The following is a 144,179-nucleotide window of genomic DNA, read 5'->3' on the forward strand; positions in this document are numbered from 1 at the left end:
GTTAATTGGTTATTATGCCATGTGTAGAGCTAATCCCCAACATGCTGCTGTATTGATATCCTAAAACATCTCAGTTTCTCAAGTTTCTTTATTAGTTGTCATACAGAAGTACAGAATATTTTTATACAAAATGCTTCTTTCTGTTACGCTCCAGAGACTGTGCTAGACAAAAATAAATAAGTATAAAATAAGTATAGCAAGTATAACATAGAAGTCAAGTACGTGGACAAAAGTGTTCAGTATATACATATATACAATGTACAATGCAGAGTAGAAGTAACTGAGTTACAATACAATATACTATATACTATACAGTGCAAAGCAGAAATGGGATGAGGTACAATTTAGGTACAATTACAGTAAGGTGCAATGAGGTATGGGTTGTAGTGCAAATTCTTTACCAATAAATATAAAGTGTGTTCAGGTGTTCTAAAGTGCACTGTAAACCCGAATAAGTTTCCAGAACTTAAAAAAATTGAGGCCATCCCATGCCTCAATTTTTTTAAGTTGATAAACTCAAATGTTTTCAGTTGGCTAAGACTTACAATTCTCAGTTAAGGCAACTCAAATATGGTCTGTTACTGTGACTTAAGGTTCTCAGTTAAGTCAAATCAAATATGGTCAGTTACTCTGACTTACAGTTCTCAAGTGGAGTCAACTCAAATATGTTCAGTTACTGTGACTTACAGTTCTCAGTTAAGGCAATTCAAATATATTCAGTTACTGTGACTTAAGGTTCTCAAGTGGTGTCAACTCAAATATGTTCAGTTACTGTGACTTACAGTTCTCAGTTAAGGCAATTCAAATATATTCAGTTACTGTGACTTAAGGTTCTCAAGTGGTGTCAACTCAAATATGTGCAGTTACTGTGACTTACAGTTCTCAGTTAAGGCAATTCAAATATATTCAGTTACTGTGACTTAGGGTTCTCAAGTGGTGTCAACTCAAATATGTTCAGTTACTGTGACTTACAGTTCTCAGTTAAGGCAATTCAAATATATTCAGTTACTGTGACTTAAGGTTCTCAAGTGGTGTCAACTCAAATATGTTCAGTTACTGTGACTTACAGTTCTCAGTTAAGGCAGTTCAAATATGTTCAGTTACTGTGACTTAAGGTTCTCAAGTGGTGTCAACTCAAATATGTTCAGTTACTGTGACTTACAGTTCTCAGTTAAGGCAATGCAAATATATTCAGTTACTGTGACTTAAGGTTCTCAAGTAGTGTCAACTCAAATATGTTCAGTTACGGTGACTCACAGTTCTCAGTTAAGGCAGTTCAAATATGTTCAGTTACTGTGACTTAAGGTTCTCAAGTGGTGTCAACTCAAATATGTTCAGTTACTGTGACTTACAGTTCTCAGTTAAGGCAGTTCAAATATGTTCAGTTACTGTGACTTAAGGTTCTCAAGTGGAGGCAACTCAAATATGTTCAGTTACTGTGACTTAAGGTTCAACCTTAAATCCATGTGATTAAGTTAACAGAACTCAACGACATTGAGGCCATCCCATGCCTCATTTCTTTTAAGTTAATCAACTCAAATTTTTAAGTTAATCAACTCAAATATTTGCAGTTACTATAACTTAAGGTTCAGTTTTAAAATCCATGTGAAAAAGTTAACAGAAAAATAACTACACAAGCACATTATATCAACTTCAAACAACTCTTTTATTTTTTTCTATTCAAAGAGTATAAAAGAGTATACATATATAATCTGTAGGCAATGTACAATAACACTGTAAACACAGTACACTGTTTTTGGACTATATATGTTAACAATACCGACCAGGTATTAGTGCCTTGCAAAGTGCAGATATGAAGTTTTCCCCTTTTTTTGTATGCATTTAGGAGGTTTTGTTCTTCATCGAAACTATTTATCTTACAAAAACATTGTGTTACAACTTCAAACTCTTTATATTTATTTCTATTCAAAGAGTATACATCTATTTATCTTACAAAAACATTGTGTTGCCCTCTCCAACATTATCGCAATGTTAAAATTGAAAATATATATATATAGAAAATATATATAGAAAATAAATACATGCATGTTATAACATGTACATACAATGTAATGTATATTACACATTTAATCCCTCTGGTCACAATAGTGTAATAATGTTTGTTATAAGGCTCTGAAAATGTTACTGAATGATGTATCAATGTATTTCCAGCAAATATTGAAATAATAAAGGGTCTCAATATGTGCAGTGCACATGACCAGAGCCGTTTACATCCTGGCTGAATTACTCAAATTTGTATAGTGTGGTCATAGAATGAGCAAACATGTTGACGGCAACTATTGTGACCGTTGGGATAACACAGTGTATCTATGTACAGTACAGAATAAAATGTATAGATTATCTGAAAATTGTCAATCCGCTTGGCACATGTAAAATTCACAAACGTTGTGCTGTATATTGGGTCCTGCCAATGTGGAACCAAAATACCAATCCACATTACATGCTATACAGCTGGCAATACTGTTAATAGTGCACATACCTACATATGGAAATGCAGCTGCATGTATTTGCTCCATGATGTATCATGGAACAAGATGGTGTTTTCATTGAAAGAGTTAGTCAGAATGTCAGAGGCACCATCCGTCATTTAGACCAGGCTATGTTTGCAGAATGATAACTAGAACACTACAGTACTCTGTACTAAGAACACTATACAGTACACTAACTATACTGCCCTGTCAAGGCAGACCGCAGTAACTTCCAAACAGTGAAACTGAGAAAAATGGCTTTAAAGTTTTTTGACTTGCCATCCAAAATGTGTTATAGGTAGATAGATGATAGTACCCAGATTTAACATGTATTAATGAAGTAATCTTTAGGCATACAAAAATATGACGTAGTTATTTTAATTAACCCCAAAAAAGCAGATACTGCACTCTACTGCACGATTTCCTTAAATAATTATACAGGTAATGTACAGGGAAAGTGCAGTAACTTCAAATGCAATGTTGTTTTCCCTCCAGCTTTCATAACTTCACCTAGCCATTTTATTTGGATCATCATCATTCCAATATATTCAGGTATTAAATTTCATTTTCAAAATGGCTAGGTTAAGTTATGAAAGCTGGAGGGAAAACAACATTGTATTTGAAGTTACTGCACTTTGCCTGTACATTACCTGTATAATTATTTAAGGAAATCGTGCACAGAGTGCAATATCTGCTTTTTTGGGGTTAATTAAAATAATTATGTCATATTTTTGTATGCCTAAAGATTACTTCATTAATACATGTTAAATCTGGGTACTATCATCTATTTACCTATAACACATTTTGGGTGGCAAGTCAAAACACTTTAAAGCCATTTTTCACTGTTTGGAAGTTACTGCGGTCTGCCTGGGTTTTGAGTGTGATTTTGTTGTTACTGCAGTTTTTAAAACCCCATATCTCCAAAACTGAGCGACATTAACATCTGAAACTTGGTCACAAGATAAAACATTTATTGACAAGGTCAATTTCACTCATAACTAAATTTTTACTTTTTTCAAGTTACTGCGGTTAGCCCTTGACAGGGCAGTATACTACTGCCTACAAGGTCTCAAGGATACAGTCCCACTCTCAGCATACAAGATCGATGGTCTGCTGCTGCTGACTCCCAAGCGATTCATTCAAGTGAAACGGAACTGAGTCCAGCTAATGGTGAATAGTTATTTTATTAATCAATTATTGTGTCTTTATTCACTCTAGTTGTGTAATTGACCAGTTCATATTCTGTATAAGTTCATATTCTGTATATGTTAATAATAACGCTTCTGTGTTGCGTTCATGGCTCCTGGTATATCGCCTTGTACTCTGTACTGAGAACACTAACTCTACCACTGCCTACAAGCAATGGAAGCAGTCAGAGCAGAGTGGCATTTATGCCCATTGCCTCCTATTGTTCCTCGAGAAACAAACATTTGGGACTTGGATGTTGCCTTTGAGATTCTGATAAACTCTTTCAACTCTAAAACTTACTTGGATGAAATTACAATAATGCCAGCTATAGACGGTTAAGAAAATTCGAACTGTAAAACTCTCAAATGTAAACATATTACATAAAAAATAAAGAACAAGGTACATTGAGTAGTTTGGACCTATTTGGCTGAACATCTGCAAAGTAGTACAGCAACTTTTGAAGGTATTATTTTGACATGACAAGACATTTCAGATGAGTTTCTATAGACACACTTTTGAGGTGTTGGTAAGTGCTTTGGGGTAGTGCATAGATTAGTCCAAACATTACAGGAAGGAATCACCAAATCTGGGGAAGCTGATCATGATATGACTTTCAATGACAATAGAGATTGTCACAGGCTGGTAGTGAACTGGACTTGTGTTATGATCACTGATTACAGTAAGGAATAGAAACTCATCTGAAAGAAGGATGTGGGGTGAGGTATTAATTTCCTTGTCATGTCAAAATAATACCTTCAAAAGTTTAATGCAAGAGCGGTCAGGTGACGTAGCGGAAATTGCGTTCGTCACCAACGCTGGAGACACTGGATTCGCGTGTTCGAATCCAACTCCCTGCGTTGTCACCAGCTTGGCTGGCCGTTCACACTAATACAATTCGGCAGTATTAGGGGGTGGGGAAGCTGGCGGGTGGGAATCTGGCGTTGTGGACAGCGACGCCTACAGGTCAGGTCTCGGCGCTTGCTAAGCGGGGCAGGACTTGGTGGAGATAGCGTGCCCTCCCACACGTTACACTTCACCAATGAGAGCCCTCGCTGCCAAGTGAAAAGACGTCACTGGCTGTCGGCGCATGTCTCGGGGGAAGCGTGCGATCGACTCGGGACGCCCTTATACCGACTCGTAGGAGAACATGCATACAGCACCAGGTAGGGGAGGGGGGGGGGGGGGGGGGGGATTGGCACAACGACTAATTGGGACGGGGAGAAAATCCATTGAAAAATCAGAAGAAAAAAAAATTATTGCATCATCAAGTCATTCTTGAGAGTCTGCAACCTGGGCGACAGTTTACCAGCTTCTAGACCTAGTAAAATCTTCTGAATGAATTCAAAAGTGTTGGTAAGTCCCTTGGGGTAGCTGAGGTGTAGTGCATAGATTAGTCCAAACATTACCAGGAAGGAATCACCAAATCTGGGGAGGCTGATCATGATGTGACTTTCAATGACAACAGAGATTGTCACAGGCTGGTAGTGAACTGGACTTGTGTCATGGTCGTCACTGATGAAAGTAAGGAGGGCCACTGCAACACCCTGAAGCTCTGGCTCATCAGACGTGTCCTGAAGGAATGAAAGTGACATAATAATCACAAATAAATCCATGGTTTCTACAAAGTGCAGCACAACGCTAAGTATATGGAGTTGTGTTTGTAAGTTGTTTATATTTTAGTTAGAAATTTTTTTTTGGTGAGAAGGTTCTTTTTATTTAACCAGGTTAGTCCCGTCGAGATCAAATATCTCTTTCACAAGGGAGACCTGGAAGGAAGGAAGACTCAACAACACGAAGGATCATGGGTTGTGGGGAGGCAGCTGCCATTGTGCTATGGAAACTTGAATGAATCGCTTGGGAGTCAGCAGCAGCAGCAGCAGACCATCGATCTTGTATGCTGAGAGTGGGACTGTTTCGTTGTGACCAGACTGCAGGTAGATGGACAGTGGACAGATGTGGTCCGGTCGACAGACAGCAGCTCAAGGACCTAAGGAGTAATCATAAACACAACACAGAAAGCGTCATTATTAACATATACAGAATATGAACTTATACAGAATATAAACTGGTCAATTACACAACGAGTGAATAAAGACACAATAATTGATTAATAAAATAACTATTCACCATTAGCTGGACTCAGTTCCGTTTCACTTGAATGAATCGCTTGGGAGTCAGCAGCAGCAGACCATCGATCTTGTATGCTGAGAGTGGGACTGTATCATTGAGACCAGACTGTAGGTAGATGGACAGATGTGGTTGTGTGGTTGACAGCTCATAGGACCTAAGATGTTCTATATACCAGGAGTCATAGTCTCGACACAGAAAAGAAACCTCGTTATTCACAAGGTAGATCTGTTCTATTTGGCTAAATGTAGACAGTCCACCACTGACTCTGACGGAGAGAAACATTCCACAGACATAGTCTGTGCCATCAATGGTTACCTTTGATGTCTGGTAGATTGTGTCACTAACTGTGTGTCCTCTAATGTGTACCTGAGCTACTGCTGGTAGAGATGAAACCAGAACAGAGTCAACCCTGGATGCCTGGGTTTTTGGCTTGAAATATGATGGTGAAGCAAGATGATATGCCATCATGTGTTGGTGTCTGATTGCCATCGTCTTCAAGATATTTTTGAAGTTTTGAGTGTCATGCACCACTCTTTTGAAAAAGCGGTGCTTGGCCTCAAATCGCATGGTCCAAACATGCAGCAGGGGTCCAAAGCACTTAACTAGAGCGGGATAATGCTCCACATAGTGATGTTTAGGACGGAGTTTAACTGCAGGGAAAACCTCTAATAGTACCTGTCTATGATCACTGATTTTGCACTGAAAATAGTCTAAGGTTTCATCAGTATATGATGGGCACAATGCTAACTCTAGCACCTCTTTCAGCTCCATCAAAACTGCCCATGCTGCATCACCCACTGGTACTACACTGCCTACAAGTAATGGAAGCAGTCGGAGCAGAGTGGCATTTTCATGCCCATTGCCTCCTATTGTTCCTCGAGAAACAAATGTTTGGGGAATTGGGTGAGGTCTATCCACTTTATCAGCGTGCTGATACGGGAATGATGCAATCTTTTTGTTCAAATACTCTAAAGTGAAGTACTTTCGCCGAATCATCTCTTTAACACAGAGAGAAAGCTCCACAGGAACCATACCTTCCAGAAGATCGTGAAGTATATCTGGAGGAAATCCTGTGATTGTATGAAAGTAATTCAGGGATTCACGTAAGACACAGCCACCTTTAACACCAAAATGGCTGCTCGAAGTGCAGTTTGTACATGCAGGTCATGGCTGACTTTGGTTCTCAGAGAAAACTCTCCCTCTCTGACTTCAGTTGTTTGAAACTGTTCACTTGTGGCCAGACAGAATCTGCAAACATAGCCTGCTCTAAATGACTCCACAAAGCCACCGAATCCATGAGCGCCCAGATTGTCGGCAGAAACACACCAGATTGTGCCTTTGACATTCTGACCAACTCTTTCAATGAAAACACCATCTTGTTCCAGAGTATGAACATCACGCAGCAATGGAGCAAGTACAGCTGCATATCCATACCTACGGAGGTCTGTCACTTTTACCAGCATTGCCAGCTGTATAGCGTGTAATGCTGATCGGTATTTTGGTGGCACATTGGCAAGGACCCAATATATAGCACAAAGTTTGTGAATTTTACGTGATGTGCCAAGCGGATTGGCAATTTCCAGATGATCTATATATAGCTGAAGTGGTAGGATGAGATTCCCTGTTGACAGTAACTCATTTTCAAGGAAATGGGAGCCATCAGAGCATGACACATATTGACCAGATGTAGTATTTGGTTCTGTAATCTTGTCAAGGATGTCTGTGTTTTTAAACAACTCTTGAATCATTGAAAGGATGGGAACATACATGCTGGTATGTCCTGGTTGCTCCAACTGATACTCTACTGGCATTACACATGGATAGTTGCGCTCCATAAAGCTTTTTCTGCGCTTGGTTGAACACAACTCTGCACCTTCAGAGGTAGATGTAGACAGAACATTGCAGTTCATGACAGCGCCAACAACTTCATCCAGTGTAGGTTCTGCAATATTGTGACCATTTCTCTGCAATATGTCATTAACTGACTCCTTGATCAATGGCTGAGATAAGGAGAAGACCTGATTCAAGTGGTCTACTATTTCTTGAATAGCTGTGTTTGAGACATGGAGGATAGCCTGCATCTTTAGGAACAAGGAAGATAGGTTCATTTTAAGTTGATTTCTTAGATTGTCAGTGTCACATTGATCATCATCATCCACCACTTCTATGCTCTGGCCTGGACATTCTTCATGCAAATCACTAGTGACCTCAGAAATCCTGTCTTGGGGATCCTCAACAACGACAGCTTTTAAGTCTGATGCAAGACTTAATTGGCGTACTCTGTTTTTATGGCAATTGAATGAAGAGTAAACATTTGTGCTATAGCTACAATCCTTATATGGGCATGTCACTGTTTCATTATTTTTTAAATGCTTTCTGAGATGACTTAAGAAAATTGATTCAGAAAAGGGTTCCCGAAATGCGCACAAAGGGCATTTTATTACCACAGGGCTCAGACTCTGTTCTGGTCTACTGCTAAGTTGTGCAGTATGATATCTTGACAAATGAGTACTTAATGCATTTAGCGTTTTAAATTTACAGATACAATCAGTATGGAGGCATGCAAGAGGACTGACTCTGGAAAAGTGGCTGTGTTGCAGTCTGTAGTGTTTAAATAACTGTATTCTAGAAGTCAAAGAAGCTGCACACAATTTACACTGCCAGACTACCATATTGGAACTATGAGAAAAAACTGAGCTCTGTGGAAACAGATTAATAAACTATGTTCTGGTCTCAACGATACAGTCCCATCTCACAAATGTGTTTTTATATTTAAAAATAATCAGCTTACTGTTTGGCTCATTTGAATATTTCCCAGCAGCACTTGCTACCTGAAAGGCAAAGGAAAAAATACAACGTTTAGACCTCCATGAAACATATACCAGAATAACTTACAACTCAATATAACAAGTTCATACTATATATTAGCTTACAAAAACATGATCATAATTTTCACAGTTTGAATGTTTAACCATCAATCAGAAGGAGATAGAGAGAGAGCGAGAGAGAGGAGATAGAGAGAGCGAGAGAGAGGAGATAGAGAGAGAGAGGAGATAGAGAGAGAGGGAGGGAGGGAGAGAGAGAGCGGAGATGAATGAGAGCGTGAATTAATATCTCTCTCAAACCTCCTTTTGTCAAAAATATATATCTATTACAAACATCAATTTACAAGCTCAAAGAAATGGAGATATGTGGCTTCGACCATGCATGCCATGAGGACGCGACGCCTGCATGACACTCAACCTAACAAAATTAATCTCCCTCAAACCCGATAATAGGACATAATGTGCAAACAAACCTAAAATGGAGATGCGGCTTGACATGCATGGCACGCACGAGGGCGACGCCATGTTTACCTGCACTATAACTCACACTTGCACTTGACCCAATATCGAACACTTAATATTTTGCATGAAACAACATAATTTCGGTGTGCCATAATATTTTAATTGCACACAGCATGCATGCACGCATGGCGACGCCATGTTTACCTGCACTATAACTCACACTTGCACTTGACCCAATATCGAACACTTAATATTTTGCAAACAACATCATTTCGGTGTGCCATAATATTTTAATTGCACACAGCATGCATGCACGCATGGCGACGCCATGTTTACCTGCACTATAACTCACACTTGCACTTGACCCAATATCGAACACTTAATATTTTGCAAACAACATCATTTCGGTGTGCCATAATATTTTAATTGCACACAGCATGCATGCACGCATGGCGACGCCATGTTTACCTGCACTATAACTCACACTTGCACTTGACCCAATATCGAACACTTAATATTTTGCAAACAACATCATTTCGGTGTGCCATAATATTTTAATTGCACACAGCATGCATGCACGCATGGCGACGCCATGTTTACCTGCACTATAACTCACACTTGCACTTGACCCAATATCGAACACTTAATATTTTGCATGAAACGACATCATTTCGGTGTGCCATAATATTTTAATTGCACACAGCATGCATGCAGGCAGTTGTTTAAGAAGACAATGGAGACCGAGTTAGCTTAATTATACTGAACAGCCATTAACTATAAAAGATGCGCTAGCAGCTCACGCAATTTGCATCTACAAATTGCATATCCGAACAGATTAAATGACCACAGATAACCGCAAATTGGCAAATTTATAAAAAAAATATGTATACTCACATGAAAGAAACTTGACGTGCGCTGCTTCAGCTAACTTGATGGCTGCTGCTGCTGCAACTCACCATGCGGTATGCAGGTATCATCCCAGAATTCCTCCGCATCTGCGCATCTGCGCACAACAGTGGTTTCCTGTTGCTTGCTTGCAGAAATATTATTTTCACATGCCGTTTTTTCTCACTTCTCAGAGCTGAGCTAATTCTCTAAACGAATTCTTTAATATAATTGGACTTAATATATATAATATAATAACTTTATTAACATCTCTCTCACTCTCTCTGTCTCTGTCTCTGTCTCCCTCTCTCTCCCTCTCTCCCCCCTCTCTCTCTCTCTCTCTCTCTCTCTCTCTCTCTCTCTCTCTCTCTCTCTCTCTCTCTCTCTCTCTCTCTCTCTCTCATTCTCTCTCTCTGTCTCTCTGTTTCTCTCTCTCTCTCTGTCTCTGTCTCTCTCTCTGTCTCTCTCTCTCTGTCTGTCTGTTTTCTCTCTCTGTCTCTCTCTCTCTGTCTCTCTCTCTCTCTGTTTCTCTCTCTCTCTCTCTCTCTCCCTCTCTCTGTCTCTCTCTCTTCTCTCTCTCTCTCTCTCTCTCTCTCTCTCTATCCCTCTCTCTCTCTCTATCCCTCTCTCTCTCTCCTCTCCCCCCCCCTCTCTCATCTCCTCTCTCTCTCTCTCTCTCTCTCTCTCTCTCTCTCTCTCTCTCTCTCTCTCTCTCTCTCTCTCTCTCTCTCTCTCTCTCTCTCTCTCTCTCTCTCTCTCTCTATCTCTCTCTCTCTCTCTCTCTCTCTCTCTCTCTCTCTCTCTCTCTCTCTCTCTCTCTCTCTCTCTCTCTTGTTCTCTCTCTCTGTCTCTCTGTTTCTCTCTCTCTCTCTCTGTCTCTCTCTCTCTGTTTCTCTCTCTCTCTCTCTCCCTCTCTCTGTCTCTCTCTCTGTCTCTCTATTAATGTAAAATAGTTGAATACTCTACACCCAGTGGCCTAATATTGAAGAAAACAGACCTGGGCTGGAATATGGAACCAACAATCTTGTATCTCCTAAATAAAATATAAAAATAAAAATCAGGAATGAAAGAAAGACGAAAGAAATGTCTCATATTCATATCTATTTTTGAAATCCATGACATTTACATTTAGTCATTTAGCTGCTTTTATCCAAAATGACTTACAAGTTCTGTCAAGCATGCAGGAAGGGTACAACTCTGCGTATAAGTAAGATTGTTTGTTAAACAGTGTCAAACTTGAGTGCTACAGTCTTGAGTCCATATCCGTGTCATGCTATAGCATACAGGCACAGGTCAACATAGCTTTTTCAACCTCAACCAAAAATAACAAATCTGACCAAAATCCAACATTTAATGAATGTCTTTTGCTATCTGGGAAACATGCAGGTTGCATGTTTTCATGCCGACATCATCACACTAATGTCTACTGCATCAGACAGTAATGTTGAAACATAGAAATTAGTGGAAAATATATTTTTATAAGGTAAGATAAGATATTCCTTTATTGAATTCATGGGTACAGTGACTGTGACAGGCCCGGATTGATTGATTGAAAACTGTATTAACAGATTGCAGAATGGGTACAGTGACGTCACAGGCCCGGATTGATTGATTGATAACTTTATTAACATCTCTCTCTCTCTCTCTCTCTCTCTCTCTCTCTCCTCTCTCTCTCTCTCTCTCTCTCTCTCTCTCTCTCTCTCTCTCTCTCTCTCTCTCTCTCTCTCTCTCTCTCTCTCTCTCTCTCTCTCTCTCTCTCTCTCTCTCTCTCTCTCTCTCATTTAAAGCTAGCAAGACGTGGTATGAAACTAGAGACTGAGGAGTCCATATATACCAGCCGTGTCATGCTAATACAGGCACAGGTCATAGGTCAACTGTGTCATGCTAGCATACAGGCACAGGTCATATAGATACCAACAGTGTCATGCTATACAGGCACAGGTCATAGATACCAACAGTGTCATGCTAGCATACAGGCACAGGTCATAGATACCAACCTATCACACCTATCACACCTCTCACACCTATCACACCTCTCACACCTCTCACACCTCTCACACCTCTCACACCTCTCACACCTATCACACCTCTCACACCTCTCACACCTTTCACACCTATCACACCTCTCACACCTATCACACCTCTCACACCTATCACACCTCTCACACCTCTCACACCTTTCACACCTCTCACACCTATCACACCTATCACACCTCTCACACCTATCACACCTATCACACCTATCACACCTCTCACACCTCTCACACCTATCACACCTCTCACACCTATCACACCTCTCACACCTCTCACACCTATCACACCTCTCACACCTCTCACACCTTTCACACCTCTCACACCTATCACACCTATCACACCTCTCACACCTATCACACATCTCACACCTATCACACCTCTCACACCTCTCACACCTATCACACCTCTCACACCTCTCACACCTCTCACACCTATCACACCTCTCACACCTCTCACACCTTTCACACCTCTCACACCTATCACACCTCTCACACCTATCACACCTCTCACATCGATCCCACCTATCACACATATCACACCTCTCACACCTATCACACCTCTCACACCTATCACACCTCTCACACCTATCACACCTCTCACACCTCTCACACCTATCACACCTATCACACCTCTCACACCTATCACACCTCTCACACCTCTCACACCTCTCACACCTATCACACCTATCACACCTCTCACACCTATCACACATCTCACACCTATCACACCTCTCACACCTCTCACACCTTTCACACCTCTCACACCTATCACACCTATCACACCTCTCACACCTCTCACACCTATCACACCTCTCACACCTCTCACACCTATCACACCTCTCACACCTATCACACCTCTCACACCTCTCACACCTATCACACCTCTCACACCTCTCACACCTTTCACACCTCTCACACCTATCACACCTATCACACCTCTCACACCTATCACACCTCTCACACCTATCACACCTCTCACACCTCTCACACCTATCACACCTCTCACACCTCTCACACCTCTCACACCTATCACACCTCTCACACCTCTCACACCTTTCACACCTCTCACACCTATCACACCTCTCACACCTATCACACCTCTCACACCGATCCCACCTATCACACATATCACACCTCTCACACCTATCACACCTCTCACACCTATCACACCTCTCACACCTATCACACCTCTCACACCTCTCACACCTATCACACCTATCACACCTCTCACACCTATCACACCTCTCACACCTCTCACACCTCTCACACCTATCACACCTCTCACACCTATCACACCTCTCACACCTATCACACCTATCACACCTCTCACACCTATCACACCTATCACACCTATCACACCTCTCACACCTATCACACCTATCACACCTATCACACCTCTATACCCATTCTGCAATCTGTTAATAAAGTTGTACTTAAGTTATGCTTTTACATTATACTTACTTAATAAGTGAATAGTTCCAAGTCAATCAAAAACGATGAGTTTTATTTACTCAAAACATAATGCGGTTTACAGTCTGTATCTACTTAATTATCTTAAGTTGTACTTAATTTATGCTTTTACATTATACTTACTTAATAAGTGAATAGTTCCAAGTCAATCAAAAACTATGAGTTTTATTTACTCAAAACATAATGCGGTTTTCAGTCTGTATCTACTTAATTATCTTAAGTTATATTTAAGTTATGCTTTTACATTATACTTACTTAATAAGTGAATAGTTCCAAGTCAATCAAAAACTATGAGTTTTATTTACTCAAAACATAATGCGGTTTTCAGTCTGTATCTACTTAATTATCTTAAGTTGTACTTAAGTTATGCTTTTACATTATACTTACTTAATAAGTGAATAGTTCCAAGTCAATCAAAAACTATGAGTTTTATTTACTCAAAACATAATGCGGTTTTCAGTCTGTATCTACTTAATTATCTTAAGTTGTACTTAAGTTATGCTTTTACATTATACTTACTTAATAAGTGAATAGTTCCAAGTCAATCAAAAACTATGAGTTTTATTTACTCAAAACATAATGCGGTTTACAGTCTGTATCTACTTAATTATCTTAAGTTGTACTTAAGTTATGCTTTTACATTATACTTACTTAATAAGTGAATAATTCCAAGTCAATCAAAAACTATGAGTTTTATTTACTCAAAACATAATGCGGTTTACACTCTGTATCTACTTAATTATCTTAAGTTGTACTTAAGTTATGCTTTTACATTATACTTACTTAATAAGTGAATAGTTCCAAGTCAATCAAAAACTATGAGTTTTATTTACTCAAAACATAATGCGGTTTTCAGTCTGTATCTACTTAATTATCTTAAGTTGTACTTAAGTTATGCTTTTACATTATACTTACTTAATAAGTGAATAGTTCCAAGTCAATCAAAAACTATGAGTTTTATTTACTCAAAACATAATGCGGTTTACAGTCTGTATCTACTTAATTATCTTAAGTTGTACTTAAGTTATGCTTTTACATTATACTTACTTAATAAGTGAATAGTTCCAAGTCAATCAAAAACGATGAGTTTTATTTACTCAAAACATAATGCGGTTTACAGTCTGTATCTACTTAATTATCTTAAGTTGTACTTAAGTTATGCTTTTACATTATACTTACTTAATAAGTGAATAATTCCAAGTCAATCAAAAACGATGAGTTTTATTTACTCAAAACATAATGCGGTTTACAGTCTGTATCTACTTAATTATCTTAAGTTGTACTTAAGTTATGCTTTTACATTATACTTACTTAATAAGTGAATAATTCCAAGTCAATCAAAAACTATGAGTTTTATTTACTCAAAACATAATGCGGTTTTCAGTCTGTATCTACTTAATTATCTTAAGTTGTACTTAAGTTATGCTTTTACATTATACTTACTTAATAAGTGAATAGTTCCAAGTCAATCAAAAACTATGAGTTTTATTTACTCAAAACATAATGCGGTTTACAGTCTGTATCTACTTAATTATCTTAAGTTGTACTTAAGTTATGCTTTTACATTATACTTACTTAATAAGTGAATAGTTCCAAGTCAATCAAAAACGATGAGTTTTATTTACTCAAAACATAATGCGGTTTACAGTCTGTATCTACTTAATTATCTTAAGTTGTACTTAAGTTATGCTTTTACATTATACTTACTTAATAAGTGAATAATTCCAAGTCAATCAAAAACTATGAGTTTTATTTACTCAAAACATAATGCGGTTTACAGTCTGTATCTACTTAATTATCTTAAGTTGTACTTAAGTTATGCTTTTACATTATACTTACTTAATAAGTGAATAGTTCCAAGTCAATCAAAAACGATGAGTTTTATTTACTCAAAACATAATGCGGTTTACAGTCTGTATCTACTTAATTATCTTAAGTTGTACTTAAGTTATGCTTTTACATTATACTTACTTAATAAGTGAATAATTCCAAGTCAATCAAAAACTATGAGTTTTATTTACTCAAAACATAATGTGGTTTAGAGTCTGTATCTACTTAATTATCTTAAGTTGTACTTAAGTTATGCTTTTACATTATACTTACTTAATAAGTGAATAGTTCCAAGTCAATCAAAAACTATGAGTTTTATTTACTCAAAACATAAGAACACGTCACACGAACTCAAGACATTCAAGTTAGTAGAACTTTCATAGAATATTGAGTATACCCTACTCAAACTAATTGATTATTTTGAACGTGCGGGTTTACAGTGTAGATAGATAGATAGATAGATAGATAGATAGATAGATAGATAGATAGATAGATAGATAGATAGATAGATAGATAGATAGATAGATAGATAGATAGATAGATAGATAGATAGATAGATAGATAGATAGATAGATAGATAGATAGATAGATAGATAGATAGATAGATAGATAGATAGATAGATAGATAGATAGATAGATAGATAGATAGATAGATAGATAGATAGATAGATAGATAGATAGATAGATAGATAGATAGATAGATAGATAGATAGATAGATAGATAGATAGATAGATAGATAGATAGATAGATAGATAGATAGATAGATAGATAGATAGATAGATAGATAGATAGATAGATAGATAGATAGATAGATAGATAGATAGATAGATAGATAGATAGATAGATAGATAGATAGATAGATAGATAGATAGATAGATAGATAGATAGATAGATAGATAGATAGATAGATAGATAGATAGATAGATAGATAGATAGATAGATAGATAGATAGATAGATAGATAGATAGATAGATAGATAGATAGATAGATAGATAGATAGATAGATAGATAGATAGATAGATAGATAGATAGATAGATAGATAGATAGATAGATAGATAGATAGATAGATAGATAGATAGATAGATAGATAGATAGATAGATAGATAGATAGATAGATAGATAGATAGATAGATAGATAGATAGATAGATAGATAGATAGATAGATAGATAGATAGATAGATAGATAGATAGATAGATAGATAGATAGATAGATAGATAGATAGATAGATAGATAGATAGATAGATAGATAGATAGATAGATAGATAGATAGATAGATAGATAGATAGATAGATAGATAGATAGATAGATAGATAGATAGATAGATAGATAGATAGATAGATAGATAGATAGATAGATAGATAGATAGATAGATAGATAGATAGATAGATAGATAGATAGATAGGTACTTTATTGATCCCCTTGGGGAAATTCCAGTGACATACACATACAGCTCATCGTCTCATTAACAACATCATATCACAATCATTACATTTTTACAGTAACAACGGCACAACATAAATTCAAACAGGCATGTACATTTGTTGACACATGTCGACTACAGAATGCCTGAGACACCATATGCGATTGTCGGCTGCAGCAACACCGGGGTGTCGTTGCGCCAGGCGGGAGGGAGGGAGGATAGATTGTCCAGCAATCGGTGGTATTTGTCAGGGGCAAGATTGAATCAATTCAGAATAGGTACAGTCAGTGTAATACAAACACATCACTTTGTCAATCAATCAATCAATCAAATTTATTTATAAAGCACATTTCACATGACGCGTGTCAACCAAAGTGCTTTACAGAGGGTAAATACACAAGATACATATAGACAACAATCACACTCCGTTTTATGGGAGGGCACACAGGCAAACACATAGAAAAACAGGGCATGAGTCAGTGAACGGGAAAGGCTAGTAGGTAGAAGTGGGTTTTGAGCCTCGATTTGAAGGCATCTATCGAGGGGGCGAGCCTAATGGAGGTGGGGATGCTGTTCCACAGTTCAGGGGCTGCGATAGCAAAGGCACGGCCCCCCCTGAGCTTGAGGTTAGACCTCCGGACTGTCAGGAGCCTCTGATCGGCTGACCTGAGGGACCTGGTGTTGGAATAGGGGGATAGGAGGTCTGAGATGTAGGAGGGTGTGTGACCATTAAGGGCTTTAAAAACAAATAGGAGAACCTTAAAATCTATCCTGTAGCGTACTGGGAGCCAATGAAGGGAGGCAAGGACAGGGGTGATGTGGTCTCTCTTGCGGGTTCCGGTCAACAGTCTGGCAGCAGCGTTTTGTACCAGTTGTAAGCGGGACAGGGAAGACTGGTTAATGCCTATATAGAGGGAGTTGCAGTAGTCTAATCTAGATGAAATGAAGGCGTGGATGACTCTCTGAAGGTCTGCAGGGGAGAGAAGGGCTTTGAGTTTGGCAATGGTGCGTAGTTGGAAAAAACATGCCTTTACCACTGAGTTTACTTGTCTGTCAAATTTAAATTGTGGATCAAAAATGACACCTAGGTTCTTGACATACGGCTTGACCAGGGAGGACAGGTTGCCAAGGCTGTTGGTAAGGGTGGTGACAGCGTCTGGGGGACCGAAGAGGATTATTTCGGATTTGTTTTGATTTAGTTGTAGAGAGTTTTGTGCCATCCAACATTTAACATCATCCAGGCAGGATATGAGACTGTTAAGTAGAGACTGGTTGTTGGGTTTCAGGGAAACATAAAGCTGTGTGTCGTCAGCATAACAGTGAAAAGAGATGTTGTGCTTCTGAATGATTGGACCAAGGGGTAGCATGTAAAGGGAGAACAGGATCGGGCCAAGGATGGACCCTTGTGGGACCCCACAGGAGAGGGAGGTTGAGGGGGAGGAGCAGTTGGCGATGTTGACAGCAAAGCTTCTATTTGTGAGATAGGAGGAAAACCATGCTAATGCAGTGTCACTGACACCAACCCCATGTTGGAGACGATCTAATAAAATGGTGTGATCAACAGTGTCGAAGGCTGCACTGAGGTCAAGCAGCATTAAAATAGAGCAGTCACGGTTGTCAGCGGCGAGGAGTAGGTCATTTGACACTTTAAGGAGGGCTGATTCTGTGCTATGGCCAGTCCTGAACCCTGACTGAAATGTCTCCAGGATGCTGTTCTGGTGCAGGTAGGGAGACAATTGGCACAGAACAACCTTTTCAAGTATTTTTGACAGAAAAGGAAGCTTGGAAATGGGCCTGTAATTACTGTGCAGGGTGGGGTCAAGGTTTGGTTTTTTCAATAGGGGCTGGACTACTGCATGTTTAAAGCAGGATGGAACAGTACCAGTTGCCAGGGAGCTGTTAATAATGGAGAGGATGCTGGGACCGGTTGTGTGAAAAACCTGTTTCAGGAGAGCAGTGGGAACAGTGTCAAGGGGGCAGGTCGCAGGTTTCATAGAGGAAACTATCTCTGTGAGGGTGAGTAGACTGATGGGTTGAAAGCAGGTCAGTGTAGATGAGCAGACCAGAGGGACAGCTACATTTCGTGTGGGGGGTGAGATGTTCCTTCTGATATTTTCAACTTTGGTGAGGCAAACACAGTGGTGTAGACATCCCAGTCTCAATAAACATGTACCAATGCCTCCTCACGCTTGTTCCTCAGCTTGTTGTATTGACACATTTTACCAAATTGACACAGGCTACAACTAAAGACTTTTTCTGTATATTTTATTTTATTTAGTACATTTTGTAAGTACACAATATAGTTTCGTTTTTTTTCTAGTTTTTATTTTCATTTCAGTGAACTGACGTGTTTTTTTTTGTTTTTGTTTTAGCTTTTTTATTTAGTTTTAGTTAATTATAATACAATTGGTTTGCACCAATATACTGTAACTGTTCAATTGACTGGGGTCAATGGGGTTTGACATTGATCAATTTCAAGCGGCACTGGTTTTACAATGTTCGTCAGATGAAGAGTAGGTATGCCTTATGTTCTACTGGTTGGATATTCCTTCTTTGTTCTACTGGTTGGATATTCCTTTTGGTTCGGTACAGCAGTCTGGACATTCACTCCAAAAACAAACTGCAAATAATAATCAATAAATCCTCCAAAATAATCCGCACCCCCCTCCCATCACTCGAATCACTCCACCGCCAAAGTACAATAAGAAGAGCAAGAAATATTATCTCTGACCCCACTCACCCAGCACCATGTCTTCCAGCTGCTGCCCTCCGGGAGGCGCTACAGATCTCTGACCACCAAAACATCCCGCTTTAAAAACAGTTTCTTCCCCACTTAGACGGTGGGCCGAAGGTTGCTAGAGGCTTCCGTTAGTGAAATGATTGATCTGGTTTTAGAGAGTATATGTTATTGTAATATGAACTACATAATATACTATAATAACACATTTCCGTTTGTTGGCAATGGTTTTTGGGTCATATCTTTATGAAAATTAATGTGTTGATAAGCTAAAAACGAACTACGTTTGTGAAAAGGGGCGTTGCTGCGGAACCAATCAAAACGTGTTACAACGTCAGGTGACTTGATTTCTCCCAATGACATTCCTCAAGCTCCGGAACTAGGAAGTAAATATTGTGACTCGTCTGTTCAACAGTGGATTTAGCTCTGCATCGGTAAGCTCTCAATTCATATACATTACTATTGAAATGCATTTTTACTTAACTTTACAGCATTATTCAAACGTGATAGGAAGTTGAGTCATCAGCAGTTTATATGCAGTCCGTTTTGACTTCCGATTACACATTGGAAAATGTTGTAGCCAGCTCACATAGACTAACGTTACGTTAGCATTTTAACTTTCTCAGATAGCAATCTAACATTACGTTAGTGTAAATCAAACAACTCTAACCCAATACTAATAATAGTAACTTGTTTCACATTCTTGCTGTGTTACACTATGGTATAGCGGTCTGTGTTGTTGCCTGTGACGTTAGAAGTTTGAGGTGACGTTGTCACAACCGTTACATATGTACAAAATATACTGTCTCATAAATATACTCTTCCAATATATAAATATACATATAAATATATTGTTTTAGATGCTGTTGTCACTATGAATTACAAATGGGGGGCCCTGATGTAAACAAGACAAACGTCTTTCTCTGGTCTGCATCCCCTTAACAATAGTTTGATATTGGATGGTCCCTGTGCTGTTGTTTACTGTCTATCTGTATGTCATGTATGTAATATGTTATGATGAATTGAAAATGGGGGACCCTGATGTAAACAAGATGAAAGTCTTTCTCTGGTCTGCATCCCATTAACAATTGTGTGTATTGAGCTGTACTGTACTGTACCCATTCTGCAATCTGTTAATAACGTTTTCAATCAATCAATCAACATTTATAACACAAAAACAAGTGTGAAAATAACATGTTATTTATTTGAACAGTCAGAAAAAATAAATAACGCATATCCTCCGTTTGTTGGTGCTGAGCCAAACTGTAAAAACAGTAATACAAAAGAACAAAGCGGGGCTCGCAACTCACTTGTAGTTCCAAGGTGATTTTAATAAACAAAAAAGGCAGTAGATGCAATGTTTCGACCTTACCGGTCTTCCTCAAGCATGCCATTGACTGTCCCTTTGAACCTAAACATCTTCTCTTCTGCACTTCTCCACTCAGCTCCAGTGGGCAGGATGGGAAGGCAGAGGAAGAGGGTGGTGACCGGTGAAGCTGCTCCTCTCCAGAGGAAAGAGGAGAATCCTGCTGCCTTGCACCGCAAGGAGAAGAAGAAGAAGGTTGACATGGGCAAAGTGTTCATCAACATCTCCATCGGCCTGTGCATCTTCAGCCTCGTCTGGTTCTTCTATGCCCTCTACATGCGCTCTGCCCTAGCTAAACAGGTGGTGACAATCCACCCCTCACCTCCTGTGCTTGACGCCAACAGCACCATGTCTGGGAAAATGTATGCCGCAATTCATATCTTACAAGAGATGCATTGATGTATATGCAGGCTATTCTGCCTCCGTCTGATCAGTATGTAAAAATCACAAAGTTAGGGATATGGATGGGAATATATTTCACTGATTAAAACAAAAACCAAAAAAAGAAGCAAAACTCATTCTGTCTCTAGTATTATTTGTTCACGCCAACTGTTTTGGAGATGAGGGTGGAAGGGAAGAAAAACAAAAAATGGTAAAGTAAAGTAAATAGTTTGGTTTTCCATTATTGTTGATTAATCATCAATTGTAATGCATAATCTTTACATCTCTTACTTAATTTCTCCATTCAATCCCCAAGTTCCTCCTTTCTGTAGTGTTCGCTGTCTTTCTCAACACCTTTTTTGTTTGTTCATGGTCCGAGTGGATGTAAGAATATTACAATATCACGATGCTGGAAGAAAGTTGGAGCAGCGTGAGGCTGAAGTTGCATTTTCTTTTTCTCAATTCCTGACTATTGTGGTGGTACAGTGTCTTCAACACCCATGGGGGTAATTTGGCAGTATGTTTTTATGGGGGGGGCATTCATTCTGTGTTTATTGTGTCATACTGGGGAATAATATTAATATTATTATGTCCTATTGGGGACATAATTAAAAATTCTGAGCAATTCAATCGTTTTTTTTATAGAGAGGACGTCTGACATTGATTGAAAACGGTTAACAGATTGCAGAATGGGTACAATACAGTACGGCTCAATACACACAATTGTTAAGGGGATGCAGACCAGAGAAAGACTTTCGTGAGAGACCAACAAAGTGAGGTATGTAATACATTTCGAATCAAATTGTGGTCGGTTAGATCTAACGTTAATATCACGTTATCCATCTAATGGCTAGCAAGCTCACCTGACGTCGGTATGGCTTAATACAGTGCGAAATACAATCTTATAGTAAGAAACAAAACACAAGTTGAACATAGTTTTGAACGTTTTATTACAATAGTATTTAGGTCGGATAGATCTAACGTTAATATCACGTTAACCATCTAAAGCTAATCTGTGACGTCGGTATGGCTTAATACAGTGCGAAATACAATCTTATAGTAACAAAACAATACACAAATTGAACATAGTTTTGAACGTTTTATTACAATAGTATTTACGGTCTCATGTTGCAATGTATAATCCAGCTAGCGTTCCAGTCAGATCCATTCTCCGTTGTTGACAAAATGTTGGGGTCCCTAATTCCCATTTCTGTATCCTGATTGGTTTATCAGCTAGAGGTGTCCAAAGATATGCATGAGCAAACATTTAATTTAAATGTAAGATTACAAAAACCGATGACCACCAGACGGCTGGCCAACAAACGTATTTTGACTCAACATAATAACTAGATATCACACACAAAGAATTGTGTAGTCTCCCAACATGGATCAATCAAGTTCACTTTAGACACACTCGGCCTGCCATCTACACTGCCATACAGACATTGAACTCCCTGTAGCAGCCCCCCTACCTCTGCTGTTATGGACATAAACTGTGATATTGTGGTCTTTGTAATTATGTATCTATGTATTTAACTGCATGTGATTGATTGATTGATTGATTGATTGATTGATTGATTGATTGATTGATTGATTGATTGATTGATTGATTGATTGATTGAAAATTGTATTAACAGATTGCAGAATGGGTACAATACAGTACAGCTCAATACACACAATTGTTAAGGGGATGCAGACCAGAGAAAGACTTTCGTCTTGTTTACATCAGGGTCCCCCATTTTCAATTCATCATAACATATATGACATACACAACATACAGATATACAGTACTGTTACATCCAGACATTTATGACATACAAGATATACAAATACTGTTTATTTACAGACAGCGTTTCTAAAAGAGAATATATACATTTGAGGGGGAGGAAACTGTACATGGGGGGGGGGGGGGGGGGGTTGGACATTTACCAGGGCCAGTTTCGAATTGCAGCCTCCCGTAGGTGCTCTTTTAGAGCGGTTTTGAAGGTGGTAGGGAAGGGATTCACATTATTTTATGGCTGAGGGTAGGGCGTTCCACATTGTTGTGGCATAATTGCGAAACGTGTTTAGTCCCTTGTTTGAGCCGAATCTGGGTTGAACATGATTTGTGGAGCTCCCTCTGGTGTTGTGGTTGTGGTATTCACTGACCGTTGGGAAGTATTTCGACATGTACATGGGTACCTTAGTGGTGTAGTGTATCTTGTAGACCAGGCCCATTGCAAGTTGCTGTACTCTGTATACTCTAAGCCATCCTAGGTTGTCACATGTAGTATGTAAGTGATGTTCTATGTTGGAACAATGCAATGTATGCAATGAAAACAAATTCCACCAGCCTGGCTGGGTGGTCATTAAAGAATCTAATCTAATCTAATCTTCTTTGTTCTACTGGTTGGAGATTCCTTCTTTGTTCTACTCGTTGGATTACTCAGCAATGTGTTTTAGGGAGAGAGAAACAGTGTTTAGCTTGAAATAACACAGTTTGGAATGATCACTCATTCACTCTCACATACACATACAGTGTATACACACACAGACACACACGTATGCACGCACGTGTACACACACACACACACACACACACGCACACACACACACACACACACACGCACACACACACACACACACACACACACACACACACACACACACACGCTTGCACACACACACACACACACACACACACACACACACACACACACACACACACACAGACACACACACACCCACACACACACATGCATGCTTGACACTTGAAATTGCTGTCAAGGACAACAATTTTGGAAAACGTATCTATAGCGAGTAGCAGCTCATTGACCTGGTTACCTTTGGCCAGACTGTATCCTTCCTGTGCCAGTGGCATGGAGGATTTGAACATGAGTGTCTGAATTACAACATAATTGTAATTTTGTTTCCAGATAAACCAGTCCGACCCTCATGTGTGGTTGTGCATGCATGCATGTATGTTTGTGTTCATATGTGTGTGTTTGTGCGTCTGCGTGGATGTGTGTACTTGTGATTGTGCATGCATGTATATTTGTGTGAATATATGTGTGTGTGTGTGTGTGTCCCCGCGTGGATGTGTGTACACATGTGAATGTGCATACATGTACTGTATGTTTGTGTGAATGTGTGTGTGTGTCACACACGGTGATACGTACATGCACTGATACTTGCCGCTTCTCACACAGGTCTCCCTTATTAGAATAGAATAGAATAGACTTTTAATTGTCATTGCACAGTATACAACGACATTTCAGGGGAGCTCCCACAGACCGTAGTACATAATACATACATGAACACATAACACATAACACTGTACATAACAGAATATTTTAAATAATAAAGTGCATAATGGGTGGTAATCAAAGATTATCAAGTGCAGTGGTAAGTGCATGGTGCACGTGAGGGGACAGTCAATGAGTGTTTAACAGTCTAACTGCTTGGGGGAAAAAGCTGTTCTTAAATCGTGTACTCTTAGCATGTATTGACCGGTATCTCCTCCCTGAGGGAAGGAGCTGAAAGAGGTGATGTGCTGGGTGCGACTGGTCCTTGATGATACATTTGGAGCGGTGGAGGCAGCGGGAGGTGAAGACGGAGGTGATGTTTGGTAGAGGAGTCCCGACGATCCTGCCTGCCGCCTTCACCACCCTCTGTAGAGCCTCTTGCTCTGCCTTTGTGCAGCTGGAGAACCACACAGACACACCGTAGGTCAGCACACTCTCAACCGCACAATGGTAAAAGTTGACAAGGAGATTTCGTGGCAGGCCAGCCTGCTTCAGCTTCCTTAGGTAGTATAGGCGTTGCTGAGCTTTTCCGATCACTGAGGCGGTGTTGGTGCTCCAAGACAGGGTCTCACTCACACTGAGACCCAGGAACTTGAACTCAGTGACCCTCTCCACTACTTCGTTGTTGATGAGCAGAGGGGAGTGGTCAGGCCTTGATCTTCTAAAATCCACTATAATCTCTCTTGTTTTCTTTATATTGAGCGCCAGGTTGTTATTATCACACCAGACTATAAGGTCCTCCCCCTCCCTCCTGGGCCCCGTTCCCCGTACCTGGATAACTGAGTTAGCCGGATAACTTTCGGTTAAGTCTGACTTAAGCCGGACTTTCCGGCTCCCCGTACCTGGATTGTCCAAATCACCATGACAACAGATCCAAAAGTTTGAGCCTGGTCGAAAGCAGGGTTTAAGTTCAAGTTAGCCGGATGAAGCACAGCCACGCCCCCGCAAAGAAAGTGACAGCGCGTTTCCTGAAATGATTCCCACAGTCTAGGATCTGCTTTATACCATTCTGAATTACGTTTTTGTGCTCCAATCTTCCAGAGGGGGCTTTTGAAATGTAAAATAGACCCAAAATGCTGATACTAAATTCACTTTGTCCTAAATAATGCACGTTATATATACCGTGGCGCTCGCTCGGTGCGATGTACACATTATGTGGTTATTCTAACAACGCGCAGCATTGCAAATGTGAATCCCGCTGGGATATTTTTAATGATTGAAACCTATCGCTCGTTTGGCTCTGATTCCTTTCATATTCTCCGCTGTGGATGTTTAATGGAGCGCCTGGATTGTGTTTCATTCAAGCATAAAATTGAAGTGTCTATGCGTGGATTGTGGATCTTGTCTCGTTCATTAATGTATAAACAATGAATTTATCCCATCTGGCACAGTGGCTCAGCGGTAGTGCTCAATCCTGGCAACCCAGCGACCGGTGTTTGAAACCCCGTATTTCCAATATAATTTTTTGGAATATAATATTAATGATTATACGCCAAAGTAGCCTAGTTTCAAGTTAAAATATTATAAATCTACATGCATTGAGGATGTCATTCTTTATATAGCTCTCAACGTGCACCAAATTGAATTATTCCTACATCGCAAAAAGAAGGGGAAGACTAGGTTTCGAACCCCGGTCGTCTGCGTGAAAGTCAAAAGAAGAACCCGTTACACCACAGTGGAGATAAGTAAAAGATCGACTATACATCAATCAATGGGAAGAGAGCCGTATCGTTATTTTGTATAACAGTTTAACTAATTATTTTCGCTAGCAAGATCTCATTTGATTATTCAATCCAGCAGGCAAGTTTAAAGAAATATAATCTGATTGATTGAGGTAATGAGGGACTTAAAATTAGCCTATAGATAACGCATTTAACTTGTCGGCGAGGCGATTGAGCCGTACTGCAATATGTTACTAAAGTTTTAAATCAATTAATCAATCAATGCCGCTAGAGAATCAGGATCTCTGCTCTCGACACTTGCTGCCTTCTCGGCTGAGGCGGGCACGCGCACTTATCCTGGGTCTCAAGTCTGGCTTGAGTTAACGAGACTGAATCCACCTTCGAGGAACAGGAAAATCCTGGCTTCAAACATCGGGTTAACTGAATCTGGATAATGACATCTTGATCGACTTAGTTGAACCAGGTACGGGGAACGGGGCCCTGTAGGCAGACTCATTGTTGTTTGTTATGAGACCCACAACTGTGGTATCGTCTGCGAACTTGATGATGTAATTGGAGGGGTAGGAGGGGGAACAGTCATGTGTGAGCAGGGTGTACAGTAGTGGGCTGAGTACGCAACCCTGCGGGGCGCCGGTGCTGAGAGACAGGGTGGACGAGGTGTAGTTGCCCAGTCTGACGGCTTGTGTGCGGTTTGTGAGGAAGTCCAGCACCCAGTTACACAGTGTATTACACAGACCCAGGGTTTGGAGTTTACTGATGAGTTTACGGGGGAGTATGGTGTTGAAGGCAGAGCTATAGTCAACAAAGAGCATTCTTACGTAGGTGTTTTTCTTCTCTAGGTGTTCTAGGGCGGTATGAAGCACAATGGCTATAGCATCTTCAGTTGATCTGTTCTGCCTGTAAGCAAACTGGTATTGGTCAAAGGAGGCCGGAATGATGGATGTGATGTGTTTCCTGACCAGTTTCTCTAGACATTTAGCAGACCAATCACAGTAGAGCCTGGGATGTAGTGTTTCTCAAGCTCTTTGACACACAGAAAGGCCTCCTTGCTGGGGTTTGAACCCAGGACCTTCTTGGTGGATGAAGCTTGGCCAGAGGATTAGAGTGTGAAGTGCCTGCCAGTAACCTTATGTTACATATATATAGCTGGCATTTTATGAAGGTGTATAATCTGAGAAAGGAAGACGTCTTGAGAGACGGATATGTCTCACAATGACCCATGCTGTCGGCGTGGACGGTGAAGAACAGATTGCGTTCCTGTCTGCTCTTTGACGTGTTAACACTTTCAGTACCAGCCATAACGTTGATTAATGTCCTTGAGTGCCATCATCCACTTCAATGATAGCGTTAAAAACGCATAATCTATGTTTTAAATTATGGCTATGTGTCTAATCTGCCCGTCGCTTATCAATGACTTGTTTGCAGTCAACATTGTCGAAACGGATTGTTTTTTAATCGGTTCATATCCTTTTTATAGCATTTCGAAAAGCTATCGTTTTCTTGAAAATTTTCGGAAAATAGAAAGATTTCCTCGTAAACGGCATTTATTGGAATATTCTCGAATACACTAGACACGTTGTCATTTGTCGGCCTATTTATGAATCATTTTCAAATAAACGCTAGATTATCGATAGTATATGTGTACTTATGCACGCTATAGAAGTGAGCTGAGAAATCGATTCTCTCATGTCCTCAACATCACACACACACACACACACACACATATACACATACGGGACACGCTGTTATCTCAGTGAATACAGCTCTGATTATCCTAAAACTGGTAACATAGACTCCTTACCTTAGATCAGATGTTCTCCAAAAAGATTATTCCAATTCCTGATCGCCATTCCAAATATTGATCGCGTTTATTGATTGATTATTGGCTGCTGTAAATATATATTCCACGCTACTTTCCAACTCGCGATCACTTCCCTCATCATCAGATCCCTCGCCAGCATAATGGATCCAGCTCCCCCCACACAGATCCACCAGTATAATCGAATGGCCTGCAGTTACACAGGGATAGACGATAGGGGGCGGTATTTTCCCATCGGAGCTCCTAGAGGGGCTGCTGTACCAACGGGAGACTTGGTTGATGAAATATGAATTCAGATCGCTAATAAAAAAATCAAACGACAATTTGCGTCGTCTGCACTCAAAGTGTTAAGAGTGGGTGTCAGACAAGAGGAAAGACTCAGGTTTTAAACTGTGGATACCAACAGAAGGTAAACATTACTTTGAACTGTACAGTAATCCAGAACTATTTCATTGCACTGTAAATAAACTTTATAGTATGTTACATCATTCATGTCTTTCACATTCTACTAAAACTGAATCAAATCGTAAACAAGGTGGCCTGTTGGGATGTTAGATCCTAATGTGAAAAACTGATTTTATATGTCAGGAGAAGACTGGTACTCATCAGCAGGTCCACAGACGGGCCTCGCATCTTCGTCTCCACAAAGTACTGGGGGGGTCTACTGTATGTGAGACATATTTCCTTAGAGTGAAAGAAAAATGATATATGTGAACAAGTATGTTGTGTGCCAGGTTTATGTGCAGTCATGGTAAAGTGAGAGGTGACAGGTGGACCACCACTTATGTCATGTGTCCAGGCAGGCCTCAGGTACAAGTCATTCTAACTCCAGCAGCCCATTACGTACCAACCAGTTTCTTTTCCCATGAATCCCTGCACAGCCACAGACACTAAACCGAAAGAAGCTTTAGCTGTCATGACATAAAGATGCCAGACATCCATACATCTGCTTATAGATCTGTTTGATAATGTCTAGCTCAGAAAAGGCTAAAGTAATCTTGTGTGCATTTAACATCCTGCTATCCTCAAATTTACAATTTACATTACATTTGGTTTCCTTGAGGTAAATTTCACCCCAGCAATTTAAAGTACCTCTAGAAAATTATAAAAATTGTAACCAACGTTTGTGTCTGGGGTGAACAGGGTAAAACAATTATATTTTAGAATATTTCAGATAATGAAATTAAATGTTTATCATCAACTATCTAGTTAGTATTTATAGGTACATTGAGTCCATCCTCACCTCCATCACACTATGGTACGCTGCAGCCAAGGACAAAGGCAGGCTGCAGCGTGTCATCCACTCTGCTGAGAAGGTGATCGGCTGCAATCGGCCATCTCTCCAGGACCTGTACGCCTCTCCAGAACTCTGCAGGTAAGATTGTGGCCGACCCCTACCACCCCGGTCACAACCTGTTTGAGTCACTCCCCTCTGGAAGGAGGCTGTGGTCCACCAGGGCCAAAACCTCACCCCACAAGAACAGTTTCTTCCCCTCTGCAGTGAGCCTCATCAACAAGGCTTGGGACCCTCACTGACACCTGTGAGTGTAATTTCACATTCTCTCTTTGTGAAGTCAGGCTTCCCAAATGTGAGTGTAATTTCACATTCTCTCTTTGTGAAGTCAGGCTTGAGGCTTCCTGTTAAAACACTACACCCATTCATCGAGCTTGATAAGGCTGATACAGTCAAGGTCAGTGTCTGCGAGAGGGCCCATTTACACCTCTTGGTGTCTTCCGATGCCCATATAAATCTTGACCCAATCAGAAATAATCCGCCCAGAAACTAAAATGCACCAATAATAAGTCTCGATTCGCTAACACACTATGCTTTTCTCCCTTTTCGCTCTGGCAGACCTGAAATCTTTTCCTTGATATACGACTCTGCCAAACCGAAAGTGTGAGGTTCGCCTGTTCCCTGGACCTTTAATTCCCTGTCTTCCCACCCACTCTCTCCGTTCCTCTAAGGTACTTTGTTGATTTATTGCATTCCCTGCCTCGCTCCGTTCCTTTAAGGTACTGTGAGGATTCTGTGTTGATTGGTCCGTGCCGAACACACACTTCTAAGTCAAGTATCAATTACCATCACGCACCTGATGTGTGTGCTAATTAGCGCCCCAGAGGGCTTTAAATACCTGGACTTCCTCTTCAGTCCTGGTCGGGTCGTTCTTTATTCTCTATTCCGTATCTTATCTGTATCTGTATGCTGGTTCTTCTCCGGCGTGAGACGAGGTGCCAGCCATCGCCACCTGTCGCCGTTTGCCTGGAGTGGGACACAGCCGGTGCGCTCTCTAATTCTCTACGGGAGGTTTTCCAGTGTCCCACTCCAGACGTCTAGCCGGCGCGCTACTACTCCAGACGCACATCGCTCCCTATCCTACGGGGGGATGCGCGCTCTTCAAGCCGACGCGCCCCACTCCAGCCGGCTAGCCGGCGCGCTACTACTCCAGACGCACATCGCTCCCTATCCTACGGGGGGATGCGCGCTCTTCAAGCCGACGCGCCCCACTCCAGACGTCTAGCCGGCGCGCTACTACTCCAGACGCACATCGCTCCCTATCCTACGGGGGGATGCGCGCTCTTCAAGCCGACGCGCCCCACTCCAGACGTCTAGCCGGCGCGCTACTACTCCAGACGCGCATCGCTTCCTAATCCTCTACGGGAGGATGCGTCTCTCCGAGCCGGCGCGCTCTCCGAGCCGGCGCGCTACTACTCCAGACGCGCATCGCTTCCTAATCCTCTACGGGAGGATGCGTCTCTCCGAGCCGGCGCGCTCTTCGAGCCGACGCGCTCTCCGAGCCGGCGCGCTCTTCAAGCCGACGCCCCCCACTCCAGACCCCGAGCCGGCGCGCTCTCCAAGCCGGCGCACATCGCTCCCTATCCTACGGGGGGATGCACGCTCTTCAAGCCGACGCGCCCCACTCCAGACGTCTAGCCGGCGCGCTACTACTCCAGACGCGCATCGCTTCCTAATACTCTACGGGAGGATGCGTCTCTCCGAGCCGGCGCGCTCTTCTAGCCGGCGCGCTCCTACTCCAGACGCGCTCCACTCCAGACCCCGAGCCGGCGCGCTCTTCTAGCCGGCGCGCTCCTACTCCAGACGCGCATCGCTTCCTAATACTCTACGGGAGGATGCGTCTCTCCGAGCCGGCGCGCTCTTCTAGCCAGCGCGCTCCTACTCCATCCCTGTAAGCAGCTCTGGCCCTCGCCCTGTCCAAGGCCTTAACCCTGTTTTCTCTGTACTTGTCTCCAGCCCGCCTCCCCGGGCCTTTGTCCCTGTTCCCCTCTCCAGTGCCCCTGTTCCTGCCCTGTCCTTTGCCCTGGCCCTGTCCTTTAGCCTTAGCCCCTTAGCCTGCTCGCCTCTTAAAGGCACAGTGCCAATTTTCCCTAATTCTTGTTTCCAGTATTTTGTGTTCTCCCTTAAAGGGACAGTGCCGCTTTTTGTTTTTATTCAATAAATGCCCTGTTTGGGCTTACTCTCATACCTGTCTTGTGTTGTGCGATTGGGGTCGGTTACAAACCATAACAGAAAGACCTTCCATGGAATGTAAACTTTTTTTGTTCAAATAAACCAACGTGAGTATTCAGAACCTTCCTCCTGGCTCCATTTCTGACTATCTGACTTTCATTGTGACCTTGTTACAGACTGCCTTAATGCCCGTTGAGAACCTGTTGTGGTCTGTACATTTACACACGCTCATCAGGCATATCCTGTGTCCAGGGCCGCCTCAGGGGGTGTGCGAGCAGTGCGGTCGCACAGGGCCTCGCGGGAAGGGGGGCCTAGCACAAAAAAAAGAAAAAAAAAGAAAAAGATTTTTTTTTTTTTTTTATTATTATTGTTTTTTTTTTTTTTTTTTTTTTTTTTTGCCCCCCTTCCCGCGAGGGCCTTTTTCATTACAGACCTAAAATCTAGTTTTGCTTATATGCTTATATATTTCACATTAGACACGTTTGTAGAATGTTCCTGGCTCTGCGGCTCTGCAGACATACTCACTATTGGAGCTCTGGGGCTCTGCACATACTATTGGTTTCAACTAAGGGAGGGGTTACATCATGTGTACGCCGGCGTGCGTCAGCTGCGTTTGACTATTTCGCACGTGCAGCTTTGGAGGTTATGCTTAGTTATGCCAGCCAAAACGAAGAGGGCGGTCATTCGGCAGATGGACAGAAGATGAAAGTTGTTGCATGTTAGACAGTTCAGTCAGGCTAGCCATCCCGGCTAAAGGCAGGGACAGCTAGTTAGCTTTAGCTACGTTATAATATTGAGTGCTAACGTCGGGATAGCCATGATGATGTCGGCTAGTAGCTAGCTTAGCTAAAGGCTAACTAGCGTTAGCTAACCTAGAAAGAGCGCGTGCAGCATTGTTATCCCAAGATGAAGAGGACGGTCGTTCGGCAGATGAACTTCGTCAACTCCACGCGGTTGTCTCCATCCTCTTGGACGTTTGGTGAGTTTTTAATGCACTCTATTCTATTCCCGCCGTGGATATCTCTCTCTCTCTCTCTCGGGAGCCAAACGGGCCGGCTAGGTAGTAGCTAACGGTGTGTGGCCTGGTGTCAGCACCTGGTGCGAGGGAGGTGAGCTTGGTGTTTCATTATGAGAATATCTCCATGCTCAAGTCGACTATAGCAGTCAGGGGTTCTGAGATGGGTAGCACATGACAAGAGATTCAAACCAGGGAGGTTAGACCATGGATTCAGAAGGTGGGAGAGGGGGGGGGGGGGGCAACAGCGATATGCAAAATGATAGAGAAGGGGGAAATGCAGACACTACAAAAATGAAAGGAGAAATTTGGACTAGAAAACAGGGACCACTTCAGATATCTACAGGTTAGAGACTACTACAACAAAGAAATAAGGGGGGCCAAAGACGAAGAACAGAATGGAATAATCAAGATGATAGTATGGGCATACGAAGGGGGGCAAGGAAGAGTAATATCAGCAATATACCGGGCTATAATGAACAGCAAGGGACACACGACCGATTACATAAGGGAGAAATGGGAGAGAGAACTAGAGATAGAAATAACAGGGAAGGAATGGGGGAACATATGCGAGGTGCAACATTCAACAACAGGATCGAGGATATGGAAAGAGTTTGGATGGAAAAACATAATCAGATTCTTTATAACCCCAGAGCTGAAGGGAAAATATGCACCAACACAAAGAGCATGCTGGAGGATGTGTGGGAAGGAGGGGGCAAATCACACGCACATATTCTGGGGATGTCAGAAGCTGAAGGGGTATTGGGAGGAGATAGGGGAGGCAATGATCAGAATATTAGGATACGGGTTACCACAAACAGGACTGGTGCTTTACTTAGGAGACCTGACACACGAGGGAATACAAGGGGGGGACAAATATTTAATAAAGATCATGTTGATAGCGGCCAGAAAAGCAATAACAGGACTGTGGTACAAAGAAGACCCACCGACAATAGCACAATGGGTAGGAATAGTGGAAGAGATACAGGATATGGAGAGGATAACACACATGCTGAGGTTACAGGAAGAGAAATTTGGGGAAAGATGGGGAAAGTGGGAGGAGTATAAGGGGAACAAAAACGACATCACAGAGGAAGAACCAAATGCAACACAAGAGGGCGAAGGGTAGGGGAGCTCCAGTAGCTCACCACGTACCGCGAGCACTATTTCAGCGCCGTGGACAACCGTGCTCGTCACGGATCTGGGGCTTAGCGAGTTCGAATCCCGACTGCAGCCGTGCCTTTCCCAGAGTGTCTTCCCCCCCATCTGAACCCTTTCAGCCTGTTTCTGTCGGTCATCCTTGACCAGTATAAATGTGATAAACACATAAAAGAGCCAGGGGAATGGCCAAAGTAAAAAAAAAAAAAATATGGCGAAGGGTAAAGGAGGAAAGAGGTTCAAGGAGGGTCTCTGAACCCGTGTCACACACCTTTGCTTTAGTTTGTTTTTCCTTTTTCATTTCTGACGGGTATGACAATTGTTTTATGTTTTTTTTTTGTACTTTATCATTTAGGTCTGTTTAACAGTGTTCTTTAATTGTATGTTTATATTTAATTTCATGAATGTACCCGTATATGTATGCAGACAAGCTATGGATGTCAATATGAATGTTATGTTGTATGTCCATAAATGTTGAATAAAAATTTAAGTTTAAAAAAATAAATAAAAAAAATCATCGGCTGTGAGCTCCCCTCTGTGGCCTCCATTTATGCCACACAAATCAGGCGGAAAGGGGAGAAGGTGATCAGGGACCCTTCTCACCCTGCTTACAACCTCTTTAACCCCCTTCCCTCTGGCAGAAGACTCCAACGTCTCAGGTGCAGGACATCCCGTTTTAAAAACAGTACATATCCTGAGGCTTTCCGTCACCTGAACTCAAGTACAAATGTACAGGCACTTTGCACAACAAGGGCTAGCACCAGCCGACATGCACTTTAAGGCAATATGCACTTTAAACTGGAACACTGAGGAATTTATTTTAAGTACTGTAGCATTTTTTCTTTTTAATTGTTTGTGTAAAACTTTTATTGTGGGGATTGTATTGCATGTATTCTTGTGTTTTTTATTGTATGTTTTTATAATGTCTGTACAGTATGTGGCACCAAGACAAATCCCAATCAACCATGTGTTGAAATGGCAATAAAGTTTTCTATTCTATTCTATTGTCAGTGACCGGGCAGCATGAATACTTTACCCAAGGCAGTTGTCCTTCCGCGTTCGGTTTGCGCGGCCTGATTGGATTGGCCTCTCAGCGCCCAATCGCGTTGTGCCTAGCTTTCAGTTCCACAGCCCAAGTCCTCGCCCATTTCCTCGTATTGTTTTCATATCAATCGACATCACATCAATATAAATAAAGCTTTCAGTTCCACAGCCCAAGTCCTCGCCCATTTCCTCGTATTGTTTTCATATCAATCGACATCACATCAATATAAATAACGTATTGTTTTCATCTCTCTATATTAACGTAACGCGCTATTCATATCAATCGGCATCACATCAATATAAATAACGTATTGTTTTCATCTCTCTATATTAACGTAGCGCGCTATTCATATCAATCGACATCACATCAATATAAATAACGTAGTGTTTTCATCTCTCTATATTAACGTAACGCTATTCATATCAATCGGCATCACATCAATATAAATAACGTAGTGTTTTCATCTCTCTATATTAACGTAATGCGCTATTCATATCAATCGGCATCACATCAATATAAATAACGTAGTGTTTTCATCTCTATTAACGTAACGCGCTATTCTTATCAATCGGCATCACATCAATATAAATAACGTAGTGTTTTCATCTCTATATTAACGTTAGGCTGTAAAAATCTGTTCTATAGGCTATATTTAGTCTAGTTTATTAGACATAAAGCATTTAAAAATACTTTGATTAGTCTACAATAGCACATTGTCAAGGTTGACAGAATAAAGTCAGTTTATATCAACTTATTTCCATCAAGGACCTTGGTGTAGGCTAATAATTTTAGTATATGATGCACGGTGGTAGCGAGTTGAGTGATAGTGAGTTGAGTGATAGTTAGTTTTAGTATATGATGCACGGCGGTTGCGAGTTGAGTGATAGTGAGTTAAGTGATAGTTAGTTTTAGTATATGATGCACGGCGGAGATGAAAACAATACGAGGAAATGGGCGAGGACTTGGGCTGTGGAACTGAAAGCTGATGCACGGCGGTAGCGAGTTGAGTGATAGTAGTATATTGAGCGAGTAGTGTGGCGATAGTAGGGCTAACGCGATTGGGCGCTGAGAGGTCAATCAGGGCGCGCAAACCGAACGCGGAAGGACAACTGCCTTGGGTAAAGTATTCACGCGACCGGGCCTGCAGCTGCAGTGATGACGGACAGACCGGAGCTCGTGAAGAACACCAGGCTATAACGTAAATAGCTTGCAGTTTAGTGCAGGTTGGAACATTAAATTATTGTTTTGTACAGAATTGTTGTGAATTTAACTAACTAGTTAGACGTTTAGCTTGCTGGCTACGTGATGTGGGTTGCATTAGAAGCATGGTGTCATGAATACGTTACCCCCCCCCCCCCCCACTACTCTATTTTCTTATATCGGTATGAATGTTCATGAGGACTAGTTGACTAGTTTGATAGTATAAAACTGAGTTCTTTGGATTGATATGTAATGTAATGTATGTAATGTCATAAATATCATATGTAATGATGAGCCAGGAGACGAAGGTGAAGTCAATCGATGGTATTTATTGACAGGAACACAGAGAACGAGGAACAGTCCTGGAGACCACAGCCCTCCATGGGGGCTGTGTGGCTCCAGAATGATGACACAACCATGCTTTTATACTATGTGGGTTCCAAATTTAGCGAGACACTGGTTAAAAATGATGATCAGACAGGCTTGGTCGTATATGGTAGTAGTCTAAGGATGAATCTGGTTTGCTCCTCATAGTATAAACCTGGCCTGTGCCTGGATACAGCCATGCATTAGGTCACACAGGTCACACAGGTCAATGTATTCTGGGTTCCTGGCTGGCGTCGTCACTCGACCCACTGGCCACATGCAGCGTGAAGGAGACGACCAGAGGAGCTTAGATAGAAGAGCTTAGAAGATATTAGATATTAATGATTATATTAAAGGGGCTATGCACTGCTATTCCTAGCACTATTTGGGCAACTTTACACAATTCCTGTGAGTCTATGTAACACATCTGTAATGTTTATTCCAAAAATAATCATTGTTTTATATTTCTAATCTTGTACTCAAAACCAGCATTTTTCAGCCTCAAGAAATCAGGCTATTATTGGCTTGGCTCCACCCATACTAGCAGAATGCTTTGAGTGACAGCCACCCACCAAATAGCTCCGCCCATCTCCCCGTCCTTCCCTCTCAGGTGTTTTTATTTCGACACGCAAAACATATACCGATTTTACTAACTAACAGCATTAATAACAATCAACAATCATGGCTGTACATTATGTTTGGGATCCAGAGAGCGACCCACAGTATGATTCAGAAGAAGAAGAAGAAGTCGATTTGCAACAGCGAGGCTTACAAATAGTTTCCGATTGGTAAGTTGATTCCACCGTTAGTCTAATGGCTTGCCGAAATAACGTTACTTACTTACTTGATCGATCAGCCAGCTTTTGCTTCGATAGCTTGCTATAAGTAACGTTACCTTGTTAGCTTGCTTCAATAGTTTGCCAAAAATTTTGTTTATAAAGAGCAGCAGTTATACTGTATACAGTGTACTTCTGTCGCGGCCCGTCGAAAACACACACTAACGTTAGATTGTACTCACCCACCCCCCAAACAACAGCGAGGCTTACAAATAGTTTACGATTGGTAAGTTGATTCCACCGTTAGTCTAATGGCTTGCCGAAATAACGTTACTTACTTACATGATCGATCAACCAGCTTTTGCTTCGATAGCTTGCTATAAGTAACGTTACCTTGTTAGCTTGCTTCAATAGTTTGCCAAAATGTTAGTTTATAAAGAGCAGCTACCGTTTTATACAGTGTGTCCCCCCCCCCCCCACTCCTATGTACTGTTTCTACGGCAAATGTATATACTTTTTTTTCTGGGCTCTCTTTGTATCACAAACAGTACTGTATTTACAAATATGGTATGTCATAAATATATAGATGTAGCAGTACTGTCTATCTATATGTCATATATGTTACGATGAATTGAAAATGGGGGACCCTGATGTAAACAAGACGAAAGTCTTTCTCTGGTCTCCATCATAGCATCCTATAGCAGTTGTGTTGGTATTGAGCAGTACTGTATTGTAGCAATTTTGATCATTGATTGATAATTTCCTTCACCCTCAAATCAATCTACTAGGTGCACGTGCGGAAATTGTGAACGGATGCCAACAGAGGCTGAGAATGTATGCTGCATGGAGGTTCCCCAGGTACAGTAGTAACACAACCTTGCATCTTGGTAGCACTGAAAACCATGCATATGGCTAACGATTTAATTTTCTATATATAGGTCAGACGTCGAATTAATCAGGAACCCAATGGACTACTGTGCATGGTTGTTCATCCGGGATTGCATCCAGTGTGCTTCAACCCCTATACCATCCAAATGGCAACTAATATATACAAGGCAGATTTTGGCCGGATACCAGCCAGCGGAATCAATAAGTAAATAATATTTATTACAGATTTATATATTTTTTTACAGGTGTTTCTCCATCTTGCATCTCTCAGACTATACTAATCTTTCTTGCAAACACAATCTAATCCTTATTGCACATCCCATATAATCAATGCTTGCTACTGTCCAATGACATGACATGACAAATGGTTATTTCACAGCGTTTTTTTTTTTTATTTGTGCATAAATATAATACTTCTTTTTCTTTAGCCGTTTCAGATATATCGCGTACAGGTGTTTTGTGGCCTGGTGTTGGGGATTCTTAGGACGCAGAGTGAGGGTAGTAATCCCTTCCTGTGTAGTGGTTCGAATCCGCACCGAATTTCCGGATGCTGATGGTGTCTATACTGGCTTCAGACCGGTACAAGATTGAAGCGTGACACATAGGCGGCAACCGCTTCTTCCATGGAAGGCCTGTGGAACTGTGCGCACAGATGTTCTGGGATGGGAATCTGCTCAACCACCTGGAGATATGGTTGGGGGTCACGAATGACGGAGTCAAACAGGAGCTCCATAAGCTGGTTGACATAGTCTGTAAATGAGAAATTGTTATTTGTTTTGTCATGTTAAAAAGGTTATTATTTATTCAATTTATTGTTATTAATGCTGTTCCACTGTAAGTGGAAATATTTTTCTATTTATATAGGTCATGTGTGTGCAATAATAAATGTTGATATTTTGACTTACTGACTGTGGGAGCGATTTTCCTTGGTTTTATAGTGTGTACACCCTTTTTGGCCTTGGGGAAGCTCATCTTGTAAGCCGGGGCTCCCGAAGCGTCGGTCGCTTGCTGGCGGTTTGAGTTTTCATTGAAATGCATTGCAGCTAGGTATAGTCTGAAAGGAAAATTTCGATAAGCAATATATTTGTAGTTGATCTGAGGTTATCTAATGCAACATAATGAGTTATTTGACAAATCAGGAGTCCATAATTAGTCATTTGTACACAATATAAAATACCTGCAAAGCATTCCAATGTATGAAAAGACAACGTTTTTTGGGGCAAAACGTAAAATCACACTGTGATAGGACTCCAGTGAAGAAGTTTGATGGTGTGGACTTAGTTTGGAGACATCTTTGATGATCCTTGTGTTTAGCAGAACCTTCTCTAGCTGGTGGGCCGCTTTTGAGTCTAAAGTAAAAAAGAAATTGCATTCAGAGTATATTACAGTAGATTAGAATTATTCAAGCAAGTATACATTTGTAAATCACACCAATCTAGAATGAGAACATAAATAAATATGTTGAGTATATAATCATGATGAAAGACAGACAGACATACCAGGTTTAACCCACTTGCTACTATCTCTCGATACACGGTCAGCATGAAGACAACGTGGATAGAGTGGTTCTTCGTCGTGTTCATGTACATTCATCATGTGATTGAGACATGACTTCCACCTAGCCACCCTCTCAGCGGGCGTCTTCGATGTGGCAGCGGTCCAGTAGATGTGGTTAGATATGTGTGGGCGCCATTTTTTTATCACCTTGCAGTCTTTAGCTTGTGCAACCTTGTCCAGCTTCTTAGACAGACCTTGAATTACATAACATAACATTACATAACAGTCGTCAATCTAAACAGAACAGGATAACAACATCCTAATGAATGAATGAATGAATGAATGAAAACTTTATTAACCGATTGCAGAATGGGTACAGTACAGTACAGCTCAATACATACAATTGTTAAGGGGATGCAGACCAGAGAAAGACTTTCGTCTTGTTTACATCAGGGTCCCCCATTTTCAATTCATCGTAACATATATGACATACATGACATACAGATAGACAGTACTGCTACATCCAGGCACGTGCACACATAGAGGCCAAGGGGTGCCTGAGCACCTGCCTTTTTGAGCCTCATCAAAAAAGTGCCCTTTTTGAAAAAAAATCAAAATAATTTTTTTTTTTTTGTACTGTTACGCATATAGACTGCCCTTCCAACTGAAAAATGTCAGGATAGAATCAAAATATTAGGTAAAGAGAGAGAGATGCCCCATATTCCATTGCAGTTTGCACGGCCTCCTCAGCATGCCTCTCCGCGGACCTATATATTTTATGCATAGCGTGGGTGGTGATGATGATCATGATAGAAACCGCTGTTGAATGCTGGTATTACACTCATTGAGGGACACAAAGAAGTCAAGTCCGATGGGATTTGGGAATCTCAAATACAAATCGGGATTGGAATAAAAAATGCATTTATATTAAACAATACAGAATATCCAGCACTTCTTGGGGTCTGTAGGGTAAGCACTTATTCCCTCCCCCCTGAACATTTATGGAGATGTATGGGCCTTTTAAGTCGGTGATAAAAGTGTCTTTCAAGGATAAGTGAGCTCCTGCACTGATTATTATAGTTCAATATTCAATATTTGATCACCAAAACCCCCCAAAAAGCATAAAAAGGGGGCCCCCCGCCCGAAAAGGGCCCTTACAAATCGCGCTCGCGCGCTACGCGCACTCGCTTAATATATACACACAATTGTAGTGCCCTTTTCAGCCTTTGAGCACCTGCCCCTCTAAAGTCCTGTGCACGTCCCTGGCTACATCTATACATTTATGACATACCAGATTTGCAATTACAGTACTGTTTGTGATACAAAAAGAGTCCAGAAAGAAAAGAGTATATACATTAGGTGTAGAAACTGTACATTGGATTGGGTAGGTGGGGGTGGGGGGGGACTGTACATTGGAGGTGGTTGGGTGGGTGGGGGGGGGGGGGGTTGGGTAGGAGTGGGGGGGGGGGGGTTGGGTAGGAGGGGTGGGATTGAATGTGGGATGCCTTTCGACATAAGTGTCATACCTTTGGCCACGTGCCACACATCGTAGAAGTGTTTGATGCCCAGATCTCTCAGGTACTTTTGAATCTGCGGGTGACGATCTGTGACAATACAGTCCAAGGTCACATCTCGGTCCTTCAGAAGAGCGAGGCTTCTCCTCAAGCCTTCCAACTCCATATGGTAGCTTCCCCCTACCTCATTGCTCTGTTGAGGTACAAGCAAGGAAGGGAAGGGAAGAGCAATGAAAGAGCCTTTTCAAAATAGTCACCAGCGTCAAAAACACTACATTCCACCATCCCACAATTTCCATTTCCTAACCCCCGCTCACACACACAGCCAGACCACTTCACACCTACAGCGATTCAAGATTCAAGACCGAGAGCTTTGTGAGATGTGTTTGTTTGAGCACAATGAAGGGTGCGGTGTCTTCAGACTTGTTAATTACCTGAATTAGTTGGACGTCTATGACATGATTGGTGGCGAGTTCCATCACAGAGTAACTACCGTACTTAGCACTGTGGCCTGTTGAAAATAATAATAACAATTTCAATCAATGTAGTGCAATATTAAAAATGTATTCATAAAGTAGAAATTTGACATTGAGGAGCTTTTTCTAACCTGGAGAGTCGGCGCGCATGTCACCACCGATTATCACCATCTCCTCCTGGCTTAATCTGGCGAGTGTAACGTCTTGCTCGGTATTCCACATACTCATAACAGCCGGTTCCAAGAACTTCTTGGCGTGTTTCCGAAACGCTCTGTACTTGATTGTCGAGACGTGTAACGCATTGAGAACCTAAAAGAATAAATGAATAACGCTTTGTTAATATGCATGTGTGAATCACAAACAAAAACATAATGTATATCTGACTTGTCAATCAAATCAATCAAATCAAATACTTTCTCCATTTGGGTGAAAGATGAGCCAGTGAAAAAAACAGCTGCCGACAGCTGGATATTTCCAGCTGGTGTGCTCCCTATGATTGGTTGACTGGCCCACTTTCGGCTATATTTACAACTGGGGCAGACCTGGGAGACAGCCAAGAAGGTCCCTTGCGTAGTCTTCTTGATATGACATCGAGCATCGCACACCGGACACTGTTGGAATAATTCCAGTAGACTGTCTTCGTAAACGATGTATTTCTGGACCTCATAGATTGGTTTTGACGGTTCCCTGCTCGCTCAAGGGAGAAAAACACAAATAAATAACACGGCACAACTATACAGCTTTACTATTTACGGGCCATGGAGATTTTTGTAACAACTTACGCTACAATCGAGGGCTCGCTCATCAAAGAGTCAATGTTGAAAGTGGAATCATGAGGCTCTGGAACGTCTATCGAGCTGTAGGTCACTTCATCGTCATCAGACTCCAGTCGTGGTCTTTTACTGGGTCTAAACGCCTTCACAGGTGTTGACGTGGAGGGACCCTGTTGACTAGACCAGTAGCCAGTAGTTGTGGTCCCCACCCCAACAGATACAGACACGACTTTCGCCTGAACACATATTTACAAAACATAGTTTAGTCAAACAAGGGATTGATTGATTGATTGATTGATTGATTGAAAACTTTATTAACTTTCGTCTTGTTTACATCAGGGTCCCCCATTTTCAATTCATCAGGACATATATGACATACATGACATACAGATAGTCAGTACTGCTACATCTATACATTTATGACATACCAGATTTGCAAATACAGTACTGTTTGTGATACAGAAGGAGTCAAGAAAAGGGAGTATATACATTTGACGTATAAACTGTGAAAAGGCTAATCTAATGTGGTGTGGCGGTGAAAGGGCCAATCTACACCATACTGGGTCACATTATGCTATACTAAGTTACATTACATCACACTGAGTTACAAACCTACCTTGACTCTTGACATGTGACCGTAGTGTTTTCATAGACAGCTGTGTACCAACAGAACGTATATTTGGGTTGTCGGTCTGGCAACTGATGTCCCTCGAAGCTGGAGGCAGGCGTACATGGGCGCTGGAACTTGTGGCCTAAGAATGACCAAATAGTAAAACAATTACATTATATAATCCAAGCCACAAATATAACGTTACCTTGTTTACCTCTCACTAGTTGTGTTTTTTTATTGAGCAGTTATGACTAGCTTGCTTCAATAGTTTGCTATAACGTTACTTTATAAAGAGCAGCAGTTATATACAATAACGTTAGATTGTATTGATGATAACATACCTCACCCCACCCCCCAAGGTTCCCTCCCACATACAAACAGTGAACGTAGCTAGCAACAGTTAGTAAGTTAGCTGGCTAATTACGACATATCTACTTACTACTTGTGTCGGGTCCCGAATAGTAGGTACAACTCCTTTGTTTAGCACCATCCAGGATGCCACGCCAGCATCAAAAAGACCTTGATTGACAACGTTTTCGGTGGAAAAATGTGCAGTACAAACCCGAGTATTAGACGTTGCGACAGAACTAGGAGGGTCCCCAAAAACGAACTTGTTCCATTGCTGGCGAAGTTCGGCATCCACGGGAAAACCGTGCAAAGACGTATTAGTAGCTTTATAGCCAGGAACAGAACATGTTCTGCGGGGTTTGCTCATCGTGGAAGATATGCAAGTGACTGCATTCCTGTTTCTAGGTAGTAGGTACCTAGAATGGGGGCGGGCATTAGCTCCAACCACAGAGCCAATCGCATCACTGTGCGCTACCCACAGCGCCCAGTGACGTGACTCGGGTCTTCAAATCAAAATGACCCGATTTACTAGAGGAAGAGAGGGGCTGGGCTGAAACGGAGCAATCCGCCAATATGGTATTTAGACCCTAAAACACATTGATACGAACTCCTATTACTATAATACAATGCTAGAGACTGAAAAATGACATTTATAATGCATGGGACCTTTAATGAAATATCTATCAAGTTAATTCACTTCCATGTTAATTTAGTTTCCATGAAAATTAAACGGGAGTCGGGTAATGATTAATCTCACAGTAGATTATATGTGTTGTCATTGTATAAGTACAGGGCACACAAGCACAACTAAATTCACTTTCTAACAGTCCAGATCGCAAATAAACAATGGTGTGCATTGTAGACCGTATACAGTTTACTTTAACTAACATGCTTATGAAAAAGATACGGAGTAGATTACAGTAGTGTTTGCACAGCACACTATGATAGTATATTGGATAAACAATATTGTGGCTAGCCAGTGGATGAACGAATTATGGCTAGCCGTTAGATGCTACCATTTAAATTATGGAATTGATGATTTAAGTGTTTTACCAAGTCTTTCTCATTTTACATATCTAGCTTTGGCTTGGATTCAGATAGATTGTTTAGATCGCTAGCATGGCTAACGAATGCAAATATAGTGTAGTCTGTCTGCCCCGTTGTTTTGACCAGCATTACATTCCTTTTGCCCCCTTGATGCGCGAGCACACTGAGGGCTAAATCCACAAAGAATGGATTGCACGGAGCAAATTGCACCCACTTACAATTCATTATGAAATGAAAATGGGGGACCCTGATGTAAACAAGACAAAAGTCTTTCTCTGGTTTGCATCCCCAATTGCATCCAATTGTGTGTATTGATCCGTACTGTATTGTACCCATTCTGCAATCTGTTAATAAAATGTTCATTCAATCAATCACCGTGCAGATTGATTGATTGAATGAAAATTTTATTAGCAGATTGCAGAATGGATACAATACAGTACAGCTCAATACACACAATTGTTAACCCATTCTCTGCCGGGCATTGTACCCATCTTAAACCATCCTCTGCCAGCTCTATTTGTCTATGGACTCGGAGATGTTCACCTTCTTTGCAGGGCTATAACTTTTTTAATTGTATTGCTAAATTGACACTATGGCCCATTCAACATCAATTATCTATCGTTCAGGATGTAGGAACGTTTTACTTTTTCATTCACACATTCATACAAAAATACGGTCTAGAGTATAAATATGTTTTTATCGTTTTCTGCAGTATTTCATAGAACGTGAGATATAGCCATAAATGCATATATTAGATCATCAAATGCAGTTTGATACCGATCGACGCCAGATAAAAAATGTCAACTGTACATGGTCCTAGACGTCACATTATGACTCATCATGCGTGGATGAACGGAGGGGGGGGGGGGGGTCGTTTATAATTCCGTGACCGACGTTAAATGATTCATGTAGTATGGGTGATATATTGATCAGAGCAGTTTGTATCGAAAATGGTAAAGCAAGACGCTGAAACTCACCCCAGTCTCCTCGTAGTGTTGGGCGATGAGAGTGGAGCAAAAAGATCGCTATTATGGGATGTTGATCGATGCAATCCATTTCCGGTTTGTATATTACTAATACACGTCCAAATCATGTTGATTATTGAGTTATGGCAAAGATCCATTTCTTTTTTTTATATATATTTTTTATATTATTTTTTAAACATACACATAAACATAAACATAACAACATAAAATTAGATATACAAGCATTAATTAACAGTACACATCCAATGAAATCACCATTTAAATAAATGTATTATACGAGATATACACCTAATACTTGCTATCTAATACCCTACACACATATGCATAGGCAAAGATCCATATAGACGGTGTCTGTATTGAGCCCCGGGACGATAAGCGAGTGGCCGGACGAAAATAGGGGACGGACCGAGCACTTCCGGGCACTTCCGGTTTGGCAACTCGTCGATCGGACACGAGGTGGCGGTATTGGGTGAAATGTGAATACCATGACGAAAATATGAAATATTGATCTCAAAGACGCCTTACGGCGTCATTGGCAGATTACGCATGGCGGAGAAAGGCGCCTTAACACGTCATTGGCGGAGAATGGGTTAAGGGGATGCAGACCAGAGAAAGACTTTCGTCTTGTTTACATCAGGGTCCCCCATTTTCATTTCATAATGAATTGTAAGTAAGGGTGCAACTTGCTCCGTGCAATCCATTCTTTGTGGATTTAGCCCTGAGTCTGACGCGGACAGTGAACAGTTCTATGAATGATCTCCAGCTCCCTATAGACCACTGCACTCCCGGGTTACATTGACCTCATGGGTGTGTGTGTGTGTGTGTGTGTGTGTACAGCCAGGGCTGGAAGTGGCGAATCCTCCTGGAAGCCAAGAGAAGCCAGGCTTCCCCATTAAAATATTAATATGAAATATGAAATATGAAGAAAAAAATTATAATTAATATTTTTTTATATAGATTACAATCATAATCAAAAATCATAATTTTGCATCTCTGTGTTATAATTTTTTTTTTAATTGTCTCACTCTCTACACTGTCAGACTCACTGAGGCAGGCTGGCAGTCACTGTGCTCAGTCAGTCACTGCAGCTCAGGCAGGAGGGGAGGAGGGGGGTGTCTTTCCCTAGCTTCCACCACGTGATGCATCCAAAACCAATTATTAGCCAATAGGATTCGAGCTTACTAAAGCACTTTCCACATGATAACACTGGTCCCTCTGGCAGAAAAAGTACTCTAGCATCCACATACTGGGATTACTGGCATCTAACGTGACGTCTGAACCATAGGTCTGAACGTCATCCCCTCGCGGGATTGATTGATTGATTGATTGAACATTTTATTAACAGAGCAGGCACGTTCGAATCCTCTATTCTATTATCAAACATTTAGCACTTTATTAGCCACTTATTTTTCGCCGGTGGGACATTTACAGAGGACCAGCACAGCACACCACTCTGGATATTATGATTTAACAAATCTATCTGTCCAGGAGGAGCAAGGAGGACCAGTTCTATATCATACTAGCTTCCGCTCAGCGTCATTCTGCACATATCTCACTTCGTGCATACCTTCATAAGCAGGTGTGTGGCCCCACACTCGCCTCCTTCACTTTCACCACAAGAAAATGCCTGTATACCTGTTATGGTTTGACACCGACCCCAAACGCAAACGGCACAGAGAGAGTAGTTTCAGAGTTAGCCAAAATCTAGGGCTTGTTTATTTTACAGAGTAACAGAAAGAACTTGGTGGAGAACAGAAACAAACTGGGAAACAAGCATGTGAGGAATGTTTGCTGCTCTGCAGCTTCTCCCGGGGGGGGTTACGTTTGAGGAATCTGTCCGTGACGTCAGAGCCGCTCTGCAGAATCCTCCCAGCATGTACTCCGGGGTGGTAGCGGAACAGGGAGAGAGAGAGAGCGGGTTAGCTCAGTGAACAGTTGGAAACTGACAGGTGACAGGTGAAGTGACTTGTCCAAACAGATAATCCAAGTGACAGAATCTTCGGTGTGAAACACACAGTGAGCAATGTCCAAACAATAGATCCAAGTGACAGAATCTTCGGTGTGAGACACACAGTGAGCAATGTCCAAACAATAATGAATCCCAATGAATATCCAAAACAGGCAAAAAGGGTGAGAGACAGTCTGAACGAAAAACAGGATCTCTTCAGTGTTTACACACACGAAAAATGATTGAGTCCAAAGACTGTCTTGCAAAAACTCACCAGAGCGCTGTGCGTGAAGCGAGCAGATCATACAGGGCGAGCGCTTCGTAACGGGAAAACAGGTTCTCCAAACGGAATACTCCTCGAGAGTCCTGGGAGGCAAAGCACAGGGAAAAGCAGCGACGGAAGGAAACGGCAAATGCAGAGAATATATCAGAACGATCCAACAACACTAAATGGGGAATCAGGGTATATAAAGCAAAAGGGATGCTTAATGACAAGCTGTGACAGCTGCGGGATGAGATTGACCATTGCTCCAGAAGCGTGTGGTTGGGGGAGCACCAATCAAACGGCATCTACAGGAAGAAGCGTGTGGAGAGGAGAATGCAATTAATTAACCGAAAATCTTAAAGGAACAGAGCGAGTGGGTGAGCAGCGGACAAAAACCTCACAGTACCCCCCCCTCCACGGGAGCCACCCGGCGACCAGGCCGACCCGGCTCGCCCGGATGGGCACGATGGAAGTCCGCGATCAGGCCGGGATCCACGATGAGCTGTCGGGAGACCCAGCTCCGTTCCTCCGGGCCGTAACCCTCCCAGTCCACCAGGTACTGGAACCCCCGACCCCGCCGTCAAACGCCCATCAACCGGCGGACCTGCCACTGGGGGTGACCGTCCACCATCTCGGGAGGTGGTGGATCAGGAGCTGGAGGCATCAGGGGACTGAGGGAGATAGGCTTAACCCGGGACACATGGACAACGGGGTGAATGTGCATGGACGCAGGAAGTTTTAGACGCAGAGCCGCCAGACTGAGTACCTTCAGAACCTCGAAAGGTCCGACGAACCGGGGGTTAAGTTTCTTGGCCGAGGACCGAAGCGGGACGTCCCTTGCGGAAAGCCACACCCTCTGCCCAGGGTGGTACGTCGGCGCAGGAACCCGGCGCCGGTCAGCCCCACGACAGGCACGCTCAGATGTCCGGAGCAGCGCGGTCCTGGTGATCTCCCAGACCCGTCGGCAGCGGTCGAGGTGGTCCTGCACGGAGGGAACTGCCACCTCCGTCTCCTGTGCGGGGAAAAGAGGGGGTTGGTAGCCCAGGGATACCTCAAAAGGTGAGAGGCCGGTGGCGGAACTGACCATGGAGTTGATGGAGTACTCGACCCAGGGAAGGAAACGGCTCCAAGAAGCTGGTCTCTCGGCTGCCACACACCGAAGAGCAGACTCCACGCTCTGGTTCATCCTCTCCGTTTGTCCGTTAGTCTGGGGATGATAACCAGAGGAAAGACTGACCGTCGCCCCCAATCCCTTGCAAAAAGCCCGCCATACCTGGGAGGTGAACTGGGGCCCCCGGTCCGAGACGATGTCCTGGGGAAAACCATGAAGGCGGAACACGTGGTGAGTCAGGAGGTCCGCCGTCTCGGCCGCCGAGGGAAGCTTGGAAAGGGCCACGAGGTGAACCCCCTTGCTGAACCGATCCACCACGGTCAGAAGGCAAGTGTTCCCCTGGGAGGAGGGAAGACCTGTGACGAAGTCCAGCGCCACATGTGACCAAGGACGGCTCGGAACGGGAAGTGGCTGTAACAGCCCGGAGGGTGCCTGGTGGGAGGCAGACCGCGCAGGCCAATACGAACTCCTTGACGTCGTTCCTCATGGTGGGCCACCAGAATCGACGAGCCAGGAAGGAGAACGTGCGATGAACGCCCGGGTGGCAGGCGAACCGGCTGGTATGGCCCCACTGGAGGACCCGGGACCGGACTGAGTCGGGGACGAAGAGACGATGAATCGGTACGTTGCTTGGAGCGCGATGGAAGCGTAGGGCACGCCTTACCACCCCCTCGATGCCCAAGGTGACGGCTCCTACCACCCTGGCCTCCGGGAGGATGGGAGTCGGGTCCTCAGTGGGTGGAGCCCCCTTGGAATGTAACCGGGACAGGGAGTCGGCCTTCGTGTTGCGGGAACCAGGACGAAAAGTCAGCGAGAAGTCGAACCGACTGAGGAAGCTGGCCCATCTTGCCTGCCGACCGTTGAGGCGCTTGGAAGCACGGATGTACGTCAGGTTCTTGTGGTCCGTCCAGATGGTAAATGGCTCCTCGGCCCCCTCAAGCCAATGACGCCACTCCTCCAAAGCAGCCACGACCGCCAGCAGCTCCCGATTGCCGATGTCGTAGTTCCTCTCGGCAGGGAGGAACCGACGCGAGTAGAAGGCGCACGGATGTACCTTCTGGTCCGTTGCCGAACGCTGGGATAAGACAGCCCCCAGTCCAGTATCCGAGGCGTCCACCTCAACGATGAACTGTCTCTTGGGGTCAGGGTGGAGCAAGATCGGGGCGGAAGTGAACCTCTTCTTGAGGGAGCGGAACGCAGCACACGCCGCTGGGGACCAGTCGAACGGCAGGGCGGGAGAGGTCAGTCTGGTAAGTGGTTCCGCCACTTGACTGTAGTTCCGGATGAACCTTCGGTAGAAGTTGGCGAACCCGAGGAAACTCTGTAACTCCTTCCGAGAGGTAGGTTTAGGCCATTCCTCCACTGCTTGGATCTTGCGAGGATCCGCTCGGGTCAAGCCCTTCTCCACGATGAAGCCCAGGTAGTCGACGGAGTCGGAGTGGAATCGGCACTTCTCCGCCTTGACGAAGAGCCGATTGTGGAGGAGGCGCTCCAGCACACGGCGGACATGCTGGATGTGCTCCTCGAGGGTCTTGGAGAAGATGAGGATGTCGTCCAGGTACACCACCACAAACTCCTCCAGCATGTCACGAAGGACGTCGTTCATGAGCGCCTGGAATACCGCCGGGGCGTTGGTGAGGCCGAACGGCATCACCAGGTACTCATAGTGGCCCCTGGGGGTCTTGAAGGCGGTCTTCCATTCATCGCCCTCACGGATACGGACTAGATGGTAGGCACTCCGGAGGTCCAGCTTGGTAAAGACGGTAGCCTGGGTGAGAGGCTCGAAGGTGGAGTTCATGAGAGGAAGAGGGTACTTGTTCTTGATGGTGATCTCGTTGAGCTGGCGATAGTCGATGCAGGGTCGAAGGTCCCCGTCCTACTTCCCAACAAAGAAGAAACCGGCCGCCACCGGGGAGGAGGAAGGCCGAATGAGTCCTGCTTCCAAGGACTCAGAGATGTATTGATCCATCGCCGCCTTCTCCGGAACGGTCAGACTGTAGAGGCGGCTGCCGGGAAGGGGAGCCCCTTGGCGGAGGTCGATGGCACAGTCGTAAGGACGGTGGGGTGGAAGGGCCTGAGCCCTGGACTTACTGAAAACCTCCATGAGGTTGTGGTACTCGGGGGGTATGGTCGAAAAGTCTGGAGGCGGCTCACCAACGGACCTCCGGGGCGGGGGACAGGACGCCGCCTGTAGACACTGGGCGTGACAGGAGGAGCTCCAGCACTTGATGGTACCGGAGGACCAGGCGATGTGGGGCTCGTGCAGCGCGAGCCAGGGCCGACCCAGGACTACCGGGACAAGAGGGGATCTGGTGATAAGGAACTGGAGTCTCTCAACGTGGTTTCCAGCGATGGTCAGCATGACAGGGCAGGTGCGTTGAGAGATGTCGGCCAGGCGGTGTTGGTCCAATGCGAATATCTCCAAAGGCCTCACTAGGTCCTCAAGAGGAATGTTCGCCCGGGTAGCAAACTCGAAGTCGAGGAAACTCTCGTCTGCCCCCGAGTCAATGAGTGCCTCCACCATGGCCCGTTGGTCCGCCCAGGCCAGGGTGACGCTCATCAGATGGCCAGGTGGTGCACGGCTCTGGGAATGAGAAAAACGGCTCACCAGGATCTCCCGGGGTCTCGGCGAGCCTGGTCTTTTGGCCGGGTGGGGCAGTTGGTGATTCGGTGTCCCTCCCGACCGCAGTAGAGGCAGAGACCGGACCTGAACCTCGCCTCACGTTCAGCTTGGCTCAGATGAGAACATCCCAGCTGCATGGGTTCCTCCTCGGGAACCGAACGGGAGGGGAAGCTACCACCAGTCGTGTTGGGGGCAGGGCGACCAGCAGTAACGTCATGAGTACGGGGGGTCCGGAGTCCCTCAGGAGGTCCCTGTCGGGTTCTCTCACGTCTTCTCTCCTGGAGGCGTCCGTCGATGCGAATGGCGAGGCTGAACAGGTCCTCGAGGGAATCAGGTTCCTCCCGGGTCGCGAACTGGTCCCTGACTGCGTCACTGAGCCCCCTCATGAAGGTAAGACGAAGTGCTTGGTCGTTCCAACCGCTCTCCACCGCCGCCAGTCTGAACTCCAGCACGTAGTCGGTAACCCCGCCGCTGCCCTGCCGGAAGGTACCCAACCGGGCTCCAGGGTCCAGACCACGGGCTGGATGGTGGAACACCCTGCGGAGCTCAGCCACGAAGTCTGGATAGGAGAAACAGAAGTCTGCCTCCATTGCCCAGGAGGAAGTGACCCACTGGGCTGCCCGACCTGAGAGCAAGTTAGTCATATAGGCCACTTGGGCTCCTCTTGAAGTGAAACGACTGGGTTGATGACGAAAAACCAACTCACATTGCATGATGAATGTGGCACAATCCTCGAAGTTGCCGTCGAACAGCCGTGGTTCGGAGAGACGGGGCTCCCGAGGTGCGGGATCGGGAAGCGCGGGGCCTGCCAGGGCTGCGGGGGATGCTCCTGCCAATGTTCCTGAAGGAAGCGGGGATACAAGCAAGGCGTTAACAGTGTCGCTCAGCGTGTGTAGATGGAGGAGAATACTTGATTGTTGTCCTGCCAGAGCGGCCAGGGACCCTTGAATAGGCTGGACCTGCTCCCTGAGTTCCTGTACAGCAGCCGCAGCCCTGTCTAGTTGGAGACTGTGATCCTTGGTTAACTCGATCTGGCCAGCTAGTGCTGTTCTGACTCTCTCTGTGTCGGCTGGGGTCGTCATATTGGTTGGATCGTAATGTTATGGTTTGACACCGACCCCAAACGCAAACGGCACAGAGAGAGTAGTTTCAGAGTTAGCCAAAATCTAGGGCTTGTTTATTTTACAGAGTAACAGAAAGAACTTGGTGGAGAACAGAAACAAACTGGGAAACAAGCATGTGAGGAATGTTTGCTGCTCTGCAGCTTCTCCCGGGGGGGGGGTTACGTTTGAGGAATCTGTCCGTGACGTCAGGGCCGCTCTGCAGAATCCTCCCAGCATGTACTCCGGGGTGGTAGCGGAACAGGGAGAGAGAGAGAGCGGGTTAGCTCAGTGAACAGTTGGAAACTGACAGGTGACAGGTGAAGTGACTTGTCCAAACAGATAACCCAAGTGACAGAATCTTCGGTGTGAAACACACAGTGAGCAATGTCCAAACAATAGATCCAAGTGACAGAATCTTCGGTGTGAGACACACAGTGAGCAATGTCCAAACAATAATGAATCCCAATGAATATCCAAAACAGGCAAAAAGGGTGAGAGACAGTCTGAACGAAAAACAGGATCTCTTCAGTGTTTACACACACGAAAAATGATTGAGTCCAAAGACTGTCTTGCAAAAACTCACCAGAGCGCTGTGCGTGAAGCGAGCAGATCATACAGGGCGAGCGCTTCGTAACGGGAAAACAGGTTCTCCAAACGGAATACTCCTCGAGAGTCCTGGGAGGCAAAGCACAGGGAAAAGCAGCGACGGAAGGAAACGGCAAATGCAGAGAATATATCAGAACGATCCAACAACACTAAATGGGGAATCAGGGTATATAAAGCAAAAGGGATGCTTAATGACAAGCTGTGACAGCTGCGGGATGAGATTGACCATTGCTCCAGAAGCGTGTGGTTGGGGGAGCACCTATCAAACGGCATCTACAGGAAGAAGCGTGTGGAGAGGAGAATGCAATTAATTAACCGAAAATCTTAAAGGAACAGAGCGAGTGGGTGAGCAGCGGACAAAAACCTCACAATACCAATCACTTGACAAGGGTATTAAGCTGAAGAAAGTTGAGTTACGTGTTTACATTTTTTCTTGCTTTTTTCTTTCTCTCATACTTTTACAAAGAAAAAAGCTAAGTCATAATGTTTACCTCGGAGGGTCGCGCTAGCAACGTTACCCTTCACCAGCGGTTCTTCATTTCCTCCTCTGCCGTACGTCTTGGAGCGGGGTTGACGCCACTGTCGTGGACGGCATCCGCGCCCGGTAGGCGTCCGGTCGGTAGTTTGCCTCTCCAAGGAGCTGGTGCACCAGCGCCGTCTCCTGTGAGATGGCCTGGTTCCTGCTCTGGTTCCTTTGCCGCCGGAGAGTCGTCCGCTGTTGGGCGGCCGGCTCCTCTGGTGGCGGAGGATTTGAGACGCAAGCTTTTTGCGTCTGCTCGCTCCCGTCGTAAGATGGTGGCTTGTAGACGCGAACGGCCTGGTTTTGGGGAGTTGCTGGAGCCGGATGAGGATGCGTCTGCTTCTCCGTGGCCGATGGAAACTGTCTTTTTTAATAAAAAGAGGAAAGAACATGAAGCACGACGGCTCCTTGTCGTTCTCCCAGGCGACTTGGAGGAACAATGTCTGGTGTCTTGTTGGACTATCCATTGATGTGTTTGGGTCTCGACGCGTACATAGTGCTGGCTCGGGGTGTTTCTGATAAGAATCACGCATGAGGCTGGTACGCCTTGGTTGCTCGTTATTAAAACAGCATTTTTATAGGGCAACTGGGATGGAGGTTTTCTCTTCCGAGCGCCTGTTACTAGGTCTCGACGAATTCTCGTTCATATCTGGGGGATGTTAACGGAATAGATCAAAACATAGGTAGAGGGGTCTCACGCCCTTGGGGTGGGCCACTGAGCGCGGTACGAATGGGACCGTCTGGGTGGCGCCCTCTTTAATGTTTTAGATCGACACGCGTACCTACCCCCTCTCTTGGAGTGGGGATGTCGGCGTGATTAGGGCACGGGACTGGTTCTGGTCACGCTGGTCCAGGTCAGTTAACCCGTTGTCCGCCGGGGACGCAGATATTCTGTTCTGGTACCCTGAGGGACTTGTGCTTTTTTCAGGGGGAAAAATGCCGGGTCGGCCCGGGTGTCACAGGGTTGGGCGTTATGGAGACCCTTTGTTGGGTACATGTTGTACCCTGTGCTATCATAAAGGGGCTGGTTCTCCATTCTTTTCGCCCCTCTCTTACGCATGGCGAAGAGGGGGCTGTTGGGGTGGTCTCATGGACCTCCTCTGGCATCCCTGTGTGCTTCCCGGTCCGCCGGGCCCGGTCCGAAGTTGTGTTTCGTCGACCCGTAGGCCTGGGATAACCCCTTTTTGAAAACTGAAACACTTGTACTGCGGTATAGCCAGTGTATACCCACAGGTGTGTTTTGGAGTTTTTTCTTGAGGGGTTATAGGAACAACCACCGCATATGGTACCAAGAGGGTGGTTGATTCCCTGGTGTGTTGGAGCGGAGTCAACTCCCGGGTTACCCGGTTGAGTGTGCCCCTGCACGTTCATGACGTCTGCCAATCGTGTCGGCCTTCTCTGCCTTGGCCCCTCTGGGTCTGGGTTTTTTGGTGGAGGCTTTGTCATGGTGCGCAACAATGCCAGCATACGCCCCTTCCGCCGGGGTGCTGTTTTCAGTTTACCCCTTTGGCGCCTGTCTCGTCCGCAGTGCTCCAGGCTCGGGTCAAATGCCTGCTGCCTGGATTGAGGGATCGACCTCTTCTGGAGGTCGTCTCCCCGGTGCGCTGCCTGCTCCCGCTGTAGTGTAGCCTCTTGAGTGCTTCGAGTTACAGCCATGCTGACTGCCTGAGTATGCCAGGGTCAGTGTGCCAGGCGGCGTGCTAGTGGGGGGAAGGGCCCTCTCTTGGATGGGCCCTGTCTGAATACGCTGGCGATGTGGGGGGAGGTGTCACTAGTGACCGCCTGGTAAGGTCTTGATGCTGTGGCGTCGTTGACCTCTCCGGGCCCCCTTTTTCCGGGGGATCCAGTCCCTTCAGTGGGTCTGGGTCTTCCTTTGCGCTCCGCTGCTACGGCCTTGCCACGGGGTTGAGTTTGCTCTTGACCCCGTGATTTTGGGGGGCGGTAAAGAGGTTTGTTCCTTCCGTTCGTTCCCTGGTGGCATGCGGGTTGTGCGTGTGCGTAATCGTGGGGTCAAGCCACGGTCTGCTCACCCTGTGCGTTGAGTTGCTTGAGTTCCTCTTCGCACGGTCGGATCCGTCTCCCTCCCGTCCTCCAATAGGGAGGGTATCCTCCATTAGGGAGGGTCGGGGGGCTCGGTCCTCCCCGGTTCTGATGGTTGTGGGGGGCCTCAGTGGGGTACATTTGTCGAGCTTCAAGCTCCCGCTCAGCTCCCGTTGTGCAGAATGACGCTGAGCGGAAGCTAGTATGATATAGAACGATAGGTTATGAATATAACCGTAGTTCTATGAATACTAGTGACGCTCAGCGTCTAGACGCCACTGCGGCCTTTGATCTTGCCTTGTGGTGAAAGATTGGGAAGGAGGCGAGTGTGGGGCCACACACCTGCTTATGAAGGTAGCGGATAGGGGTGTGGCCAGACGAATGTTGGTATGTAAAGGTACATTGTGAGTTTTTATTCAGTGCATATGCACTAAGTGAGATATGTGCAGAATGACGCTGAGCGTCACTAGTATTCATAGATCGTTTATTGGCCAGGTAAGAAGCAGTTTCTAGCTTGGATGCTAAGTTACTAACGTTATGGCTAGCTTGGATGCTAACTAACGTGATTGATTGATTGATTGAAAACTTTATTAACAGATTGCAGAATGGGTACAATACAGTACAGCTCAATACACACAATTGTTAAGGGGATGCAGACCAGAGAAAGACTTTCGTCTTGTTTACATCAGGGTCCCCCATTTTCAATTCATCAGGAGAATGGTCATGGTTTATTACTGCAACCCATCATGGGTTGGATGCTAAGTTACTAACGTTATGGCTAGCTTGGATGCTAACTAACGTGATTGATTGATTGAAAACTTTATTAACAGATTGCAGAATGGGTACAGTACAGCTCAATACACACAATTGTTAAGGGGATGCAGACCAGAGAAAGACGTTTGTCTTGTTTGCACCAGGGTCCCCATTTTCAATTCATATTGACATTTATGACATACACAATATACATGACATTTATGGCATAGGGACATATAGGTATTTAGTACTGATACATTTGTGACATATGCGGTATCCAAATATACAGTACTGTTAACTCATAGATCCTGACAGAGTATATACATATGATATGATGGGGAGGGGACTGTACATTAGGAGGGGGTGGGTGGGTGGGCGAGAAATATACACCCGGTGGTGAGGAGACTGTACATTTGGGGCCAGGGGCTCGAATACGCAGTCACTTATTCCTCCATAGTAGCCAGGTTAATTTGGACATGTACCTGTGATGTTTGTTTGGTTTATTTAATTCTTTTTGAGGCGTGCTGTCTTATAAAGTAATAGTTGTTTCATGGACCAAGACCACAACAGTCTCCTCTCCTATAGCGTCAAATGTTTTATCTGCTGACAAAGCACAATACCTCTTGGTTTTTAGTTCACTCATTGTTCAGGGAAACACATTGTTAATGACATTGATGGATTGTGAGTTTTGTGATTGACTCAAATTATATTTATTTGGAAAAAGTCAAAAGAGTCAAAACTGTTCTCTTGGCTTTGTTTTGTTCATAGTAGATGGCCGCCGAGCCATACTGTACATGGTGACTGCTTGGTTTGACTGGCAGTGGCCGCCGAGCCATACTGTACATGGTGACTGCTTGGTTTGACTGGCAGTGGCCGCCGAGCCATACTGTACATGGTGACTGCTTGGCTTAAGTATAATAATTTTTTTTTTTTTTTTATAAAAAAAAAATGTGGCATCCCCTATTATTTTACCCACGCGATGCCACGTCAAAAAAAAACTCAACCCTGGCATTTTTGGCCCTGACCGGCCCACCACAATTGGTCGGACACCACCCACCAGTACAAGATCCTTGCGGTCCCCTTAAATTAGGGATGCACCGAATGGGAAATTCTTGGCCGAAACCAATACCGAAAATAGGAAACAGTTGGCCGAAAACCGAATGCCGAAAGGCCGAAAATGATTCATAGAATAGAATTTTTTTTACTAATGTTGTTCAGAAAAATATATGATTATGGCAAAACTTTACTTAAATAATAAATAATCACTATTATGGGTCCATAAAACATTTATTCAGCACTTCTGAATGCATACAGTACATTAATTCCAAGTCAAGTGCATTTTCTTTTCTCTGTAGGATAACTACAAAGTGCATTCAGAACAAAGCCAATGTGCTTTAAAACTGCATAAAGATCTGCACACATGAGAGGGAGAATAGCTTATAGCAGACTTAATGATGTTACTGTAGTGGCTACAGTAAGTATTTTATATAAAAGTACCCCGTCCAATGTACAGTAAATTACCTAGTATGGTTGTCAATATTCCAATGTACAGCTTTGCTTGTACAGTTGTACAGTGTTTCCCCCCCCTCAACCCCTCCATGCATTATATTGATGATCAAATACAGTTTGGTAGCGATCGGTGCCAGATAAAAAATTTCAACTGGAGGTACTTCTAGAAGTTACTACGTATCATCTGATGTTGACCGGATGGGCGGGGGGTCGTTTATAATTCCGTGGATAACGTTATATCATTCATCTAGTGTGGGTCATATGGTCATCAGAGCAGTTAGTAAAGAACACGTTGGAAAATAACGCTGGATCTTACCGTATCTTCCTCGCGCCGTTGGACGATCAGCTTGGAGTAGACAGTTTTCGATTATGGGATGTTGATCTAGATGAACCATTTCCAGGTTGTATAATACTATATACGTCCAAATAACGTTGTTTATTGAGTTAGGGCGAGCGATTGATTATCCAGTGTGTCGAGATGGAGTCCGGCTAACGATCGCGAGTGCCCGGACGAAATATGGATGAGCACTTCCTATTTGGCGCGTCACTTCCTGTTGGCCGATCTGCCGATCGGCCACCAGATGGCGCTCTTGAACCGTTAGACAGTTGAGTGGAGCTCAGCAGTATATCTCAGGTCCCCGGGGGAGAAATATGATTTCGATCACAGATTTTTGAAATATTGATATCAAAGACGTGTGACGGCGTCTTCGGCAGAATGAGCATGGCGGGGAAAGACGAGTTCCAGCGTTTTCGGCGATTAAAGTATTAACAATTGTGTGTATTGAGCTGTACTGTATTGTACCCTTCTGCAATCTGTTAATAAAGTTTTCAATCAATCAATCAATCAATCAATCAGAGAGAGAGAGAGAGAAAGAAAGAAAGAAAGAGAGAGAGAGAGAGAGAGGTAGATAGATAGATAGATAGATAGATAGAGAGAGAGAAGACATGTGTGGCTGCCGCCATGGCGGACATCTGTGCTCTACTGAGCGCACCTTTCTAGTCCCCAGATGAATGTGCTCTCTTGACTTTGGCACAGTAGACGCGCAACGTGTATTCTCGAGAATGATAATAATAATAATGCTCTTCAGATTATATTATCAACGACAGACAGCGTCAATGTGAGAAACACAATCCCTCCCCCTCTCGCTCTGAAGAATATGCATATTAGATCACTCAGTGATTAACCGCGACGGGCATATAGTAAATAAGGATATAAAGCATATTAAAGACGCATTTATTGGACGCGTTGCACGCGGAGTTTACATAGAAACAGCGTGACTCCCGAGTCCCAAGAGGAGTTATCACAGGCTGCAGAACGCAGGACTGAAGAGCTCACGTTGCGCATGTAATGACTGAAGCCGCGTTTTGATGACATCATCACAACAACACGCGTTAGGTTACAGGTTATTTCTGTTTCGGTGATATATTTTCGGTGAAAAAACTCTTTCGGCCGAAAGCCGAAAGGCCATTTCTGGCCATTTTCCGTCGAAAACCTTCGGTGGCTGAAATTTCGGTGCATCCCTACCTTAAATATGCGTACCTACTAGGGGTGGGAATCACCAGTTTCATCACGATACGATACGATATCGATTCTTTGGACAACGATACGATATTTTCCGATATCACAAAGTCTGCCACAATACGATTCGATTCAGGTGCCTGCGATCGATATGAGACGATATTATATGCCCATTTAACACAATCAGTAACATTTAAATCAACAACAAAAAAGGCAATGGAAATATCATTTTTGACATTTTTATTTTTGATCTCTTCCAGACATTTAAATGAAAAACAATCTATTGTTTTTAATACAAATAGACCTCCTGTTCACTGTTTTTGGTTCGTTTTTCTTTTTTCCCCGATATTAATATCCTATCACAGTGCTGTATTTTGGCTGGAAAAGGCATATTGGGAGTCAGAAGGTGCAGTACCGGCCAGATCCTGTTAGTGGGGCTATCTCGAGAATGCAGTAACCCCCCCTCCTTCCCAGTCCCTAGTGGACCTCTGCTGTTCTCTATCGCTCTATCAGCTTAGCTTAGTTAGCTCACGCTAACGCAACGTTAATTTCGGTATTTAACGCGACGTGGGCATAAAGGAATGGCGAGGATGGAAAGCATATTAGATGCATTTGACCCCTTGTGGGGAAAAAAACAACAGGCACTTATTTCGGGCAAAATAGGCGGACTCTGAAGCAATGCTGTCTAACGTCTACACACGCTGAGCTGCGCTGAGCTACTGTTGTTGCAGGCGGATATGCTCACGAGGGGATTTTCAAAATAAGAGTATCGTAATATGAATCGATCTTTTTACGTTGCATCGATCCTATTTGATAATTGGTAATAGATCGATATATCGATCTGGATCGATGTATCGTCCCACCCCTACTACCTACTGTACTATTATACCCCCAAACCACTACAAAGCTGGGTAGTAAGGGCCATGGACAAGTGGACCAGTGCAAGTGGACCAGTGTACTCACTCGCTCTTGGCTGAATCTTGTTTTGGGTGGTGATGTAAAACACCTGCATCATAGCAGGCTCAGGACGGGGGAAGTAGTCTATAGCCTGTTCATCCCTGTCTCTCTCCTCCACAACCTGGCATGACCAGACCACTGACCAGACATAAGGAGAGAGAGAGAGGTCATTACAATGAACTGGTACATTCAGGTCCAGAATTGTTGGAATTCCCTGACAAAGATGTGAGAAAAGCTGTACAATTTAAACAATACTATACTGGTAATGAGCAAATAGTTGTATTCAATTAATGTATGGAGCCGTTCCATCTTATTTAATTTGATACTAACTACTCCGATCATAGATTTCAAGTATCCAAATATCAATCATGAATATTGCATAGGGTTTACACACCTTTTTGTTTTATATTCATGTTCAGAGAGGAGTAATAGTTAGATCTTTGTATGTGATTTATATCGCAATTAAATCAATGGTGTGCTTGTTTGCTAATGTGCCTACCACATGAAGGTGCATGCTCAATGGACAGCACAGCAGCAAAAAAACTATTTGTGTAGGTGGAGAGCTACCACAGATATCAATAACAATAAGTAATCCATACGATACAGTGGTGGCCAAAATTATTAGAACACTTGGCAAGTTGGCATATTTAAGAGGTTTCAGTTGTTGTTCAATTGGCCATTCAAATACCCATAAAACAAATCAAATATATACAAAGTCATCATTATGCTCTATAGAACCATAGAATAGAGCCATCATAATAAGGAGATTTACGTAATTTTCCTTACAAAAAACTAGCTAGGCCTATTTCACTGTCAATGTCGCATAATCATGTTCCTTCACAGTCCAAGCACTGTAAAGTACACTTTAGAAGTAACAACAATACGATGCATCGATCATGAATATGCAAATCTATTACGTTGACATGGCTGACGAATCGTGACAGCCCTAACTACGTAGTAGCATCAGTGTGAGTTAGTCAAGTCAAGAGTTTTAATTGTCACGGCATACAGGTATACAATGAAATGCGGGTGGTCTTGCCCGCAACGATGTGCAATACAGTGGTACATATAATAGAATCAAAAGGAAACAACATTGTGCAGTAACAGGTAGCAGGTAACATGGAGTGACATCTCGGTATCTGTACATAGTTATTTACAGAGCATATGGGACATGCTAGTTAGCTTTGGTAGTGCAATACACTGTTCCTGTTATTCTAATTTAAAGTGTCCTTTCCTTTGGCCATAAGTGTGCGTGTGTGCGACATGAGTGTGTGCCCGCTCATGTTAAAGTGTTAAGTGGCTGCTCGTGTGTGAGCGTGCACAGTGTGCGTGTCGTGTGTGTGTTCATGTGTGCTTGTGTGTGGACAGTTCAATGTTCTGAGCACTCAATGTGCATTGTTCATGGCTCTGATGGCCTGGGGGAAGAAGCTGAGCCTAAGACGCTCTGTCCTAGTAGCTGGGGTTCGCAGGCGTGAGTGCCACCGGTCTGTAGTCATTTGGACATGCTGGGGAGGGTTTCTTCGGCACAGGGATGATGGTAGACATCTTGAAGCAGGCAGGGACCACTGACTCCGCCAGTGATTGATTAAATATGGCGGTGAACACAGGGGCCAGCTGGTTGGCACAGGTCTTGAGTATACGTCCTGTTATGCCATCTGGGCCAGCAGCCTTCCTGGTGTTCACCTGCATAAATGCTCTTCTCACACTGTGTTCCGACAACGAGAGAGCGTCCCCCCCCCCTCGCGGTTGCCCCCCCCCCTCCACAACAGCCGGCGCGCCAGTGACGTCACTAGCCGGAGAGCCAGCAGCGCCACTGTCTACACCAAACCGAGCGTAGAAGATGTTGAGCTTGTCCGCGAGGGAGGCGTCGTCGCTCCCCATTGAGGGGGCGCTGACTTTATAGTCAGTTATTGTCTTCAGTCCCTGCCATAATCCTCTTGTGTCGTTTTGTGCCATTTGTGTCTCCAGTTTATCAGCATATGTCCTCTTAGCATGTTTGAAGCCTTATACTCCTCCATGTTTCCTGACTCTCTACCCAGGTTGTAGGCGGTGGTACGAGAGTTCAGAGCTGCTCTAATAGTGCTATCCACCCACGGTTTCTGGTTTGGGAAAATCCGCACCGTTTTCCTGGGGACAATACCATCGGCTATTGTTGTGATATAACACACCACTGTGTCTGCTAGCTCGCTGACGTCACTGGCGCTTCCTTTGAACATATCCCAATCCGTGTCTGCAAGCACGTCCTGGAGCGTGGCCTCTGATTCGTCGGTCCACTTCTTTGTCTCACGTGACACGACGGCGTCACGTGATCTCTGTTGATATGCCGGAAATAGCAAGATGGAGTCATGATCGCTCGAGCTTGTGGACCCGTTAATGGCGGAGCGGCTACTGCCTTGTAACCGGCTTTGAACGGGGAATAACAGTGATCGAGTGTGTTTTTCCCTCTGGTGGAGCAAGCGATGTGCTGAAAAAAGGACGGCATCACTTTCTTCAGGTTGGCCTGGTTGAAATCGCCGGCCACTACCATCGCTGCGTCTGGGTGTTTGATCTGGTGTCTGTTGAGATTATCGTGTAGTTCGCCCAGCTCTTTGCCCGTATTCGCGTGTGGGGGGATATACACGGCAGTCATGACGACTGCGGTGAACTCCCTCGGGAGGTGAAACGGACGACACAGGATAGAAAGATGTTCCAAGTCCGGCGAACACGAGTTTGAGAGAACCTGCACCCCCTCGGGATTAACCCAGGAATTGTTCGTGATGAGGCAGACTCCGCCGCCGATGGTCTTCCCTGAGGCAACGGTGCGATCTGCACGTAAGACTGTGAAGGCATCCGAGGGAGATACGCTTTTGTCCGGAGTTGTCGACGTGAGCCATGTCTCTGTGAGACAAATAATGTTGATGTCTCTCATCTCCCGTTGGAACCGGACCCTCGCTCTCAGGTCATCCATCCTACCCTCCAACGAACGGGCATTTGCCAGAAAGATGGATGGAATTGCTGGGCGGTAAGCAGCTCTTTTTAGTCTCAATCTGATACCTCCACGTCTCCCCCTGTGTCTCCTCCTGCCGTCGCCTTTGTTCTTTTCCTTGCCGCCATTCTCCCGTCTGATTTCTGCTGGCCATTCTAGGTCAAAAGTGTCTCCAAACTCCTCTTTGAGCCCGGGGTTCAGGTCCATAAGTGTCTGACGGTCGTATGACGTACCCGCCAGTGTTGCTTTAAATAAAAAAGTAGAAAAAACAAACATAATAGCTAAAAGTGAGTACATCGTTGCGGAGCTAAAACCAGAGGCGTCTGACCAGGGTCGCGTCCTCCTGTGCCTGTGTTAGTTGCAAATATACCGTAACCTTATCACAATGACCTTGTTTTCTCTCTATGTATCCATGCTCTGTTGCTTTCGCCTGTGGTGTTCTCTTTCCCCAGTGAAAACTGCTGATGTGAAAGTGTGAATCTGCAGACTGGCGTTACTAGAGAAGACCAACCGATCCAAGAACTCTGTAGATGATGATGATGGCTGTGGTGATAAAGACTACTGCAGTTCAATAACCCCCTTTTTTCCTTTTTTTCTTAGATATTTCAGATTTGCGTTGGTATTGGAGTGTTGTGCCCCTCCTCTCACCCCTGGGCCCCTAACGAGCCCCCTGATTGGAGGGCTTATGGGGACCTCCTTCCTGATTGGCCAACAAGCTGCCTCCTTGCAGCTGGCTCAGATAAGCAACGCTATCAGAGAGAGAAGTGGGATACGGCACCTGTCAACTTATGCAAAACACGCCCCTTTTGTAGCCACGCCCCTTTTTCTGATTGGCCGAGAGGTTTAAGGGGGCGGGACTTAGGGTAGGTTATTTTGAGATGATTTATGACCCCCTAGGGCTTCTCTGATTGGTCTAGGATGTAAGGAGGCGGGACATCCGGTTTTGAGGGAGGGACATCCGGTTTTCGGAAGGGGAGGAGTTTTTTTTTTATTTATTTTTTTCAGAAAGAGTGTATTCCCATGGTTTTGCAGAATATGTATTTCTGTATTTCCAAACGTTTTCAGAATATATCTTCACAATTAAGTTTTACAAGGTTGAATACATTATGTGTATTCCAAAGTCTTAAGAATTTGTGTATTCCAAATGCTAAATGTAAAATACAATGTGTTTTCTTCAGAAAGTGTATTTATTTCAAATGTGTGTGTGTTTTCTTAATATCAAATGCTAAATGTAAAATACAATGTGTGTTTTCTTCAGAAAGTGCATTTATTTCAAATGTGTGTGTTTTCTTAATATCAAATGCTAAATGTAAAATACAATGTGTGTTTTCTTCAGAAAGTGCATTTATTTCAAATGTGTGTGTGTTTTCTTAATATCAAATGCTAAATGTAAAATACAATGTGTGTTTTCTTCAGAAAGTGCATTTATTTCAAATGGTGAGTGTATCTTAAGAAAGTGCATTTTCTTCCAAGTGTTGTTTGTATCTTAAGAAATACCCTCTCTCAAATGTCTCTCAGTAGACTGAATATTTCTCCCTCTGTCTAACTGCAGCTTCTCTGAAAATTCTGATAGTGACATCCCCCGTAGATGTCATAGGAGGCTGGAGAATGACTACGGCCAATGAGATGACTCAAAACCATCTGCCAAAAGCAGATTTATGACTCTGCGACTTCCCGTTTCTGTAGACCACCAGTCCCCCCAAGGTGTGTGTATGTGTCTGTGTGTGTTTTTCTTAATGCCAGATGCCAAATGTCACAATCTTTAGATAATTGTATTCCAAATTACAAATGTAATGTGTCTAATGTGTTTAAGCAAAAGTCTAAATAAATGTAAAATAAATTTCTGTATTCCAAATTACAAATGTATGTATGTCTATTAGTTTCATGGATAAAGACATAATCTTTATACACTTGTGTTTAAGCAAAAAGAAAATTACAAATGTAATTTGTAAAATTAAAAGTGCACCATTATATTAGCATGCAAGGGTCTAGGGTTTGAATTCTTTGAATTCTAGATTCTTTAAAAAGGTTGCATTACAGTGTTTTATATTATGCACATTAATTATTTTAGAGTTATTATTAAAAGAGTTGGGCTAAAAATATAAAGTACAGAAAAGATCTATGTGTGTCTGTGAGGTGTGTGTCTCTGATCGGGGGTGTGAACAGGGCCCTCTCTTAGGTGCTAAAACACAGCATGGGAGGCGTGAAGATTAGGGGACAACTCAATACACATTTACAGTCATCATTCAAATGGTTTATATATTTTGTAACATGTACAAGTAATGTACAACATTATACTCATAGCATATTTTAGTTCACACAATGTTCACATGTTTTCACACATATTTTAAAAGATTTCCCCATAAACAGGCATATGTCCTAATAAACTAACCTACACTTTGATGAATATTGTTACACCGCTGACAGAGATGTATTATAATTATAATTTGGATAAAAACGTCAACTAATTGACTAAATGTAAATGGTGTAATACCAACTATTTGACAGTTTGGGTGGTGATTCTTATTTTCTTATTTCGTAAAACTAAAATTAAAAGGCTACAGATCATAGAAAGACTTATGTCTTGTTTACATCAGAGTCCCCCTTTTTTCAATACATCCAGACATTTAGGACATAGCAGATTTACAAATACAACACTGTTTGTGAAAACAGTCCAGAAAATATATGTCCAAGCTGTTTTAACTGTTTAAATAGGGTATTTCAACCATCTCTTTAATTAAGACTTATTTTGGATATAGATCGCCTCAAGGCCTGAATGTCCATATACTGTAGCAATGCTAAGCCTGCATTTTTAAGGTCAACTTCCCCTTTTTAGCACGGTTCAGACATCGCCACCCCCTCTTTTAATGTCACAGTAACCTGAAATAGCACAGAGTGTGGGGAAAAGGCCTTATTCAAAATAAAAAACTTTTAAACTGTACCCATTCTGCAATCTGTTAATAAACTTTTCAATCAATCAATCAATATATGATTAGGTATAAAAGTTAAAGACATGATAGATTAGAGTTGGGGCAAAAATATAAAGTGCTGTAAATATCTGTCTTTTTGAGGATCTGGGTGTGAACAGGGGGCCCTGTTATAGGTGTCAAAATGCTGCAAGGGGGTGTGAAAGATTAGGGACCAAACAACCTCTGTATATTTGCTTGTAATACTCTGCATTTACTCTAAACAAAACTAATAAAGTCTGTATTACAGCTAACTCTTTAAGTTTCAATAGTTTGGATTTAATACATAATTCATTGGTATGTTCTCTTGAATCTACATTGTGAACTATTCTTACTGCTCTCTTCTGTAATATAAATAAGGGATTTATGTTGCTTTCATACGTGTTACCCCACACTTCCACACAGTAACTCAAATATGGTAGGATGAGTGAACAATATAATATTCGCATAGAATTATAATCAAGCACATTCTTTGCCTTGTTCAAAACAAAACACTCTTGGCTACCTTATTTTTTTATGTACATTATATGTGGCTTCCATGTCATTTTCTCATCCAACATAATCCTTGGATTCCTTTGTCAATACATAATGCCACATTGTCCTTCTTTCGATTAGTAAATATCATACATTTCGTTTTTCCAAATTTAGGGATAGCTTATTGTTATTAAACCATATCTTAAGTTTACACATTTCATTTGTAATTTGGAATACAGAAATTTGTATCGACAGCAAATAAAACAAATTGCAATATGTTTGACACTTCACATATATCATTAATATATCAAATAAAAAGTATGGGCCCCAGGACCGAACCTTGAGGGACAACACATTCAATATTCATGCATTCAGATGTGTAACCAGAGAGTTGTACATATTGTTGTCTATTTTCAAGATAGCTACTTAACCAGTTCATCGCCACCCCTCTCACACCGCATGTTTGTAATTTAGAAATTAAAATGTGATGATCAATCGTATCAAATGCTTTTTTAAGTGTATTTCCTATTCCTATTGTGTAATTCCTTTCATATACGGTTGTGGTTATTTCTTCATATATATTCATTAAGGCTAAGGCTGTTGATCGATTTGCCCTGAATCCATACTGACTCTCACTCAGAATCTAAGAATCTAAGAATCATGAATCAAGAATCTTGAAAAATTGTGAAAGCAAAGACACTGGTCTGTAGTTGGTAAAACTGTGTTTGTCCCCAGATTTAAATAGAGGAATAATAATTATTTGAAAAAATGAATAGACATTTCCCACAGGGATAAGGTTTATCTTATCTAAGTGTGCTAGTGTTTAATAGTGTATAGGGACATAGTGTGTAATAGTGTAATATTGTCATAGGGTAGTCATATAATAGTATGTAATAGTGTTATATAGTGTAATATTGTGCAAATGTGTAATCATGCAATAGTGTAATAGTGTGTAATACTGCAATAGTTTAATACATTATTTTGTTTCCTCAAACAGACATGTTCATGTAACTTGCATCAATCCAGTTTTCAGTCACCTTTTCAGTCACCTTTCAGCCAACTGTGTTGAAGATTTGTAGCATGGTCCTAGGATAAACATAAATTATAGACATCTAAAATCATGAAACAGGTCGATTTTTAGTAGATTTAATCAATAGTCAGAAGGATAATGCTATTTTAGTCAAGGGTTGAGATATATCACCCCCATGACACATCCCTATTTTGTAAGACAAACAGTTTGATGTTGTAATTTCAGTGATTAGGCTCGCTTGCCTGTATACATTTTTATCAATCTGCTTTTGGTGTATTTTTTAGGTGTTTGGTTATGTTTTTATCTGTCATCTTGATCAGGTCTAGCTAAAAGAGGGGATTTATGATCTCAAATGACTAAGGTTTACCAATTGTCATGCATGAATTTCAACTCTAACGTGTTACATAAGTAAAACAGACTATTTGCAAACAACATTGTTCTAAACAGTGTATCTACTATAGACTGTTTGTATTTATATTTTAGCTAAATGTAAATACAAGATGAGAACACAATCCTAGTGAATTCTGAATTTGATGTTTATTGGTTGAATGTCAAGGATAAACATAAATTATAAAACATCTAAAACCATGAAACTGACTGATGCACTTAAAACAGACATGTCAACATAGTTTTTTTTTACCTGTTTGCATAATGATAAGGTATAAAAACAAAATGCTTCAATACAAATGTATTTTTTAGAAGTTTAGTAATATCAAGCCCCAAATGTATTTTCTTTAACCTGATCTAAGGTACATTATACAACTCATTTATGAATTACTTTGCAACGTCTAGTTTTTTTTAGCCCCCCAGAGTTTTATACTCTCAATATTATGGATATGCATTAAATCCTACACACGATAGGAAATATTCAATCAACTCAAAGATGATGGTTCTAAGGTAAATAAAATGTAATTCACTCACCATAGTTAGTGTATAGTATGGCTAACATGTATGAAAGTTGTTGATACAATATTATAATTCATAATTCATTTCAAAATAATTACCGGCGAGGTTGTTTGATTTTTATCCCGATGATTGAAGGAAATTCATTTTAAGAACTATTTAACATGAAATATCTTAAAGATGTATTTTATTCATTATAACCATGAAAACAATGCAATGTTAGGTTTTACCCTGATTATAGTGTTCACAGATAGGAATGTATCATTCACATTCAATTATCCAAATGTACCCTGAACAGACTTGTGAAGTTAGAGATAGGAATGTATTATTCACATTCAATTATCCAAATGTACTCTGATTGAGTCAAATTTACTCTGTGAAATGTACTCTGCGAAATGTACTCTGCGAAAGTTCCCTGCAATATGCAGGGTTTTACATAGACTACTAGCAAAAAACAATTCATATTGTTTCAGTGATGGCCTGGTTGATAGCTACATGTCTTATTTTTTATTCTTATTTCATTGTATAGTGAATCCAGGGGTATAGTGGAGCGATTATATTTTGTTTTTATAATATTTTATAATATCAAAACATGTCTTATGTTCTATAACATGTTCTTATATATCTACAAGTCTTATATAGAATGCTGTAAAAAGAGTCCTACTAATATATTTCACTTAAAAAACTTGTACAGAAAGATAAATTTCCGACCCCCGGAGCCCTGTCAGAGTGTATACAGGTTCTGTACAGTATAACATATGCAAATCCCATATGGTCTAGCGGTAATGATGCCCTGCTTTCATCAGGGAGACGCGGGTTCGACTCCTGCTATGGGAATAACACTTTTTTCTATACATAACAAATGTGTTGGTATGTTTTATTGTAACTGTTTGACTGTTCGACTGTTTTTAGTGCAACACTACTGTCACCAACATTTAAGAAGGGTCTAGGGTTATCTCCTCAACACTAGGTTGGAGATGCATTTAAGTCCTATAGTTTTTTCCATACTTTTGCAAGGATATGTATGACTGTGTTGCATTAATTTATTTGTAAATTTGGTGGACTTTATGGTATTTTATGGTTTATTTATGATTGTGATACTTCTTATTGAATTGTTTAAAGAATATGTGTTTAACCAGAGTATAGTAGGACCTTACAAATTTGATTTGATCCCAACAACTGGTGACATTTCGAAGTCTTTAAGGGATCACATTCACATAGCTGAATATAGTTGCACAACTGGATAATATTTGTATTATTACTAGGATGAACTTAAAATAATTCAAAACAATTATTACATAACAATTATTACAATGAAGCGTAGTTGTGTATATTATAAATGTTTTTTATTAAAGAATATTACAAATCATGCTGCAACCTTTTTTATCAATAATATAAGCGTGCATAACATCAATAATGTGATTAATATCTAAAGTTTCTAAACACTTATGATTTTTCAGCTTAAAAGCCGTAACATCCACTATTACGGTGTATAAACACAACAGGTGTGCTCTGTTAAAATGACCATTCATATGATCTAAAATAGTAACTAAGCCGTTTTCAGATAGAAGACTTTCATCCTCTGAGAGTGTCTCTATCATATATTGCCAATTATTTAACAAGCCTTTCTCTCTCACCAGCTTCAACATATTTTCAAAAAGCCTTAAGCGCAGGCTATTGACATTTCCGGTTACCCATCGATGTACAATTGTCCTGACAGCTCCGCGGCTGTCACTAAGGCTTTAAGAGTAGATACTTTGATTGGGAAGTGGAAGGTTTTTCTTCTAGTAGGACACAGTCTCTTAACCGTACCCCCGGTTGGGGATGGCAGTCCTGATGCTATGTTGGTTACATCAACGATAGGTATTTCTTCGGGGTCAGGGTGGAATACATCAGATTCTGATGTAGGAGGGGTGTAGCAGGGGCTATTAGGAGGGACATCCATATGCCTGACGGGGTTTGGCGGTGATGAATCCGGCGACGAAGTCTCCCAAGGACCCGTGTACCAGGGGCTATTAGGATTCGTACACCTGACGGGGTTTGACGGTGGTGAATCCGGCGATGAAGTCTCCCAAATAGTTGAAAGAGGGCTGTATCTAGTCCTAAAGCTGTCTAGGAGGCTTTGCAATGAAGGAGTTTTAGTTGAACCATACAGGGGTACGGGTAATGTCTCAACTTCCTCGTCTGGAGCGTATAGTGGAGACAGGCTATCTAGTGTATCCGAGGCATGCTTAGAAGGATCAGCCTCATACCAAACAAAGTTTGATCCCGTTGAAGGAGGGTCCATGAATCTATAACCGCCAGCGGGTAGTGTCTCAACATCGTCAGGCGTGTTTAGTGGAGACAGGCTATCTAATGTATCCAATGCATAGTTAGCAGGATCAGCCTCATGTGCCACATACAAAGCCATGATTGCTATCTAAAAGTACAAAATGCACTGTAAGTCTTTTTAAAGGAGGATTTAGGGTTGACACGCCCCCTCCGGCGCCCCCTCGATGGGTCAATCGTACTCCAGGTCCCCTGATTCGCTCGGTAAGAGCCTTCTCGCCTCGAACACCTCTTGAAGGACCTCCCCGCATGTCTGGAGACATTGCAGCCATTTGGTTACCGGAAGTGAGAAGATGAAATGCTCAAGAGTTGAATTATACCGCCTGGAGATGGCTAGATCAGGCTCTACATCAAGTGTCGGAGTACTTTTTATAGATATCCTAGCCACGTAATGCACATACCCGTACCCTAGCCTGCTATGGCCTATTAACAGAGTGATTAGCTGTCCGTCCTTAAGCGTTTTACCCACTAATCCATCCATAGACTTAAAAGAAGCCTTTTTCATTTCCCAAAATTCCGTCTCCTTTAGATACATCTCAGACCTGCTTGCAACACCCTGGAAATCCTCCACGGTCATCTTGTAGAACAGTATTCTCTCAGCTCTAGCATCGTATTCAAATCCTAGGATACCCCCTAGGACCGAGCATAGTTCGTTATAGATCTCTCTACCATATCTGCAAAGTAACATGGTTTTAATCCTGGTAGCTCTGTCCGTAACATGGCTAACCGTTGTAGCTAGACTGCTCGCCATTTTTATTTTTTAGGGTCTCTCTAAGAGGTAACTCTCTAAATATATAGGTTTCTATCCTACACATCTATAGCGTCATATACACCCGTCCGCAGCTACGCCCCCACCCCCATACAGAAATACACACCCTATATCAGCTGTTGTTTAAAGTACCAGGATCGTAGCATAGGAAATGGGGAATTTCTTCAGTAGGACTACCAGCTGTATTACGACCTCTATAAACTATGATATCACACTGCTTTTAAAGCATGCTAAAAGAAGCCACCCAACTCCTCGTCCAATCAACAGTCATCTCCCGCCTCGACTACTGCAATGCACTGCTCGCTGGCCTCCCGGCCACTGCCACTAAGCCTCTTCAACTCATTCAGAACGCAGCGGCCCGCCTGATCTCAAACCTACCGAAGTCGGCCCATGTCACCCCACTTCTTAGGGACCTGCACTGGCTCCCCATTGCTGCACGAATCCGCTTCAAGGCCCTCGACCTAGCATACCGTGCGGCAAAGGGAACCGCTCCCGCCTACCTCCGGTCAATGGTCTCTAACTACACACCCTCAAGACCCCTACGCTCTGCATCTTCTGGCCGCCTCAGACCTACTCCTATCCAAGCTCCGGGAGGGTCATCAAAGAGAAGTCGCCTATTCTCAGTCCTTGCCCCACAATGGTGGAATGAACTACCCACCCCAGTTAGGACAGCCGAATCACGTCCAATCTTTCGCCGTCGACTAAAGACGCACTTCTTCAACCATTATCTGAATTAAAAAAAATAAAAATAAAAATCTAACCCTAACTAACCGTACTGTCATGCACTTGTCCTAATAAACTAACCTACACTGTAGCACTCAACACTTTGATGAACATTGTTGCTCAGCTGATAGAGTTGTGCCCTTCCTGATGGCTTGTCGTACAGAACTTGTAAGTCGCTTTGGATAAAAGCGTCAGCTAAATGACTAAATGTAAATGTAAATGTAATGTAAAGTCAACGATGCCCACTTGTACACTGTAAACGGGAATGTCAATAGCCTGCGCTTAAGGCTTTTTGAAAATATGTTGAAGCTGGTGAGAGAGAAAGGCTTGTTAAATAATTGGCAATATATGATAGAGACACTCTCAGAGGATGAAAGTCTTCTATCTGAAAACGGCTTAGTTACTATTTTAGATCATATGAATGGTCATTTTAACAGAGCACACCTGTTGTGTTTATACACCGTAATAGTGGATGTTACGGCTTTTAAGCTGAAAAATCATAAGTGTTTAGAAACTTTAGATATTAATCACATTATTGATGTTATGCACGCTTATATTATTGATAAAAAAGGTTGCAGCATGATTTGTAATATTCTTTAATAAAAAACATTTATAATATACACAACTACGCTTCATTGTAATAATTGTTATGTAATAATTGTTTTGAATGATTTTAAGTTCATCCTAGTAATAATACAAATATTATCCAGTTGTGCAACTATATTCAGCTATGTGAATGTGATCCCTTAAAGCAGGGGTGTCAAACTCATTTTCACAGAGGGCCACATCAGCATTATGGTTGCCCTCAAAGGGCCAAAGACCGTATAAATGTTAATGTAATGTAAAATAAATGTAGCTACACATTTACATATTGTTAAACATGGTGTTTCTGTATTTATTACTTATTCAAGTTATACATATTGCATATTCATTTGCATAAATGTAAAAATATATGTTAGCTTATGTTATTTTAACAAATAATTTTAGTTTATCAGAACCCCATATTACTCCACCAATCAATGATCAAACCATTCAAGTAAATAACAAAGAAGAATATCATCAAATACAAGCTATGACATTAAGTTTGTTCAAAACCTTTTTGTCACAGTCAAGAGGGGCAGAACTAACAACTGTGAGCTGCAAAGAACACGTGGGACAGATGTAGCAGATGTTACAAAAACAAATGGCTGCACACAACCTTGCAGAGGCCATACATCCAACTAATGGAAGATAGTTTAATTAACTTTAATTAACAGATTGCAGAATGGGTACAGTACAGTACAGCTCAATACACACAATTGTTAAGGGGATGCAGACCAGAGAAAGACTTTCGACTTGTTTACATCAGGGTCCCCCATTTTCAATTTGTAATGAAATTGCTATTATGTGTCTGCATGAACACACAACTGTAACTGTACTCAAAAATAACAAAATAAGGGTTGTCTCAGTTCACAACTATATTGGTCAAGTTTTGGGTGGGACTTGTTTGCGTCCCTACAGCTTCTTATTCAATTGAGCGAGATGCTCGGTTATGTCACACAGCCAGTTTGCATCTGACAGTTCAGACAATATTTCTTCAACCCTTTGTTACCTATTCCGCCTGGATCGTTTTTGTATTTTGGGCTGTAAAATTGTCAAAGAATGTCTGAGGAGTAAGTGCTTTTGGCTTTTTTCCTTTGTTACCTCAGATGTTCAACATACATGTATGTGTAAGAATGTGTAATAACTAAGGCTGTCAAAGTTAAAGCTTTATTAACGCATTAACCCACAATTATTTTAACACTGGTATTTTTTAACCCAATATTAATGTAAACATTTTTTTTTTTTTTTTTTTTTTACCTGAGCTCTTGGGGGGCCACATCAAATGACGTGGCGGGCCGGATTTGGCCCGCGGGCCGTGAGTTTGACACCTATGCCTTAAAGACTTCGAAATGTCACCAGTTGTTGGGATCAAATCAAATTTGTAAGGTCCTACTATACTCTGGTTAAACACATATTCTTTAAACAATTCAATAAGAAGTATCACAATCATAAATAAACCATAAAATACCATAAAGTCCACCAAATTTAAAAATAAATTAATGCAACACAGTCATACATATCCTTGCAAAAGTATGGAAAAAACTATAGGACTTAAATGCATCTCCAACCTAGTGTTGAGGAGATAACCCTAGACCCTTCTTAAATGTTGGTGACAGTAGTGTTGCACTAAAAACAGTCAAACAGTCAAACAGTTACAATAAAACATACCAACACATTTGTTATGTATAGAAAAAAGTGTTATTCCCATAGCAGGAGTCGAACCCGCGTCTCCCTGATGAAAGCAGGGCATCATTACCGCTAGACCATATGGGATTTGCATATGTTATACTGTACAGAACCTGTATACACTCTGACAGGGCTCCGGGGGTCGGAAATTTATCTTTCTGTACACGTTTTTTAAGTGAAATATATTAGTAGGACTCTTTTTACAGCATTCTATATAAGACTTGTAGATATATAAGAACATGTTATAGAACATAAGACATGTTTTGATATTATAAAATATTATAAAAACAAAATAGAATCGCTCCACTATACCCCTGGATTCACTATACAATGAAATAAGAATACAAAATAAGACATGTAGCTATCAACCAGGCCATCACTGAAACAATATGAATTGTTTTTTGCTAGTAGTCTATGTAAAACCCTGCATATTGCAGGGAACTTTCGCAGAGTACATTTCGCAGAGTACATTTCACAGAGTAAATTTGACTCAATCAGAGTACATTTGGATAATTGAATGTGAATAATACATTCCTATCTCTAACTTCACAAGTCTGTTCAGGGTACATTTGGATAATTGAATGTGAATGATACATTCCTATCTGTGAACACTATAATCAGGGTAAAACCTAACATTGCATTATTTTCATGGTTATAATGAATAAAATACATCTTTAAGATATTTCATGTTAAATAGTTCTTAAAATGAATTTCCTTCAATCATCGGGATAAAAATCAAACAACCTCGCCGGTAATTATTTTGAAATGAATTATGAATTATAATATTGTATCAACAACTTTCATACATGTTAGCCATACTATACACTAACTATGGTGAGTGAATTACATTTTATTTACCTTAGAACCATCATCTTTGAGTTGATTGAATATTTCCTATCGTGTGTAGGATTTAATGCATATCCATAATATTGAGAGTATAAAACTCTGGGGGGCTAAAAAAAACTAGACGTTGCAAAGTAATTCATAAATGAGTTGTATAATGTACCTTAGATCAGGTTAAAGAAAATACATTTGGGGCTTGATATTACTAAACTTCTAAAAAATACATTTGTATTGAAGCATTTAGTTTTTATACCTTATCATTATGCAAACAGGTAAAAAAAACTATGTTGACATGTCTGTTTTAAGTGCATCAGTCAGTTTCATGGTTTTAGATGTTTTATAATTTATGTTTATCCTTGACATTCAACCAATAAACATCACATTCAGAATTCACTAGGATTGTGTTCTCATCTTGTATTTACATTTAGCTAAAATATAAATACAAACAGTCTATAGTAGATACACTGTTTAGAACAATGTTGTTTGCAAATAGTCTGTTTTACTTATGTAACACGTTAGAGTTGAAATTCATGCATGACAATTGGTAAACCTTAGTCATTTGAGATCATAAATCCCCTCTTTTAGCTAGACCTGATCAAAATGACAGATAAAAACATAACCAAACACCAAAAAAATACACCAAAAGCAGATTGATAAAAATGTATACAGGCAAGCGAGCCTAATCACTGAAATTACAACATCAAACTGTTTGTCTTACAAAATAGGGATGTGTCATGGGGGTGATATATCTCAACCCTTGACTAAAATAGCATTATCCTTCTGACTATTGATTAAATCTACTAAAAATCGACCTGTTTCATGATTTTAGATGTCTATAATTTATGTTTATCCTAGGACCATGCTACAAATCTTCAACACAGTTGGCTGAAAGGTGACTGAAAAGGTGACTGAAAACTGGATTGATGCAAGTTACATGAACATGTCTGTTTGAGGAAACAAAATAATGTATTAAACTATTGCAGTATTACACACTATTACACTATTGCATGATTACACATTTGCACAATATTACACTATATAACACTATTACATACTATTATATGACTACCCTATGACAATATTACACTATTACACACTATGTCCCTATACACTATTAAACACTAGCACACTTAGATAAGATAAACCTTATCCCTGTGGGACATTTCTATTAATTTTGTCAAATAATTATTATTCCTCTATTTAAATTTGGGGACAAACACAGTTTTACCAACTACAGACCAGTGTCTTTGCTTTCACAATTTTTCAAGATTCTTGATTCATGATTCTTAGATTCTTAGATTCTGAGTGAGAGTCAGTATGGATTCAGGGCAAATCGATCAACAGCCTTAGCCTTAATGAATATATATGAAGAAATAACCACAACCGTATATGAAAGGAATTACACAATAGGAATAGGAAATACACTTAAAAAAGCATTTGATACGATTGATCATCACATTTTAATTTCTAAATTACAAACATGCGGTGTGAGAGGGGTGGCGATGAACTGGTTAAGTAGCTATCTTGAAAATAGACAACAATATGTACAACTCTCTGGTTACACATCTGAATGCATGAATATTGAATGTGTTGTCCCTCAAGGTTCGGTCCTGGGGCCCATACTTTTTATTTTATATATTAATGATATATGTGAAGTGTCAAACATATTGCAATTTGTTTTATTTGCTGTCGATACAAATTTCTGTATTCCAAATTACAAATGAAATGTGTAAACTTAAGATATGGTTTAATAACAATAAGCTATCCCTAAATTTGGAAAAACGAAATGTATGATATTTACTAATCGAAAGAAGGACAATGTGGCATTATGTATTGACAAAGGAATCCAAGGATTATGTTGGATGAGAAAATGACATGGAAGCCACATATAATGTACATAAAAAAATAAGGTAGCCAAGAGTGTTTTGTTTTGAACAAGGCAAAGAATGTGCTTGATTATAATTCTATGCGAATATTATATTGTTCACTCATCCTACCATATTTGAGTTACTGTGTGGAAGTGTGGGGTAACACGTATGAAAGCAACATAAATCCCTTATTTATATTACAGAAGAGAGCAGTAAGAATAGTTCACAATGTAGATTCAAGAGAACATACCAATGAATTATGTATTAAATCCAAACTATTGAAACTTAAAGAGTTAGCTGTAATACAGACTTTATTAGTTTTGTTTAGAGTAAATGCAGAGTATTACAAGCAAATATACAGAGGTTGTTTGGTCCCTAATCTTTCACACCCCCTTGCAGCATTTTGACACCTATAACAGGGCCCCCTGTTCACACCCAGATCCTCAAAAAGACAGATATTTACAGCACTTTATATTTTCGCCCCAACTCTAATCTATCATGTCTTTAACCTTTATACCTAATCATATATTGATTGATTGATTGAAAAGTTTATTAACAGATTGCAGAATGGGTACAGTTTAAAAGTTTTTTATTTTGAATAAGGCCTTTTCCCCACACTCTGTGCTATTTCAGGTTACTGTGACATTAAAAGAGGGGGTGGCGATGTCTGAACCGTGCTAAAAAGGGGAAGTTGACCTTAAAAATGCAGGCTTAGCATTGCTACAGTATATGGACATTCAGGCCTTGAGGCGATCTATATCCAAAATAAGTCTTAATTAAAGAGATGGTTGAAATACCCTATTTAAACAGTTAAAACAGCTTGGACATATATTTTCTGGACTGTTTTCACAAACAGTGTTGTATTTGTAAATCTGCTATGTCCTAAATGTCTGGATGTATTGAAAAAAGGGGGACTCTGATGTAAACAAGACATAAGTCTTTCTATGATCTGTAGCCTTTTAATTTTAGTTTTACGAAATAAGAAAATAAGAATCACCACCCAAACTGTCAAATAGTTGGTATTACACCATTTACATTTAGTCAATTAGTTGACGTTTTTATCCAAATTATAATTATAATACATCTCTGTCAGCGGTGTAACAATATTCATCAAAGTGTAGGTTAGTTTATTAGGACATATGCCTGTTTATGGGGAAATCTTTTAAAATATGTGTGAAAACATGTGAACATTGTGTGAACTAAAATATGCTATGAGTATAATGTTGTACATTACTTGTACATGTTACAAAATATATAAACCATTTGAATGATGACTGTAAATGTGTATTGAGTTGTCCCCTAATCTTCACGCCTCCCATGCTGTGTTTTAGCACCTAAGAGAGGGCCCTGTTCACCCCCCCGATCAGAGACACACACCTCACAGACACACATAGATCTTTTCTGTACTTTATATTTTTAGCCCAACTCTTTTAATAATAACTCTAAAATAATTAATGTGCATAATATAAAACACTGTAATGCAACCTTTTTAAAGAATCTAGAATTCAAAGAATTCAAACCCTAGACCCTTGCATGCTAATGTAATGGTGCACTTTTAATTTTACAAATTACATTTGTAATTTTCTTTTTGCTTAAACACAAGTGTATAAAGATTATGTCTTTATCCATGAAACTAATAGACATACATACATTTGTAATTTGGAATACAGAAATGTATTTTACATTTATTTAGACTTTTGCTTAAACACATTAGACACATTACATTTGTAATTTGGAATACAATTATCTAAAGATTGTGACATTTGGCATCTGGCATTAAGAAAAACACACACAGACACATACACACACCTTGGGGGGACTGGTGGTCTACAGAAACGGGAAGTCGCAGAGTCATAAATCTGCTTTTGGCAGATGGTTTTGAGTCATCTCATTGGCCGTAGTCATTCTCCAGCCTCCTATGACATCTACGTGGGATGTCACTATCAGAATTTTCAGAGAAGCTGCAGTTAGACAGAGGGAGAAATATTCAGTCTACTGAGAGACATTTGAGAGAGGGTATTTCTTAAGATACAAACAACACTTGGAAGAAAATGCACTTTCTTAAGATACACTCACCATTTGAAATAAATGCACTTTCTGAAGAAAACACACATTGTATTTTACATTTAGCATTTGATATTAAGAAAACACACACACATTTGAAATAAATGCACTTTCTGAAGAAAACACACATTGTATTTTACATTTAGCATTTGATATTAAGAAAACACACACACATTTGAAATAAATGCACTTTCTGAAGAAAACACACATTGTATTTTACATTTAGCATTTGATATTAAGAAAACACACACACATTTGAAATAAATACACTTTCTGAAGAAAACACATTGTATTTTACATTTAGCATTTGGAATACACAAATTCTTAAGACTTTGGAATACACATAATGTATTCAACCTTGTAAAACTTAATTGTGAAGATATATTCTGAAAACGTTTGGAAATACAGAAATACATATTCTGCAAAACCATGGGAATACACTCTTTCTGAAAAAAATAAATAAAAAAAAACTCCTCCCCTTCCGAAAACCGGATGTCCCTCCCTCAAAACCGGATGTCCCGCCTCCTTACATCCTAGACCAATCAGAGAAGCCCTAGGGGGTCATAAATCATCTCAAAATAACCTACCCTAAGTCCCGCCCCCTTAAACCTCTCGGCCAATCAGAATGCTCCAAATTCCAAAAAGGGGCGTGTTTTGCATAAGTTGACAGGTGCCGTATCCCACTTCTCTCTCTGCTATCGCTAATGGTATGCTTAGCTTTTTACTCTGGTCGGCCTAGCGACTAGCCACGCGGTGCTCCCGGCGCTATCCTAGCCTATTACTTCAGCTAAGCTTTTTTTTTGAAGTCTTTATTTCGAACATGCAATGAATACAACAAACAATAACAAAAAAGAAAAACAACTCAATCTGCATGTTCGAAAAGGAGTAGGAAGAAGTATACACTTATTTAATCCTACCCCTTTTCCACTACTCAAATGAGTGTACTATTTTAAACATAAAAAAGAAAAGAAAAGAAAAGAAAAAAGAAAAAGAAAAAATATATATATATATATATGCAAAACAAAAAACAAAAACTATATATGTATAAAATAAAATAAAATAGAAACTAAATAAAAATGTAAACACCTGTGAATATCAAGTCCCTTCTTCATCCCTGTACCTTGTGAACATAATTTCCTTATACATCAGTTTGAATTGTCTCATGTTTGGACATTGCTTTAACACCACATTAAGACTGTTCCACAGTTTCACTCCACATATTGAGATGCAGTGTTTTCTCATGTTAGTGCGTACGTTTAGCACCTTTAAATTGTGTTCTCCCCTCAGATTATAACCCCCCTCCCTATCAAAGAACAATTCTTGAATGTTTCTTGGAAGTGCATGACTTTTTGCTTTATACATTAATTGTGCCGTTTTAAATTCCACAAGATCATTTAACTTCAATGTCTTTGACTCCAGAAACAATATGTTAGTGTGATCACGATAACCTGCAATGTGAACTATCCTTATGGCCCTTTTTTGGAGTATAAAAAGTGGTTGTAGTGTAGACTTATAATTGTTTCCCCAGACTTCAGCACAGTAATTTAAATATGGTAAAACTAGTGAACAGTAGAGAATGTAGAGTGATTTTCTATCCAGGAAGTGCTTTACTTTACTCATGACTGAAATGCTTCGTGAGAGTTTAGATTGGACATGTTTTATGTGAGGTTTCCAACAGATTTTATGGTCTATTATTACACCTAGGAATTTATTTTCATAAACTCTTTCAATAATCACATCATTTATTTTAACTTGTACCTGAGTATCCAATCTACAGTTTCCAAACAACATAATTTTAGTTTTGCTCAAGTTCAATGATAATTTGTTTCTATCAAACCATTCCTTCAATTTCTTCATTTCAGATGTGATGACCTCTAAAAGCTGCTGGACATTCTCACCAGAAAAAAAAAGATTAGTGTCATCCGCAAATAAAATACATTTAAATATATTGGATACTTTACATATCTCGTTAATGTACAAGATGAACAGTTTTGGACCCAACACTGACCCCTGGGGGACACCACAAGCAATGTCCAAACATTCAGATTTATAATCTCTCATTGTCACAAATTGTTGTCTTTTATTTAGATAGCTTCTTACCCAGTCCAATACTACCCCCCTGATCCCATATCTCTCCAATTTCCTGATTAATATATCATGATTAATAGTATCAAATGCTTTTTTTAGGTCAATGAATACTCCAGCTACATGTTTTTTTTGATCTATGGAATTTGTGATTTTTTCAATGAGTTCTATTAACGCTAGTGATGTTGACCGGTGTGTTCTGAATCCATACTGGCTATCGGTGAGTAAATTATGTTTATCAATGAATTTATCTAATCTGTTGTTGAAGAGTTTTTCTAATATTTTTGAAAACTGAGGAAGTAGAGAAACAGGCCTATAATTTGTGAAGTGGTGTTTATCTCCAGTCTTGAACAGAGGTATGACTTTTGCTATTTTCATTTTATTCGGAAATCGACCAGTTTTGAATGATAAATTGCAGATGTGCGTGAGTGGTTTTGAAATCCCAATAATGACATTTTTTACTATTTTCATATCTATTTCATTACTGTCTGTAGATGTCTTGTTTTTACATTTATTAGTAGTTTCTATAATTTCATTTTCATCTACCGCTTCCAGAAACATTGAACTAGGATTTCTTTCAATGTAATTGTCTTTTATGTCTTCAGGAGTCACTGGATCTGGGATTTTTCCCGCTAATTCTGGTCCAATATTTACAAAAAATGTATTAAAGTTGTTAACCACATCATCCATATTGCTAATAGTTTGATCCTCTTCCATAAAATACTGAGGATAGTTTATTTGTCTTGATCCATTCCTGATAATACCATTTAATATCTTCCAAACACCTTTAATATTATATTTGTTGTTATCTAATATTCTACTATAATGATCCTTCTTACATCTTCTCATAATATTAGTCAACTTGTTTTTATATTTCTTATATTTATTTTCTGCCTCTTTAGTTCTATGTTTTATAAATTCTCTATATAGTGTATTTTTCTTTTTACATGCATTCTGTAATCCCCTTGTGATCCATGGGCTGTCTGAGTGTTTATGTTTACTGCTATATTCTTTTATTGGACAATGTTTGTGATATAGTAAGTTAAATATAGATACGAATGTTTCATATGCTTTATCAGTGTCATCCTCTTTATATACTATCTCCCAATTTTGTAGTAGCAAATCATTTTTGAAAGCGTTCATTGATTCTTCAGTCCTTACTCGTTTAAATTGTAGTTTATTGTCCTGCTTGTTTTCTGTGTAGTTGTTGTCATAAACTGTAAAAACTGGTAAATGGTCGCTGATGTCATTTATTAGTAATCCACTCACTGTATTGTTTTCTATAATGTTCGTAAATATATTGTCTATCAGAGTGGCACAATGGGATGTGATTCGGCTGGGTCTTGTGATTTTTGGATAAAGGCTCAAACTATACAATGTGTTGATGAATTCCTCAGTCATTTTATGTTTGTTTGGATTTAAAAGGAAGTATAGAAAGTAGTATAGAGCTTGATACAGTACCTCCACTATTTCGCCCCGGCGTTATCTGGGCCCATAACCTGTTAACAGAACTCACTTCAAGGCGGCAATAATGTGGTCAAGAGGCATGGTTTCTATCTTGTGCCTGAACTGGCGTGGCTTCTTTTATTCACACATAAGCAGTAGTTGTACAACACTCTTCTCTCTTTGAGAGACGTTGGAGGAGAGAACGATAGGAGCGGGCACCACCTCTTTTATAGTCTCCCTAAGGTAGAATACCTGAGTGGCTACACCCAGAGCGCCCTCCAGTGGGGACAGATATATATGCACCAAGGCAATCACTGATGGAAACAATTGTCTACACAGGTAAACAGTTACTAGTGTACATTTACATTTACATTTAGTCATTTAGCTGACGCTTTTATCCAAAGCGACTTACAAGTTCTGTACGACAAGCCATCAGGAAGAGCACAACTCTATCAGCTGAGTAACAATGTTCATCAAAGTGTTGAGTGCTACAGTGTAGGTTAGTTTATTAGGACAAGTGCATGACAGTATGGTTAGTTAGGGTTAGATAATTTTTATTTATTTTTATTTTCTTTTTTAATTCAGATAATGGTTGAAGAAGTGCGTCTTTAGTCGACGGCGAAAGATTGGACGTGTTTCGGCTGTCCTAACTGGGGTGGGTAGTTCATTCCACCATTGTGGGGCAAGGATTGAGAATAGGCGACTTCTCTTTGATGACCCTCCCGGAGCTTGGATAGGAGTAGGTCTGAGGCGGCCAGAAGATGCAGAGCGTAGGGGTCTTGAGGGTGTGTAGTTAGAGACCATTGACCGGAGGTAGGCGGGAGCAGTTCCCTTTGCCGCACGGTATGCTAGGTCGAGGGCCTTGAAGCGGATTCGTGCAGCAATGGGGAGCCAGTGCAGGTCCCTAAGAAGTGGGGTGACATGGGCCGACTTCGGTAGGTTTGAGATCAGGCGGGCCGCTGCGTTCTGAATGAGTTGAAGAGGCTTAGTGGCAGTGGCCGGGAGGCCAGCGAGCAGTGCGTTGCAGTAGTCGAGGCGGGAGATGACTGTTGATTGGACAAGGAGTTGGGTGGCTTCTTTTGTCAGGAAGGGGCGGATCCTTCTGACGTTGCTCAGGAGGAATCGGCAGGTTCTGGTTGTCGCTGCGATGTGAGCAGAGAAGTTCAACTGGTCGTCGAGGACAACACCAAGGTTCTTGGCGGTCGGGGACGCGGTCACAGCTGCATTCTCGACTGTGATGGAAAGGTCGGTCAGGGGGGAGGATTTGGCCGGCAGGTGGAGCAATTCTGTTTTGCTTAGGTTCAGTTTGAGGTGGTTGGTCGTCATCCAGGCGGAGATGTCGGACAGACAGGCCGAGATCCGCTCAGAGACGTGGATATCTGAGGGAGGGAAGGAGAGGAAGAGTTGAGTATCGTCGGGATAACAGTGGTAGGAGAAGCCATGAGACGTGATAATGTTACCCAGTGATTTAGTGTAGAGGGAGAAGAGAAGGGGTCCTAAAACCGAGCCCTGGGGGACACCCGTCCGCAGGGGGCGGGTGGCCGACAGGGTCCCTCTCCATGACACTTAGTAGGAGCGGTCATTGAGGTATGATGACAACCATGTCAACGCAGAGCCAGCCACTCCCATTCCTGCGAGGGCCGCGAGGAGGATCTGGTGGTTGACTGTGTCGAAGGCTGCAGATAGATCTAGGAGAATCAGGACAGAGGAGAGGCCTTTCGCTTTTGCTAAGTGAAGTGCCTCTGTGACCGCAATGAGGGCTGTCTCTGTGGAGTGACCAGTTCTGAAGCCTGACTGATTAGGGTCTAGGAGGTCATTTCGTAAATGATAAGCAGTAAGTTGGTTCGATACAGCACGTTCAAGTGTTTTAGAAAGGAAGGAGAGAAGAGAGACAGGACGGTAGTTGCCTATGACGGTAGGGTTCAGGGATGGTTTTTTTATGAGGGGCGTGACTCTGGCTTGTTTTAGGGAGGTGGGGACCACCCCCGAGTTGAGTGAGGAGTTGATGCTTGCAGTTAGGAATGGGAGGATGTCTGGTGCTATGGTCTGGAGGAGTGGGGAAGGTAGCCGGTCCAGCTGGCATGTAGTCGGACGGTTCGACGTTACCAGTGTCAGGGTCTCGGCTTCTGTAATGGGAGAGAAAGATGACAGAGTGAAGGATGAGGTTCTCGATTCAGCATTTGGAATGGGTGGGGGTTGGGAGAAGGAGCTGCGGATGTTCTCCACTTTTTCCTCAAAGAAGATCGCAAAGTCTTCGGCAGAGAAAGATGAGGGAGGGGGGGGGGGTGGGGGGGAGTGAGGAGGGAGGACATGGTAGCATGCAGTTTGCGAAGATTCTTGGCAGAGGCCTCGATCCTATGGTGAAAGAAAGAAGCTTTGGCATTAGTAATGGTTTTGGAGAATGTTAACAAGAGGTTGTGATATGTGTCAATGTCAGCAGTGAGGCGTGACTTTCTATACTTCCTTTCAGCTGCTCTCAGGACCTGTCTTTGTTCTCTCACTGGATCTGTCAGCCTAGATCTGTCAGCCTAGTGTAAACAGTCATATGTATAGTTGGACAATTACTAACAATCCCATACAGAGTATCTTATCTCAACAGGTGTGCTTGTACATTTGAACATAGTTCCATGATACGTGGCTGCGTTGTGCTGAGAAAGAGGCGCAGATCCGCTTCTACTCTGAGGCGAGATCTGCATTTATTTTTTATTAATGTCAAAGCCGAGCATCCCGCTTCACAGAGGTATGTTTTTTTTTATTGCACATTACTTTAGTTACATTCCATATTGATGCACACATGCAATCTTATTTTTTTTCTTGTTCAAAAACAATTGTCCAGCGGCATATAACAAAAAAGATTCAAAGTAAAAATAAACATTCTTTCTTTCCTTTGGCGGATCCATACATACATATACATTTACATCCATTTACATTTAGTCATTTAGCTGACGCTTTTATCCAAAGCGACCCACATGTTCTGTACGACATATAAACAGGATAGTTAAGTAAGCTAGGTATTTGCTAGGGGAAATTTTTTTTATAAAAAGAGACCAAAAAGATAAATAAAAAACAGAGCATTAGAAAAAGGCCAAAAGCCAAGACACATCAGCGACTGTACCTTCAGTTCAGACATTACTGTAATATGAGTGACATTTTGAACTTTATATTTCATTTTATATATCCTTAGTAAAAGGCCAAAAGCCAAGACACAGAGAATATACCTTCAGACATTGCTGTAATATGAGTAACATTTTGAGCTTATATATCCTCTTCATCCTCCCTCAGACCCTTTAAGTAGTCCAACACCGGTCCCCATGTCGTATCAAACACCTTTCTCCGTCCTGTATTTTTAAATCTAAGCCTCTCTAAGTAGAGGGTCTCACCCAGCTCTCTCATCCACATTTCAAATGAGGGTGCTGCATCAGACTTCCAAAGTCTCAAAATTAGCTTTTTAGCCAACACAGCACCTAGATATACAGGCCTTTTTTCATTGTCAGAGTACTTATTGACTTCGTCGCTATGTCCCAAAATGGCCACTAAGGGGCAGGGTTCCCAGTGTTTATTAAAAGCTTTTGAGTAAAAGTCAAATATATCAGACCAGAACGTGTGTAAATTGGACCAGAGTTGATGTGTAAGGGTACCATCTTGATTTTTACATTTGTTACACAGTGCTGATACGCTAGGATACATCTTATTTACTTTCACCTTTGAGTAGTGCAACCTGTGTATCACTTTAAATTGAATCAAGTTGATTCTAACATTTACAGAGCACCGGTGAATATTTGTAAGACACGTTTCCCAGAATTCCTCATTGAGGGGTATCCCCAGTTCTGACTCCCACTCAGTCCTATATCTTTCTGTGCTAACTATTACCTGATTGAAAAGTGTCTGGTATATTTTTGACATCGCCCCTTTACTACCTGGTCTAACATTAATTATATTTTCCAGTGCTTGATGCTGAGGAATGTCTGACCATGTATCTACATGAGTCCTTACGAAGTTCCGTACCTGTAGATAGCGGAAAAAATTTGTTGGCGGTAAATCGTGTTTGACCTTCAGTTGCTCAAATGATAGGAACTGGCCCTCTTGGTACAAGTCCTTCAAGTTCCCTATACCCTTCACCTTCCACTGTGCAAACCCTTGGTCCATAGTGGATGGCTTAAAGGCATGGTTATTACCGATTGGAGTGTCTGTATACATATTTGGAGCTTTCAAGTATGCCTTAATCTGTTTCCATACCTTCAAGGAGCTATGTACTATAAAATTCCCTTCATATAGTGATTTGTTTATCTTGACAGGGCTATTCAAAAGGGCTAGGAGAGAGGTTCCCTGACAGGCTGCTCGCTCCATTGAGAGCCATGCAGGAGTGACCTCCTCCATGCCCTCCGTAAGGTTAGCACTTCTCCAGAAAGCCATATTGTTTAAATGTGCAGACCAGTAGTAACATTTGAAGTCTGGAAGACCAAAGCCACCCTAATTTTTTGTTTTACATAAGTGTTTTTTGCTAATACGTGCAGTTTTATTCTGCCAAATAAAGGGGATTACAATCGAGTCTAATTTTTTTAAATACCGCTGTGGTATGAATACTGGAATTGACTGAAAGATGTATGTAAATCTCGGAAGAACCACCATTTTAATAGCGTTTACTCTCCCAACCAGTGACAATGGGAGTGTCTTCCAAAAATCTATATTCTGTTTCAACTGTTTTATTTTTAATTTCCAATTCTCTTCCAGTAAGAGTTCAGGTTTTTTAGTAACGGTCACTCCTAGGTAAGTAAATCTATCTTTGGTAATCTTAAAGGGGACAGAGTTCAATGAGGAGCTATCCTTATTTAATTGTATTGGCATTAATTCACTTTTATCCCAATTAATTTGAAACCCTGAAAGAGAGCCAAAATAATTAAACAGTTCCATAATTAGAGGAAGGGACTCCTGTGGGCTAATTAGTTACGTATAACAAAATGTTGTCTGCATACATTGATAAATGATGCTTTTGCCCTTTAATAGAGACAGGTGATATTCTAGGATGTTGTCGAATTTTTGTAGCTAGTGTTTCTATGACTAAATCGAAAAGATAAGGAGAGCATGGATCTCCTTGCCTTGTCCCACGATATAGTGGAAACTGAGAAGAAATATCCTGGTTAGTAACTACACTTGCTGTGGGATGAGCATACAAAATCCGTATCCAGTCAATAAATACCTTCCCGAAACCAAATGCCTCTAGGGTCTCGTACATATATGGCCACTCGACCTGATCGAAGGCCTTCTGAGCATCCACTGAAATCACCACTGTCTCTGTATGGTGTTTCGTATAAAGTATATTGAATAACCGTCTTAAGTTGTAATAAATATGTCTATTAGGAATAAAGCCAGTTTGATCCGGATGCACTATCTTCTGAATGTGAGATTTTAGCCTCTTGGCCAGAATCTTGCTAAGCAGCTTTGTTTCAATTGGAATCAGTGACACAGGTCTGTAGGATGATGGTTCTAACTCATCTCTGTCCTTTTTTTAAATTAATGAAATATTTGCATTATACAACGTTTGAGGTAGTCTACCATCCGATGCGGCATGTTTAAACATACGAAGCAGCAGCGGAGATAGTTCCTTAGAGTAGTGCTTGTAGAATTCTGCAGTAAAGCCATCAGGGCCAGGTGCTTTATTGTTCGGTAATTCTGTAATTGCCTCTACTATTTCTCCTATGGAGATGTCCCTTTCCAATGCAGCTTCTGCCTCGCCATCAAGCTGAGGTAGGTTTAATTCAGAGAGAAATGCCTTAATAGCATCAATGTCATGGTTGCCATTTGATGTATACAATTTTGAATAGAACTCCATAAAACGTGCATTTATCTCTTTAGGGTCTGTAAGAACAGTGCCTGTGTCTGATTTTATTTTTAGTATTGCACGGGAAGCTTGCGCCTGTCTTAATTGACGTGCCAGCAGTTTCTGAGGTTTGTCACCTATTTCAAATTGTATCTGTTTTATCATATTCAATTGTTTATTGACCTGTGCAGATAAAATAGTATTGTACTCATCTCTTTGAGAGACTATAGAATTCAGGATGTCGGGATCCGCAGAGACCCTGTACAGGTGTTCTAGTTGAGACACAGAATCATCCAACTCCACTAGTCTTTTTGACATTTGTTTTCTCCTACCTGCCACGTATGATATGATGCTACCTCTAAGCACTGCCTTGATAGCTTCCCACAGTGTTGAGTCATCCACATCCCCTGTATCATTTGTGTCTATAATGTCAGGTAGCCTATGCTGACATGTATTTTAAGAAACTCTTCTCTTTTAAGATTGTGTTGTCAAATCTCCAGGTACGTTCCTTTCTATGTGAACCTAACATCCAGTAACATGGGAGCATGATCACTTATCAGGATAGTATGGTATTGTGTGGACACAACATTGGATATCAGTTTAGAGTCTAACAGCATGAAATCAATCCTAGAATAGGATTTATGCACTGGAGAGAAAAAAGAGTAGTCTCTGTTGGTAGGATTGCGTAGCCTCCATATGTCAACCAGATTTAGATTGTGCATGGCACTTTTTAGCACCTCACTGGCTTTGCTGTTCACGGATACCTTTGATGACTTTTTATCCAACACAGGGTCAATTATACAATTGAAGTCGCCACCCAATATAATATTTGTATTACCGACATCAGGAATTCTATTCAGAACTGTCTCAAAAAAATGTGGATCATCAAAATTTGGACCATACACAATTAAGTGTCCCTGATACAATTACAAATCTACCATTCGGATCCGCGATTGTGCACTCATGATCAAACGACACACCCCTCTTGATAATAATAGCGACCCCTCTGGCCCTGGCCCCGAAGTTTGATTGAAATATTTGTGATCCCCACCCCATGCGTAACTTGTTCCTGGCTATATTCTTACTATGTGTCTCTTGAAGATATATAACATCAGCTTTCAGGCCTTTTAAATGAGCCATTACCTTACTTCTTTTAACTGGGTGATTTAGACCTCTTACATTCCAGCTTACAATCCTTGTACTATCCCCATTGTTATTTACTGACATGACATATTATCCATGATCATGTGACAAAGCAAAAATCGTCCAAAGTGTTGTATACATTCCGCCATTAGAAAGAAAAAAATAGAAATAAAAAAGAATATGCACTGCCACAAACTAACATGAAAAACACTACGCTGTCCTCCGGGGCCCTCTTTACCTCCCTACAGTCCCCTCTGCGAACAAAACACCTCTAAATCTAAACACCTTAAGAGCTAGTAAACATACCATGATAGTCTGTGTATGCATTCGTCTCCACCTGTCCAACAAAAACAAATGAGAAGTAGGTAGGATGGGCGCGATGAGCCGCTGTAACTCGTGCATGATCACGTATTGAAGCGGTTGTCTGTACCGTCGGGTTGGATTAACGCGGCACTTTGTTGTCGTCTAGGAACTTCTCCGCGTCCTTCGGGTCGTTGAACGTGCGCTTGACTGTGCCAACCGATACCACGAACGTCGCTGGGTGTCGGAATCCGCATCTCACCTCCGCAGTCTTGCATCTGGTCCTGATATTGTCTAATCGCTTCCGTAGTTTCAACACTGCCGGTCCCAGGTCCGGGAAAATGTAGATGCGCGTTCCCTCATGTTGTAAGGGGAACTTTTGTGTTGCAAGCCTCAGAATGCGCTCCTTCACTGAATCATGGTGGATCCGTGCTATAATTTGGCGTGGAGTGCCATCTGTTGCCGTCTTCATATTGACCCGATATGCCCGGTCGATTTTAACAGGCTTGTTGTTGAAGTTCTCATCTCCCAGCAATGTTGTTATAAGTTTTGCAATAAAGTCTGTAAGATTGCCCTTTTCCGTGCCCTCTTTTACACCTATGATGCGGATATTTTGTAGTCTGTAGCGCGAGACGAGGTCGTCCACTCGCTCACCGAGCGTCTTGGCCTCCTCCTCCCACACGGCACATTTGCCTTCCAGAATCTTGATTCGGTTTTCATGTTCATTCAGGCCATCCTCGTTTGAGGCTACCCTTTTCCTCAATATTATCCATTGTCTGTTTCAGACCGGCAAGTGATGCATCCAACTTTTCAAACCTTGAATCGACATTTTGAATCAGTCGATTAATAGCGGCCATTATGTCCGTCGTGGTCGGCGCTGTAGTTTCAGTTTGGTCTTCATCCGATTCCGACCGGCTGCCGTTGCTATCGTTAGCTTCTCCGCTAGCGTCCTCGGTTGTAGAATTTTTTTTAACCTTTCTGTGTCTCTTCTGTCTCGGCATAGCTCAGTTGCGCATCTACAACTTATATTGTCAACTTTCTTTTTACTTCTACCATTGAATTGCCTTCTTAAATTGTCACTTTTGTTGGAGTTTAGTGGAGCCTCTCTCACACACGACTATCCCATCTCACGCCCACTTCCGGTCTCACAGAGGTATGTTGATGCAAACGGGACAAGCTTTCTCAGCGCAGCATTACACAGCACTGGGTAGTCGTTCCGGACTGATATCCAAAACTTTGCGAGGGCCTGTCCAGTGAACTTGACTTTCAGTAGCTCGTCACACGAAAGATCGATCAACGCCTCCTGCTCAGACAGAGGGAGGCCTGTTGCGAGCGACATGTGCAATGAACGGATCTTGGATCCAGTTGTTAAAATTGTCCGTGCTCCAAAATGTATCAATGAGCCCTTCTATGTGGCTACAGATGATGGGCTTCAAATCACCGTTTTAAATTCAGGATGACAAGTGCCGCTGTAATTTACTTGGTTTAAAACTCTCGTTAGAAAGGAGCTCGTAACACAAAATGCACTGTGGTCTCGGGTCATCTTCTTGGCCAATCCAAGTAAATCCATATGCCAAGTATTTAGGATCATAACTTCTTTTACTCCGTTTCATAGTAGTTCTGGTATCGCCACTACTAAATTCTGCCTTTCTCTTGCCAGCATTTGGAACACACACACACGTGATGCGCGGCTTCTGACAACAGACCTATCCATTGCGAGTATCCAGGTTAAATGAATCAACTTTATCATCAGCTTTATATGCTTGGCCTGGAAAGCCCCCCCCCCCCCCCCCCCCCCTGGAAGTGCTTTAGTTACGAGACAGTGTCGATCACAAATATCTGAGTACACATTGACTCACAAAAGACCAGACGATATACCTGCGCAGGGCTGTCACGCACGCTTGCGCATGCACGTTGCGGCACTTTGCGCTCCTCTGACTCACGAAAGACCAGACGTGGCCTCTAGGGGTGTAACGGTACACAAAAACCACGGTACGGTACGTACCTCGGTTTTGAAGTCAAGGTTCGGTACGGGTTTTCGGTACAGTGGGGAAAAGTTTGGCTTTCCATGTTCCACTCAGGGGTGATGTAGTGTGCAGTAACTAATTGTACTTGTAGGGCTGTCAACGAATATTCTATATTGAAATTAATAATCGACTTGTAAAAAAATTCAATAATTATATTATATTGTGCGGCCAGGTGGAAAACTATATCTGAGTTGGGCTCGCGGATTTTCGCTTGATCTTTTTTTTTCAATGTGCTGTCACCTACCTAAATAATCTCACGGTCTACTTGAAACTAGCGCGCGATCTACCGGTCGATCGAGGTCGACTGGTTGGGCACCACTGATATAGAATATAGATATAGCTCTCCAAACATAGTGAGGCACAGTGAAAATATGCTATGGAAACCTGGCATGTTAGCCACAAGTACCAGGCTAATGGCTGGCGCCCAATGTGTTAAGAGAACAGCCAACAGCCCCTTTGAGGCGCTGTAGCTATTGTGCTATCAACTTTGTTAATAAGACATGGTGTTACGTACCTGGGTACGTGGGTTGGTCATTACCATTATTACTGTATTTATGACACCTTCTGAACATCAGGTTAGTATATTTAATGTGTTATGTTTTGTAGATGATGTGTGTGTGTGTAAACATGAGAGCTAATGCTGTCTCTTCTCTCCCTGTCAGGTGCTGCCCATCCCTACTGAAGAGTGCTGATTGCTAATGAATGACAGCTGATTGGCAATTAGCTCAAGAGGGATGGGTAGCCAAATACCTGACAGCACACACACGTCTCGGCGCCTCAGTCTCAGTCAATTGCTGGTGACTAGAGAGGAGTGAGGTTGCCATTGTTAGACCACTGTTGTGGGCATATATATATATATTGTTGGCCTATGTGCCACTTCTCTATCTGAGTGAGTATCCTCTTGTTGGCCTATGTGCCTATTTTCCACTAAGTGTGGAGTGATACTTTACTGCCCTTTTGCTATTGTTCCCTTCAAGTGGAACTGTATATATATATGTGTTGGTAGGCTGTATGCCATTGCCACTTTATTTATATGTCTTGTTTGTCCTCCATTACCTTTTCCCCTTTGTGTGTGCGTGGGTTGAAATCCCCACCGACAACATCCCCTTTTCCTTTTGGGAAAAGGGCCGTGGGTTGAAACCCCCACTATGCAATAAAACCTTAATTTACCATTTGAAAACGTCTTTGTTTACTATCTGCCTACCCGGGACTGTTTGAGAAGCATTTTTCTACTGAGGGGGTTGTTTTTTGCTCATGTAACACCTGCCCAGATTACTATCTTGTATGGTCAATAGACCTCTGTACATGACATGGGGGCTCGTTAAGTTTGCGCAATTGTATGGTTCCTTGTTGGTAAAATAGCGGGGTGACTTGTCGATTGAAGCATGTCAGGTGTAATAAGATAGCGTTTTCTAAATTGGTATTGGTAGGGGTCCAGTGTCCGTGCACAGTTGATTGATGTAAACCATTATTGTTGTGATGCTCTTAACCATTCTATTTTTCTGCCACATAGGTAACGGGGGGTCACCTGCTTGGCTAGAGGGTGGGGGGCACGAGTCGTGATTCCGGTGGAGTGCGCAATGAAATCGGTAAGCGACTGAAGATATTTGTAGCCTTTCATCCAGGTAGTGGAGTAGTTTAGCTGGGGTAGGCTAGAGTGACACAGGTGACTCCTAATTGAGTGGTTAGGAACATTTGTTATTGTTTTCATTTGGTAGATGTGGTCAGTTTGATTGTTTTGGTTAAGAGGTATGAAAGCAGAATGTGTCTATTATTATTGTGCACGGTCATGGTTAATTAAGTGAGGACGTGATATATATGTATATTTAATTTTTTTTCTCACACACGCATAAAAACATAATATGGCTGTGTCTGCATTTGTTTTTGAAGCCTTTATAGCGGATCCGACAGAGGGTCAAGTGGAAGGTTGCACTAAGGCGGAATTAGGCCTTATTGCTAGGCATTATGCTATTGCTGTGCCAAATTCCCAATCCAAGGTGGATATGAAGGCAGCTGTTATAGCGGGGTTGGTGGAGCAACAGGTGTTTAGCCCGGCTCAGGGAGTAGTGAGTCATAGTGATCAGGAGGTTGCACACACTGGCGAATGGGTTAACTCTCCCTTACGTGATCTTAACATGGATGGTGGTGCTATTAGGAAGGATGGTAGTACGGCCGGAGCTGAAAGTGAGGCCGCGGGCGATTCGGATAAAGACTCCACGTCTTCTGGCCATGCGCGCTCTAGTCTGCGTTTGGCCCGTCTCCAGATGGAGGAGAGAGCGCTGTTGCGCAGAGAGGACAGAGACAGGGAGGACAGAGCAGCTGACAGAGAGGACAGAGCAGCTGAGAGAGATAGACGGGACAGAGCTGACAGAGAGGACAAAGCAGCTGAGAGAGATAGACAGGACAGAGCAGCTGAGAGAGACAGGGAAGCTGTACGAGAGAGGGAGGACAGAGCAGCTGACAGAGAGGACAGAGCAGCTGAGAGAAACAGGGAAGAGAAGGAGAGAGATAGAGAGCTCCAGATTACACTGAAGAGGATGGAGCTGGGGAGTGTTGGCTCTTCTTCACCCTCATCTGAAGGTGGCCATGGCAGTTTTAATGTTGGGCAACATATTGCTATGGTTCCTGTTTTTCGAGAATCTGAGGTGGAGACATTTTTTTTGAATTTTGAGCGGGTAGCGGGGGCTGCGAATTGGCCGGAGGATCAGTGGGCACTATTAGTGCAATATAGGCTCACGGGTAGGGCTCAAGACGCATGCCAGTTTTTATCAAAGGAGGACAGCATGGTATATGAGAAAGTGAAGGGTGCTGTCTTGCGCGTGTATGAACTGGTGCCGGAGGCTTATAGGCAGCGGTTTAGGGGACTAAGTAAAGCTCCCTCGCAAACACATGTCGCATTTTCCCATGAACAACGGATGGTGTTCACTCGTTGGTGTGAAGCGTGTAAAGTGGATGGGGTCGAGGCTTTGAGCGAGTTAATCCTCATGGAACAATTTAAAAAATTTGTGCCCGAACACATGATAATACAGTTGGAGGAGCGAAAGGTTTCTACCCTCCAGGAAGCTGCAGTTTTGTGTGACGAGTTGGCAATGATCCACAAAAATTGTTCTGCATCACATGGTTCTGTGCGAAATGATGTGTATGTAGGAGGCGACGAGCGATCATTTCGACCACGCTCGCCTCCGTCAGAAAAGAGACATTGTGATTATTGTAGCAAGCAAGGTCATTTGGCGGCGGACTGTTATGCATTTGTGCGCGATCGGCAAAATACTGACAGGCCAGCTCAGGAACCAAAGGTGGTGGGGTTGGTTAGCTCTGTCTCACGCCCTGGGCGGAGGAAACCGGACAGTTGTTTTGATCCTTTTATATCTTCTGGTTTTGTGTCACTGTCGGGTAAGGTCTGTGACCAGCGCAAGGTGAGGATCCTTCGTGATACAGGTGGTTCACAGTCCTTTATGCTGGCGGATGTATTGCCGTTAAGTGTGGAGTCGTCTTGTAATACAAGTGCTATTGTGTGCGGAATAGAGATGGGCTACACGCCCGCTCCGTTACATATGATACATGTGAGGTCAAAACTAGTCACAGGTTGTTTTCCCGTCGCGGTTCGTTCCTCTTTTCCGGTAGCCGGAATTGATTTTATCATGGGAAATGATATAGCTGGGGGGAAAGTTCTGTGCGATGCGTTGATTGAGTCGGCAATCCGGCCACGCTCGCCGCCGTCTAGGAGACCGGTGGTGTGCAATTATTGTAAAGAGACAGGCCATGTGGTGAAAGGATGTCGTACGCTGAGGAAGCGACAGGACAAAATCACAAAGTCAGCCCAGAAACCAAAAGGTGTGAGTGTTGATTTTGTCGTGGCGAGCAAGTTTGCTGGGGAGAGTGTGATTCCTGTAGTGGGGGTTGAAAAGGCTCCATTGGCTGACTTGTGTTGTGATAATGTTGATAATAATCACCCCAATGTGTTTTCTGCTTGTGTTGTCACCAAGGCACAGGACGGAATGCGAACTCAAGTTTTGTCGTTGAGTGACTCTGTCGGTGGCGAGGCGGCTCTCGCCGAGGACAGGGGGCCATCTGTTGGAGAGATGGAAGAGGGTGCTGTATGTAGCGTTCAGGGGGAGCTGGTAGTTCCCGAACCCTTTATTGGAGAGTTGATGATGGAAGACATACCACTACCACCTGAAGTTGCATTCGTCAAGCAGGGTCGCCCGAGCAGAAAAACTCTAAAGCGAGCTCTAAAGCGGTGGAGGCTGGGTGTGTAGCTGACCATGTGCATTTGACATGGTTTTTTGTGAGTTAGATCTCACCGCATTTTTGAGACCGGTTTGCATTCGGTAGTCGGTGTGTGCTACATGCAGTTTTCAATGACGTCACTGCGCGTCTATTTTTGCATACGTGCATTGATTGTGAGAGGAGAATTTTGTTTTTGTTGTTTCTGTTTTCCCTGGTGTGTGGTACTAATCGGATGTTGGGTAATAAGTAATAATGTTTTGCTAACCCTACAGGTTCGCTCTTATGGGGGAGGTGTTACGTACCTGGGTACGTGGGTTGGTCATTACCATTATTACTGTATTTATGACACCTTCTGAACATCAGGTTAGTATATTTAATGTGTTATGTTTTGTAGATGATGTGTGTGTGTGTAAACATGAGAGCTAATGCTGTCTCTTCTCTCCCTGTCAGGTGCTGCCCATCCCTACTGAAGAGTGCTGATTGCTAATGAATGACAGCTGATTGGCAATTAGCTCAAGAGGGATGGGTAGCCAAATACCTGACAGCACACACACGTCTCGGCGCCTCAGTCTCAGTCAATTGCTGGTGACTAGAGAGGAGTGAGGTTGCCATTGTTAGACCACTGGGCATATATATATTGTTGGCCTATGTGCCACTTCTCTATCTGAGTGAGTATCCTCTTGTTGGCCTATGTGCCTATTTTCCACTAAGTGTGGAGTGATACTTTACTGCCCTTTTGCTATTGTTCCCTTCAAGTGGAACTGTATATATATATATGTGTTGGTAGGCTGTATGCCATTGCCACTTTATTTATATGTCTTGTTTGTCCTCCATTACCTTTTCCCCTTTGTGTGTGCGTGGGTTGAAATCCCCACCGACAACATCCCCTTTTCCTTTTGGGAAAAGGGCCGTGGGTTGAAACCCCCACTATGCAATAAAACCTTAATTTACCATTTGAAAACGTCTTTGTTTACTATCTGCCTACCCAGGACTGTTTGAGAAGCATTTTTCTACTGAGGGGGTTGTTTTTTGCTCATGTAACACCTGCCCAGATTACTATCTTGTATGGTCAATAGACCTCTGTACATGACACATGGATTGAAAAGTATCTGCCCGATTTGTACAATTGATGGCTTATTTTGTAGGTAAGAACTTGTACTTTGATATAATGTAAAAATAAAAAATATATATATTATTAAAATAAAATGTAAGCATGCTTAACTCATTCCGGGCCAACAGTGCCCTCTGCTGATGGCCCTTCCGTGCCAACGCTATATCCAATGGAGAATAGGACTTATTTGCGAGTGCATAAAACATATCAAATATAATAGCAATAGATCTAAATAACACAGTGATCGTCAATGAGTTGCTTCCAGTCAACATGTACGAAACGGATTGTTTTTTCATCTGTACATTTCCGTTTTATACCGTTTTGAATACGAGTATAGTTTTGAAGATTTCTAGTAATTCCAGATAAAGACACGATAATATCCCTTTAGTGGAATACACAAAACACGTTGTAATTTTCCGGCTGATTTATGAATCGTTTTCAAATAAACGCTAGATTATCGATAGTATATGTGTCTTCATGTACGAAGAGAAGCGCGGTCTGAAAAATCGCTTCTCCGTACTTTGGTCGGCGTGAACCTCACACACACACACACACACACACACACACGCGCTCCGATGGCGGTGATAGGAACATCACCCCAAGATTTGTAACATAAAGGCCTTACCTCACATCTGATGTCATGCAAAAAGATTAATCCAATTCCTGATCGCCATTCCAAATATCGATGGCGTCCATTGATCCAACGTTATAGTCCACAACACAATGATCCACGATGCTCCCAGTGGGGGGACTCAATGCAATAGTATCCAGCTGCATGCCTGAGAAGTAAAACATGGACGGGACTTATTTTTTTGATGCACAGTCCCAGCCAATCCAATCCAATGATGTGCAATACCATCCGGGAGACGATAGGCGGCGGTATTTGCCCTTTGCGAGCTCAGACCCATTCCCAATGATAACGTCAGGCTGGATGGATGGATGAAAAATGAATGGATATCGCTAATAAAAGAAATATGGATTAAAACCCGAGATTTCACGGGTTTGGCGCCAAGAGCATGGCGAGTTAACCTGGATTATCTCGGGTTTGGCCTCCAGTGAGTTAACATGACCCTATTATCTGTGGTCACATATGGTCACATATGATAGAGAGAGGCGCTTGTCCCTGGTATAATAATAAAATGGCAAAAAGACATGTAACGTGTCTCTGATTCTATGTACCTATTGCTAATCGATCGTTCTTTTCTCTTGTATAGTGGAGTTTCCTCTACTCTGCGTTGCAAACACGTTCTCATTCATTTGATTGGTTCGTTTGAAATAAGGCTGAGTCGAGACGGGCGCTTCTTCAAGTTGAAACAGAAACGATCTGTGTTTTAATGGTAAACACAGCTTAATCATCAAGGTTTCACAACAGGAGAAGTTACTTCTATATCTAAAATCATCGTCTTCGGGTGGGCTTCTGGTTCGCGTCTTGTTCTATTCTTCTCTGTTCTCGAACCATCTGGTGAAAGCGTCTCCCAGGATCAGTTTCGTCTCTGCGTCTGTCTCTCCATTCAGCTCCCCTGCTTTTAAGAACTGAAGCCACCTCCCTGGTCCTGCCCCGTCAAGTGACGTAGGCCCAGGAACATGGCTTCTCTGATTGGCTGAATTACTTTAGATGGTATCCATTTTGTTGGATACGTCATCCTGATTCTGAGAATGTCCCCTTTTAAGGTAGTATTTGCCCTCTTAGACTACGTTTTTCTATAACAGGAGGCAGTCACTATATTTACCATTTCATCCATCAGCGCTTTGCTTCAAATCACTTTTCCTATGGATTGCATTGCTTTATAAAGATTTACACTTATAGATTACTTTCTGATTATTAGACTATATTAGTTCCATTCTTTCTCCCGAATTATAGAGCCTTATATATATATCTTTTAACCTATTTTATTGATCTGCTCAAGCTTAGTTATCCTATATAAGTTAAAGTGGTATCTTTAGCTTAGTTTATAACATTTTCAACTACTCATGCATTGTAACTAACTTTCTAATGTTATTCTATCAGGTTTGTAGCCTAATTTAACTTTTAATAGATCAATCTGTTTCTTTATTAGTTTCCAACTTATTTATATCATAAACTAATTCCATCTAGCTTACTTCTAATACTTAATACTTTATTTTTCAGTGTATTTGGTCTAGATCTAAGCCCTTAATTACCAAGTAGTTTTCTGTAAACCTGAGTCTGACCAAATGTTCTTCTGGCCAGCTGCATAGCGTAAAGATTGAAATAGCTGATTATTCTCACCCCCATAGTGCTCTGGTGAGTGAATTGTTGACCTCCTAGCCAACGTAAACAGGAACTTATTGACCTGCTCACTCACTCTAGCCTCAAGGCGCTAGTTTATTGGTCTACAGTTATTTACGGTGGGTTTTTACTCAGTCACTATATACATTTGTGCAGGGGAGGAAGTTGAGTTTCACCCTGCCATCTGTTTTCTTACTGACCTCAAGGCCTGATTATCTAGATAGCCTGGTGGCTTCCTATTTGAAGATATGTGAAAGCAAAATGCCATTTGCAGTTGGAGAGAGAGAGAAATTTTCTGATTCTTAACTGAAGTTTTTCTATTGAATACTTATCCTTGTATAGTCGGTTTGCACTCTTTCCCCAAAAGATTAACTGTTTTCCCCATAATTACTTACCAAGCCTTGTCTCGTAGACCTGTAACTGGGAATCAGTAGTTTCATTTTTGATAATTTACCACAATCCCTTCTCTGAGGGTTCTAACCCTCAATCTGTAACCAGTAAATTTCAAAATCAAACATTATATAAACCATAATCCTGTTAATATTTCTTTAAAAATTTTTAAAGTTAAAAAAATACCAAAACCACAATACCATAACCATTTTCTTCTGTACAGTTGTAAAATCTTCTTTCACTCTTTCCCCCCACCCTCGTTAGACTCTTCCCCAGTCACACACATTTATCAGTTATTAATAGTGACTCCATGTCTATTGGAAGGTAATCAGACAAGAATTTGCTTCCAAATGTATCAGCTTTTTTGTTTATGACTATTTTATCCATGTAATTAGCTTAAATGTGTCTATTTGTGTAACTGACTCTGCAAGAAAAGATTAATACATCACACCAACAAAAGATTAACAATTCTAAAAAACGAGGGAGACTTAAACAAGAAAACATATACAATTGTCTCCCTCGAAAGGACCACTTGAGGTCTATTTTCCTTAGCTTCAACCCTGTCAGTTATCCTTTATCGAAACCTCTGAGGTCTATTGATAACCCTTTGTGGCTGTGGCCTCTTTGTTGAATTTGCGCTAATCGCTATCTCCTCCGGCGCCTCTGGTACCTCTGTCGGTACGCTTTCAAAGTCCACAGAGGAAAAATCATTATTCGATTCCAATTCATGATCTCCTCTGTCTGGCTCCTGTAAGAATCCTTCATTCCCCACAGAGGGACAATCGTGTTGCCCTCTGTCTGGTTCACCATAATCATCTTCATTTTCTCCTTCGTCCTGCATTTCCTCCTGTTCTTGATCAATGAACAGGGGTTCGGATTCCAATTCTTGCCCATCCTGCAGGGCTTTTACGCAATGCGAAAGATGAAACCACATCGGTGATCCTTTAACCTGTAGAGCCTTTTCCGTAGCTCTTACGACCTCATACGGTCCTTCTTGCCGCGCTCCGTACCACTTACGTCTGAACACTTTTACATAAATGTAATCTCCTGGTATGATCTGAGGTGCACTCCGCCTATTCTCCTCCTCCTCTGTTTCCTGTTTACTGGAAACAGAATCGAAAACAGAATCGAAAATCTCCCCGTGGAGCTTTGTCATGTACTTCACGTACTCACGCATCTCATGGTCCAGGATGTCCAAACTCGGACCTTTGCCTGGCACAACCATACATCGGCCAATCCACATTTCGTGCAGTGTTAAACGCAGGCTTCGAATTTCGCTTGAACGACACGCCATTAATGCTAATGGTAGAGCACTTAACCAATTTAGACCAGTGTGTTGACAGATCTTAACCAATTTGTTCTTCAGAACTCCGTTCATGCGTTCCACAGCCCCCTGGCTCTGAGGGTGGTAAACGGACCCGAAACGCTGTTTTACCCCCAGTTGTTGGAGTACTAAACGTACAGTTTTGTCCACAAATTCTTTTCCATTATCTGAGCAGATCTTATCAGGAATTCCAAAACGGCTTATTACGTCACGGCATAAGAACTTGGCTACTGAGGCAGCATCTTTATGCTTGGTCGCGCACGCCTCCACCCACCTCGAAAACCGACACACGACGACGAGAATATACCGCTTCTGGCTAATCGGTTTTATCATGTCTACATAGTCAATCACAAGTTCTCTCATGGGGCCATTTGGTGTGGGGATGTGTCCCGGAGACACAATCATCCCTCTACGTGCATTATTCTTCAAACAAATTGCACATCTACTTATTACATGATCAATTTGCTGTAGCAGGTTTGGCGCCCAAATACCATACTCTTCTATTTTCCTACTCACCTCTCTCCGGTGTGCATGGCAGAAGTCATGCACCGTTTGGATCAGCAGTCCGACCAGGCCCGTCAGTGCAACCACAAGTCCTTCATGGTTCCCGCACAAACCTGTCCCATCCCTACTAGCCCCTCTTGCTGACCAGAGATTTCTCTCCACCTGACCCGCCTCTTCCTGAAAGGTCAAAACATCTTTGTAAGTAATCTTATATTCCAGCTCAACCTCGTGTGTGATAACCAATACTTTACCTGCTCTGTCCGCACCTGTCACTCGCTTGGCAGCGTCATCTGCCATGTTGTTACCTCTGGTCACCTTAGACTCATCGGACTGATGGGCAGCACATTTGATGATCGCAATTTGTTTGGGTTTCATTATTGCTCCTAACAAATTGGTTATCTGACTACAGTCTGCTCTCTTAAAACCTCGCCCTTTCCACACCGCTCCGTAGAGAAAAGCGATGTTCTGCGCATAGCTACTATCAGTATAGATATTAACATTCTTGCCTTCTGCCATTTTGCACGCTTCAGTCAGAGCGACTAATTCTGCCAAGTGAGCTGAGCAGGGTTGTGTCAAGGCTTCGGCCTTCTCTATGACAAACTCATCACCTTTTGATTTCACTACAGAGTAACCTGCTTTTAGGTCCTCTCCAACTCGGTAACATGAGCCGTCTGTCCATAGTTCCAAATCAGGACTGCTAAACGGAAAAGCCTGCAAGTCAGCTCTAAGTCTGGAGTACCTCTTGGCTTCAGCCATGCAGTCGTGAGGGTCTCCATCCTCAGGCTTAGGAAGGGTCTGCGCTGGGTTCACCGTGGAACACCTAGTCAAAGTAACATTTTCCTGTTCCAAAATCCTGTAATAATTTTTAAGACGGGGTATCGTTTACCCCGTCGTTTACCAGATTCCAACAAATTTTTTACTGCATGTGCTACCATAATATTTACTGGATACCCCATCATGATACTTGCAGCTTTTTCGTACATCAAGAAGACCCCGGTGCAATCTCGGTAGCACGGAGGCATTCCCATTTCCACCTCTGAGTAGGCGACAGAGTAGTATCCTATTGGTTGTGGATGGATCCCCACCCCGGTGTTTTGGGCCAGCACTGCGCATGCATACCTCTGATCTGAAGAGGAAGAGACATAGAGTATGAATTGCTTGTTATAATCAGGCAAAGCCAGGGCAGGGGCAGCTAACATACGGGTCTTTATGGTTTCAAATGCCCGCAGGCTCTCCTCAGTCCATGTTAATTTAGCACTCAACTTATCGTTTCCGCACACTTTTATCATGGCTCTTAAGGGCCCTACTAGCTCTGTGTAGTTCTCCACCCAAGTGGAACTATACCCCACGATCCCCAGAAAAGCCATCATCTGACGTACAGTCACTGGTTTGGGAGCTTTCTTAATAGTCACCAAATGTTCTTCTGAAATAGCCCGATGGCCCTGTGAAATTAATTGACCTAGATATGTCACAATATTGCAATTTTTTCAAAGACACCTTGTGGCCTTTCTCTGCTAACAGCTGCAATAACTTAACAGATTCCTTATGACATGTTGTCTGATCATCGGCACACAAAATAATATCATCCATATACTGAATGACTCTGGACTTCAATATCTGGTCTAACCCATCTAGATCTTCTCTTAAGATTTTGTTAATATGTGTGGAGAATGCTTTAATCCCTGGGGGATCCTAGTGTACTCATAATGCTCATTTTTATAGGTAAAACCAAAAAAAAATTGGCACTCCTTGCTCAAGGGTACACTGAAATAAGCACTACACAAATCTATAACCGTAAAATACTCAGCCTGCGGTGGGATGAATGTCAGTAGTGTGTGGGGATCTGGGACATCAGCGGGATAGTCAATTAAAACCTCATTGACCGCCCCCCAAGTCGTGTACCAACCGGTACGAGGTGTCAGGTTTCTCCACTGGAAGCAACGGCGTGTTGCTCCTGGGGTTATTCGTTATCTGTAGTACTCCTGCTTTCAGAAGTCCTCTGATTTGTGGCTCGATTCCAGCCACCGCTTTTTCCTTCAGTGGGTACTGACTTTTCCTGGGCAGGGTTGCTCCTGGTCTAAGCTCCACCCTCACTGGTTGAGCAGATTTGATCAGTCCGATGTCAGTGCTATGTTTCGACCACAGCACTTCTGGCACGGCCCCCATCATCTCCTCCTGGAGGCTCAATTTCTTGGGGATTCCTTCCACTGTCTCCTGTGACAGCTGCACTGTTTGGGGACGTCCCATCCCTGTGCCTTGAACCATTATCTTGACAAACCGCTTGTCCGGGCTTATCCATATGAATCGGTTCTCCTTCGTCTGTTCGAAATCCATTTCTTCTGCCTCTTTCATCATCCCTCCGATGTGTTGTTGATCGCACAAGTCTGTCACCTTCAGCGTCACGTCTGGAACGCTGCCTGCGATCTCGTGTTCCTTTTGCAGATAGGCGCTCCATGCAAGCTGTATTGCTGCTCCTTGGGGTCCCATTATAATGCTGGTGGCGTTGAGCTGTACCTCCTCTGGTTGATTTCTCAGCCACTCCTTGGCTTGTGTCTGATCCGCATCTCTATAGTACTGTAGAGTGCAATGGTATGGTGTCTCTGGGTTCTTTGTTTCTGGCATGTTGGCTGTGATGAATGCCTCCCATTCCAACGCTGGCCTGAGCAATTCCTGGCTTAGGTCTCCCAACCAGTATACTTCCGGTGGTCGGGTGTCTGTCCTTTGCATCATCTGATAGTAGTGATCTTCCGGGACATCGATCACACAACCATCAGGCGTGCATAAAATGTTCATCCCCAGCATACCAAGGCCGTCCCTGCCCAGTAAGCCGATGGGTGCGGTGTCGGAGACCAATATGGAAACAGTCGCTTCTTTGCCTCTGTATTTCAGGGTGACAGGTTCTGTCACTGGGATCAGCTGTTTGATTCCCTCAAATCCAATTGTCCGTACATATCGACCGGACATGGGTAGGTGTGTGGCATCCTTAAGTTGGACTACAGTGAACGCCGCCCCGGTATCTGCCATCATCCTGACAGATTGATCATTTACCGTTACGTACACTATGGGCTCCTCCCTTAAGTTTGACAATGACAGCTGACACCCCCCCATTGAATTATCTGGGCCCCGTCAGAACGTCTGCTCCGGCCCCCTGGATGGATTTACTGGGCCCATGTTCTGTTGTTGATTCTGATTTTAGGTCTGGCCTTGATTCTGATTCTGGGTCTGGCCTTGATTCTGATTCTGGTTCTGGTCTTGCGTCGGATTCTGGGTCTGGCTTCGCGTCGGCCCGTAATACTGATCCTGGAGTCGGCCGTATCCTCCTCGGCCTCCTCCTCTGGTATTTTCTCAACCCCTGTTGCTGGCTCTTTGGGTTTGCCACCCTTTGTCACAGTTCCTGGCCAGATGTCCTATTTCTCCACAAATCCCAGCATTCTGTCGAAGACGGGAATCCAGTCGGTCCTCCTCTTTGGCCTCCATTCTGTCCTCGGGGCTGCCAGTTCGGCCCCCTCTGGTACTGTTGTTGCATTGGTGCCGGCCCTCTCTGTGTTTCGAGCTGTGTTGGTTCCTGGTTGTTCAGTTGACCACCAGTCCCCATCTCGGCTTTGGGCTGTGCGGCTTGTACCATAGCCTGTAGGTATTCCACTACCTTGGTTGCCTCGGCAGGCTGTTGGTACAAGAGCTTTCGCTGGCTAGCCGTTTCTTTTTCCTTGGCCTGTTGCTCCTTTTTCCTGTACAGCTCAACTTGATGGCTCACGTTTTCCATGTACTGGTTTAAAGGAAGACTTCCCAGACATACCACCTCATTCAGTTTTTGTCTCATCTCACTGGAGAGGCCCCGCTGAATCTTTTCCCCCATCGGATTGGCTTTTGGGTCTTGGCCAGTCATGTCTCTCCAGGTGGCGTAGGCCTTCGCCACATAGTCCCTGGGGTGGGTATCAGGCCCCAAGGTACCAATATGGATCTTGTCTGGCTGCATCAGGGTTGGATAGGTTTCCCGCAGGGCTTGCCACAGTACTCCCCTGTGGGCGGTGAATAGGTCCTGGTCATGTGCTCCTGAAACTACGTACCTCATCATACCAGCCTTGTGTAGTAGTTCTTCCATGGCCGAGACTCCTACTTTGTGAGAGAACAACCGCTTTACATCGCCTATACCCAGCTGTTGGCCTACCATCAGTTCCTCCAGTTTGGCAATCCACGGAAATGCCCCGTTCTGGAGGGATGGCAATTTCTCCGATATTTGGGTCATATCTGAAGCATTCCAGGGCTTATATCCCAACCCCTGTTGTTTTATTATTACTGGGGCCATGGTGACCGTTTGCTCTCTTGTAACTGATCTTGTCACTCTTCTCGTTTCGGTGGCTTCCAACTCTTTGATGTTTCTCAGTATCATGTCACTTTCTTTTTCCAAATCTTTCCGTATGGTTTCGGCCTGTCTCCAGGTGTGGGTGATCGCTTTGTAGCCATCAGACTCGGAGTCCTGTGCCGCGTTGTAGGCCTGTATCCATTCTTCCATCTCTCTTTCTTCCTTGACTACTCCCTGGTGCTTTACTTTTAAGTCCTCCAGGGCGTCTCTCAGTCTCGCCATCTCGCTGCTTTCTTTGGCGGCTGGTGGGGAAGAGTAGTTTGGAGCAGATGGTCTACTTCTTGGTGTCCTCATGGAGGCTCCCCTCTGTTCCTCCTCTTGCTCTCGCTCCATGTCCTTTTTCTCCCACTGGTCCAGTGTGGCACCCACCGCTGAGTCTTCCTCTAATTCCTCCTCTTCTCTGACGGCTGAGGGGGGGGGACTTCTCGTTGGCTCTCTCTGGTGGTAGTAATCCCTATCGCTGAGGTCGCTGGCGTCAAAGGGGGGGGGACCTCTCGTTGGCTCTCTCTGGCGGTAGTATTCCCTATCGCTGAGGTTGCCACCGTATATATTTCGTTTTAATTCCAGTCCTTTAGCCTGAGTCCTCCGTTCGCCCCCTGTGCGTCCCTGTCCTACAGCCCAGAGAATAGCCTTCTGTGCTGCAGAGAGCGGTGCAGTCCGCCTTTGTCGGTGTTGTTGTTCCATATATATCTTCGCCGCTCTGGTAGCAGGAGGAGTTTGGGGGCGAGGTGGTCGCTCCCTCCTTTCCACCTCCTCTTGCTCGGCTTGTCCAGGCGTTAGGATGATTCTTGTCACTGCACGTCCCATCTCTGTCTCACGGCCCTGATCGTTAGTTGTTTTATAAAGGCTGTTCATTTCTATCACAGGCAGGATAGGGTATATCGGTTCCCTGTTCCTGCTATCATACGGTGGGGGTGCTATAGTTGCCTCAGCTCTTACCTGTTCTGCTCTCGGTTGGAGTCCTTGGGTGAGCGGGGCTATCTCAGCTGCGCTTTGGAAGGTGATTATTGTCCTGTTAGGGGCCAGGGGAGTGGTCGTGATTGGGGCTATCTCCTCTATCGGCTTAGCCTCCTCACTGACAGTAGAACTGCCCTTTTCCTCACTCTTCCTTCTCTCAGCTTCCCGCGAGAAGAGTTCTAAAGTCGTTATCTCTTGCATGCGTCTTTCGCCTCTTTTCCTCCCCTTCCTCCCCTTTTCCTCCCCTGTCTTATAAATCCTAATTAGAGCATGCAGATCTGCTATTATAGCCAAATCAAAGGAACCTTCAATAGGCCAACATTTTGCGATGTGTGGCCATCTTTTGTTCCATTTCTTTGATAATCTAGTAATCTAGTAATCAAGGATTGTCCTGTGTGAAAGGATTATTTTTAGCAATAATTTGTACTGGATTATCCTCCATCCAACCAATTAGGGTAGTCATCTCCATTTTCTTATATGTGTTTCTATTTCTCATTTACCAGAGTTTTAATTCCTATTTTGTTTTCTAGTCTAAGAAATCTTTTTCTCTGTTTCTCCAAATGGCAGCAGGCAAGGAAGTGTTTTTCGTATTCCCTGTCTAAATGTAGGTGTCTATTCTTTTGTGACTATCTCCTGCTTGAACAGCCACTAACGGCACTTGTACACCCTGTCTATTATTTTCTTTCCCTCTCACTGGTGATCTGTAGTCTTACCTGACTTGTGGTGCCCTTGTCGCCTGGCAGAACTGCTGAAAGACAGAGCACAAAATACAACAGTTCTCTTTCATTTCCAACTGGAATTTCACTTTACTCAGTCTTTTCAGTATGAATATATTTTTTATCTAAAATTCAAATTTTTGAGAGATCTTGTACCAACAGTATGAATAGTCTTTTACTTAATTCATACAATTTTCAAACAATGAGAGATATTGTGATTGACATTGGTGTTTGTCCGCTGTTCGTCAACACACTGGTTTTCCTCCTTTGTCGAATCTCGGCTCTCCAATGTTCCCCGTGGTTTCACTCCAATTCTGTTCACCTCGAAAATCACAAACATCTAGATTAGAGTCTCAAACCTGATTACACATCTCACTCATTCTTTTGTTTCCATATTTCAATACTATTCCACCCAGCGGACACATGTCGAACTCAGACACGTGTCCACTAACACCCTTCAAAAGCATACCTGGACATCGCTCCCTGCACGCCGCGAGGCCCCACCCTCTGTTTTCTGAAGCGTCCATCACAGACTCCCCACAGAGGCCAGGATATACCTCACCACAGGTACAAGGTAGTTAATGCCCAAACACCCCATCTCGTCATCTAGTCTATTAACCCCAGGAAATCCAATGCCCTGCCGAACGACCATGCATAACCGTACAGACTCAGCACCAGACCCCAGGGACATAATAACTCCCAACACATCCTCTTCTTGTGTCCCTACTATGGAAACAAATTTCATTTATACATAACAAACATTACTTTACAATATCCCCAGGCACATCCCCTATTATCATACCCCTACGTACACCCCAACCCCACCACCCAATGACCCAAAATGTCCACCATTTCAGATCACAGAATGGTAGCCAGGGTGTACTCCTGGTATCCTGGCACCAACGGAACGCCCACCCCTGCTCGGCTCCCCTCATTATCCACCTCTATCACCATCATCATCGCCATAGCAGGTGCAGCCGAGCAGAGTGACTTCTCTACCGCCGTGCCGGCTGCGCAGAGAGTCCTAAACAGATACCCAAAGCATGCTTTGATCACAGACACACACACGACTAATATTACAAATACCACCACTGCATAGAGTAGGTACTTAACAATCACCCAACCTATATACCCTAGCTGCCCTTGGCCCCAATCTGCCCATGAATCCCCCTGAGACTCATGCAGATCCCTTGTAATGTTCTTCAAATGCTCAATTATGTCCGGCATGCCCATCTCATCGTTCGCAGGGACATACGCACAGCATTCCTGACCAATTAATGCACATGTACCCCCCGAAGCTGCCAACAAAAAATCCATAGCTGCCCTAGTCTGCATTTCCATCAGCCTCAATGACCGTATCTCCTCGTTCTCCAGGCTAAACCCCTTCGCTGATGTGGCAGCCATGTCCTCAAATACCTTAGCCAAATGATCAATCTCTTTCATATTTGCCCATGTCCCATATGCGGGAAGTGCCACCCTGAAAAAACGATCCGTATGAGTCGCAGCCCGCGTCTTCCTCACCCCAGGGTGCGTCGGCAAGACATCAGTTACCCTCATAGCTGGCACCAAATACCCCATTGCACACCTCCCTTTCCAACCCGCTGGCAACGAGACATACGCATTTTCGCCACAGATCCAATACGTACCCGGTGGAGCCAGTGTAGCTACCTCCGCAGCCCCTAGCCCCACGCTGCCCACGCAATTCCCTAACAACCCTACCTCTATCCCCTCCAACTTACCGTCCTCACACCTCGTAAACTCCTCTGGTCTAACCGCCACCGGAATAGGCCCAACATCAAACGGAGCCTGCATCGCCTTTCCCCCTATCGACAGCCCCGTCCCACGATAACCCTCCATCCTCTCCTGTCCTACCCCCTTACACAGGAAAGGCATATTATATCCCTTCACCACTGAGGCATGACACTCAGTCAGCGGGTGTGCCATAAGAGGTAAACCAGCTGCCGCAGATTGTGGCGCTAAGCCGCACACATAACAATCTGTCTTATTTGCAACTTTCGCCACCGTTCTTGCCATTTTTATAAACAAGTTCTTGTGAGGTTCCGGCAAAGCTCGCTTGTCCATGTCTATATTTATAAGTTCGGGTGTTTGGTCCCAAAAATACAGCATAACCCCCGCCGCACATAACAACCAACCCGTTACCAGAGTGCACGTCACTAAAGCGCACTTCGCATTTCTAGACAAACCAGAGCACATCCTCGGACCGGCCTGCCCTCTTCTGCGTTATTCTGCCTTCTCCTCCTTCAGCCGCGCATTTCCTATACCTCCTGTAACCCCCACAAATAACAAATAACAACACGCTTTTTAAACAACACGTCCACCCACAAACAACACACACAACGTTTTAACCCACCCTTAGCCAAACCCCCAATGAGGGGGTGTAGCCGGGCAGGGAAAAGTCATGGACACGCAGGGAAAGGAAACGGAAAATCCTACCCTGTGAAAATGTATAGTCTCACCTAAGAACCCAGGGGCGCTGGAAGGAGGAGGGGCGTAAGAGAGTAGTCTAGGGAGCAAGGGAGGAGTGACTAGGGAGGGAGAGACTAGGAAGGGAGGAAGGGAAGGGAGGAGCCAGGAAGGGAGGAAGGGAAGGGAGGAAGCTAGGAAGGGAGCTAGGAAGGGAGGAAGGGAAGGGAGCTAGGAAGGGAGGAACTAGGAAGGGAAGGGAGCTAGGAAGGGAGGAACTAGGAACTAGGAAGGGATCTAGTGGGAGGGGTGGGATGGACGGGATCCAGAGGGAGGGGTGGGGTGTAGAAAAGGAATTCTGTAATGGTGAGGGGGGGGGAAAACTGGAACCAAAAAAGACATCATGCATAAAAACAAACATAACACATTTTTTGGAGGGCGGTAGGCGTTGCCACTTAGCCCTCTGATTTCGGCGGAGACTTCCATCCATATTTTTCATGGGTTTTTACCAGGGTCTCAAAGGCGGCCTCCGCCCCCTTGCGGCTGAAAGTCTCGCCACCAGCCTCCTCTACCCTTTTGCTAATGTGACCCTGTCCTTTCACGAGGCTTGCGGCAAACTGCCTCATAACGGCCTCCATGGTATAGGCGCTCGACCAACCACGCAGTGTCAACAGCTCCATGCATATGGCCCCACCCTCCATCACGTATCCATTCTCCAACCGCGGGGTGAGCACTCGCATGAAAGGCGGAGAGAATGGGAAATCGTCAGGGAAAGAGACATTCAGCAATATGAACTCTGTGTCTGTTTCCTTCATGTCTTGCCACAATGGAGAGTCTACATCTACCTGGTATAACCGGACATTCCAGTCGAAGAGGTTGTCCTCGACCAGCTCCACCGTGACGAAACCGCCGCCTAGTCGCCGGATCTCCTGGAGCTCTCTCATAAGTCTCCGCGTTCGGATTCGGGCGCAGTGAGGTGCCGGTGGCGGTGTAGAAGGTGCACTGGCTCCTCTCACCCTGGCGAACACCCTCGCGATCATGCCTCGTGCTGCATTTTGCTGTCCCTCCTTCGCGCCTTTCACCATCTTTTACTGGTCAAATTTGTCATGCATTAGACAATCTCGGCGATTAGATTCCCTATTTTTCACTTAATGACACTACAGTATGTAAGTAACATGTATTATTATTAGTTAGTGTTCTAGCCGATCCTAATGTACATGATCACCTATCTAAATGTCCTCTGGTCTGTGCTATATCGACTGATATATCTTCGCGTTGTTGTTGCATGCATTGGAACATGAATTCTGTTTGGCTTGTAACGCTCTTTCTGCTTTGTGCTCTGCTGGGGGGCCTACCAGTTCTGCAAGTGTCTAGGAAGAACTCTCCCGGTTGGAAGTGATTGAAGTCCTGCCTGCCGCGTGGCTCCACTCTGTCTGGGGGATTGATATCCTCTCCAGGTTGCGAGTCGTTTTCAGCGGAGTCACACTCCTCTTCTTCTTCAGGCTCATCTTGCTCATACTCATCTTGGTTGGCGGTATTCAGTGGCGAATACTACACGGGACTGCCACCTGGTGTCTCTTCTTCTCTTCAGGCCGCTGGGGGTGTCAGTCGGGTCTGACTCTGTTCTCAGAGTCTGATCTAACTGCGGTGTGGCAGCAGCACCCTCTACTAGCTGGGGTGTGCCTGCCGTCTGATCTAACTGTGGTGTGGCAGCAGCACCCTCTACTAGCTGGGGTGTGCCTGCCGTCTGGGTTGTAAAGTCCCCTACTGTCCGGTCAGCTGATGTGTTTAGCACATGCTGATTGCTCTCCGAACTAGGGCTACTGGGTGTACCCAGGACACAGTCATCTAGTCGGGAGGGTAATCTACGCTCCCTAGGAGCACGTGTCTTCCCTTCAGGGAAGGGGGGGGGGGGGGGGAACATTTGAACCTGCCTCACTCTTTCGTGACATCCTATCTGGTTTAACTCCGGCTCGAAGTGACCAAATTGTGCGGGAGCTTAGAGGACTGTATATAATTGTCACCTTAGGGGGTGTGGTAGGATGCCTTAACTCTTAAACTAATTGTACCAAATACACAACTGAGTGAATAACTTAAAATGGAGTCACCTAAACTAGAAAGAGCGAGGAAACTGTTTGAATCATAATGCCATTTATATAAGCAAAAAAGGGGAAAAAAGATACATACAAATATTGTTATCACGTTACACAATGCCTAATTAAATACTATCACTAAATTTAGATGGGCGCCCAAATAGTTCTATTAAAGTGTTCTGGCCAAACGTTGCCGCGGTTACCACTGTGTCAGAGGAACAATACCCTCTGCAGTATGAGAGAGGTGGAGAGAGTTAGGAATCCTGGTGGTGAAAAGGAACCCGGATGGGTTCTGTAACGAGGAGTAGTAGACCGCTGCGTGGTGATGAGGGCGGGAAGACGCTGCCTCGCTCCGCTCCGTGGTGCTGCACGGCACACGCTGGTCCCCTCTGTACCACAGGCTACTGCTAGTGGCTAGTTGTGTCCTTTTACAGCGTCCCTTCGACACAGACCCAATCTAAATGTCCTTTGGTCTGTGCTATATCGACTGATATGTCCAGTATAGAGCAGCTATCAAAGCATGAGCTGAAGCTACTTTAGGTATTAGCACCGAGCTAGCTAGCTTCGGCTAACTGTTAATGATAAATGGGGAATAATATAGTCCGCTGTAATGTGCTAATCCCAGACGTTTACTAAACATCGAATTAGCTGGTTACTAAAAACTCACTCTCTCTTGGTGGTATAATGTCCGCTTGGTAAGCAACTTTACATACTTGGTCACCGTCAAAACTATAACGTTACGAGAGCAACGCTGGAGGCACGTCTGTTCTCTAAACAAGTCCGGCCAAGTTCAACGTCAACAAGCTCCTAGAGGAAGTGACGCACTTACGAGGGAATACTACCACCTCTGGCCCACTAGATGGCAGCACCGTCATATAACCTGAGATGCCATAAGTAGGCAGACAGTGTAACTTTATGTGGTAAATAAATAACTTAACTTCCACATATTAAACAGGTTGGTGAACTTAAAGGGGGATTCTTTTAGGTCTAATTTTACCTAATTGCAGACCCTTCAGCACAGCCGCCCCCTGATTTGCAGCGCTAATCAGTACTGAGGTCTGCTGAATGTCTAGTAGTCACTCAAGCTGGTCAGAGTCAGAGTCAGAGTACGGGGGTAGTCGGATCAGTCGAGCCACTGGTCTGTGGTATGTTCTTCCTCCGACATCCACGATAGCCGAGCGGATTCTTCCATCTTGCCCTTTTACCACACTCTTCACCCCTCCGGTGAGCCAACGGGCTCGGGGGAGCGCCTGATCCACGATCATGACTGGGGTTCCTGGTTCTAGGTTGCCTCTTTCAGTGATCCACTTGCGGCGGCCTTGCAGTGATGGGAGATATTCGGTGGTGAACCTCTTCCAGAATTGGTCGCCTAAAGCCTGACTATACCTCCATTGTCTTCTGCCGATGATCTCGGTGGAGGCGTAGACCGCAAAGGGAAGGGCCGCGTCTCGCCGGCCCATCAAAAGGCTGTTGGGTGTTATGGGGTCGAGATCGGCCGCGTCGCTACTGACGTACCCCAGTGGCTTGGAATTCAGAATGGCTTCAATCTCCACCAGCACGGTGTTGAAGACCTCTGCCTTCGGAACCTGCTAGAGCAGCCTTTACTGACTTGACCTCTCTCTCCCACGTTCCACCGAAGTGGGGTGCATTTGGAGGGTTGTAGGAGAAGGTGACCTGTTGGGAGGCCAGCTCGTCCCTCAACTCTTCACTCATCTGGTGGTAACTCTTGATGAGTTCAGCTTCTCCTCCCTTGAAGTTCGTCCCGTGATCAGACCATAAGGTATGGGGTCGCCCTCTCCTTCCAGTAAATCGACGGAATGACTGGAGGAAGCTGTCTGTTGTCATTTAGTTAGATTTAAATTATAATTATATTGACCAAATTGTTTACACTGCTTCCCCCATGCTCAGTATATTTTTACTGTATTTATTTCTGTATATTTTATTTCATTTCATTTTATTCTATTTTACTCTACTTGTATCCTAGGCAACTTGATTTGATTTGTGTTATTATTCTAATTTGTGACCTGTCCTGTCTAAATGTTTAAATGTTGAGCGATTTGCAGTGTCAAATTTCCCACGGGATAATAAAAGTATTTCTATATTCTATTCTACTCTACATGGCACTACAGGGTACTACATTGAAATATGACTGATATTTGTTTTAATATGCTTTGAACAATTGAACAATATAAAATATATTAACTAAATATCATTGAATCACACAAATTAAATGAGCAGATCATAATAATTGTTATATGTCACATAACGGCTTTGGCTCAGGGGTAGAGCGGGTCGTCCAATGATCGAAGGGTTGGTGGTTCGAATCCCACTCAAGCCCATGTCCATCCCATCGCCGTTGTGTCCTTGGGCAAGACACTTAACCTACTTGCCTCGTATGAATGTGTATCCATGTGAATGAATGTTGGTGTCAGAATGCAGGTAGGTGAATTCCAATGGGTGAAGGCAATCACAGAGACAGAGAGTGTTTACTCTTGAACAGGTTCGACTTTAATAGTAAGAACACAGAGTAAATTCTAAGAGAGAACAAGTGCTAATAGCACAAGTGGAAAATAAGGTAAATGGGAGCTTATTGGAGGTCCAGAGTAGAACCGTCCGCGTTATCCCCGAACGCAATTAGTGAAGACCTGACAATGGACAAGCAGAAGAGAGGTATGTTACATAGACACCAAATACCAACATTCCACACACACCCCCGTGACAGCCAATCAGGAACCACCCCTAAGTGACAGCACTAATTGACAGGGAAATGACAGGTGACAAGCCCAGTGACATATGCCAGGAATGTGGGTGGTCACCGACCGAGGTCGGTGTCCAGAACGTAACAGTACCCTCCCCCGACGAACGGCACCAGACGTTCACCTAGGAGCCTCGGGATTCAGCCGCCGGAAATCAACGATCAGGCTGGGATCTAAAATATCCCTTTGAGGCACCCAAGAACGCTCTTCTATCCCGTACCCCTCCCAATCCACCAAGAACTGAAACCCCCTACCCCTCCGCCTACAACCCAGTATCCTCCGCACCGTGTAAATGGGTTGACCGCCAATAAACCGGGGCGGAGGAACCACAGGCAGTGGCGGGGCCAAGGGCGATGAGAGGAATGGCTTCAACAGGGACACATGAAACGTCGGATGAACCCTCATAGAGCTCGGAAGTCGTAGCTTGTAAGCCACTGGATTAACCCGATGAATCACTTTAAATGGTCCTATAAAGCGAGGAGCCAGCTTCTTGGATTCCACCCGGAGAGGGAGATCCCGGGTGGAAAGGGAGACATACCGGTAGAAGAGGAGAGAAGGGTATTATGCGTGTACTCAGCCCAAGCCAACCTCCTACTCCACGTTGCCGGACTACCGGCAACGTAACATCTCAAGACCCCCTCCAAATCCTGGTTGACCCTCTCCGTCTGCCCGTTCGACTGTGGATGGAACCCAGACGACAGACTGACAGAGGCGCCGAGGCCGGCGGCAAACGCCTTCCAGAACCTGGAGGCGAACTGAGGACCCCGGTCCGACACGATATCTACTGGCAGCCCGTGGACCCGAAAGACATGCTGTATAATTAAATCAGCAGTCTCCCGGGCCGAAGGAAGCTTGGGGAGAGGGACAAAGTGAGCCGCCTTAGAGAACCGATCCACCACCACCAAAGGATTGGGCTCCCGCGTTAGCGCCGACCTTACCACCTTCTCTATGCCCCAAGACACGGGTGCCAAAATCAAGGCCGGTGGAATAATGGGATGGGGCTGCTCCTCCCGACCAGGAAGATCAAACTGGCGCGACAACGCGTCAGGTTTGATATTCTTGGAGCCGGGTCTATAGGAGATGGTATATCGAAATCGTGTGAAGAACAACGTCCACCTGGCCTGGCGAGCGTTAAGGCGTTTAGCCCCTTGGATGTAAGCCAAGTTCTTATGATCAGTCCAAATAATGAAAGGATGTGCCGCCCCCTCTAACCAATGTCTCCACTCCTCCAGTGCCAATTTGATCGCCAATAACTCCCGATTACCCACGTCGTAATTACGCTCGGCTGGTGACAGACGGCGAGAAAAAAAAGCACACGGGTGCACTTTCCCATCCTTTAAGCATCTCTGAGAGAGCACCCCCCCCACCGCGACGTCAGAGGCATCCACCTCCACAATGAACGGAACCTCCGCGTCATGGCGGATCAATACAGGAGCGGATGTAAAACGACGTTTAAGATCGCAGAAGGCCGACTCAGCCCTAGGCGACCATTCAAAGCCAGGGAGAGAGGCCTTAGTGAGAGCTGTTAAGGGATTGGCTAAGGCGCTAAAATTGCGAATAAAGCGCCTGTAAAAATTTGCAAAGCCCAAAAACCGTTGTAACCCCTTGAACGACGAAGGCCGTGGCCAGTCCAAAACTGCACTCACCTTGGCTGGATCCATGCGCAGATCGCCCTTCGTCAACACAAAGCCCAGGAAGGACACGGTGTCCGTGTGAAACACACACTTCTCAGCTTTAACGAATAGTTGATGCTTGAGGAGACGGTCTAGCACCTCCCGAACGTGCATTTGGTGTTGCACCATATCGCGAGAAAAAATCAGGATATCATCTAAGTAGACAAACACCGACACCCCAATCAAGTCTTGCAGCACGTCGTTAACCAGGGCTTGGAAGACTGCCGGAGCATTAGCCAAACCAAAGGGCATGACCAAATACTCATAGTGCCCATTGGGTGTGTTAAATGCAGTCTTCCACTCGTCTCCCTCTCTAATCCTGACCAGGTTGTATGCATTACGTAAGTCAAGTTTAGAAAAGACCTGTGCCCCCTGTAAGCACTCAAAGGCCGTGTCCATGAGGGGTAAAGGATATTGGTTCTTGATGGAAACGTCATTCAATCCCCTATAATCAATGCATGGGCGCTGATCCCCATCCTTTTTATCAACAAAGAAGAAGCCAGCGCCGGCAGGGGAAGTGGAAGGGCGTATGTGCCCCGCAAGCAATGCCTCCTCTATGTAGGTGTTCATGGCCAAGGTTTCGGGGCGTGAGAGAGAGAACATTCGCCCGCGAGGCGGGGAGGTACCGGGTAGAAGATTAATGGGACAGTCGTATGATCTATGAGGCGGAAGTGCTTTAGCACGCGTCTTGCTAAAAACGTCCGCCAGGTCCCAATAGATCTCAGGCACCCCTATTAAATCGGGATTAGAGGGTAGATCAGAATCTGCCACGCTCCCCACCATCCTGGAGAAAGAGGGAGGAGACAAAAGAGAAGAGGGGGGGGGAGACAAGGGTTTGGGCAAACTCCCGCTGACGATCGACTTGACGTCGGCCGCCGTTGAGAGTTCGCCCGTGCTCCAATTAATGACACGAACACATGACGACAACCAGGGATGACCCAACACCATGACAGAATAGGGGGAAAAGATGACAAAAAAAGTAACCCATTCCCACTCCCCACCCTCCACCCAGATGTGTAAGGGAACTGTGCGCTGGGTGACGCTCCCACTGCCCAGAGGCCGACCGTCCAGGGCATAAACTGGTAAGGGAACCCCTAAATCCTCCACTGGGGTTCCCCACTCCTTCACCAATCCCACGTGAATAAAATTGCCCGCCGCCCCTGAGTCAATGAGAGCCTTAATTCCCCTAATGTCACCCCCACAGTTGATCGCCACCTCAAAAAATGTACGAGAATCCGTGGTTTTAGCAGGAATGAGCCCACCTGCTGGCGCCTTTTCGAAGCCCGACGGCGCACCTTCCATCCCCGATTGGCGCCGAGCCGATACAGCCTGGACCCGACAGCTGCCGAAGCGGTGACCGGTGCGGCCGCACCGGAAGCAGCGTCGCTCTTTGATGAAGCGCTGCCTCTCGTCGTCCGAGAGCGACAGCGCTCCAAGCTGCATGGATTCATCACCCAGTGGCCCACTCGTGTAATGCATGGAATTATCAACACCAGGAGAAGAAGGAAAACATACCTGGGGCTGGGTGTTGTTGACATGCTCCTTCTCCCTCTCCCGGTGCCGATTGTCCATCTTGATGGTGGTGTTGATCAGCACTTCCAGCTGCTCGGGGATCTCACGCGCGGAGAGCGCATCTCGCATCCGCGCTGAGAGTCCCCTGACGAACAGAACCACGCAGACGTTCTCCGCCCAAGCTGTCTCCCGAGCCAAGATCCGAAAATTGATAGCATAAGCTGCGACCGTGCGGAGGCCCTGCCGGCAGTCGAGAAGACGACCACCAGCCTCGAAGATCGAGAGTACCCGGGAAGTATCGAATACTCTTCTCAATTCCCGGGTAAAGGCGTCCAGACTGTCGCAGATTATCGCCCCTGCCTCTAATTCCGCCGTAGCCCAGGAGAGAGCTTGACCGGTGAGCAGTGTGATAATATACGCTACCTGCGCTGTCTCCGATGGAAATGATCGTGGTTGCAGCCGGAAAACGAGTAGACACTGGGTGATGAATTCCCGACAACCATCCGGTGATCCGTCATAGCGAGCGGGCGCCTGCAGATGTGGTTCGCGGGACCGCTCCTGGACCCCGAACACCCCCCGACTCTCCTCTGCGTGGAGCGCTGCTTCTCCCGCCGCCGACTGAACACCCGCCACTCCTTCTTGGGCTTGTCGGGCTGTGGCCAACGCCGACTGCGCCACCGCTTGGGATGATCCGACGACCCCATTGAGTCGGATTAACTCGGCGCTGACCAGCTGCTGATGTTCCTCCATCCGTGTCTGGGCTGCTCCCTGCGTCCGGAGCATCTCCATGATGGCCTCCATGGAATTCTGATGGTCAGGTCTTCTGTCAGAATGCAGGTAGGTGAATTCCAATGGGTGAAGGCAATCACAGAGACAGAGAGTGTTTACTCTTGAACAGGTTCGACTTTAATAGTAAGAACACAGAGTAAATTCTAAGAGAGAACAAGTGCTAATAGCACAAGTGGAAAACAAGGTAAATGGGAGCTTATTGGAGGTCCAGAGTAGAACCGTCCGCGTTATCCCCGAACGCAATTAGTGAAGACCTGACAATGGACAAGCAGAAGAGAGGTATGTTACATAGACACCAAATACCAACATTCCACACACACCCCCGTGACAGCCAATCAGGAACCACCCCTAAGTGACAGCACTAATTGACAGGGAAATGACAGGTGACAAGCCCAGTGACATATGCCAGGAATGTGGGTGGTCACCGACCGAGGTCGGTGTCCAGAACGTAACATGTTGGTGGTGGTCGGAGGGGCCGTAGGCGATGATTATTCGCCACGCTTCCGTGAGGCTGCCTCAGGGCAGCTCTGGCTGCAATTGTAGCTTACCACCACCAGTATGACTGTGTATGAACGAATAATGGACTCTGTGAAGCGCTCTGGGTGTCATGAAGAGCGCTATATAAATCCAAGCCATTATTATTATTATAACATTTTCATGAAATTTTTAAGGTTATATGCCCGGTGTGACGTATGTGTCACAGCGATTTTTATCGATTGTTTTCTTTATCATTTTGTTCAAGAAATGTGTTCCCAACAGGTTATATATAATAAAGAACATGTTATGTAAGCATTATAATTCTTAAATGGGCAAATCTTACCTTTTAGCAACAATAATCTAGCTTTTGAATGCTAGCTACTTCTGACAGCTTAGTCAACACCATCAATCAGCATTGTGGAAAGGTGGTTATGGGAGCACAACATCACATGACCTGTCACATGACCCACCAGGATGTTCCACCGGTGTCCCTTTGGGACTTCATTCTCGAAGTCAACTTCCTGTCTGTTGTTGCTACGCAACTGCAGCGTGGGGGGAAACTGTTCCGCCTGGTACATTGTGTACGCTTCATTTAGTGGAGAAACGGATCGTTAAAGCGGAAAATTAAAGCCAATCAAGCGGAATTTTCTTCAGTCCTTCACAATGCCAAAGAGCTACTGTGTTACGCGTTGTACTAATGACAAAAACAGAAATCCAAATCGCAAGTTTTATACCATCACGGAGGAAAAAGTGGCTGGCAGCTAATGTTAGCTACGTTAGGAGCTTATCTTATCTAATCTTACGTGGATGTTTGATCGGGTAGTGGCACACGTGGTACCACTAGGGATGGGTACCTTTCACATTTGAACCGATACGGTACCGGTACCTGTGAATCGATACCGGTACCCAACGGTACCTTTTTCCGGTACTTTAGTCTCAAGACATTTTATTTACCTACCTCAGTCGTGAAAAAAATAATCCAAACTTCAAATAACTACAATTTCGACCGTTTTCGGCTTGCCATTGCTCCGACTGCTTTGTTGTTGAATCAAGTCAAATCCTAGGTAAGCATATATTGTGCGTGTGAACGTTGACATGAAAAGAAAAAAGGAAAAAAAAATTTAAAAAGTAAAACAAATATATATATAAAAAAAAAATCTCTGTATCTCACTTGAATCGATACTCGGTAGTGCCGACGTGTTTTGGTTCGGCACCTCAAAAGTACCGAATTCGGTACCCATCCCTAGGTACCACCACGTAAGATTAGATAAGATAAGCTCCTATCGGTTCGATATGATGTAATTAACGTTAGCTTAGCATGTAGCTACCACGACCACAACACCAGTCAGGGGGAGCTTCTTTGACTCATATCTCGCCTTAGAATCACCAGAAAGGCTTTTGAAATAGTGAAATGCCATGTTGGCCTCAATATTTTCAAAACAAATTGTATGAAAATGTTATGAAATGAACAAGAATGTGATAAAACATGTAATAAAAACGGAGCTCAACGCATGCATTTGATGGTAGAAATCCGTTTGTTACCCTCATACCAAGATGGCGGCGGTCTCGTGACATCAGAGTGTCTTCGAGAATGAGGTCAAATCAAGGATACAGCTTTATATGGACATTTCCAGAACATGTAAAGTACATGTGACACCTGTGTCACCGTGGGTCCTTATGGGTTTATTAATTAACCAGTGTTAGTGAAGAATATGTTTAAGTATTTGGCCACATCCAGCTTGTCTGTGATGAGTGTTTTCTGTCTTTATGTTTATGTTTGTAAACCTGGTTTTTAGTTTTTTTGCTGCAGCCTAGTTGGTTGTTGAGTAATTTCCAAAGTTCACAGGGTTTGTTTTTGTTTTCCTCAGTTTTGTCATTGATGATATTTTTTGTACAGATTTGATCATGGTGTTTACATCATTTCTTAATCTGTTTCTTTGTATTTTGAGTTCATCCACATGGGCTTGGAGAACACTGTTTGAGCTTTTGGCAAGCTTTGTCTGACTTTTATGAAGTTCAGAGCATTTCTTGGTTTTCATAACGGTCAGTATTTCAGAGTGCATCCATGGTTCAGCACGATTTTTAACTCTGGTGGTTCTTAGGGGGGCCATAAGATAAGATAAGATAAGATATTCCTTTATTAACCTTTATTAAATTCGTGATCATGTTGTTAAGTATTGTTGTGAATTTGGTTTTGAATCCAAGCCATGTTTCTTCAACTAGTGTACCACTGAGCTCATCTGACCAGTCCAGGCTATCCAGTTTTTATGTCAGATAGTGCAAAGTTTAGTTTTATGTCATCTTGACTATTGCTCTGCGATGTGGTCATCTGCTGCCAGTGGTGACCTCAGGAAGCTCCAGGTGGTCCAGAACAGGGCAGCACGGTTGGTACTGGGCTGCTCACTAAGGTCTAATGTGAGCCGTATGCATGCCCGCCTCTCTTGGCTTAACGTTGAAAATAGATTGTCTTTTAATATACTTGTGCTGTTCAAGTTGGTCATGAGCAGTAAGACTCCTGTTTTTATACATAATCAGATTGTTTTTAGTAATACTGTGCACGAGCATTACACTAGAGGTTCCAGTAGTGGGCAGCTTGAATTGCCAGGTCCTAGAACCAGCGCTCTGGGGAGATCTTTTATTTTTAGAGCATTAACTCTGTGGAATGGCCTGCCTCGGAACCTCTGCTGCATTTACAGTAGATTCACTTTTAAAAAGAATCTTAAATTGTTTTTAAATTGTTTTTAACACTGTAAAGTAATTTTTTGTTTTTGTTTTACACTAATGTAATTTTAGCTATATTAATTGTTACAGTAGGTTCATTATGCATTGTGTGTACTGACTTTTAATAATTCTGTTTTTTGCAATAGTGATTGTTTTTGTGTGTTTTTTTGTGTGTGGACCCCAGGAAGACTAGCTGGTTGCTATCGCACCAGCTAATGGGGATCCCTAATAAAATCAAATCAAATCAAATCAGTTCTTGGTTAAAGGCCTCTCTAGAGTAGGTTTTGATGTCCCTAGATGTGACTGTTTTGTGACAGCCGGCCTTTTGTTTTAGCTTTTTGCGGGTACAGAATATCATATAATGATCACTTAACCCGCATGCTATCACCCCTTTGTTGGAGATCCTGGACTTGTCAGAGGTCAGAATGAGATCAATGGTAGCTTGTGTTGAATCACATACTCTTGTGGGTTGGGTGATTAGCTGGCAGATCACAAAACCTACTGAAGGCCTTGAAGACGGGTGCTTCTTTACGTAGCATATCCGTGTTCCAGTCCCCAATAAGAATTGCTCTGCTATTTCACCACTGTTTCTATTCTTAGCGGTGTAGAATTATCATTTATATAATAAATAATATTAATAATAAATATTAAATTGACACTTTTCTGGTCAGTGTTGGGGATTTTCTATGTTTGGGACATTTTCGATGACCTGGAGCTTGAAATAACACAACCATATGTGAGAAATATGGAATTGAAACGATCGTGTAGCAACCATTTGCTCCAAACTTTTGGTTTGCATACAAATCTCTTTTGCATACAGTTTTTGCATACTAACCGATCACATACTGACAATTGCATACAATGTAGCATGGAGAATTTGGAAGCAGCTTATGTGTCCTTGTTGTATTGTGGGTATATGATTCAAAATGTTGTCTACGTGAATGATGGAAATTAAATCTCACAAGATGACATATTAAAGGGGTAGTTCTGATTTTTCTAACCCTAGCCCTATTTCCTACTTATCAATGATGATGTTGATCGATAGAATCTTTTCTCAACACAATCCAAGCTGTTCCCCATACTGGCTCCAGCTTGTTAGACACAAATCAATGCAAGGTCCATTGAGGTCAAGATCCTGTGTTGAAAAGCTGACTGAGGCTCACTTAAATCTATTCCACAGTGCCCACAAAGTAGATATCAGTGAGCCTCAGTCAGCTTGTACAGACAAGAGCTTGACCCCATTGACTTTGCATTAGTTAGTGACTTGCTATCGTGAGCTAGTATGAGCTCTTCTCATTAACCTTATTCTTGTGTCCGCTATCTTTAACGGAGACTTGGCTCTGGGTGGGAAGACCAAAGGAACCACATTGACTCCCATATTATGATGGCTACAAATGGCATTAATGAATGGGTATTCTAGCATCAAAATTATTTAAAAAAAAAGTGGAAATCGTTTTCATAATTGTTCATACATGACACGCCACGTTTCTTTAGGCAGCTTTATTTACAACACGTTATGAATGCATTTCAACAAGCAGATGACTAGTAAACTTTCAAAGCTACAGCGGTTAAAACAAGTCTGTAATTACAGCAGTGTCTTCTGCCTATTGTTTCCACTATTTTGCTTCTTGAAGTGGTATTTTTATATCAAAGTTTTAACATTGAAGTGAATGGGACACTTCCGCATCTTCCCACCCCATCAACCAGTATGGTCGCTGTGTGAATACAGTCAATTACTCTGCAGTCCAATATGATGAATATCTGTTTCATGTCACACCCGCCCCCCCCACCCCCACCCCTCCCATATATCGTCCGGCCCTGGGGTGACGGTGTCCATTCTTCTCTCCCTCTTTGAAGGCGATGGTTGGGTTTGAGAGGTGGCAAGAAGCAGAGGCTTTGGTCAACTGTAAGAACTTTGCCATGAGAGGAAACCATATTGTCATCACGTATCAGGTATCTCTCTCTTTCTCACTCTCTCAGAGGGTAATGTCTCTCTTTCTCACTCTCACTCAGAGGGTAATGTCTCTCTGTCTCCCTTTCTCACTCTCTCAGAGGGTGATGTCTCTCTGTCTCTCTCTTTCTCACTCAGAGGGTGATGTCTCTGTCTCTCTCTTTCTCACTCTCTCTCAGAGGGTAATGTCTCTGTCTCTCTTTCTCACTCTATCAGAGGGTAATGTCTCTGTCTCTCTCACTCTCTCAGAGGGTGATGTTTCTCTCTTTCTCACTCTCTCTAAGAGGGTAATATCTATCTGTCTCTCTTTCTCACTCTCTCTCTCAGAGGGTAATGTCTCTGTCTCTCTTTCTCACTCACACTCAGAGGGTAATGTCTCTCTTTCTCACTCTCTCTGACGGTAATGTCTCTCTTTCTCTCTGAGGGTAATGTCTCTGTCTCTCTTTATCTCTCTCAGAGGGTAATGTCTCTCTGTCTCTCAGAGGGTAATGTCTCTGTCTCTCTTTATCTCTCTCAGATGGTAATGTCTCTGTCTCTCTTTATCTCTCTCTCTCAGAGGGTAATGTCTCTCTGTCTCTCAGATGGTAATGTATCTCTGTCTCTCAGAGGGTAATGTCTCTCTGTCTCTCAGAGGGTAATGTCTCTCTGTCTCTCAGAGGGTAATGTCTCTCTGTCTCTCTCTCTCACTCTGAGGGTAATGTCTCTCTCACTATCAGAGGGTAATGTCTCTCCGTCTCTCTCTATTTCACTCTCTCAGATGGTGATGTCTCTTTCTCTCTCTCATTCTCACTCTGAGGGTAATGTCTCTCTCTGTCTCACTCTCCCTCTCTCTCTGAGGGTAATGTCTCTCTTTATCATTCTCACTCTCTCTGAGGGTAATGTCTCTCCGAGACCTTGTTGATGAAACATGAAACACATTCTAGTATGCATGAACAGATATAAATAAATATGAAAAACATTCTAGTATGCATGAACAGATATAAATAAATATGAAAAACATTCTAGTATGCATGAACAGATATAAATAAAGTAAACATGAAAACGAAAGGTTATCCTATAACCTAGTTATATGAATACTGGCTGAGCGTCTCGCTCTTCGCCATGATGAGATATCTCTTATCTCCTAGCACATGATGTGCTCACGAAACAACAAATGCACTCACATGCACGTAACCAGGCCACGCCCCTGCGTCCCACTATATGACAGCACCCCGTGGCACACACCCACACACCCCTGCTAGCCCACCAAATGGCGGGACGCAGGAGAGGTCCCAGACCTCAGAACCGCCTGGGAGACAGAACCCCCAGTCATGTCCACGAGGTAAAACTTAACGAAGGGACCCGGGGAGGACCAGGGGGCCGCAGCACAGATGTCCTCCACCGAGGCCCCCCCTAACAAGGCGGCAGAGGCCTCCACTCCACGAGTGGAGTGTGCTCTGACGCCCCCAGGGGGGACCTGTCCAGCCAACGTGTAGCAAAGGGCAATGCCCTCGCACAACCAATGTGACAGGCGCTGCTTGGACAGTGCCTTACCCGCGCGAGGGCCACTGTAACAAACAAACAGTTGATCGGAAGCCCTGAGATCCTGTGTCCGACTGAGGTAAACCCCCAGTGCACGGACAGGACAGGACAGATGAAGGCTCGCCTCTAACTCACTAGCGTGAGGAGGCGGATGAAACGCCTGAACCACAATATCCCTGGAGTGAAAAGAGCTCTGGATATTCTTTGGCACGAAGACTGGATTAGGCCTCAGAGTCGCACCGCTATTGGCCCGAATAGACAGGCACTCAGGCCGCACCGAGAGAGCACACAGCTCACCCACGCGCTTAGCGGAGGTGATGGCCAGAAGGAACGCAGTCTTAAAAGACAGCTGCTCCAATGGCGCTTGCTCAAGAGGCTCAAACGGGGCCTCCGACAACCGGCCCAGGACCAGTTGGAGGTCCCAACTCGGAGACAGAGAACGTCCCACAGGCTTGAGACGCCGAGCGCCAAGCAGGAAACATTTCACAAGAGGGTGGCTGAACATCGTACCGCCCCCAAAACCCACATGACAAGAGGATATAGCTGCAGCGTATACCCTCACTGTCGAGGCCGACAGTCTATCCAGGATAGACTGGAGGAAGGAAAGAACAGCGTACAGGGGGCAGGACACCGGATCCAGGCCCCCAACCTTACACCACTCTTGAAAAGAAACATAAACCGCGATAGTGGATGGAGCATGCGCGTTCCGGATGGTGTCGACTGGAGGAAGGAAAGAACAGCGTACAGGGGGCAGGACACCGGATCCAGGCCCCCAACCTTACACCACTCTTGAAAAGAAACATAAACCGCGATAGTGGATGGAGCGTGCGCGTTCCGGATGGTGTCGACCACAGTAGGGTTAAGACCCATCCCCTCCAGACTCACCCCCTAAGCAGCCTAACCTTCAGTGGCTGCCCCAGAACAGGGAACAGACACAGAGATCCGTGTGCCTGAGAGAGGGCCCGCGGCAACTATGGAACAGGCCACGGTGGCCGAACTCCTTGAGGACCAGAAGGAACACTTGCCTCTCACCAGGTCTATTTTCATACTGGAAAACCACCTCTGAACCCTCCTCATAAACAGGAGGCCAAGAGGGACCACATAGTGAGCAGACGCCATCATACCGAGCAGGCGCATCACGGACAGCGTCATAACCGTCCTGCCAGGACGGAACCCCCTGAGCGCGCCGAGAATATCCTCTCGCCGTCGCTCTGAGAGGGTTGCCCTCATGGGCCTTGAGCTTAGAACCAAGCCCAAGTACTCCACCTGTTGACTGGGAAGAGGAGTACTCTTCTTCTAGTTCACAGCAAAACCCAGACTGGTGAGGAATTCCACCACCAGCCTGGTATGAGACCTGGCGACCTCCTCCGACTGGCTGAGGAGCAGAATGTCATCGAGATAGAAAATAACTCGTATCCCCTGACGACGTAGAGGCTCCAGCGCGGTCTCCACGCACTTGGTGAATGTGCGAGGGGCCAGAGAATAGCCGAACGGCAGCCTCTGGTATTCGTACGCTACACCCTGAAAAAGGAAGCGAAGGAATTTCCTGTGAGGAGGGAAGATCGGGATGTGAAAGTACGCATCCTTCAGGTCTATGGAGGTGAACCAGTCTCCCACCCTGACAGGTGTTTGACGTCAACATCCTGAACCGCCTCGCCACAATCAGCCGATTGAACGCAGACAGATCCAGAATAGGTCTGACACCTCCCGATTTCTTGGGCACCAGAAAATACCGGGAGTAAACGCCACGCATCGCGTCCTCCTTTGGGACCACGACGATGGCTTGCTTCGCTAACAGAGATTGGATCTCGTCGGCCAGAGCTGTCACTGCTGCTGACCCTGCAGACCCAATAGGGTCTGTACCAAACCTGAAAACGGAGGGTGGGGTTTCAGATTCAGATTCAGACAACTTTATTAATCCCGCGTGGGGCAATTCATATTTGCAGCTTCATATGCAACAAGCAACAAAGACAAACAAACAACAAAACAAAACATCTCAACGACAGCACGGCAAAAAAAATAAGAGAAACACTCCATGTGATACACAATCCAGAAAAGTAAAAGTAAAAACAGACAACCAAGTGCAAAAGGCTACTTAAAATGACTACTGTCTGTGTTTAAAAGTCTGATAGCCGAGGGGACAAAAGATTTGGCGTAGCGGTTGGTCCTACTTGGTGGGACGTCATAACGGCGGCCAGAAGGCAACAGTGAAAACCGCTGAGACAGAGCATGGAGGGGTTGATTAGTGATGCTCGTCCCCTTCTTGACCACCTGGTCCGTCCAGAGAGAACATAGGTCTCTCTGTTTTACTCCAATATTTTGGAGCACACATTCACTATGTACTGTAGGCTGTTCCTATCTTTAATAGACAGGCCACTGAACCAGCAGATAAAAGAAAAGTTAGGAGGCTTTCAATAAAAGAACTATAAAAAGTGCTCAGGATCTTCGCACTAACATTAAAAGAGTTCAGCTTTCTCAGCAGGTAGATCCTCTGCTGACCTTTTTTAACAATAGACTCTGTATTTAAGTTGAACTTCAGTTTACAGTGAAACACAGTTCCCAGGTATTTGTACGATTCAACAATCTGGAAGTCCTCATCGTGAATTACACTAGCTATACTGGCTTGATGATCGGGGGTTGTGTCTGAAGTGAATTATCATGTCCTTAGTCTTAGAGACATTGAGGTCCAAGTAATTCTCATCACACCAATTCACAAAGTCGTGAAGTACAGGTCCATGATCAGTTTCGGAGCGCTGCAGTAGGGATACCAGGACAGTGTCATCTGAAAACTTAACCAGATGCCTTTGGTTATGAAGCGATCTGCAGCTGTCCGTGTACATAATAAATAAAAGGGGAGACAAAACGCAACCTTGGGGGGAGCCAGTGTTGGAAATCGACATGTTGGACATCTGCCCATTGACAAAGACCTGCTGGACCCTCTCAGTGAGGACATTTTAAATGAGAAGCTGGTGTGGGAGACTAAAATAAGAGTCAAGCCTCTCAATTAAAATGTGGGGCTGCATTTTATTAAAAGCAGAGGAGAAATCTGCAAATAAAAGTCTAGCATGAGCTCCAGGTGTTTCCAGGTGTTTATACACAATGTCCAAGATGAAGAGCATAGCATCCTCCACCCCTTTACCTGGCTGATATGCGAATTAAAGGGGATCTAATTTGCCCTCAATAAAAGACATAGTAGTGTTTTTTTAAAACTTCTCAAAAACCTTCATTGCTAATGAGGTAAGCGCCACTGGTCTAAAGTCCTTCAATTATTTTTAATCTTTTGACTTAGGGATGGGTATGATGGTTGACGTCTTCCATAATGTGGGGATCTGACCTAGATCTACACACATCTGGAAGAGTCTAGAAAACACCCAACCAAGCTGATCAGCACAGTGGTGCAGGGTGCGCCCGCATATCGAGTCAGGGTGTTCTCTCCATCCACCTCGACATATGGCACTGTTGTAGCCATATGTGATGATAATCCCAAAGCACACCCGCCGCCACTTGGCGCTGGTCCGCCAGGAACCATAGATAGGCGGCCCGGTCCCACCCGCTGTGCGTTGCCAACCCTGGACTCGCCAAACGCACGAGCAGGGCGTCTCGCGGAGCTGGGATATCGCACCCTGACACTACCAACGAGGCAATCGCACCCAAGGGGGGACCCCGACAGAAAGGGCCGGTTTGATACGGGGGAAGCTGACATCAGACTGGGTGACATATGGACTGCTGAGGATCTGTTCTGCAGCTGGACATGCAAGGCGTGTGGTCCCCACACTGCCCGATAGGGTATGGGTTCCTACACACCGTAGACCTGCAGTGATATTACTACCATCCAAATCACGCGTGCCTGACTGACCACCGCCGGTCTTCCGGCCGTGGGAGGCACTAACGTGATACCCGGCCTGGCGAGGGCGGGGCTGGGCGAACTCACGCTGCGACCCCTTGGGCCTCGAGTTCCCCCGCTGACAACCTTCGTCGTTGACAGACACCAACACCAGGCTCACCAAACACAGACACAGAACGTGTGGCATGGGAGCCGCTTGACAGCACAGCATTCTCATAGGCAGACCCAGGCCTAGCCAGCAACTGGGTGTCAGCCCCTGTCCCCATGAGAAGCGAAACGTGGGTCCGCTTGCGCCTTGTTGAAGGCATGCGACCCGCAGCCAAAGGGGACAAATCAGAGCCCGTATTCCGCTGGTGTTGGGGGGGGGGTGACCGGAGAGTGAGCTAGACACAGCTAGACGGCGACGGTTTTTTAGGGCGTGCTTATCTAATGTAGCCGATCCCTCGGCCGCCAAGGCTGTCGGCCTTGTGATCACCTATTGTCTTTGTGTCCAGGGTACCTCAGGCGGGGGAAACATGGCCGCTGGTCGGGGGCCTCGCCACAGTTGCTGGCGAGGCCACGCCCTCACCTCTGGCTGCATGGTGCGAGACGGTGTGGGGCCTACGTCAAATACCGCCTGCGCATCTGCGGAAAGACCAAAGAGTCCCTCTGCGGAGAGGGGAGCCCTGAGGAGGAGAAGACTGCTCCAACCAAAGATGTCTGTGAACAAGCATTGACAGCATCCTAGTCCTCCCTGCGGTTATAGCTTGCGACTGGGTTAAAATCTGTATAACCTCAAAAACACGTGCAATGTTTTCGACGCCCCACTACCCGACACCATTGTGGACAGAAAAGCAGCCGACTGAGCAATGACACTGGTTGCCGCTAAATTCCGTCCTGCGGCGGTATAAACTTCATCAGCCCATACAGCCACCTGCCGGGCCGACTCGCCCTCTGCCTTGCGCCCTGTTGTCAGCCCATCCACCCGTATAAAGGGTAAATAAGCCTCAGCAAAAAAAAACACATTAGACACCGATTGACCTTCAGCAATGAAACGGTTAAGAGGAGGGAAGAGTGGCGACAGCCCACGGCGGGGAACAAAGGAACGGGGTCCCAGCATTGTAGCATTAGCATTAGCCGTGCGCTCCAGGATAGCTGGGAAAACATCCAAAACAGAGTCATGACGACCATGTTTACCGAAATATCCTGCCCCTCGCGCCAATACATAACTCGGCTGTCTCACGGGACAACGAGCAGTATCACTCATGCTAGTATCAATGCGCAGGCCCTACCTGTGCACGACGTAGCTCGACTGCTAACCGCTGCGCGACGTCCCTCGATCCATTGTCACGAGACAAGGAAACCCCAGGACAGGCCCGATGCGCTGTTAGGATGTGCCGAGAAGATTCCAGGGGCTGGTGAACCTCTGGCGAATACCCAACATTGTGTAATTTCTCCCTGCGTTTCATAACAGCTAGTTCACGGAGTGCACTGCTACTTCCGTGTTGGAAACAAAAAGAGGAAGGTAGAGTGTGACCATGTCCGGCGTCATATAGTGGGACGCAGGGGCGTGGCCTGGTCACGTGCATGTGAGTGCATTTGTTGTTTCGTGAGCACATTATGTGCTATAGGAGATAAGAGATATCTCATAATGGCGAAGAGCGAGACGTGATTGGCCAGTATGATAATATAACATTCTAGTATGCATGAACAGATATAAATAAAGTAAACATGAAACACAAACATCCCTGACATTTTTCTTCTCTCCTCCTTCCAGAAACATTTCCAGAAGTTTCAAGAACAAACAGGAAGTTCCAGTCAGGGCTCCGCCTCCAAATGACCACAGACTCCGCCAAACTCAGTCTTGTACTGATTTTAAAAAGTGAATGTAACTTGTTCCAAAAACAATAAAAATTAACTTGGCACACATGAAATACTGTGAGGGTAACTAGCTATTAGCTAATGCTGAGATTAATTTGATCAGGACTTGGAAGTAGCACCAACAAAACGCTGATCAGTCAATTCTAGTACTAGCCACTTTGGCAGGTGATCAATTGAACCGGTGTTCAATCAATCTTTTCTGTTGTGAACAAGGACACACAGTTTCATAGATGCAAAGTGCAGTTCCTGTGAGTCGCCACTAGGTGCAGAGCGGCTAACCATGAGTGAGTTACTGAGTTACTGAATGTATGTTGGTGACATCGCTGGTCATATAGATGCTGCTTTGCATCTAGAAATACGTTGGCTGTCAAGAGGTTATCCACCAGCCACTACAGAGGCATGAAATAAAGAATATAGAGCAACCAGCCAAAAAGCTGCAGGTCATCAGGTCCTGAGGAACAAGGTGAAATGTGTCTACATTATTCTCTGCTGCAGGTGACAAGATGGACTATGTTACCTCCAGTGTGTTTAGGCCTCCATCAGGGGTGTGATGCTGGGTCAGATGTTTTATCTCCTGAGAATGGATTTAGTTGCAGTAGATTTAGTAGAAATAGATTAGATTTAGTAGAGGAGGATGTTATGTGTGTTATGTATGTGTCAGTATGCTCTGGATGGAGGTCGACAACCGTATGGTCAGTATGGATAACATAATGTGTGTCATGAAGTATTATTGGTCAAAATCAGTATCATAACTGTTGTGGAGCTGATTATGCAGGTGACCAGATCTCCACGGTTGGTACAAATGTATTGGTAAGGCATTAGGGATCAATTACAAATGGACAGAGTACAGCAACTTGCAATGGGCCTGGTCTACAAGATACACTACACGACCAAGGTACCCATGTACATGTCAAAATACTTCCCAAAGGTCAGTGAATACCACGATCACAACACCAGAGGGAGCTCCACAAATCATGTTAAATCCAGATTTAAATCCAAACAAGGGACTAAACACGTTTTGCAATTATGCCACATCAATGTGGAACGCCCTACCCAAAGCTGTAAGGGAATGTGAATCACTACCCACTTTCAAAAACACTCTCAAAGAACACCTACGGGAGACTGCAATTCGAAACTGGCCCCTGCAAATGTCCTAACCCAACCCCCTCCAATGTACAGTAAATGACCAAGTATGGTTGTCAATATTCCAATGTACAGTTTTGCTTGTACAGTTGTACAGTGTGTGTGTCCCCCCCCCCCCCACCCCACCCACCGAACCACCTCCAATGTACAGCCCCCCCCACCCACCCCCCACCCCCACACCTACCCAACCTCCCCCAATATACAGTTTTTACGTCAAATGTATATACTCTTTTCTGGACTCTTTTTGTATCACAATGTTGTTGTCATAAATGTATAGATGTAGCAGTACTGTATATCTGTATGTCATGTATGTCATATGTCCTGATGAATTGAAAATGGGGGACCCTGATGTAAACAAGACGAAAGTCTTTCTCTGGTCTGCATCCCCTTAACAATTGTGTGTATTGAGCTGTACTGTATTGTACCCATTCTGCAATCTGTTAATAAAGTTTTCAATCAATCAATCAATCAATCAATCTACAACTAAAGACTTTTTCTGTATATTTAATTTTATTTAGTACATTTTGTAAGTACACAATATAGTTTCGTTTTTTTTCTAGTTTTTATTTTCATTTCAGTGAACTGACGTGTTTTTTTTTGTTTTTGTTTTAGCTTTTTTGTTTAGTTTTAGTTAATTATAATACAATTGGTTTGCACCAATATACTGTAACTGTTCAATTGACTGTGGGGTCAATGGGGTTTGACATTGATCAATTTCAAGCGGCACTGGTTTTACAATGTTCGTCAGATGAAGATTATATATGCCTTATGTTCTACTGGTTGGATATTCCTTCTTTGTTCTACTGGTTGGATATTCCTTCTTTGTTCTACTTGTTGGAGATTCCTTTTGGTTCGGTACAGCAGTCTGGACATTCACTCCAAAAACAAAACTGCAAAGAATAATCAATAAATCCTCCAAAATAATCCGCACCCCCCTCCCATCACTCGAATCACTCCACCGCCAAAGTACAATAAGAAGAGCAAGAAAAATTATCTCTGACCCCACTCACCCAGCACACCATGTCTTCCAGCTGCTGCCCTCCGGGAGGCACTACAGATCTCTGACCACCAAAACATCCCGCTTTAAAAACAGTTTCTTCCCCACTGCCATACAGACATTGAACTCCCTGTAGCAGCCCCCCTACCTCTGCTGTTATGGACATAAACTGTGATATTGTGGTCTTTGTAATTATGTATCTATGTATTTAACTGCATGTGATTGATTGATTGATTGATTGATTGATTGATTGATTGATTGATTGATTGATTGATTGATTGATTGAAAATTGTATTAACAGATTGCAGAATGGGTACAATACAGTACAGCTCAATACACACAATTGTTAAGGGGATGCAGACCAGAGAAAGACTTTCGTCTTGTTTACATCAGGGTCCCTGTTAACAGAATTCGGCTATAGGGCGACAATAATGTGGTCAAGAGGCATGGTATCTATCTTGAGCCTTAACTTTCTTTTATTCACATGGAAAGAGCAGTAACACAGGTCTTCTCTCACTGAGAGACATGGGGGGAGAGAAAGAAGTGGGAGGATACATCTACTTTTATACTCGCCACAAGGTGGTGTACCTGAGTGGCTCCGCCTAGAGTGCCCTCTAGTGGAAACAGATATATATGCAACTAGACAGTTACTGGTGGAGACAGTTATATAATAAACAGTTACTAGCGTAAACAGCCATATGTACAGTTAGACAGTTACTAACAATCCTACACAGAACCTCTGACTTCAACAGTCCCCCATTTTCAATTCATGATAACATTTATGACATACACGACATACACATATACAGTACTGTTACGTCCAGACATTTATGACATACAAGATATACAAATATACAGTACTGTTTATTTACACACAGCGTTTCTAAAAGAAAATATATACATTTGAGGAAACTGTACATGGGGGGGGTTGGAGGGTTTGGACATTTACCAGGGCCAGTTTCGAATTGCAGCCTCCCGTAGGTGCTCTTTTAGAGCGGTTTTGAAGGTGGGTAGGGAAGGGATTCACATTATTTTATGGCTGAGGGTAGGGCGTTCCACATTGTTGTGGCATAATTGCGAAACGTGTTTAGTCCCTTGTTTGAGCGAAATCTGTGTTTAACATGATTTGTGGAACTCCCTCTGGTGTTGTGGTTGTGGTATTCACTGACCGTTGGGAAGTATTTTGACATGTACATGGGTACCTTAGTGGTGTAGTGTATCTTGTAGACCAGGCCCATTGCAAGTTGCTGTACTCTGTATACTCTAAGCCATCCTAGGTTGTCACATGTAGTATGTAAGTGATGTTCTATGTTGGAACAATGCAATGTATGCACTGAAAACAAATTCCACCAGCCTGGCTGGGTGGTCATTAAAGAATCTAATCTAATCTAATCTTCTTTGTTCTACTGGTTGGAGATTCCTTCTTTGCTCTACTGGTTGGATATTCCTTCTTTGTTCTACTGGTTGGAGATTCCTTCTTTGTTCTACTCATTGGATTACTCAGCAATGTGTTTTAGGGAGAGAGAAACAGTGTTTAGCTTGAAATAACACAGTTTGGAATGATCACTCATTCACTCTCACATACACATACACACACACACACACAGACACACACGTATGCACGCACATGTACACACACGCACACACACACACACACACACACACACACACACACACACACACACACACACAGACACACACACACCCACACACACATGCATGCTTGACACTTGAAATTGCTGTCAAGGACAACAATTTTGTAAAACGTATCTATAGCGAGTAGCACCGCATTGACCTGGTTACCTTTGGCCAGACTGTGTCCTTCCTGTGCCAGTGGCATGGAGGATTTGAACATGAGTGTCTGAATTACAACATAATTGTAATTTTGTTTTCCAGATGAACCAGTCCGACCCTCATGTGTGGTTGTGTATGCATGCATGTATGTTTGTGTGCATATGTGTGTGTTTGTGTGTCTCCGTGGATGTGTGTACTTGTGAATGTGCATGCATGTATATTTCTGTGAATATATGTGTGTGTGTGTGTGTCCGCGTGGATGTGTGTACACATGTGAATGTGCATACATGTATGTGTGTGTGTGTGTGTGTGTGTGTGTGTGTGTGTGTGTGTGTGTGTGTGCGTGTGCGTGTGTGTGTGTGTGCGTGTGTGTGTGTGTGCGTGTGTGTGTGTGGATGTGTGTACACTTGTGAATGTGCATGCATGTATGTTTGTGTGAATGTGTGTGTGTGTGTGTGTGTGTGTGTGTGTGTGTGTGTGTGTGTGTGTGTGTGTGTGTGTGTGTGTGTGTGTGTGTGTGTGTGTGTGTGTGTGTGTGTGTGCATGTGCGTGCACGTGCGTGTGGATGTGTGTACACTTGTGAATGTACATGCATGTATGTTTGTGTGAATGTGTGTGTGTGTCACACACGGTGATACGTACATGATGCACTGATACTTGCCGCTTCTCACACAGGTCTCCCTTATTCCCCACTAGACCAATCACAGTAGAGCCTGGGATGTAGTGTTTCTCAAGCTCTTTGAGCCACAGCTGGGCTCTGATCAGTGGCGGCCGCCACTGGGGGGCGCTAGGGCGCCGCCCCCCCTCAGGCCCTGCCCTGGTTATATGAGAACAAGAACAATTATTTTTTAGTTTTTTGTTTTATAGCCCTATAAATAATATAAACATGTTTAAAATGAATAATATTTACTCATTTTAAGTATGTTTGTGTTTCCAATGCACAATATAACGTTACTATATAAAATAAAAAAATACTCGTTTTCAGGAACAGGAAGTGACTCACTTTTTTTTTTTTTTTTTTTTTTTTTGTATTTCTCTGCCCGGGCTAGACGCGATAGCGCTCTGAGTGCGCGTCACTGTTCGATCGCTGTATCCGTCACAGCCAATCAGTGCATACCGCGTTGTGCGTTGAAATATGACTATTATGTTGGAATCCGGGCGCGATTTGAAGCGGTCTAGTCAAGCGCTTAGAATTTCCGTCTAGAATTTCCATAGCCGCATTTCGCGGAGACGCTCTCTGATTGGCCGACGCGGCGATGCCAGTTTTTTCCTTAGCCACAGTTTGCAACATGTTCGAAGCTGTGTGTTGTGAACTTGTGATTCAGTCTGGAGTCTGGACAGTGGGCAGTGAGTGGAATGGATATACATCGACAACAGTCTGGGGGACAGTCAGTGGACATACACTTTATTAAGCCCTCCGGCTGGACCACGTTTCAATTAAACAAAGTGAGTTAATTCTCTCTCTCTCTCTCTCTTAGCCAACTCAGCTAACTTTAGCTGCTGTTAGCCACTCAGCTAATGCTTAACTAACGCTCTCTCTCTCGCTCTCTCTCTCTCTCTCTATCTCTGGGGGACCCTGATGTAAACAAGACGAAAGTCTTTCTCTGGTCTCCATCCCCTTAACAATTGTATGTATTGAGCTGTACTGTACTGTACCCATTCTGCAATCTGTTAATAAACTTTTCAATCAATCAATCAATCAATCAATCAATCAATCTCTCTCTCTCTCTCTCTCTCTCTCTCTCTCTCTCTCTTCTGTTATGCTGCACCCGCCGTGGTCTCTCTCTCTCTCTCTCTCTCTCTCGCTCTCGCTCTCTCTCTCTCTCTCGCTCTCTCTCTCGCTCTCTCTCTCTCTCTCTCTCTCTCTCTCTCTCTAATTTCGCCGCGTGTGGGGCATAACCACTCAGACAATGAATGGTAACTTGTTTAAAATGACGAGATATACAAATGTGGTTATTATTGAATGGATCTGACATCATCTGAGAGAGAGAGAGAGAGAGAGAGCGAGAGAGCGAGAGAGAGAGAGAGAGAGAGAGCTGTGCGTGTTTGTGTTGGGCTATTGGAAACGTGGTTGCATTTGACTGACTGATCATATATTGATCGATGGCAATGGTGATAATATTCGCCAATGCGTGCCTTGTACATGTTTGCAAAATGTTTGGTATAGCGCCCCTAGTGGCGAAGCATCCACGAGCCGCTACTGGCTCTGATAAAAGTCTCCTAAAGAAAGAGAGAGAGAGAGAGAGAGAGAGAGAGAGAGAGAGAGAGAGAGAGAGAGAGAGAGAGAGAGAGAGAGAGAGAGAGAGAGAGAGTACTGAGCCCAACGAAGAACATTTAAACACCACACAGAAAGGCCTCCTTGCTGGGGTTTGAACCCAGGACCTTCTTGGTGGATGAAGCTTGGCCAGAGGATTAGAGTGTGAAGTGCCTGCCAGTAACCTTATGTTACATATATATAGCTGGCATTTTATGAAGGTGTATAATCTGAGAAATACCGAAGCTCTCACTGGAAATTGTGTTTGTGCACTATAATAAGGCAAAGGTTTAAGGGGGAGGTTTCAGCCTTGTTAGCTCAGTGTTTAAATACTACTCAGCCGTTACTATATCAGCTTTTAGACAGCTTGATATCAGCTTTTAGACAGCTTGATATCAGCTTTTAGACAGCTTGATATCAGCTTTTAGACAGCTTGATATGAGCTTTCAGACAGCTTGCCATCAGATTCTTGATTCTGTCAGTATGGAATTAACAATGAAAAGTTGAATGGGAGGCGGCTAGGTGGTGTAGTGGGCAAGGCACTCGCCACCAGTGTGGAGACGCTAGGATTCGCGTGTTCGAATCCAGCTCTCCACATTGTTTTTCAGTTTGGCTGGTCGTCCGCAGTAATACACATTGGCCGTATTACAGGGAGGGAAAACTGAAGGGTGGGGATCGAACGTTGTGAACAAGCGACTCCTACAAGTCGGTTGGTGCGCCTGCGCAGTAAAATCAGGAAGTGTCGGGGGCAGCGTGAGCCTCCCACGCGTTACTCCTCGACACTGAGAGATCGAGCTGCGCAGGTGAAAAGATGCGACTGCTGTTACCTCAAGTACCGGAGGGGACTTGTGCTATGTATGACTTAGTCCACATTGCAGCCGGCTTGTGGGAGGCAAGAAACAGCGTTCGTGACAGGGGAGGGTTGAATTGGATGATACGAAATTGGGATGGGAGAAAATATGGAAAAATGGGAGAAAAAAGTGGATCAAAAAAAAAAAAAAAAAAAAGTTGAATGGGATTTTGCCACCTTGGGATTCAAATGTATAAAATATATGTATTATAAATGTTTCTTTTTAAATGTTAGCTTGAAATGCAAACCATTTGAATCCCAAAGTGGTTGTCCTCATCTAGCTGGCTGTCATTTAAAGGTATAATCTGTCATGTAGTCGAACAGTGACATCTTGGTATTGCGCAAGGACACTATAAAAGAAGGACGGGTCATTACGTCAGAACACCAGCGTTCTATGCTCTACTTGGTGCCAGACCTATTTGAAGCCTATGGGAGATGCATGGAGAAGCAAAATATACAAGCTATTTGAGGAAATATCAACCAATATCAAATGTTAGCTAATTAACAATGCTTAATGATTCTGACCTCCGAGGTAATAACCTGTTTAAATTACAAAAACGAGGGGATGGTGATCCCATTCAACTAAATGTCGGCAGAACTGAAAGTTTTCTCACACGTGGCCCCAATGTGCCTTCATGTGCTACACAGTGACGTAATGACCCTTCTTTCTTTTATAGTTTCCTTGGTATTGCAGTTAGTTTCCATCATATTTCGTTTTTGTTTGGGTTGGAGTTGATTGGGATACGTTGGCCCACTGGCCGCACATCAGGCTCTGAAGAGAGAGGTCTAGAGAAATTCATAGTATAAACTAAACTCCAACCCACATACCAAAACAAAAAAAGGAAACAAAGTACAGTACCAAGTGGGGCTCTTTTGCCTAGAGGTCACTGTTTGACGGCATTACAGAAATTACAAGGGTTGTATTTAGCATTTGATTTTGAATGGTAAAAATGCATTTAAATGAACTATAACTTAATATTTGGAATCACAGCTCAACATATTTCAAATGTATTGAATATGTCTATGGCAAAACCCCATTCAACTGAGACTGCTCTAGGTCCACTTGCTTATTCACCAACACTCTATTAATTCATACTGAACAGTCATAGTGTAGCTGGTTTAAGGCCACTCTCTTTAATGTCGGTCATGTATGTGAAGTCAAGACAGGCCGTGATCCATTCAGTATTTATTTCTCCTGTTGGGACATCCAAACAGGCACATATTAACATTGGCCAGTGTAACCCGATGGTTTAGCTTGCGTTGTGTTCTGGTGTACTGTCAAGAATCAGGCCGGACTGGATCTCAGGTTGTTTATTCACCCTCTCTGTGAAAACCCAAATACACACAGGCATCAATGTCTGGTCTTATCCTTTTTGGCCACAAGATGGCGCCTTGGTTCTCTTAACAACCAGAGAGAAACTCTCATTTTAATTCACATTGAAATAGCAATTGGAGTTTATAATACACTAACTCAATACCAAAAATAATACAATATGGGTCACTCATCCATCTGTTAAAACAGATACAAAATAATACAATATGCCAATAATAAGATTGACTCATTACCTATTAAACAAATACATTAAAATAATAAACAAAACCACTAGTAAGATGGACCCATTACCTGTTAACCAGATACATTATAATAATAAACAAACCCACTGATAAGATTCAATCTTTACCTGTGAAAACCCAAATACACACAGGCATCAATGTCTGGTCTTATCCTTTTTGGCCACAAGATGGCGCCTTGGTTCTTAGATTGTAATGGGAAGACATAATAACGTCAGGGTTTGAAGCCTACTCAATGTGTTACACAGAAAAGATCGTCACTTCTAAATAACTCGACAGAAAGTGCACAAAAGTTACTCTTCACCATAGATAGTTAATGTATATAATCTGGTTCATTGACCAGCAACTTGTCCATACATTTACACCACAATAATGCTCTTTTAACCCAAAGATATGTCTAGCACCACAGAGCAGTCCTTACCTCTTAACAACCAGAGAGAAACTGGCGCCAGAGGGAAGCACGCTCAGAAATGAAAGACGCAAGGGGAAATACGTCACTTCGGCAGGAAGTGACGATGTTTCAAAACAAAAGACTTTTGATAATAAATTAATAATAATAAACAAAACAATGAAAAAAGGGTGTTTTGGCGAAATTCACAAGAGGGACATATTAACCTGTTACATTCACCCCCCCCGAATTTCCCCAAAATCACCTAGCACCAAAGCTGCACTTCAACACTAAGGACGCGCATAAGACACCGCTCAATTCTACCCCTCTGGATCAGTCAACACAAAGATCTAATCTCTGAGTTCAGTTGAAAAAAACTATCCGTAAAACAGATTAAAAGGCGTTACAGGTTGATCAAACCCCCAACCCTTCAAGAACATAGAGGTGCAGTCTACACCCCATTACACCCGATCCCCAGGCACTCATATGCGACAGCGTCCTATCGGTCCCATTTATAGATACGTGTATGAAGTGACTCTAAAGCTTTATGCCACACCATGCCTTGCGAGGCGGCAACAGACCCCAATTAACAGGTTTCTGAACCATGTTCTCTATGAGCCTATTGACTGGCTTGACCATCCTCCCCGCCCTTGTGACTACCCCACCCGCAATCGGAACTCGGACAGAATCATGCTCGGGCAACCCTGAGAGTGGTCTGTCATGTCGGCTGCTAAAGGTTTGAGATAGGTCGGGCTGAGGGCTGTCATGTCTGTGTTCAGAGGTCTGTGGCATGTCCGAGTCGACAACAGGAACAGTCTGTGTCTCTTCAGAGTCAAGTGGACAACTGGCCAGAGTGGAGGCTGTGTCAGTCAGTGCGTCATCCACGTGATCAGAGGGAGGCGAGTCAATGACATCTGCCACTGTGCTTCCATCCTCATTTCGGTCTGAGTCAGACAGGACCCACGATGATGTCCGCTCCCTAGAAGACTCGTCGTCCAAGCCACTGAAATCACCAGCATCGGATGAGATGTCTGAATACTGATCCTCCAGTCGATCACGAACAGGGAGGAAACTGACATCCAACAGCAGGTTCCTGTGGACGACCTTCTGCCGGCCTGAAACATCACAGATTTTGTAGATATGGAGCTTGGGGTTTTTCTCGACAACAGTGTACACCACAGGCTCCCACTTATCAGCTAGCTTCCTCTTGCCCCGTTCTCCCTTGTTGGCCAGCAGCACACGATCCCCAACTTGTAGACTGACGCCCTTGACCTTCTTATTGTACTGACCAGCCTGGTGCGCTTGCTCTTTGGCAGTGTGCTGTTGAGCGATTCTGGCAGCCTCAGACAGGTAAGTCTGGAGGGTCTTAGAGTAGCTGCTAAAATCCACCACAACGGGATCATGCAGGGCAGACCTGAATACAACGTCCACCGGAAGCCTCGGCACACGCCCAAACATCAGGTGGAACGGCGCATAGCCAGTGGTCTCATGGACGGTCGCGTTGTAGGCAAAGGTCAGCGTCTGGATCTGTTGAGGCCATTCTTGCTTGGCTCTGAGAGGGAGTGCTCGCAACATATTTCCCAGGGTGCGATTGAACCGCTCTGTGCCCCCGTTGCCCATGGGGTGATAGGCGGTGGTATGAGACTTGGCCACACCAGACAACTGCAGCAGCTCGGACACCAGTTCACTCTCAAAGTTGGCACCCTGGTCTGAGTGAATGCGCTCAGGGAACCCGTAGGTACAGAAAACACCGTCCCACAGCTTCCTGGCAATCTGTTTGGCCGTCTGGTTTCTGCATGGGAAGGCATGTGCCATTTTCGTGAAGTGATCAGTTATCACAAGCACGTCAACAGAGTTCTTGTTCTTGTCTTCCGCTGACCAGAAGTCGATGCAGACGAGTTCCATGGGAGCTGAGGTCTTTATGCTCTCCAACGGGGCTCGCGCTGCAGGTTCTGGAGTCTTAGCAAGCACACACCTCTCACAGCACCGAACGTACTCCTTCACATCCCTCTCCATGTTAGGCCAGAAGAAACGTTGCCTTGCCAGATGGAGGGTTCTGGCCCGACCTTGGTGTCCTGCCAAATCATGCACTCCCTCCAACGCCTTGTCCATCAGACTTGCCGGCAGCACCAACTGAAGCCTCTTTATCTTGCTTACTGGGTCTCTTGTCTCCCTGTACAAGACACTGTCTCGGACCTTGAGCTTCTCCCAATGTTTCAGCACAGCCAGTGACCTTGCATCTATACCACTTCTCTCCCGCCTGGAAGGACGTCGCTTGCGGACAACGAATGGCAGCACACCGGCGATGGCAGAATCTTGAAGCTGGTGATCCTCCAGCTCACGTAAGGTGAATGAAGGCAAGGTGTCTTGACCAGCAGGTTGCAGCTGCTGTACCTGGTGAACGAGGCAAGTAGCCCTGTTCTCTGCAGTAGCCGTCCAGTCACTGTGATGCAGCAGGGCAGCCCTTACTTCAGAGGAGCCGCAGGAACCAGCCATGTCCGGTGCGGACTCAGATCCCTGGACCACCTGAACATGCTGGATGCTAAGCCTGAAAGCATCCTGCACTCTGCCAGCTTCTTCACCCTCTGCTTCATGCACCAAGCTACTGTAGGGTTCCTGAATGAGACGCCTGCTGATGGGAGAAGTGAAGGGGTCACGGCTGAGTGCGTCTGCAACAACATTCTTTGGACCTGGGATGTATTTCAAGTCGAAGTTGTAGGCCGACAACTTGTCCACCCATCGCTGTTCATAGGCGTCAAGCTTGGGCTTCGTCAGTATGTGGGTGAGTGGGTTGTTGTCAGTCCACACCGTGAAGCCGTGCCCTTTCAGCCAGTGACTGAACTTCTCCGTAACGCTCCACTTCAAAGCCAAGAATTCAAGACGATAGGCGGGATATCTCTGTTGCGACTTGCTGAGGCTTTTGCTGGCAAAGGCGATGGGGCGTGCCTTATCCTCTCCAGCGGGTAGCTGTGACAAGACTGCCCCTAGTCCGTCCAGAGATGCATCGACAGACAAGATGAAGGGCCTCGAAAAGTCTGGATGAGCCAGCACAGCACAGCTGAGGAGCTCCCTCTTGAGCCTATGAAAGGCTTCCTCACATGCAGGACTCCAGTCTGCTGCGGTCAACTTCCTGAACATGCCGGCACTCCTTCCACCACGGCCCTTCCTCTTCTGGCCCCCTGTCAGGGCAAACAGAGGCTTGGCGATGGCGGAGCATCCAGGGATGAAGCTCTGGTAGAAAAATACCATGCCCAAGAAGGACCTAAGCCTCTTCACGGAGGGAGTGCAGCCATCCTCCTCCATTACGGCCTCCCTTGGCATGTTAGAAATCACATCCACCTTTGTTGGGTCCACAGCAACACCACTCCGGTCGATTACGTGACCAAGGAACTTGACTGACTCCCGCAGAAGATGACATTTCTTCGGACTCAGCTTGAGATTACTGCCCCTCAGCTTCTGGAAGACCACTCGCAGCCTGCTAAGGGCTTCCTCTTCGGTGGGGCCAAATACAAGGAGGTCATCCAGGTAGCAGAGCAAACTGGTGAAGTTGAGACTGCCAAAGATATCCAACATC

At 43.7% G+C, this 144,179-nt stretch overlaps 1 protein-coding gene across 1 annotated transcript; it reads right to left on the reverse strand.

The window, feature by feature from the left end:
* Positions 1–110,865: 110,865 nt before the first annotated feature.
* On the reverse strand, positions 110,866–111,363 carry LOC311225329 (ubiquitin-conjugating enzyme E2Q-like protein 1; the record flags this gene model as incomplete). Its single annotated transcript, XM_084310564.1, has 1 exon — positions 110,866–111,363. The coding sequence occupies exon 1, from the start codon at positions 111,352–111,354 to the stop codon at positions 110,866–110,868; it is 489 nt and encodes a 162-aa protein (XP_084166690.1). The 5' UTR covers positions 111,355–111,363.
* Positions 111,364–144,179: the final 32,816 nt, after the last annotated feature.

Source organism: Notolepis coatsorum (genome assembly GCF_963971535.1).
Source record: "Notolepis coatsorum genome assembly, chromosome: 3".
Classification (NCBI taxonomy): Eukaryota; Metazoa; Chordata; class Actinopteri; order Aulopiformes; family Paralepididae; genus Notolepis; species Notolepis coatsorum.